The following is a 144,179-nucleotide window of genomic DNA, read 5'->3' as shown; positions in this document are numbered from 1 at the left end:
TTATTTCTGTAATATTGGGATATATGTCAGTATCATGTTGCAGAAACCAGGAATGTAAAAACCAGAAAGACTGGAATTCCCCAGAACAGCTGGAAGTCCGGCATCTGAATTGTGTTGTCTTTGTAGAAAACACAGTTTTCTGGAAGTATCATGTCAGGCTGTCTCCAGTACTACAACTAGTGAGTACTTTGCAAACTCCCCATTTATCTCAGAACCCTGAAAAAATGTGACATTGGGGCATTAGAAGAAAGTCTTGCTTTTATATGGTTCATTTCACAACCTCAGAACATCTCAAAGTACTTTACAGTTAATAAAGTGCCTTTTGAAGTGCTGTCACTGTTTTTTAATGTCAGAAATGTGACGGCCAATTTGTGCAATTTAGGATCATAAAATTTGGAAGAACCAACCTTCTGCTTCTTAAGATATTTGGGAATTTCATGGTACCTTTGAGAGAGAATTGGGTGTGTTTTTGAAATAGAACAGAAAAGGATGCAGGAAAATGGAATTAGAGTAAATAGCTTCAGTTGAACAAAATCAGTGGGATGGGCAGTAACATGCTGTAATTTTTATTTTGCAGCAATGCTTTCCTCAAGAGATGGGTGCTGCTGAATTATTTAACCAAAGTTCTTTGTAAAAATAGCCCTTGCCTCGTAACTAATTCATCGTATTGGGTGTGACTGGGTTAGGCCTGCTCAAGTTTCTTGTACTAATATTTATTTTAAGGTCTCCAAAAGCTTGAAAGATATTGTGAATACAGACTTTTGATAAAGTTACAATAATTCCTCATTTAACACCCTGGGTATGTTCTTTAAAAGTGAGACTTGAAGCAAAACAATGTTAAGTAGATCAGATTCCCCTATAAAAATTAATGCATAAACTGGAGTTAGGCTCCCCAGCGAGGCTCTCCCCTGATCCCCAGCGAGGCTGTCCCCCGATCCCTAGCAAATGTCTCCCCCAGTCCCCAGCGAGTCTTTCCCCAGTCTCTGTTACCTGGGTGTGGAAACAGCAAATTGATTTTATTTTGGACATTTGGATCGAGGCAGAAGTGGAACGAAAGCAGGACAGGAGCAGAGTGGCAAGTGAGGCAGCGGGTGAGGTCAGAACGGTGCAGGTGCAGGACTGAAGTTGGTCAGCAAGCGAGGTGGGAACATGTTCGTGAGGTCACCTTGAGGGTCAGGAATGATGTAATAATAAACATCATGACTTTAAAATAATATATCCTCTCTGTTACAATGGCGGCATTATAACGAAAAAGCGTTGAACAAATCAACGTTAAGCAAGGTATTATTGTACTTGCACAGTTCGTTTTGCACAGCCACAAGTTGCAGGAAACCTACCGATTCATTGCTAAAGACACATTTCCAGTGCTTGGCTGAGCAATATCTTGGGCTCAAAATGCCTTTTCAATGAAACAATGCAGTGCAGTTGTGTAAGTAGAGACAATCTCCCTTAAACTCCCTCTCTGATCTGAGTAGGTCCACCACAATGTGCAACTCTCACTTCCCTGTATTATGAAACAAGGCAAAGAAAAATATGCTGAATATGCATGGCTCCTTTTATAAAATGTATTTCCCATAGATAGTTAAAATGCTACTGCAGTCTCATACATGAAGCAGCCAAAAGCACCAATTGTTGCACTACCTTCATATTCTAAGCACGGAGCATAACTGTGGAGTACCTAACAGCGAGAAAGCAACTTACATTTATATAGCGCCTTTAACGAATAAAACATTCCAAGACACTTTACAGGAGCATTTTAAAACAAATTATTATATTGTGCCATGTAAGGAGATATTAGGTTGGGTGACCAAAAGCTTGATCAAAAAGGTAGATTTTAAGAAATGAATTAAAGGAGGAAAGTGAGGTAAAGAGAGAATTCCAGAGCTTAGGACCTAGGGAACTGAAGGCATGACCACCGTTGGTGGAGTGATTAAAATTGGGGATCCTCAAAAGGCCAGAATGAGATCTGCACAGGTAATCTGGGGGTTTGGAGGAGATTATAGCAATAGGGAGGGTTGAGGCCAGGAAGGGGTTTGAAAACAACAATGAGAATTTTAAAATCAAGGTGTTGCTTGACTGGGAGCCAGTGCAGGTCAGAGAGCAGAGGAACGATAGAGGAATGGGACTTGGTGCGAGTTAGGACACAAGCACCAGAATTTTGGATGACCTCAATTTCACAGAGGGTAGAATCTGGAGATTGGCTAAGTGTGCACTGCAATAGTCAAGTCTAGAGGTAACAAAGGTGTGAACGAGGGTTTCAGCAGCAGGTGAGCTGAGACAGGTGAAGTCGGACAGTGGTGGTACAGAAGTGGAAATAGGCTGCCTTAGCAATGGCCTGAATGTGCTGTTGACAGCTCGTCTTGGGTTCAAATATGACACCAAGTTTGTGAACAGACTGGTTTAGTCTCAGATTGCTGCCTGGAATATGGATGCAATCAATAACTAGGGAATGGAGTTTGTAGTGGGGGCCAAAAACATCGACTTTAGTCTTCCCAAAGTTTAATTTAAAGAAGTTTCTGCTCACCAGTGCTATATGTCAGATAAGCAGTCTGACGATTTAAAGCAGTGGAGGAGTTGAGGGAGCTGGTGGTAAGGTGGAGCTGGGTGTCATCAGCTTGCATGTGAAAATTAACCCTGAGCTTTCAGATGATGTCACCAAGGGGCAGCATGCATATAAAAAAATATGAGGGGGGATCAAGGATAGATCTTTTGGGGAACACCAGAGATAACAGTTTGGGAGCAGGAGGAGAAGCACTTGTGATACTCTTGACACCATTAGATAGATGAGCATGGAACCAGCTGAGAGTAGTTCCACCAAGCTGAATGACAGTGGAGAGGTATTGGATGAGAAAAGCGTGGTCAACTTTGTCGAAGACAGCAGACAGTTTGAGAAGGACGAGGCCATATCAAAGTAACAAATGATATTCTAAGAGCCATTTCTGCACCGTGGAAGGGGCGGAAACCTGATTAGAGGGATTCAAAGATGGAGTTCCAGGAAAGATAGGCACAGATTTGGAAGGCGACAACATGTCCAAGGACTTTGGAGAGGAAAGGTAGGTTGGAGGTGAGAAGGTTGTTTGCAAGGATAGTCAACTCAGGTTTATTTTTGAGGAGGGCATGATGATGGGAGATTTAAAGGACAGAGGGCCAACACCTGAAGAGAGGGAACCATTCACAATATTGGCTAACATGAGGACGAGAGCGGGACGTTGAATGGTCAGTTTAGTGGGAAAAGGGTTGAGAGAGCAGGAGTTGGGTCTCATGGACAGGATGAGCTGAGAGAGGGCACAAGGGGAGATAGCAGACAAAATAGAGAAAGATGCAAATTCAGGGCTAGAGCAGCGGGAGCTTTAGAGGAATTTTGTCCAGATGGGCTAGTGGAAGGGAGGAACACAGCAGAGACAGCTGATCTATGAACTTCTGGCAGTTAATGTTGGAGGTGAGGTTGGAGGAGACAGGGGCGAGAGGTTTAAGAAAGTTTGCAGTGGAGAAAAGAAGCAGTTACCTTTGCATTCCAGGATGAACAGTCTCAGCAGACAAGAGTAGAACCCTATCATATTTTTTGTGATCCAGTCAGATCTTGCAATGGATGACTATAGCAGTGTCTGCCATATCCTTTCAGGTCTGCATCCCTTAGACTTAAGGGACCGGAGATGAGGGCCGTACCATAGGGAATGGCCAGGGCGAGAGAGAGTAATAGTTTTATTGGGGACTTGGGTGTCAAAGGTCCAACTGAGAGGGCGCAGTTGAGAAAATTGGAAAAGCAGAGGTTTTTTTGCAGGTGAAAGATGTACTTTATCACAACAGTGATAGATTATTAATAGTTTTTTTTAACCCTGCAGGAAAGAATGGCAAAGGAAAACAAATCTTCAGACAGTTTTGCAAATGAAGTGCCACTTGATGTCCCTAAGGAAATCTGGATGTTGGTCGATCACCTACACCGCAATGCTTCATTCCAGGTCTCATCAGAAAAAACATGTTTATTGTAATAGGAATTATTTCCAAACTGAGTCTCACTTTCTATTTTCGTACTCCTCCTCGCTCTGCTTATTTGTAGGATTGTCGATTGTCCTTTTTGACTTATATTAAATGCTTTCATTGTTTGTAGGGAGATCTGTTCCAGCAGCCAGGACTGAAGTCAGAATTTGAGGAGATACGAGACTGTTTAGATACTGGAATACCAGATTTTCTCCGTATCCTTTTCTAAATTGTGACTAAATTCTAAATTGTGCCTCATAATGACTTCACAGATATTCTAAGCTCGGCCCAACCATCTTCAGCTGTTTCATCAATGACCTTCCTTCCATCATAAGGTCAAAAACAGAGAAAATAGGAGTAGGCTATTCGGCCCTTCGAGCCTGCTCCGCCATTCATCATGATCATGGCTGATCATCCAATTCAATAGCCTGCTCTCGCTTTCTCCCCATATCCTTTGATCCCTTTTGCCCCAAGAGCTATATCTAACTCCTTTTTGAAAACATACAATGGCCTCAACTACTTTCTGTGGTAGCTATTTCCACAGGCTCACCACTCTCTGGGTGAAGAAATTTCTCCTCATCTCAGTCCTAAATGGTCTACCCCCTATCTTCAGACTGTGACCCCTGGTTCTGGACTCCCCCATCATCGGGAACATCTTTCCTGCATCTACCCTGTCTAGTCCTGTTAGAATTTTATAGGTTTCTACGAGATCCCCCCCCTCATTCTAATGAACTCCAGCGAATATAATCCTAACCGGCTCAATGTCAGTCCTGCCATCCCAGGAATCAGTCTTGCAAACCTTCGCTGCACTCCCTCTATAGCAAGAACATCCTTCCTCAGATAAGGAGACCAAAACTGTACACAATGTTCCAGGTGGGATCTCACCAAAGCCCTGTATAATTGCAGCAAGACATCCCTGCTCCTGTACTCGCTATGAAGGCCAACATACCATTTGCCTTTACCGCCTGCTGCACCTACACACTTACCTTTAACGACTGGTGTAAGAGGACACCCAGGTCTTGTTGCACATTCCCCTCTCTCAATTTATAGCCATTCAGATAATAATCTGCCTTCCTGTATTTGCTACCAAAGTGGATAGCCTCACATTTATCCACATTATACTGCATCTGCCATGCATTGCCCACTCATTCAGCTTGTCCAAATCACACTGAAGGATCTCTGCATCCTCCTCACAGCTCACCCTCCCACCCAGCATTGTGTCATCTGCAAATCTGGAGATATTACATTTAGTTCCCTCATTTAAATCATTAATATATATTGTGAAGTGCTGGGGTGCCAGCACCAATCCCTTCGATACTCCACTAGTCACTGCCTGCCATTCGGAAAAAGACTCGTTTATTCCTACTCTTTGTTTCCTGTCTGCCAACCAGTTTTCTATCCATCTCAATACACTATCCCCAATCCCATGTGCTTTAATTTTACATGCTAATCTCTTATGTGGGGCTTTGTCGGAAGCCTTATGAAAATCCAAATGAACTACATCCATTGGCTCCCCCTCATCAATTCTACTAGTTACATCCTCAAAAAATTCCAGTAGATTTGTCAAGCATGATTTCCTTTTCATAAATCCATGCTGACTCTGTCCGATTCTGCCACTGTTTTCTAAGTGCTCAGCTATTAAATATTTAATAATGGACCCTAGAATTTTCCCCACTACCGACATCAGGCTGACTGGTCTATAATTCCCTGTTTTCTCTCTACCTCCCTTTTTAAATAGTGGGGTTACACTAGCTACCCTCAAATCTGTAGGAACTGTTCCAGAGTCTATAGAATCACGGAAGGTGACCACCAATGCATCCACTATTTCTAGGGCCACTTCCTTAAGTACTCTGGGATGTAGATTATCAGGCCCTGGGGATTTATTGGCTTTCAATCCCATCAATTTCCCCAACACCATTTCCCTATTAATACTGATTTCTTTCAGTTTGTCTCTCTCATTAAACCCTATGTTCCCCAACATTTCTGGTACGTTATTTGTGTCCTCCTTTGTGAAGACAGAACCAAAGTATGTATTTAGTTGGTCAGCCATTTCTTTGTTCCCCAATATAAATTCCCCTGTTATTGACTGTAATTCCCCTGTTTCTGACTTCTGTTTCTGTTTCTGTCAGAAGTGGGGATGTTCACACGATGATGATGATGATGATGATGATTGCACAATGTTCAGCACCATTCACGACTCCTCAAATACTGAAGCAGTCTATGTCCAAATGCAGCAAGACCTGGACAATATCCAGTCTTGGGCCGACAAGTGGCAAGTAACATTTGCGCCACACAAGTGCCAGGCAATGACCATCTCCAACAAGAGAGAATCTAACCATCACCCCTTGACGTTCAATAGCGTTACCATCACTGAATCCCCCACTATCAACATCTTAGGGGTTACCTTTGACCAGAAACTGAAATGGAATAGCCATATAAATACCGTGGCTACAAAAGCAGGTCAGAGGCTAGGAATCCTGTGACGAGTAACTCAGCTCCTGATTCCTCAAAGCCTGTCCACCATCTACGAGGCACAAGTCAGGAGTGTGATGGAATACTCCCCACTTGCGGCTCCCACAACACTCAAGAAATTTGGCACCATTCGGGACAAAGCAGCCCGCTTGATTGGCACCACATGCACAAACATTCACTCCCTCCACCACCGATACACAGTAGCAGCAGTGTGTACCCTGTACAAGATGTATTGCAGGAATTCATCAAGGCTTCTTAGGCAGCACCTTCCAAACCCATGACCACTACCATCTAGAAGTTCAAGGGCAGCAGATAGATGGGAACACCTGTAAGTTCCCCTCCAAGTCACTCACCATCCTGACTTGGAAATATGTCGCCGTTCCTTCACTGTCGTTGGGTCAAAATCCTGGAGCTCCCTCCCTAACAGCACTGCGGGTGTACCTACACCACAAGCACTGCAGTGGTTCACGAAGGCAGCTCACCACACCTTGTCAAGGGCAATTAGAGATGAGCAATAATGCTGGCCCAGCTAGCGAAGCCCACATCCCGTAAATGAATTTTAAAAAAACTATGTCATTACTTGCACTTTAAGTATTGAAGTGCCAGTTCAGATAAAAGTTGATTAAGAATTGACAACGTGGCAGAACAGTATAAAGACGGTCACTATAATATTCCTATCTTTGTGTACAGTACCTGAAATTGGCCTATAGTTTTCCATTTGCCTAGAGTTAAAAATACTGCTTTTACAGCACATACAGCTATTAGTGGGGCCAATTGGGGACCAGTAAAAGAAATCTTCTTGAGGCAGAGGTAAAGGCTGAGGTCGTAAAGGAGAACTTTGCACCTGCCTTCACTAAAGTAGAGGATGCTGCCAATGTCTCAGTTAAGGAGGAGATGGTAGAGAAATTGGATGGTTAAAAATAGATAAATAGGAGGTACTAAACCCTCACTTTCTCCATTAATGATGCACAATGGCAGGAAAGTATACCATCTACAAGAGGCACTGCAGCAACTCACCAAGGCTCCTTTGACAGCACCTTTCAAACCCTCGACCTCTATCACCTAGAAAGACAAGCATCAGATGCATGGGAACACCACCACCTGCAAGTTCCCCTCCAAGTGACACACCATCCTGAACTGGAACTATATCGCCGTTCCTTCACTGTTGCTGGGTCAATAACCTGGAACTCCCTCCCTAACAGCACTGTGCATGTACCTTCCACACATGGACTACAGTGGTTCACCATCACCTTCTCAAAGGCAACTAGGGTTGGGCAATAATTGCAGGACTGGCCAGTGATGCCCACATCCCATGAAAGAATAAAAGAATCTTAAAAGGTTGGCAGTGCTCAAAGTAGAAAAGTCATATGAGTTTGGATGGGAAGCATCCTACCTTGCTGAGGGAATTGAGGGTGGAAACAATGGAGGCTCTGGCCAAAATCTTCCAATCCCCCATGAATGAGCGCAGTGCCAAAAGATTGGGCAATTGCAAATGTTACATCCATTGCCCCAAAAAAAGAGGGAAGGGGATAAATCGGAGAATTACAGACCAATCAGCCTAACAGCAATAATAGGGGAACATTTAGAGATAAAAATTGGAGACAAAGTTGTCACTTGAAAAAACACAGGTTAATAGATGACAACCAGCACAGATTTGTTAAAAGCAAGTCATGTTTGACCAACTTGACTGAGTCTTTTGATGAAGTAACAGGGTTAGGGTTAATTATGAGGGTAGTGCAGTTGGTGTTGTAGACTTACAGTAGGCATTTGATAAATACCAAATAATAAACTTGTTTATAAAATGCCCATGAAAGTAAAGGGACAGTGGCAGCATGGATACAAAATTGTTTAAGAGATAGAAAGCACTGATAACAGCTGTTTTTCAGACTGAGTATACAAGGCTGTCCCCAGGAGTCGGTATTAGAACTAGTGCTTTATTTTTGATCTGTGCTAATGATCTGGACTTGAGTTTATAGGGCATACTTTCAAAGATTGCAGATAACACAAATCTTGGAAATGTAATAAACAGAGGAGGATAGTAACAGATTTCAGGAAGACATAGGCTGATTGCATAGCCATTGCAATTTAGCACTGAAAAGTGTGAAGCAATGTATTTTGTAAGGAAGAACAAGGATAGACAATATAAACTAAATGGTACAATTACAAAGAGGGTGAAGGAACAGAGAGACCTTGCAGGGACGGTTGGGGGTGTGTACGTTCACAATTCTCTAAATGTGAGAGGAGAAGTTGAGAAGGCTATTTTAATAAAAAAGCATGCAGGATCCTTGGCTGTATAAAGCAAAGTTATGCTAAAACTTCATAAATCACTGGTAAAGTCCCAGTTGGTATATTTTGGCCAATTCTAGGGAGATTTAATAGAAATGTTCAAAATCATGAAACGTATCGATAGGGTAATTAAGGAGAAAGTTTCCAGCGGCAGAAGGGTTGGTAAGCAGATGACTCAGATTGAAAGCTGAAGAACCAAGTACAGGATGAGGAAAATTGTTTTTTACGCAGTAATTTGTTACATTCTGGAATGCACAGCCTGAAAAGATGGTGGAGACAAATTCAATCATAACTTTCAAAAGGGAATCCGATAAATACTTGAAGGGGAAAAGTTTGGGGAAAGGGACTAATTGGGTACTTCTTTCAAAGAGCTGGCACAGGTCACCTTCCATGCTGTTTTATTCTGTGATTCTATTCTTCACTATCAGAATTGGTTGTAAATCTTGAGGCAGTGGAGAAAGTCAAAAGTAATGAAAACTAACTTTATACATTTCATGTTAACAAAATATGACCTGCATTTTGTTTCTGATCCGAGGGAAATGCTGCAACAGCGCACTCTGTGTAGCGATGAATTTTTCAATATTGGATTTTTTTTCACACCTAAGTTTACATTGCCATCAAGCACACCATGAACCATTTCTCAGGTCAGTTGTAATACTCAAGCAAAGAGCCAGCATAGGCATGATGGGCCAAATGGACTTCTGCATTTTAAACTTGTATGACTCTTTGAAAAGACAGCAACTTGCTTCCATGCTCTCCGTATCTGCCTTCAACTAGCTACTTAAGACGGGCAAGAGCAGTGTATTTGTAAACATATATAAGCATAATGCTTCTTGCCAAGATAACAACAGCAACTATACTTCAAAACTAATTATTGGTTGTGAAGTGCATTGGGATGCCTTGAAGAGATGATAAGTATAAGGTTTTTTATTTTGAATACCTTCCACTCTTCACTTTCCCATTTAGTCCATACTTTTCTGACCATCAGTGTTCCACACACTTGTGATAAATTCCTCTTCAGGATTTCTAAGCCGGACATTAGCTACTTTGTTTTAGATTAATTACAGCCTCCATTTAAGAAAACCTGTATAGCAACTTAGCACAAGTACATTAAGAGTTCACGTTGGAATAATATCTGTTGCATAAAGTACCCAATTAAAACACAGTGCAAGAACTAAGTTGTGTCACATGTGAGGGTGCACCATTCGTCATGATCTTCATCCCCATTTGGGAATACAGTAGCGGCAGAGGGATGTCGGTAGCATTCTTTGTGCATAATACCACCAGAATAGAACTTCAGGATGACCAATTGTGGGAGTGGTTTGTACAAAACAGCAACCCCAAAGCCAGCAATTTTAAAACATATTAACAAAACGTAATGGATAGACACCAGTACAAACATCCTGCGAAAATTCTGGATCAATTCAGTTTAAACTTCTCTTTGTGTAGCAGTATTAGGTTCGAAGGAAGCTTAAGTCACCATTAGTGATATTTTTAAGCCTTCCTTTTTCCTGCTCAAAATGATTTCTACTACTGTGAGACTGCCTGATGTGTTTTCTGTGTGCAAGTGACATCAAATACTTTGTCTTTTTCTTTAACTTGTGTTTGCAGCTGGCAGTAACCATTCTATAACCGAAGCACTGTTGCTCTTTCTGGATGCCCTTCCAGAGCCAGTCATTCCTTACTACCTGTACAGAAGTTGTTTAGAGGGTTCATGCAGCTATACTCTGAGTGAGCAGGTAAAGAACATGATGCAGCTTCTTGATGGCAAATGTGAATTGTATGAATTCCCAGTTTAACTATATGAATAATTATAGGCAAATCACAGTAGAAGGCTGCAATCACCTGACTCATCACTTGCTGTGCCTGCCTACCTGACATTGTCATGAATTGAAGGTGGTAGAGCAGGGATATACAGTACCCTTTATAAATGGAGGCATAGAGTACAAAAGCAAGGAAGTTATGGATCATTTAGGGCTGAGATGAGGACTCAAAGAGTTGTGAATCTTTGGAATTCTCTAATCCAAAGGGTTGCGGATGCTTCATCATTGAGTGTATTTAAGGCTGAAATAGACAGATTTTTGGTCACTCAGGGAACAGTGATATAGGAGTGGGAGGGAAAGTGGAGTTAAGGTCATTGATCAGTCATGATCATATTAAATAGTGGAGCAGCCTTGCCAGGCTGCGGTCTACTGATCCTATTCCTTATGTTCTTTATTTTGCTTTTTGTTTCCAATACAAGTTTGCAATTTGTCTTATTTCTGCCATTGGAATCTGATATTTCTTCATGATCTCAACTAAGTTATCATGATGCACTCTTTCAAAAGCCTTAGTGAAATCTATAAAACAGGCAAATATCTTCTTGTTCTGTATCACTCTTTCGATCAGGATGCTGAGTTGGCAAACTACATCTCTAGTTCCTTTTCCTTTGCCGAATGTACACAGTACATAGTATAGGTAGGGGCAGGAAGTTGTAAAGGGATTTATATTACGAGTGGAATTGAACATAAAAGTAAGGGTGTTATGCTTCAGTTATACAGGGCATTGGTGAGACCGCATCTTGAATGCTATTTGCAGTTTTGGTCTCCTTATTTAAAGAAGGATGTAAAATTTTTTATTCATTCAAGGGATGTGGGCGTTGCTGGCTAGGATCTGCTGGCCAGCATCTATTGCTCATCCCGATGCTTGTTCAGAGGGTTCATTTAAAAGTCAACCATATTGCTGTGGGTCTGGGCCAGACCAGGTAAGGCAGATTTCCTTCCCTAAAGGGCATTAGTGAACCAGATGGGTTTTTACAACAATCGGCAGTCATCACCAGACTTTTAATTCCAGATTTTTATTGAATTTAAATTTCACCATCTGCCATGGTGGTATTCAAACCTGGATCCCCAGAGCATTACGTTGGGTCTCTGGAATACTAGTCCAGTGGACAATACCACTACGCCATCACCTCCCCAGGTTTACTAGATTGAAACCTGGAATGAGCGAGTTGTCTCATGAGGATAGATTGGACAGGCTGGACTTGTTTCCATTGGAGTTTAGAAGAGTGAGGGGTGACTTGATTGGAGTATGTAGGATCCTGAATGGTCTTGACAAGGTGGACATGGAAAGGATGTTCCCTCTTGTGGGTGAGTCCAGAACCAGGGGCCACTGTTTTAAAATTAGGGGTTGCCCTTATAGGACAGAGATGAGGAGAATTTTTTTTCTGAGCATTGTGCAATTTTGTGCCTTCAGAAGGCAGTGGAAGTGGGGTCACTGAATATTTTTAAGGCAGAGGGAGATAGATTCTTGTTAGGCAAGGGATCAAAGGTTATCGAGGGTAGATGGGGATGCAGATCTCGAAACACAAACAGATCAGCCATGATCTTATTGAATGGTGGCGCAAGCTCAATGGGCAGAATGGCCCACTTATGCTCCTATTTTGTATGTTTGTATGTTTGTATGACTTTGATACATGAGTGGGCAAAACTGTGGCAAATAGAGATTAATATGAAAATGTACTTGGGACCAAGCAAAGATATTTCCAAATGGTGAGAAGTTAGGAACTGTGGGTAAGCAGAGATTTATTGGCAAAGTACAGAAATCACTGAAAGCTAGTGGAGAGGTGTAGAAAATATTTTAAAATATTTATGGAATGTTGGCCTTTATCTGAAGCGGGCTGGAATACAAGGGGGTTGAAGTTATATTATAGCTGTATAGAGCTCTGTTTAGACCCCATTTTTAGAGCCCCGTGTTGAGCTCTGGGTACCTCTGGAATGTGATATTGACCTTGAAGAGGGTGCATTATTGATTCACAAGAATGATACTGAGGTTAAAAGGGTTCAATTGAGGAAAGGTTGCATAGACTAGGCTTATATTTCCATGAATATCGAACACTAAAGGATGATCTTATTCAGGTGTTTTTGTTTGTTCATGGGATATGGGCATCGCAGGCAAGGCTAGCATTTACTACACATCCCTAATTGCCTTTGAAAAAACTGGTGAGCCACCTTGTTAAACCGCTACAGTTCTTTGTGAAGGTAACTCCACAGTACTGTTGGCGATGGGGTTGGCGGTTGACCAAAGGAGGATGAAGGAATAGTCGTGCATTCCCAAGTCAGTATGGTGTTTGACTTAGAGGGAACTTGGACATGGTCGTGTTCTCATGTACCTGCTACCCTTCTGTTAATTGTATATCAATTGTGTATGGTTATATGCCAACGAAGGGCATTAATTGGATTTCATTTGAGTAGGTACATAACTGGGCTGTTTTCCACATTGTTGAACTGTAGATGTTATTGAAGAATTCAGTAGGATATATAAAGAGAAAAGCTACTTCCTTTGGTGGAAGAACCCAGAACAAAGGGGCGTAAAGGGGGAAATGGTGACATGGTGGTAATGTCACTGGACTAGTAATCCAGAGACCCAGGCTACTGGTCTGGGGACACAGGTTCAAATCCCACCATGGCAGCTGGTGGAATTTAAATTCAATTAATGGAATTAAAAGCTAGTAATGGTGACCATGATAACTATCATTTACTATTGTAATAATGTTCACTAATGCCCTTCAGGGAAGGAAATCTGCCATCCTCACCCTGGCCTCCATGTGACTCTAGACTAACAGCAATTTTGCTTTTGAATTTTGTTTGACAAAGGTATTAAGGGTGCTGTAACCAAGGGAGATAGTTGGAGTTAAGAGACGGATCAGCCATGATCTAATTGAATGGTAGAACAGGCTCAGGGAAGCTGAATAGCCACCACTAAGAACACATTTTTCCATCTCTGCAACACTGCTTGTCGCTACCCCCACCTCATCTCCATTGACAGTGAAACCTTTCTTTGCATCCTTGACTTTGCTGTCCCCTTTGCTGGCTTTCCAACTTTCATAATCTCAAAATTTTTCAAAACTCTCCTGCCCCCATGCTGTCCACTCAATCATCACCCTAGACTCTGCCACTCTACGCTGGTTTCCAATCATCCAAGAGATCAAATTTTAAGTAATTGGCCTCATCTAAAAGTCCCTCCACTGCCTTGTCCTGTACTACCTCCACCAGCCTCTTCAGAGTTACACCTTGCCCCTTCCCCTCTTCCACTGTTTAGACTTTGGTCTCCTGGGCCTGGCTGTTGCATTCTCTTCATTCCTAGCTTGGCCACAATATCTAGAAGCTCCTTCCCAAACTCTTCCATCTCTTCAGCTTCCTCTCCAGCTTTAATTAAAATCCATCCTTAGGTCAAACTTTCCCTAAACTCCCTTTACTGTCCTTTAAATATTGGCATCCACTTTTTTTTCTCTTCTTTAGAAAGCACCTTGGAATTTGTTTCAATGTTATAGGTACTATATAAATGCAGGTTTGGGCGATGAATTCATCATCCAAGTGTAAACTTAGCAAGAAGAATAATTTTGTTATGTTTTACTAAACAATGAATGAGTTATACCCAACATAATGTGTTCTGTATTTTTGTACCTTTTTCTCCTGATAGGTTGTCTCCAAGCTACCTCATTGCCATAAGAATGTATTCAATTATTTAATGGCTTTCCTTCGAGAGCTTCTGAAAAATGCTGCTTGTAACAATCTTGATGTGCCTACACTTGGTAAGCTAATAGGTTCCTGTCAAGGACAATTGCTGCAAACTATGTGTCAGTGGGAATAAAATCAAATATTGGTGAATTATATGTTGAGAACCAAAAAAACTTGACAGCCTTGAAATTACCATATCTGGCAAGATAACTGCATCTGAATGGTGAGGACTAAGGTGCTCCCAAAATTGGGCCTCATGCCTCACTTCCTTGAAGTTGCACAGAGCTGCCCAGGAATAGAAATTTACCTTCTGCCCGCTGCTGGGCTGCAGTGAAGAAGGGTAAGTGATTAAGTAGGAAGGGTGGGGAGTATAAACTTGTATCAGGAAAGGAGTGGCTCAAGCTCTTTCACTATAGGCTCCAGATTCATGTAATCAGGGGCACCTTCCTACTGGTCAGCACTACATTATGCCTTGAGTTCTGCATGTGGCATGTGATGTGTTGAGACATCCAAAAATTGAAAATGGATCCTGGCAGGACCCTATCAGGCCTGTAAATGTTCCATCTGTGCACTCCAGCTAACAGTGTACAGAGGGCAGGGCACTTTCCACCAGAAATGCATGTGCACTCCCTCCCTAAGATATTGCAAGTTTATTTGGTCAGTTTAGACATGAAAAATGGGCACACCATGGCACACCAATTTTCTAGGGAAACATTCCTCTAATGATATGATAGATTTTACTGAGCAGCGAACGAATAATCAATTTCAAAACTTGGTATATGTTGGGTTGAGTTGCAGTTGAAGCGACCCTTTCACTTGCTAGTTTAGCTAGTTTTCCGTAGTGCATTCTGTGGTGTCAGTGTGGTTCCCAAGGATACGATTATTGGCAAGTGTATCATTTCCTGTAAATGTAAGAAAAACAGCTGCTTCACAAATTTAGCATCTCTATGTAATGAAAGTAGATTCCCTGAAATGGTACGTGATATTTGTCACAAAATTCATGGCATCTGAAGTTTTTTTCTGTCCACCGTGATACTTATTTTCCTCCAGTTCACTTTCAGATTCCTCAGAAAGATCTATAATAGGTTCCTTCTGTTGCACTTGAGGATGCTGTAACACTGACATTGAATTGGTTTTGAAGTGAATTACTTGTACTTTGATTCAGTTTAATTTTTATATCCAGTCCAAGTACACAGTGCTCCTTTAAAAAGATTTAAAAGTCACATCTGCATGCCACAAGAAGAAAACACTCAGCTTTCAAAATGACAGATAGCTTTAACACTTAAATTTGAGTCAGTCAATATTTTTTAAGAGTAAGAGTTGTTAAAAAGGAAGTTATAATTCGGAAAGATAAAAATGCTTGCATGTACCTGGTGTTTTATCAGGACTCTCAGAAACATCTCCATGGTGCTTCATTTATAGTAAATTCCTTTGAAGAAGAGTGACTAATTAAGACTGAAACAGAAACCACTGCTGGCCACTCAGAAAACTGCCAGAAAAATTTGTTACACTTCTACTACTTTTTCAGGAGCAAAAATGCTCCACGTCTCCAGAAGAACACTGCAGCTGCTGCCATCTTGGCCTTACACTTTTCGTCTTGCCATCTCTTCATGCCCCATCTTACTACCTGCAACTGTTGCTGGCTTCGTAGCCAATCGACATTCCCACAGTCCAAAACTGGTGAGCTGCCTCAGCTCGCCTCTTTGGTGTCTGCAGTTTGCAGGTCACATTTGAAAGAGGCCCTGACCTCAAAATTGAGACAACTGCCCTAAAGTTAAAATCTATGCATACGGTTTTATATCTTTTTAGCTTGAAGTTCCAGAGGCACCGATTTAGGAACAAATATAATTGGGAATCTACAAGAGGTTAGAATTAGAGGAGCGCAGATATCTCGGAGGGTTGACAGGTTGGAAGAGATTAAAGAGATAAGGAGGGGCAAGGGCCATGGAAGGATTTGAAAACAAGGATGAGAATTTAAAAATCAAAATAATTTAAAATCATTTCTCCGTGTCAGTGTGTGGCTCCCAAGGAAACACTTATTAGTGAGTATATCATTTTTCGTAAATGAAAGGAAAACAACTGCTTTCAGTTCACAAATTTAGCATGCCTATATAATGAAAGTAGATTCCCTGAAATGGTACATTATATGTAAGACATAAATTTCGTCACAAAAGTCATGGCATGTGTGATTTTTTTTTTCCTTGCTTGGCCAGAACCCAATGTTGGTCAGTGAGCACAGGGGTGATAGAGGAACAGAACTTGTTGAGAGTGAAGACATGGGCAGCAGAGTTTTGGATGAACTCAAGTTTACGGAGGGTAAAATGTGAGACACCTGCCAGGAATGCATTGGAATAGTCGAGACCAGAGGTAACGAAGGCATGGATGAGGGTTTCAGCAGCAGTCGAGCTGAGACAGGCAAAATTGAATGATATTACGGAGGTGGAAATAGGCGGTCTTAGTGATGGCACGAGAATATGAGATTGGAAACTCATCTCAGGATTAAATGCAACACCAGTGTTGTGAACAAATTGGCTCAATCTCAGATTGTTGTCAGAGAGAGAGAGATGGAGTCGGTAGCTAAGGAACAGAGTTTGGAGCGGGGGCCAAAAACAATGGCTTCAGTCTTCCCAGTATTTAATTGGAGGAAATTTCTGCTCATCCAGCACCGGATAATTCTAGCTTTCACTTTCTCAGCTCCAGCATTGAACAGTGTGCCTGACAATGTAGTGATACATTCTGTATGCTGAAGAATGAATAAAAAGGCTGGTATTTATATCGCGCCTTTCATAACCTCAGGACATCGCGTAGTGCTTTCCAGCTGATGAAGTACTTTTTAAACTATTATAACATAGGAAACATGGCAATCAATTTATCGACAGCAAGCTCTCACAAACAGCAACGTGATAATGTCCAGATAATCTGTTCTTTTAATGAGGGATAAATATTAGCTAGGACACTGGGGATAACTTCCCCCAGCTCTTTTTCAGAATACTGTGATGGGATCTTTCACATCCACCTGAGAGGGCAGACTGGATGGTATGAATAAACATCTTTAAAGAAATGATTGTAGAGAAAGATGATTTTGTATGCAAATAGTTTACAGTTTTTTTCTTAAATGTGACTAGATTCCATGCCCCACACTTCACTTGTTGTTAGGAATCAGCATCATAGTCTATAATTTAAAGTTCACAAGATGCTTTTCCTCTCTTCACAGCGAGCATCTTTGGAGTGCTATTGCTGAGATCGCCTCTTAATGCCACAAGTCAATGTGACGTCATTGAGAGTAAGAAGGCAGCACAAGAGTTCATTACACGTTTCCTTACATTGAAGGACGGTTAATCAAAGCAGCCTGACCCAGCCAACAAAGTGTTTATTTTCTAGTGTTTAATAAAATTGTACTATTTCAGTCAAGAGTATTTTTATATGAAGATAAAGATCTTTAGAATTATGCAAATGTTTTGGAATGCAGAAACAAGCTTCTACTTATTTTGTAATGTAAATTTATCTTAGAGTGTTTGAAGGTTCAGAGCTGGAGTCATTCGTGTCACCTCCAATTTATAGAAGCACCCTGCAATGTTTCCGATGTTGTATTTTGTAATGTATTATATGCAGGGAACTGACAATTTTGTATGCACATGATTTTTTTTTACTATTTGGTAGTCCAGCCCCCACCACTTACTCCGTCCCTGCGTGTATCAGGCAAATAGTGCATACCACTTTCCATTGCCATAGATGTCAGTTACAAAGGTAGAATTTAAACTCTATTAAGCACAGCAACTATTTGAGGTTATTCAAATAGTTGTTTAACATATAGTTCAAGTATAATTACTCATCACTTAAGTCCTTTTGGCAGTCCCAAGTAACAGAGTCAGCTGAAACTGGAGCTGTATTTACAGTCCCAGCTGTGGTGCTGAAGCTGGTCAAACCACTGCATATGTCAACTCTATTCTGCTCTCCCTACATGAATAAAGGGAAAAGCTTTCACCTTCAAAGCCTGTCTGTAGCCAGGTGTATTTTCCACAAATATATATTACAATATAGAAGCCCAGAAGTCCTCTTCAGATCTTTAGAATTATGCAAATGTTTTGGAATGCAGAAACAAGCTTCTACTTATTTTGTAATGTAAATTTATCTTAGAGCGTTTGAAGGTTCAGAGCTGGAGTCATTCTTGTCACCTCCAATTTTTAGAAGCAAATTTCAACTGGGAGCAGGAGAGAAATGGAGAGACTGCCTACAAAGAGCCACTTCCAGACCATTATTTAAGAGAGTCACCGCTTTAAGAAAGAGCGAAGGGGTGGATATCTGAACTCAAATCCCAGAGCTGACACTACTTAAAACAATAATGTTAAGTTTTAATTTCTGAAGTTGTCAAAATTCTGCATAAAATTGATATAGTAGGCAAATCACATTCATAAGATAATAATGGAGTGGGAGGGATGGGAGTTTTGGATTTAACTTCAGCCACAAGAAGTTTCCCCCATGCAATAAATAAGTTATGTTACCTTTTGGAGTTGACAAAGTACTGCAATGATAGATGCTATTTCAGACCAATATACCAGTGTAAGAATTAATTTGATCACTATGAATGTTCAAATACACAGACTCATCCACAATGAGAAAAACAGCTTGGCTCGCATATAAAATTTTTCCTATTTTAAACTGTGAGTAATCTGAACAAAGAGAGAAACTGGTGGAGCATGCACCGATCCCAGGTCTCAAAATAAGTTTTCATTGAACCTTTTTTGAGCTGATGTTATGAAATGTATTTGTGAGACATCCAAACACTTCTTTCCTTAGCGTGATTGGATCCTGATAAAAGATTTGCCAAGAAATATACCGATTACAGCAAGACCTCTGTGCAAATTTATATATCTTTGTACCATAGCAACTTCAGTCTGAGTAAACAAGCACTGAGTAAAGACAAAGGTATTTTAAATGCAAGTAATTCAACACCTATAATGTGTTGCTTCCAGATGAAGTGGTTACCCCGTCACTAAATCGAGATGCTTTGACAAACGTGTTAATCCATGATCAAGATTCTTTTGTATTAAGATACTTGGATAAATAATTACATGAAGTAGTAGGATTGAGTTGGAAGTGGTTCTGTTGAAATTGTACATTTGGATCAGGTACTTTTTTTAAACCTTGAATTCATTGTAATGAGTCAATGGTGACTCTATGTTTTCATACTGTAAATCATGTCCAGCAGTGCTTTAATGGAAATTACTCCAGTCCATTTATTCCCCTTGACACAGATAAGGTTCCGATTGGCTTGATGCAGTACTTTATATTCTATTGACACATTAATGGGCAAGATTTTAACTCACTAAAAACCAATTCAGTTACACAAAAGTTAAAATCAGGCCAATTATACTTGTTTTACAGTGTCAAGCAATATGATTTTTCCCTAAAAATATATATTTCCAAGGCTTTTGTCATGGATAAGGATTTTGTGGTATTGAATGGTTGTAGATGTTGGACAAAGCTCAGGAACTCCACCAAGATGATTCTTATGCATTGTTGTCCTCTTCCTTTTTTTATGTATGAGGGGAGTTAACATTCTTCCCCTGGCATCAGCTGTTTCTCCCCAGGTCCCATTTGAGAGCTATGAGGTCTTGAAGCCAGATGGGCAGTAAGGGTATCAAAGGAAGCCCATTCCCAAGTCACTGGTAGAATGTTGCTCTTGATAAGCTGCCAAGAGACATCTCAGTGGCTACAGGATAGCTCCTCATTTAGTTGTTTTTCCCATTTCCTTTTCTTCCCCTCATCCATTTTATGTAGTCACAGCAACTTCACTGAGAGGGGAAACTTAGTAGAGTTTGAGGTTTGAAGTTGCATCCCTACACTACACCTCAACTGTGCTCCTGTAACACTGCATTCCAATATAAATAGCTATCTTTTCACTCTTCTACCTTCAGGGAGTGCTAATGCTGCCTGCTGAGTATTTTCATTATGTTTAAAACATGCACATTTTAAATGATGACCAATTCAGCCAAGAGTAAAATTATCTTTTTTTTTTTTACACAGTGCAAATGATTGTTCCCTTATGAGCTTCAGGATCTTTGTATGGCATGTCCTATAATATACAGGTATCAAATTCCAGGTTCACGTTCCACAAATGCATTTGTTATTTGAACACATCCAACTCAGTACTGAAACTGTTTAAATTTCAAAAAATCATGTTTTATTTAAAAGTTATTTTAAACTGCACAGTCTTTGAACCCATGTTGTAATGGCAGGAAGTATGATGTGACAGGTTCTGGCTTGATAGCTCAGAGGTAAAATGTAAAGATTTCCAAATAGTGGACTTGAGACTAAATACAGATGAAGGCTATTGGCCCATCTTGGGTCATCCACATGGACTGAACCTAAAGTCCACCCTTGCAGTGTCCAGTTTGCTTTTTCAATAACTGCACGATTTTTGTCTCTACTGTTCCAAATGGAAATTAAGCACTTTGAATGAAGAAAACCTTCCTGATAATCCACCTACATTTCACTTGTTTAAACTTGAGAATCCTTGACCACCTCATACAGTTTAAAGTAATTTTCAAGATTTACTTTTTTCCATGCTGTTTATAGACTTACATATAGTTTCAAAATAAACTCTCACCTATTTCTTCTCAAGGATGAAAACTTCAAGTATCTCCAGTCTTTCTGCATAGCTTAAACCTCTTAGATCAGACCTCTGAGTTGGAATCAACCTTGTGTTTCTTCTTTTCGCTGGACATTGGTCTTGAATGTCTCTCTTGTCTCAGTGACCAGAACTAGACACAGTAGTCAAGGTGCGTTCTGACCAGAGCATTCTGCAATTTGATCATGACTCTCTCTGACTTGTTTCCGACTGATTTAATTTCACAGTTCAAAATTTTATTAGCATTGTTAATTAGTGCTCTGCTTTGGTTAGGCACATTAAGCATCTAGTGTACTGAGACTCCTAGGTCTCTCTAAACTTCACCATTAACTATTTCAACATCATTCATGCATATATATGTGTTGCCTACTTTTCATTTTTGTGTGATGTTTTGTATTCAATTTGATCTGCAATTGTTATGCCTACAAACATATTTTGTCCAGCTTATTCTGAGCTACTACCTCCAATTCAACTGCCCCTCCTAGTTTGGTATCATTTGCAAATTTGACCAATTTGCATTAGGTTTTGAAATTCAAGTCATTGGTGTAAATTAGAAGCAGTAAAGGCATCAACACTAATATCAGGGGCTCCTCACTCAGTGCTTTTGCTCCACAACCCAATGTAACTTCTGTAACAAATATCCATTGTTCAACACATCAGCCAATTCATTAGCCATTGTCAAGATTTACCCAGAAGACATACAGCTTTGAGCTACACTAATACCCTTTTCTGTGGCTTACACAGTCCATTTGGGATGACTTATTATCAAAAAAGATCAAGCATGTTAAACTAGATCTTCCCCATACCAAATTCTGCTCATACCTCACATGTGCCCTTGCTGAACTATAGTGGCTCTAAGACCCCAATGCCTTCAATTTAAAATTCTTAACAATCTAATTAAATCCCATGTGGGTGCAACTCTCCCTATATCTAACCTACTCCACTTCTAAAAGATCCACACCCTGAACTCTCCATTTCTCCAGCTCTCGAATTCTGTGCATCCATTTGTCTTAATACTGGGAGCGGTGCCTTTAACCATCTCAATTTCAAGATAAGAAATTTATAACCTAAATTTCCCTGCCTCTTTTTCTATGCTATATAATTGCAATTGTTGTTTAATCAATGTTGAACTAAGTGTTACTGTACAGATGATCTTCAGCTTTACATCGAATAATCGCTTCCATTATTTTACACAGTATTAAACTGAGAGTGTCTCAATTAGCTGTGTCTGATTCTTCACCTTTTTTTGACCGTAGACTTTGGCCATTTTCCAATCTACTAGAAGTACCCAGTGGCTCCCTCATACTGATTGTCAGTTCCTCTAGGATTTACTCCCTGGATTCGTTTGCCACCCTGAGATCAGAAGTTCCACTGTTGCTAAATCATCAGACTACTTATCCGATACACAGTACTGGATAAGCATAAATTTCATCCAATTGAATATTGGGAATATTGAAGCCATTGTTTTTAGCCCAAATTCCATTCCTTAATTACTGAATCCATCACTCTCCCTGGCAACAGGTTGAGATTAAGGCAGTGTGTTTGCAAGTTTGACATCACATTTAATCCTGAAATGAGCTTCTGACCTCATAGTCTCATGCCATCATGAAGATCATCTATTTCCACTTCCGTAACATTGTTCAACTTTGCTTGTGTCTCAGCTCATCTATTGCTGAAACCCTCATCCATGCCTTTGCTACCTCAAATATTCCAAAGCACTCCTGACTGATCTCCCACATTCCACCCTTGGTATACCTGTGGCCATCCAAAATCTGCTGCCATCTCTTAACTTGCAGCAAGTCCATTCCCCAATCACCCCTGTCTCGCTCTCCTACATTGGGTCCAAGTCAAGCAACATCTTGATTTTAAAATTCTCTTATTTTCAAATACTCCATGGCCTTGCCCCTCCCTATCTCTGTAGTCTCCTCCAACCTCACAACCCTCCAATATCTATGTTTCAATAATTCTGGCCCCTTGTGCATTCACAATCATAATTGCTCCACCATTGGTGGCCATGCTTTCAATTACCTTGACCCCAAAGCTCCGAGATTCCTTCCCTACACATCTCCGCCTCTCTACCGTGCTTTCCTCCTTTAAGACACTTCTTAAAACCTACCTCTTTGACCAAGCTTTTGACTATCTGACATAAAGGGTGGAATTTAATGGAGCTTGCCAGAGCAGGCATGACAGGATGGGAGTTGGTGTGGGGGTGCTGGGAGTAGGTAGTTGCAGTTCACGTGGATAAGAATAGGAATACCTGCTTCTGGAATTGGGAAAACTGTCGCAGATTTAGTTGGGGTCAAGAAGGGCCTGACGTGGGAATCCCACCACTGGTGATGGGATATCAATTGGGCTCAAAATTGAGCTACGTAAAACCAGTTATCCCTCAGCCACCACGATTTAATGGTGGCTCAGGGATTTAACATGGGTCTCGGGTGCCTCCCTCAGGCCGCCCAGCAAACCCTGACAGGTTTGCCAATAGCCTACCGGGGGTTGGTGGGGAGTCCCTCGTTGGCAGGCACTCAGTGCCCAATCGAGGGACCAAGCATTGGGAAAAATGGTGGGGAGGTGGCTGAAAACCATGCCTCTACCCTCGCATCCAATCCACCTGCCCAACACAACCCCCACCCCCCATCCACTTTGCTGGTGACCACCTCCCTCTCGCCCCACTCACCTGTCTCCGTAGATCCAGCGATAATGCTTGGTGAAGGTCTCAGGGCATTACTGGCAAAAACCCCAAGTTCTAGTGGCATACGCAACAATGGAGAGCTTCTGGCCTCTGATTGGCTGGCAGCTCTTGAGGTCGGATTTCCACCCTGCTGGAGCCCTGATCATGTGCAAGCCCTGATGCTGGCCAATTAAGGGCTTGATTACACTTAAGTTGTAGCTTTGGACCTCCTCGGGAGAAATGATGCTGGGCTCCCACCCAGTTCGCTAACCAGTGAGGGGGGGATCCTCATTGCAGGAACTAAATTCTACTCAGTATCTCCTGATGTGGTTTGTTGTCATGCTTTGTTTTATAATGCTTTTGTGAAGCACCAGATTTTCATTACGTTAAAGGTATTATTTATAAGTTGTTGTCCCTGCAATTTTTTGTGTTTAAATTCTTTCAACCTGTTTAGGATTTTCATCTCAGTTACACTAAAGCCATGCATTTTTCCTTCGAAAACTATTATATTGCTCATTGTCTTCCTTTGTCAATACACACAGGATGTAGACATTCAAAATGTTTACTGTTGTAGTTGTTCTATTTCCAGTCTGTTCGTATCATTTGTGGCTTTCTTCCTTTTTCTAGTTGCCTTACTATTGAAATAGTGAAAGAACTTCTTGCTGTTAAAATTTGCATCTGCAGCTAAGCTTTTTTCAAGTTTTTTATGACTCTCTGATCACCTTTCTAATATGTTTCTTCACTTTCTTATACTAATCTTAGAGAATTCCATCCTCTTTCTCTCTGCAGGATTTGTAGAGGTTAGCTTTCCTTTATTTCACTTATCATTTGTTTCCCTAATCTATTTAGGGTTATGGCTGTTGGTCTGTGTATGTATTTATCCTCTATGCATAACATTGTGCCTTTCAAAGGGTGCAACTTGTCCGATCCAAGTTGAACTTGCACCCCGATGAATTTGTTTTTTTCTGCTCCTTTCTTGAAATTAGCCCTTTTAAAACTATAAACCTTGTCATGCGTAGTGACCTTTTGCAAGCTTCAGTACTACTCAAGGGGCAAGGCATTTTGGTGCAGTTAAGGTTGTCCTGTTATTGGTCAAAAAGGCAATGGAAAAGACTGTCAATTCATTGACTGAAACAAGTTAATACATTCTCCTGCTGGTGGAATTTTGATCCCTGTGTGATTGTGGCCTTTTCATTTATTTCCCATTCAGTACAACACGGCCTGGCCAGGGTCAATGACACACATTTTAATTAAATGGGCATCTTCTTGCATTAATTAAGCTACCATCAACATCCAGGGTAGATCAGGAAAACCAATGTATATATACTAGTTTCCAAGCCTGCAAAACACAGCGATGGTATATTACTGTGAAGAATCTGGCATGGTGGTGTCTAAGCTGAGGTACCACAGCACATGAAAAGCTTTGAGGTGCATATAAAGAAAAAAGTAAGGATCTCTCCCTTTTAGTTGAACATGACATGGAAATAATGAGGGCAAGAAAGCCAGACCCCAAGCTCTAGGCAGCATGAGAACAAATCACCAGCTGGCCTCTTCAATCTCAGGACAGTACATTGCTTTTTAAAGTGATGTTCATCATCTGTTTAACAGTAAAACTACAGAGTTAGCAAATGTTAAACAAACAGCCCATTGAGTACTCCAACATCACTGTGGGACTTCCAGTAGTTCCGGCTGAAGAATGATAAGACTCCAGCCACTAGTTCACCAGGCTGATTGACAGGGCACAGTGTGGTATCACGGTATTTCATCTTTAAAGAAAAGGGATGGAAAGATTACCAATGTGAATTATCATATCTGCCAATATTATTGGAGAAATCTGCAGCAGAGGCTATCGCATCCCTTAACTGCTTTGAAATGAGAAGAAAGCAAGTTTTGGGGAGAGAAGCAGGTGCTTAATTATTTAAATATGCTGTCAAAGACTGTGCAGTTAACATGTTCCTGAAAGAAACTTTAGCAGCAAAGCTTTTGCAAAGGAACTATATTTTTAGCCGAGGTTGTTCACAGGGATTTTGTGTTTGGCCACCCTGTCCCTGTGTTTGCTGAAAATTTGTGATGCAGCATCTATCAAAATGAATCATTGCTTAACAAAACATGTACATATCAAATGAAAAAAGTGATAGGCAGCTGATGTTTTTTGGCCCCAGGAACAAGACTGGCCTTGTAATGTTGCTGGACCAAATGTTTCATGTTCCATTATGTAGTGTAAAGTTTTGCTTTCATAGGTATGTAATTGAATTAAAACTATTTATACAGTGATAGAGGTCTTCATTATTTTTTAATATTGTAGAGCTTGTCAGCATCAAAATCTCATTAAATATATCTTAATATCCTAATGTTAGGTGTCATATTGTACTGAAAGCCAAACTTGGTGTTTTGTAATCTTGACCTGAGATTTGAGGTAAAAGCCAATGTAATTATTAAACAATTTGTATGTTTCTTTTATTTTTGATTTAACCTTCACCACCTCCCCACGCACCCCACCCCCCCAACTTAGATCAACCATCTAAGCCTCTTGATGGCAGACACATCAGGCCACATTTAATGGAAGCAATGGGGGTTTTCAGCAGGCAAGAGCCCCATGTTGGCTCTTTTAGGGAAGGCCCTCAGGCAGAGCAGCGGCCCTTCTCTGGGATCAAGGACCTCAGGGCCAAAAGTCTTGCCCGCCTAGAGTTGTCGGCCATTTGGAGGCCAGCAGCGGTATTAAACAGCAGCACCACAGCAGTGGCTGTTGCTGGTAGACACCCACCTGAGGCCCAGGATCATCACTAAACCCAAGGACACGTGAGTAATGGCAGGATGGGAATCACAGTGTGGATGTTACGGGGGGGAGGGGTTGGTTTTACTGGGCCACACTCACCCACCCTCCCAATGCCAGGTCCCCAATCAGGCACTGAGTTTTTTTGAGCAAGGATCTCCCCACAGCAACCTTCCATAGGTTTGCTGGTCATGCTCCCCTCAGCACAAGTCCCCTGCCTGCTGCTATGTTAATGCTAGTGGTGGTGGTATGAGACCCTTAAGTTGGCATTAATTGGTGGCGATATGGGACGGCTGTTCACAAGCCTTTCTACCATGGACTTGATCAGGGTGGAGGTGGGAAGGCGGTGGGGTTCCCTCCCACCCAATTAACTGACCCCTGCCACCAAATTCGCCACTGGGGAGGGCATTAAATTCTTCCATCATCCCAAATCAATAATTTTCTGAATGTAAAAAAGGATATAGAGGCACTGATCAGGGTGCAGAGAAGATTTACTAGAATGATATCAGAAATACCTGGGAATACATATCAGGTAAGGATTGATGGTCTGGGTCTCTTTCCTTTTGGAAAAAAAAAAGGCTTTTGGGAGGGTGGTGGGGGTGCTGGTGGTGCGGGGTGACCTAATCAAGGTCTTTAAGAATGATGAAAGGTATTGATGGAGTGGATACAGAATGTTTCCTCTTGTGGGCAAGAGCATAACTGGAGACCATCACTATATGATAGGGAAGAATTTTCCCAGTGGGGGCGGGGCCCACTCACCGACGCATAAAATGACACGGTGACGTCGGGCGGGCATCCCATGCACCATTTAGATTGTTAAGGCCCTTAAGAAAGTCATTAAAGCTGTTAAGAATGCTGGCCGTCCAACCTTAAAGCTGGCAGGCAGGCCAAGAGCCTGGGCGGCCTTTGTGTTTTTCATGAAACCTCATCCACGGGCAGGATGAGATTTCATGAAGTGTTTTTTAAAATGTAATAACAATTTATACTTTTATTCTTTGACATGTCCCAGCTCATGCGATAGTGTCACATGAGGGGACATGTTTTAAAAGTGATATAAACCTTCATTTCAAACTTTAGCACTGAAACCAATTTCCCTGAGGCACCTCTGTGCCTCGGGAGATCTCTGCGCTCTTCGCACACATGGGCGAAAGAACGCAGGGAACCTTTCAGGGAATTCCTCCCCCCCACCCGCACAGGGAGCATTCAGCGCTTCCGGGTGCGCATCACGCTGGGCGGGCCTAAATTGGCCCACATAAAATGGCACCGCACACCCGATCGGGGGCACCGATTAGGTTCGTGCTCGCTCCTGCCCGCCCCTGCACAAGCCCCACGACGGGGGGAAATTTCTCCCCATAGTCACCAAGAAATGTAATAGGGTATTCAGAAGAAATTTGTTTACCTTAAAAGTGGTGAAAATGTGAAACTCGCTACCACAGGGAGTGTTTGAAGTGGATAGTATAGATGTATTTAAAGGGAAAATAGACAAGCATATGAGGAAGAGTAAATAGAGGGTTGCAATGATAGATTTAGATGAGGAAAGATGGGAGGAGGCTTGAATGGAGCATAAACACCAGCATGGACTGGTTGACCGATTGGCATGTTTTGGTGCCATATCCTATGTAATCCCACGTTGTGTAATTTCAGCTTTAGGTAAAGTCCATGACCTTTAGAATTTGACTAGGATGAAAGGCAGCTTCTCTCCATATTGGCGATAATGTTGAACAAAAAATATTTGGTTTTAGAAACTGAGCTGGCCCATCTGGGGTTTGGGAGAGAGAAGTATAATACTTTTCACTGCAGGGTTGTGGCCAGGAAGTCTTGTTTATTTAACTGAACACACAACAAAAGCTGCAATGGGAAATGTGATTGCACTGGAGGGGGCACAGAGGAGATTCACCAGGATGTTGCCTGGGATGAAACATTTAAGTTATGAAGAGAGGTTGGATAGACTTGGGTTGTTTTCATTGGAGCAGAGAAGACTGAGGGGCGACCTGATCGAGGTGTACAAGATTCTGAGGGGCATGGACATGGTGGATAGGGAGCAGCTGTTCCCCTTAGTTGAAGGGTCAATCACAAGGGGGCATAAGTTCAAGGTGAGGGGCAGGAGGATTAGGGGGGATGTGAGGAAAAACTTTTTTACCCAGAGGGTTGTGACGGTCTGGAATGCACTGCTTGGGAGGGTGGTGGAGGCGGGTTGCCTCACATCCTTTAAAAAGTACCTGGATGAGCACTTGGCACATCATAACATTCAAGGCTATGGGCCAAGTGCTGGTAAATGGGATTAAGTAGGTAGGTCAGGTGTTTCTCACATGTCGGTGCAGACTCAATGGGCCGAAGGGCCTCTTCTGCACTGTGATTCTGTGAAATAAGCTTCCAGCTGGCCCACTGTCCTAAAAAGAAATCTGTTATCTTTTTAAAAAATGACCAAGATAGCACAAACCAGATCAATTACAGTTTAACACTTTTGCAGTTACTGTTGTATAATATGATTCTATAGACATGATAGGCCAATGGCTTTCTTCTGTGCCGTATCATTCAGTGACCATTTCAGTGAGTTACCATCCACATTAATTACCTGCCCAACAGTAATTGATGCAATACATTCAATGATTGACATCCCCTCCATTTGTTGTTTTGGCTGCGGAGCTTGGGCAGAATTTGGAGATAATGACCTGCCCACCATTTGCATCTCCCTCTCAATCTTAGAGACTGAATCCAGAGAAAGGGTGGGAGCCCCTATACCAGGAGCCCACTTGTTTGCAGGAGTTGCTGGAAGGTGCTTGCTTAAAAGGATCGCCATCTGACTGTAGGGCCGGGATTTTCTAGCCCTGCCATGGTGGAACCTGCAGTGGGGGATGCGGCACAGTAGCCAAAAGTTCATTGACATTTGGGAGACTGGAGGATCCTGGCAGTGGGCGGCGGCGGAAAATCCCACCTTGGGCCTCCATTTCAGAGCTTTTGACTCTCCTAAGCAAGACCCACAAGGCAGTGCATACTATTTGATCCATGGGACCTGATTAATGGATAAGGGAATGTCCACATGCAAATGAGCCTGTACATCATATCTCTGGGGGCCGGGTTTCCTCCAAGGTCCCCTGCAGTTCAGCCTAGGGCCATAGGGTGCCTAGTTGCCATGTGTTGCTGCAAAGAGGCACTACAGGGGGATTTGGTGATGCAGAGGCTGGCAGAAGAGACTTACGCACTTTGCACCCTCTCTACAGTAAGCTAGTTAGCAGTAGTGCATCATGCAACTGCACTTGACACGTAATATCACCTTATAACAAGCCACTGACACGCATATATTCTACCAGCAAAACAGTAAAGTATAACACTAGGATACAATTTACATTCTCTGACTCCTTCAGTTAGATTTCTGTCTGATCTGGTTGTCCATTGTAATGGTAAACCAATTTCAATGGTCACACCTCAATTGCTGTTTTTTGTTTGGATGGTCAAAAGGAGAAAAAAATACTTCCTCCCAGATTTGAGAAAACAAAGCCTGGAAATTTTACAATAAGTCAGACACAGAGATTTGTGGAGATCACATCCATTGACTGGTGCACATATTGGAGCAGAACATGCTGTGTTAATATCACAAGTGCAATTGCGTATGTACCAATGCACTGGATTTTCACCAGATCAAGAAATGAAGGCTGTGCAATTTTAAATGTTCAAATGAATGTAGGTTGTCATCACTGACATTATTATCCTGTGGCAACCACAACAAAAACCTATAAAGTAGAAAAACTTGATAGGTGTACCAGCAAACAAAAACTGAAACGGAGCCAAAGAAAGTACAGCTGACCAAAAGCTTGGATAAAAAGGAAAGATTTAAAAAGTATCTTACAGGAGGAGAGATAGAGTGGTTTAGGAAAGAAATTCCAGAGCTTTGGGAATGATCAGCGGAATCCATATTTGCCAAAAGTGGGGCAAAGTGGGATTTGGTGGAGTGCAGAGTTCAAGTTAGTCTTAGCAAAAACCACTCTTCCCTGCTTGGATAAGGAGCAAGGACTGCACTGCACTGATAACTAATCTGCTGTCTGTGCCTTAAAATCTGAGCCGGGTTGACAATTTGTTATGTTCCTTCTTTGTTGGGTCGCTTTGCTCAGTAAACACGGTTGCACGCCTATCTACTGGTGAGTAAGATGGTAAACAAGATACTGCAGACGCAGAGACCAATGTAAGTTGTAGCACATGCTGTTTATTTACACAAGTAACAGAGCACTAACACATGTGTGCTTCTCCAACCAGACCCTATTCTAAACTACTGATTAACATGGTAGCCCATGCTACACAGCATTTGGGTAATATAGTCACATGGTCAATCTGCTCACATTCTCTTAAAGGTGTATTGCGCCTCAGATTACCACACAATTTCAGTTGGGTATATATCCTGAAGGTGTTATCACATGACCTGCTGTCTTCAACTGGCCTGCCCCGACTCTGCCGCCATTGGTCACCTACTATGTCCATCTTCACAATTCCCTGTCTTCCCACACCAATCAGAAAGTGAACAGCATCTTCATTACCATATTAGATCATTGTTGACTATCAGTCAAACTGTCTTTTCCCGCAAATACAATATTTTTGTAACTTGTACACAAATTATTTCAAAAAAAATTTTTTTAAACCACAAATTTTTAATGTTCTTTCTCCCCCATTTTAAACTCATTCATAGGATACGGGTATTGCTGGCAAAACGAGCATTTATTGCCCGTCATTCCTTATTGCCCTTGAGAAAGTGGCAGTCTGTGTGGTGAAGGTTCTGTACTGGTTTTGATACAACTGAGTGGCTTGCTAGGCTGTTTCAGAGGGAAGTCAAGAGTCAACCACATTGTTATGGGTCTGCGGTCCCTTGTAGGCCAGACCAGGTAGGGACAGCATGTTTTCTTCTCTAAAGAATTTTTAGAATGTTAGGTGAATTTTTATGATGATCCCAGAGCTTCAATATTATCATTACATATACCAGGTGCTGGACTTCCCTTTTATGGTTGGGACCCTTATATCAGCATCAAATGCAGGTCCCAACCCTGCACCGTGACTGGGATAGTCACCCAACAACGATTTTTGCAGCTTGGCCAATTGGTGGCCACAGGGTGCCCTCGCCATCAAATTAGCAATAGTGGGTAGGCTCCTAAGGCTTGGAGGGCTAATAGGAAATCCTCCGGCAATGACACAATGGCAGCCCCAGACCCTCCGAAGTGGGAGCTGCCAATTGCTACATAGACAGAGAGAGAGGGTGCTTCACGGTGGGGGTGCTCTCTGAAGATCAGGTAATAAAATTTAAATTAATAAAGACCACAGCTGTTTGCCTGTGGTCATGCAGAGGCAATAGTCAGTGATTGCAACTGTGGCCTGAGGGCCATGACTGGTGTGGGGACCCCTAGCAGGAGGAAGTGTGGCATCCCCTTCCAGGAGGTTGCCTCATTTAATTGGCTGTATTTCAGCCTGAATGTGGGAGGCCACCTGCTGCCTGGAAAATTCCAGTCAGGGCAGGAATGGGGTCTGTACTGGTCCCTTAACTGGCCTAATTGGCTATCTGTCCCCACGCACTCCCCAACTCCCTGTCCACACCCACTTCCCCAACCCCCCCCAACAGACCCAGCCTTTTCCAAAATGTCCTCGGTTTGGAACCATGCTGGCCGGCAGTGGAAAATTCTGGTTCTACTCCTTTCGGGCCTCAAAAAATCCAGCCCCAGCTTTTTTATTACAAATTAATTAACTGCATTTAAATTCCCCAGTTGCCCTGGTGGAATTTAAACTAATTTCCTTATTATTAGTTCAGGCTTCTGGATTACTGGTCCAGTAACAAACACCAGGCAACCTTATCATAGGGCAGAATTTTACATTCAGCGCGCAGGGGCAGGCCCAACAAGCTGGAATGTAAAAAGACATGCGATTACATCGGGTGTGCATCCTGACGTCATTGCGCTATCTCGCGATATTTCATTCAGCGGGCGCGTGCCAGAGTCAACAGCGTGCCTGCTGATAATTGAAAGGCCTATTAAGGCCATTAATTTACGCTGCCCATCAAACCTAATGGTTGGTGGACAGTAAAAAAGGCCAAACGGCCTTTACGTTCTTTAGGAAACCTCCATGAGGCTGGGTCAGATGGGGGGTGTGGACTGGGGCGGGTGGGGGTGGTGGGGTGGGAGGGTGGGAGGGGGTTGTTGACAGGGAGTTGGGGGATGCAAGGCGGCAGATAGCCAATTAGGCCAGTTAAGGGACCAGTACAGACCCCATTCCTGCCCTGACTGGAATTTTCCAGGCAGCAGGCGGTCTCCCACATTCAGGCTGAAACAAAGTCACATGAAGGGACATGTATCATTAAATCTTTCCTGTATTTATTTTTTTTTTAACAATCACTTCAATCTCCCTGGGGCAGTTCCGTGCCTCAGGGAGATTGAAGTGCACTGGACCCAACTCTCCCTCCTCCCCCAACCACACAGGTAGTGCTCAGCGCTACCGCTTACATTCCATGCTGGGCGGGCCTTAGTTGGCCCGCCCACGTGAAATCGCAGTGCAGAGCCAATAGCAGGCTCCTCAACCGCCCCCGCCCGTTCCCACCGAACTCACCCGAACAATGAAAAATCCTGGCCACAGTGGCGTTCTCATAGCAGTATACAGGGGAGTGATCTTTAATACTTGGAGATTCCAGGGCAACCCGATAGGGTTGGCAATCCTAAAACTGATGTTATCAGTGAACTGCTAATTCAGGTCACACAGCATGCCATTATTTATTAAAACCATAAACGCAATTGTTCCCCTTTAAAAAATCTGTGACAGCTTTTATTATCGGATCACCACATCAGCAAGTAATAGGGTCGAGCCACAAAAATAAATAGGGATTTTTCAATTTTACTTTTAGTTCTTCTTTAAATTGTTCAGAGGCTAAGTCTGGTGGTGAGATCCCTTAAACTGGTGTAAACTAAGTATTTGCATGTTGTCATTTATCATAACTGTCTTTCTTAAGACCCTTGCTTGTTGAGTTTTAGCAATTATCATGTTCCAGTATATCATGGACTTTGTCAATACTTTATATTTTTAAACACTGAACAAAAGGCTGCATAGGATGGCTGCCCAAGGGACACCTGACATCTTTTGTGGATTAAAAATACTCCTCTGTCTCAAGAAGCAGCAAAAGGAACCTTCCAGACTGATGTTATATCAATGCCCTTTCCTGAAACTAATTCAAAATGGTCATTTCAAGTTGAGTGGCCATTCAAACACAAAGACACTAGCTACCTCAAACTCTCAAGGTGTCAAATGACAATGCAGGATGATTGTAATAAACAGTCACATCATCCTTTGTTTGCAAAAAGAACTTTGAACTTGTGGAAGTCACATGCCAAGGAAGCCATTTTGATTGCTTTTAAATCAGTAGAATCTGCTTGCAGACAGAGAGAGAATTCCACTGAAAGCCATCAAACCAGCTGCAAGACATCCAAGCAGCCAATGTAATAACAGCAACACCTTGAAAGTAGAAGAAGGACTCCCCCAACCTGTTCCAACTTCGGGGTTACCTGAGAACCAACCTCCTGGAAATTTGACTACAAGGAACTTTGCAGCTTACTGAGAATCCTTCGCTTTACCAGACTTTGACTTTAACTTTAAAGCATCACCTCCATTTACGAAACTGCAGGCCAGCCATGAAAGAGACTGAGATAATTATAAGTTGCAACCGTATTGTTTTATCTTTATCTGTACCTAATCTTTTTGTAGGTGAGACGAGTGAATGAGATGTCACGTTTTAAAATCCAGGACAAGTGTCTGACAATAAATAACCTTTATTTTAAAACTCACAAAAAGCTTGTTGTTGGAATTATTTAACTGGCATTCTCACTCTCAGGGTAAGAAAACAGACACCTTTTACCTACCAACTTACTGATTATGAGCAATAAAATGAAACACATATGACAGGATTTTTAGCTCGGCAGGTGGGCAAGCACAATAGTTCGGTCAGTGGGCACGCAACGGAGCCGGCAGGGTGCCAGCCGACAATTAAAAGGCCTATTAAGGCTATTAAGTTATCAATTATGCTGAATTTTTCACTGCCCATTCAAAGTAATGGTTGACAGGCAGGCAAAAAAGCCAAGCACCCTTTGCATTTTTTTGGAAACCTCATCCATGGGTGGAATGAGGTTTCCAAAATCAAGTACAAATGAAATAAAAACTTTAATGAGGTGACATGTTTCATTAATTTTTTCTGCTCTTTATTATTTTTTAAAATATCTCATCATCTCCCTGATGCAGCTCCATGCCTTAGGGAGGTTATTCAGCGTTCTCTTGCGCACATGCGCGAAGTTCACACTAGGCCTGCTCGCCCTCCCCCTTCCGACCCACACAGGCAGCGTTCATTGCTGCCGCTCGCCTATCACGCTGGGCGGGCCTTAATTGGCCTAACCGCGTAAAATCGTGGAGCGCGGCCGATCGCAGGCAGCAGGCGGCTTCCCGACTGCCCCTGCCCCCACCAATCCCGCATGCCAAGGGCAAAATTCTGCCCATAAATTCTGTCCATGGCACAGTATACAAAATTAAATCTTTTTTTAACCAATTTTCTCCAACTTAACTGGGTTTTGGGCATCCAATATTTTTCCACTAGTTTTTTCCTGTTTTTTATAACACTAAAAATAAAACCTGAAAAACACTGGCTTTTAAATTAGCAATAAAAACTGACTTCCACAATTATAGTAAAACAGGAATTTCTTTTCTCGTGGAATATATCGGAACATATAGGGAAAAAAATGAAGCAAATATACTTTGCTCAAGGATGGAGTATGATGATTGCACATTTGTTGAAAAATCCAACTGCTATGTCCTTTCTTTCAGCATCTTGTTGGGATGGGATTTAGGGGAGAATTTTCCAGTTGGTGAGAAGGGGCGGGGCTCACTTGCCGACGCGTAAAATAATATGCGGTGACGTCGGGTGAGCGTCCCAACGTCACCGTGCGTCATTTAGATTTTCAGTTCAACGGGCGTCCAGCTGGCAAACTGTCAAAGGCCTATTAAGGCCTTAAGATTGGTGGGGAGGCAAAGTGCCCAGGCAGCCTTTGCATTTTTCATGGAATCTCATCCACAGGCGGGATGAGGTTTCATGATGTGTTTATAAATTAAATAAATTTTTAAATTAATGTTCCTGGACATGTCCCAGCTCATGTAACATTGTCATGTAACACATGCAAGAGTGCAGGCCCAGACTCAGGGTGCTGGCCCTGGAGAGGGTCCAGAGGAGGTTCATGAGAATGATCCCAGGAATGAAAGGCTTAACATATGAGGAACATTTGAGGACTCTGGGTCTATACTCAATGGAGATTAGAAGGATGAGGGGGGATCTGATTGAAACTTACAGAATACTGAAAGGGCTGGATAGAGTGGACGTGGGGAAGATGTTTCCATTAGTAGGAGAGACTAGGACCCAAGGGCACAGCCTCAGAGTAAAGGGAAGACCTTTTAGAACAGAGATGAGGAGAAACTTCTTTATCCAGAGAGTGGTGAATCTATGGAATTCATTGCCACAGATGGCTGTGGAGGCCAGGTCATTGAGTGTATTTAAGACCGAGATAGATAGGTTCTTGATTGGTAAAGGGATCAAAGGTTACGGGGAGGAGGTGGGAGAATGGGGTTGAGAATGGTGGAGCAGACTCGATGGGCCAAATGGCCTAATTTCTGCTCCTATGTCATGGTCTTATGGAATCCCCCTACTCCTGCACAGGGAGCGCTCAGTGGTTCTGGGCTAGGCGGGCCTTAATTGGCCAGCCCACGTAAAATGGTGGTGCGAACCCGATCGGTCCCACCCGCCCCCGCACAACCCCCCAGACAGGGGGAAAATTCAGCCTTTAGAAATGGCTTCACTTATGTCACAATTGCCCAAAGCTTTATTATTTGAAGTCCATTCTAAAAGTTAAAAAAACAAACTAAAACCAACAAAGATGAATCCCATTTTGCATCAGGACCTCTTTAAGTATACACAGTCAAAGCAACTGTTTAAATTATGAACTAATTCCCTAATTCTCACAGTCCATCTGAGAGTGACATGAGGTTATGTTCCATACAAAGATACCATTTATTGTGCTGTTTGTTTTAATTTGGTGGAATATAATATTTTCTGAATGCAATTTGCCATTATAAAGAGTCTTAAAGAGTAAGCATCGATAATCCAAAACAAAAACGAAATAATTGAATATTATACCCTTCCCTAAGGGTATAATAATGACACTGTCTTACTGGTTCTAAGCTGTATACAAGAACATGCCGCCATTGACTTAGCATGTATTTTCTCCTCACTGTCAATGAAGGTCTACTCTACCTTTCAACATTGTGTTAGGTGCTCCCAACTGTAATATGGATGAACTGTCACAATACAGGCTTCCTGGAAATTATTTTCTCTTGGTTCAGATCTAAAAAACAGTTTCTATTATCGTAGAAGTCAACTATGAATCAACACCTGTGGATATTTTTATATGTATGATTTGGTGCAGCAATTCACAATCTGTGCGTTGCGACCCCAATTAGGGTCACAGAAACAGCGAATGGGGTCATAAGCTCCCATCCCCAAAGACTGCACCCCTCACCGTCAATGAGGCCCAGACGGCAACTGGCCCAGCCCTTGCTCTGCTCATCTCTCAGTCTTTTTCTCTCCGAGCGATACCTTGTTATTTGCTTTTTTTGCACACACTGTTATCATCCCCTCTCCCCCCAACAAATACTGTAATCAGCCTCTCTCCCCACCACCAACAGTCATCAGCCCCTCTCACCCCAACACACACTGTCATTAGCCTCTCTCCCCTACAAAACACTCTCATTGGCCCCTCTCCCCCAAAGACACGGTAATCAACCCTTCTTCTCTCCTATACACTGTCATCAGCCCTTCTTCCTCCACTACACACTGTCATCAGCCCCTCTCCCCCTCCACATAGACTGTAATCAGCCCCTCTCCCCCCTAAAAACACTATAATCCGCCCCTCTCCTCCACACCATCACACACATCACCCCCCCACACACACACGCATTTGACCAGCTCAGACATTGTCTGTTCTTACAATCTTCATTTCCAACTAAATATTTTTGTAGTTCTCTTTTGAGCAACTTTATACCAGAGCCATGAAGTGCAGACTGCAGAAGCTTAAGCGTAGATGGTTGAACAAGACAATGGAAAATAAAATTAAAAACGGAAGTTACAAAGCTTGTAGGAAAAGGTGAGGAGATGAAAGAAAGCAATATTTTCTCAACTTGGAGCATCCCAAAGCCAATGAATTACTTTTGCAGACACTATTGTTATTTAGACAGCCCATTTCCAGTTAATCTGTTTTAGTGATGTTGGATGAAGAACGAACGTTGGGCAGGCCACCAAGAGAACTCCCTGGTTTTCTTCGAGTAATGCCATGGAATCTCTTACATCCACCTGAGAGGACAGATGTGGCCTCAGCCTTTGCCTGATCCAAAAGACACGACGGAAATTTGGAAACTTCTTGGAGGCACGAATGGAACTGGAAGAGCCTGGAATTTCCCTCTGCCAGGAGGTATGCCAGTTTGCCAGCAGCGTCCCAAATCCAGACCATTTTTAAGGCCGCTTGGTAGGGGTTGAAATGGCTATCCAACCACAAGAGACAGGTAGCCAACTGAGGCCTATAAGGTGCCTATTAAGACCCCTCTTCTGTGCCAAATGGTGGAGGGCTCTCACTTCACAAAGGTTTGGCTACTTATTCTCTCAGATTTTAAAAGTGTTGAGAGAATGCCTACATTTTGAAGCACCTTCACTCTCATTTATCTGCTTTGGCAGGCTTACACTGTGTAAGTCTTGAAGGACATCCTAATGGCCCTTGAGTGTTAGGATCCTTAATTAGCCCTCTAGCCACTAAGTTGCCAATTCAAGAAAAAACAGGATGTGACACCCACGCCTTGGGAAATTGGGACCTGGAAATGATCCCAATCCCCCCCAAAAATTCTGCCCACAACATCATAAACAAGTGCAGCATTCCCTACTGCACTAGGTTTGCCAACCCTTCTGGAATGCCCGAGAGTCTACTGGAATCAGCATCAATCTCCCAGTGGCCAAAGAATGCAATCAGAGAGATTTTAAAACAATATTTTAAACACATCAGGCCCAGAGTTCGTCATCAGCAGCCACCAAGAAGCAGATGAAACTACAACATCAATCATGAGACATTGCCACACGGTGACATTACATCTATACAGTAGCTTGGCCTAAATAGCCAAGTGGTTATGGTACTGGGCTTATAACCCCAAGATCAAGAGTTCAAATCTCACAATGGCAAACTATGAAACAATGTAACTTCATCTGAATAGGAACAGATGGAAACGTGTTTGTACTCAAAAGAGTTACTTGAACCCAATTACACTTTCATCCATTCACTCGAAAGAATTACATCTGCACAGTAATGCCCAATCAAATTCAAACCATAAACCAAAAAGGGAGTCCAATTGGCTGGGATTTTGGGTGGCTGTGATAGGATTGTGGAGTTTGAATTTCATTGAGGGATGGGGCACAAGCAGTAAGTGTTAATCCAAGTGCGATGGGCTCGAGCAGGGATTCAGATCAATTAATTTCATTACAAACACAGAGATGGAGAGAGAGAGAAAAAATTCTTCAGTTTTAGCAACTTTTAAGACACCTGTTTGAAACCATGGAGTCAGATCTTACATCAAGCCATTTAAGAGTGAGTAAAGTTTTTTTTTAATCCTGAAACTTTGATCATTATTCACCCTCATTGCAAATTCGTCCCATTTGCCTAACTAAAGATGGTTTGTTTTCCTCGACATCTCCCGGAATACATCCAGCCAGAGCTGGCAACCCGAGACTGCACTGAAGCATCAGCCTGGCCTGGGGCCTGAACCTACAACTTTCTGACTTGGGAGTGTGATGACAGAGCTAAGCTGACACTATGAAACCATTGAGAAGGTGCACTTCTTCTCAAAGAAACCTGCAAAAAATGTAAATGACAGAAATAGAAATTAACAGCATGGGAATATTGCATTTGAATGCTAAAGTTGGAGTCTGGTGAGTGAGGAAGTTTTAAGGGTTAATTTTAAGGGTTAATTTAATTTAAGGGTTAATTTCTATCTAATTACTATCTAAAGTCTAGTCTTTAATTTAACTTTTAATGAAAAATTGCTGTTTGGATTGGGAGATTTGGTAGGAGATTCCATAGTTAGGGGAGCAGACAGGGAGACATGATAGTTTGTTGCCTCCCTGGCGTCGGGGTCCAGGGTGTCACCCAGCAGCTGCAAGACATTCTTTTGGGGGAGGATAAACAGCCCGAGGTCATGGCCCACATTGGGACCAATGACATAGGTAGGAAAAGGGATGAGGTCCTGGAAGCAGATTTTAGGGAGTTAGGAAAGAAATTAAAAAGCAGGACCTCAACAGCAGTAATCTCAGAAATACTCCCAGTGCCACAGGCTAGTGAGCTCAAGAATAGGAAGATTGAGCAGTTCAACACATGGCTGAGAAATGGAGTAAGAGGGAGGGCTTTACATTTCTGAGGCATTAGGACCGGTTATGGGGCAGGTGGGACCTGTATAGCAGGACGGGTTACACCTTAACAGGACTGGGACTAACGTCCTCATTGGGAGGTTTGCTAGTGCTCTTGGAGAAGGTTTAAACTAGATTGGCGGTGGGTTGGGGACCTGAGGGGAAATACAGTGTGGAGATGAGAGAAACCGGCAGTGGGAAGTAGACAAGTATTAGCTCATAGACGTCTACAGCACGGAAGGAGGTCATTCGGCCCCTCATGTCTGCACCGTTCAACAAAGATCTGACTACACTAATCCCATTTTCCAGCGCTTGGCCCATAGCCCTGGAGGCTATGGCAATGCAAGTGAATATCTAAATACTTCTTTTATGTTACAAGAATTTCTGACTCAACCACCCTTTCAGGCTGTGAGTTCCAGACTCCCAACACCCTCTGGGTGAAAAAATTTCTCCTCAAATCCCCTCTTAGCCTTCTACCTCTTACCTTAAATCTATGCTCCCTGGTTATTGACCCCTCAACTAATGGAAAAAGTGCCTTCCTATCCACCCTATCTATGCCCCTCATAATCTTATACGCCTCTATCAGGTCTTCTCTCAACCTTCGTTGCTCCAAGGAATACAACCCCAGCCTATCCAATCTTTCCTCATAGCTCAGATCCTCCTGGTAGGATCCTCAGGCAGCATCCTGTAAATCTCCTCTGCACCCTCTCCAGTGCAATCACATCCTTCCTATAATGCGGTGATCAGAACTGCATGCAGTACTCCAGTTGTGGCCTAACCAACGTTTTATACAGTTCCAGCATAACATCCCTGCTCTTGTATTCTATGCCTTGGCTAATAAAGGCAAGTATCCCATATGCCTTCTTAACCACCTTATGTACCTGCCCTGCTACCTTCAGGGATCTATGGATATGCACCAAGGTCCCTCTGATCTTCAGTACTTTCCAGGGTCCTACCATTCATAGTGTAATCCCTTGCCTTGTTAGCCCTCCCCGAGTACATTACCTCACACTTTTCCGGGATGAATTCCATTTACCACTGCTTTGCTACCTGATGAGTCCATTGACATCCTCCTGCAGTTTATGACTATCCTCCTCACTATTTACCACCCAGCAATTTTCATGTCATCCGCAAACTTCTTGATCATACCCCCTACATTTAATTCCAAGTCATTTATATACACCACAAACAACAAACGACCCAGCACCGAGCCCTACGGAACCCCATTGGAAACAGACTTCCAGTCACCAAAACGTCCCTCTACCATTACCCTCTGCTTCCTGCCTCTCAGCCAATTTTGGATCCAATGTGCCACTTTGCCTTGGATCCCACGGGCCCTTATTTTCTTGACCAGTCTGCCACGGGGGACCTTATCAAAAGCCTTGCTAAAGTCCTCATCAACTCTCTGGGTTATCTCCTCAAAAATTTTGATCAAATTTGTCAAACATGACCTTTCCTTAACAAATCCATGCTGAGTATCCCTGATTTATCTGTGGCTCTCCAAGTGCAGATATATTCTGTCCCTCAGAATTCTTTCTAATAACTTCACCACCACCAAGGTTAGACTGACTGGCCTATAATTTCCTGGTCTATCCCTTCCTCCCTTTTTTAATAATGCGACAATGTTAGCAGTCCTCCAGTCCCCTGGCATTTCACCTGTGGCCTGAAAGGATTTGAAAATTACTGCCAGAACCCCTAATATCTCTTCTCTTGCCTCCCTCAACAGCCTGGGATACATTTCATTTGTGTCTGCGGATTTATCCATTTTTAAGGCCGCTAAACCCACTCGTACTTCCTCTCTCTCCATATTAATTTCATCTAATATTTCACAGTCCTCCACCCTGATGTCTATATCTGCATTGTCCTTTTCCATTGTGAAGACCAATGCAAAATATTCATTGAGGACTGCACCCACATCTTCCGGTCCACACACAGATTATCTCTATAGTCCCTAAATGGCCCTACTCTTTCCCTAGTTATTCTCTTGCTCTTTATAAATTTAAAAAAATCCCTTTGGGTTTTCCTTTATTCTACCCACCAATGCTTTCTCATGCACTCTCTTAGCTTTCCTAAATTCCTTTTTAAGTTCCCCTCTGCACTTTTTATACCCCTCTAAGGACTCTGCCATATTGAGCCCTCGGTATTTGCCATAAGCTTCTCTTTTTTTCTTAATTTCTAACTTTTATGTCCCTTGATATCCAGGATTCTCTGGATTTGGTCCCCCCACCTTTGTCTTTACGGGAACATATTTGCCCTGTCCCAATGTCCTCCTTGAACGCCTCCCACTGCTCTGACACAGTTTTATCTGCAAGTAGCTGCTCCCAGTCCAACCTTATCCTTTTCCATAACTATCCTAAATCTAACTGAGTTATGGTCATTATCTCCAAATGCTTCCCTACTGATACGCCTTGCACCTGCCTGGGCTCATTTCCGAATATTAGGTCCAAAACTGCCCGCTCTCTTGTTGAGCTTTCTATGTACTGGCTAAAAAATGTTCTCTTGGATACAACTTAAGAATTTCGCTCCCTCCCTACCTTGCACACTAAAACTATCCCAGTTAATATTTGGGTAGTTAAAATCCCCTACTTTTACTGCCCTATTATTCTTACATTTCTCTGAAATTTGATTACATATTTGATCCTCTAGCTCTTCCTGACTGTTTGGGGGCCTATACTACACACCCAACAGCGTGTTTGCCCCTTTTGTGTTTGTTACTTCTATCCATATGGCTTTATTTTTTGAGGCTTCCAAGATATCATCCCTCCTCAATGCTATAATCGATTCCTTGATTAATTTTGCAACCCCACCTCCTCTTCTATCCCCCTCTCTATCTCATCTGAATACTCTATAACCAGGAATGTTGAGCTGCCAATCCTGCCCTTCTTTTAGCCAAGTCGTGGTCATAGCTATGACATCATACTCCCACGTGCCTATCTGTGCACTCAATCATCTGTCTTATTCCTCAGGCTCCTTGCATTAAAATATATTCCATTTAGCCTTGCTAAACTCACTTCTTTCTTGTCTAGCCTATGTTTCCTCTGCCTTCCAGGCTCACTTACTAGCGTTTTAACTTCTAATTCCATCTCAGCTTCTCTTCAGATAAAAACAAAAAAACTGCGGATGCTGGAAATCCAAAACAAAAACAGAATTACCTGGAAAAACTCAGCAGGTCTGGCAGCATCGGCGGAGAAGAAAAGATTTGACGTTTCGAGTCCTCATGACCCTTCGACAGAACTGTCGAAGGGTCATGAGGACTCGAAACGTCAACTCTTTTCTTCTCCGCCGATGCTGCCAGACCTGCTGAGTTTTTCCAGGTAATTCTGTTTTTGTTTCAGCTTCTCTTCACTCTGAACTACTTTTCAGGATCCCACCCCCCCTGCCAATTTGGTTTAAATCCGCCCCAACAGCATTGGCAAACCTCCCCACAAGGATGTTAGTCCTGTTCCTGTTCAGATGTAACCTGTCTAACTTGTACAAGTCCCATCTTGCCCAGAACGATCCCAATGCCCCAGGAATCTAAAGGCCTCCCACCTGCACCACCTCTCCAGCCATGCATTCGGCTGCTCTATCTTTCAGTTCCTATGCTCACTACTGCATGGCACCGGGAGTAATCCAGAGATTACTACCTTTGAAGTCCTGCTTTTCAATTTCCTACTTAACTCCCTAAAGTCTGCTTGCAGGACCTCATTTCTCTTTCTTCCTATGTCATTGGTCCCAACATGGACAACGATCTCTGGCTGTTCACCCTCCCCCTTCAGAATGTCCTGCAGCCGTTCTGTAACATCTTTGACTCTGGCACCCAGGAGGCAACATACCATTCTAGAGTCACATCTAAGGCCACAGAAGCGCCTGTTTACTCCCCTCACTAATGAATCCCCTACCACTATTGTCTTTCCACACTTCTTCCTCCCTCCTTGAGCAGCTGGACCACCCACAATTCCATGGCCTTTTCTCTGGTTGGCCTCCACAGAGGAACCATCACTCTCATCGTTTTCCAAGGCCGATAAACGGTTTGCGAGTGAGATGCAGTCGAGGGATTCCCTCTCTACTTGCCTGGTGCCCTTCTTCTGTCTGGCAGTCACCCATTCCCTCGCTGCTTGCATTTCCTTAAGCTGCGGGGTGACTACATCCTGAAACATGCTATCCACGAACCTCTCAGCCTCATGGCTGCTTCATAGTGCCCCCAGCTGCTGCTCAAGCTCCAAAACCCATAACTCAAGTCACTCCAGTCGGAGGCACCTCCTACACACATAGTTATCCAGACCGCCAGGAGCATCCAGGATTTCCCACACAGCATAGGATGTACAAATCACGGGACTGAGTTCCCCAGACATATCTTAACTAAATAGAATATGGACCCTTGTTTTTATTTTAACCTTACTCCTACTTTAGTATAGACTAGATGCTAGATCCTCTAGATAGACTAGATCCTCTAGGGGCTGCTGACTGCCTGTCCCAGGGTCCTCCTCTTGCACTCTCCTCTAGATGCTGCTGACCGCCTGTCCCATGGTCCTCTTCTCACACTCTCCTCCAGGTGCTGCTGACTGCCTGTCCCAGGATCCTCCTCTCGCACTCTCCTAATAAGGAGGATATATCAGAGAGTAGTATCAAGGTAAGTAGAGCACTTGGAGAGTTTGATGGAATTAGAGTAGGCAATAGTAAGTCATTAGATGGGGTCAGAATAAGGGGAAAAGTAAAAAAGCCTAAATCCGGGTTAACGTGCATGTATGTGAATGCACAGAGTGTGGTTCATAAGATCGGTGAACTGCAGGCACAAATGGAATTATGATATTATTGCTATAACAGAGACCTGGCTCAAAGAAGGGCAGGACTGGGCGTTAAATATTCCTTGTTCAAACTGTAGGAGAGACAGGAAAGGAAGAAAAGAGGTGGGGGGAGTGGCAGTATTGATTAAAGATGGCATAACTGCACTGGAGAGAGAGAATGTTCCAGAGGGGTCAAGGACAAAATCCCACAGGCTAGAGGTAAGGAATGAAAAAGGCGAAATAACATTGATTGGTATGGTATATGGGCCACCAACTAGTGGAAGGGATGCAGAGAAACAAATTTGAAAAGAAATTACAGAGAGGTACAAGAATTATAGAATAATTATAATGGGGGACTTCAATTATCCAAATATAGACTGGGACAGGAATAGTGCAAAGAGACAAGAGGGGTGAGAGTTCCTGGAATGCGTTCAAGATATTTTTCTGCAGAAGTATGTTTCTGGTCCAACAAGAGGGCAGGCACTGTAGAACATGGTTCTGGGGAATGAGTTAGCCCAAGTGAATCAAATATCAGTGGGAGAGCATTTAGGGTTCAGTGACCATTGTATCATAAGGTTTAGGTTGGCCACGGAAAAGAGCAAGGGACTATCCAGAGCAGGGATAATTAATTGGGGTAAAGCCATCTTCAGTGGGGTGAGAATGCCTCTGAGTCAAGTGAGTTGAAATCAAATGTTGGTACAAAAGATGGCAGCTGAACAATGGGCCACATTCAAAGAAACACTTTTGCAGGTAATGTCAAGGTATATTCCCTTTAAAGGGAAGTATGGGTCAAATAAACCCAGAGTGCCCTGGATAACAAGGGGGATAGAGGTGAAGATGAAAAGGCATGTATGACAGATGTCAGGTAGAAAATTCAATGGAGAATCAGGCTGAATATAGAAGGACCAAAAAAATACTAATAAGAAAAGCAAGGAGAAAGCATGAAAAGACTGGCAGCCAACATAAAAGGGAATCCCAGGGTCTTCTATAAGCACATAAATAATAAATGGTTGGTAAAAGAAAGAATATGGCTGATTAGGGATAAAAAAGGGACTTGCAAGTGGAGGCAGGAGAAATAGTGGAGGTATTAAACAAGAATGTTGCATCGATCTTCACAAAGGAAGATGATGCCACCCAGGCCGAGGTGAAAGAGGAGGCAACTGGTGCACTAGAAGAATTTACAATTGAGAGAAGAGGAGGTATTAGAAAGGCTTTCTTTACTTAAAATAGATAAAGTACCAGGACTGGATGAGATGCACCAGGGGTACTGAGGGAAGTGAGAGTGGAAATTGCAGAGGCACTAGTAATAATCTTCCAGTCTTCCTTAGACACAGGGGTGGTGCCAGAGGGCTGGAGAATTGCAAATATTACACCCTTGTTCAAAAATGCATGCAAGGATAAATCCGGCAACTACAGACTAGTCAGTTTGACTTCAGTGATAGGGAAATTTCTGGAAACTGTAGTTCGGAACAAAATCAATAGTCACTTAGAGAAGTGCAGGATAATTAAGGAGAGCTAACATGGATTAATTTAGGGAAAATCATGTTTAACTAACTTGCTGAAGTTTTTTGAGGAAGTAACAGAGAAGATTGACAAGGACAATGCTGTTGATGTGGTGTATATGGATTTTCAAAAGGCATTTGATACAGTGTCGCACAACAGATTTGTGAGCAAAATTCTACCTCATGGAATAAAGGGGAAAGTAAGCGCTCGGATAAGAAATTGGCTCAGTGATGGGAAACAGAGAGTAGTGATAAATGGTTGTTTTTAAGATTGGAGAAAGGTTTGTAGTGAAGTTCCCCAGGGGTCAGTGTTGGGACCTTGCTTTTCCTGGTACGTAATGATGACCTAAGGCAGGGTTTTTAGGTTGGCTTGTGGACGCGATCGGCAGGCCTAGGGGCAGCCAGGAAACGGACTATGTTCGGCCCCTGACCACGATTTCACACTCTCTGGCCAATTAACGGCCAGCCAGCATGAAGCGTGCTGAAATGCTCAGTGCTGCCAGGGTGGAGGCGGGAGGAGGGCACGGGCAAGCGCTGAATGAAAGCTCCCTGAAGGCACAGAGCTACCTCAGGGAGCTGAAGACTTTAAAACCAATAAATAAAGTAAATAATTAAAGTAAAATCCAGAAATAAATGTCCATGCATCACAATCAGTCACCTGAACATATACATGATAAAACTTCTGTCCATACATTTTTATTTTTTTTAATTTAATAATGGAAACCTCATCTCACCCTTGGGTGAGGTTTCATGCAAAATGCAAAGGCTGCCTGGCCAATTTGCCCATCCGTAAACCATCAGGTTGGATGGACCACAAAAAATCAGAGACAATTGCAACTTTAATTCCCTTAATTGGTCTCCTAATTGTCGGCAAGCGCACTTCTGACTTTGGCAAGCGCACTTCTGACTTTTGCACGCACCCACCAACCAAAATATCGCGCGAGCATGGGATGACGTTGGGATGCTCACCTAATGTCATCCCGCACGATATTGTGGCCGATTGGGTCAGGCGCGTGTCCATATGCAGACCTAAAAATTCTGTCAATAGACTTTGGTGTTCCGGGCATGATTTCAAAATTTTCAGATGAAACAAAGATTGGAAACGTTGTCAACTGTGATGAGGATAGTCCTGAACTTCAAAAGGACATGGTCATGTTGGTGGATTGGGCAGGCAAGTGGCAGATGAAGTTCAATGCAGAGAAGTGTGAGGTGATTCATTTTGACAGGAAGAATGTGGTGAGACAGTATAAAATAAAGGGAAAAACTCTGAAGGAGGTGCAGGAACAGAGAAACCTCAGTGTATACGTACATCAATTATTGAAGATGGCAGGGCATGTTGAGAGAGCAGTTAATAAAGCATTCAGTATCTTGGGCTTTATTAGTAGGGCATTGACTACAAGAGTAAGGAGGTCATGTTGAACTTGTATAAGGCTCTAGTTAAGCCTCATCTGGAGTACTGCATCCAGGGTGTGAAGACATTGGAGAGAGTACAGAGGAGATTCACAAGAATGATTCCAGGGATAAAGAATTATAGCTATGAGGATAGATTGGAGAGGTTGGGACTGTTTTCCTTAGAGAAAAAAAGGCTGAGAGGAGACCTGGTGGAGGTATTCAGGATCCTGAAGGGTATTGTCAGGGAAAATAGTGAGAAAATGTTCCCACTCAAGAGAACATCAAGAACTAGAAAGCACAGATTCAAAATGATTGGCAAAAGGAGTAAAAGTGATGTGAGGAAAAATGTTTTTACCCAGAGGGTGGCTGGAAGGAATTTCCTCAGAGGATGGTGGAGGCAAGTTCAAGTGAGTTATTCAAAAGGGGATTGGATTGCTCTCTGAAAGGAAGGAATGTGTAAGATTATGGGGACAAGGTAAGGGAGTGGGACTAGGTAGAATGCTCCTTCAGAGAGCCGGTGCAGACTCAATGTACCGAATGGCCTTCATCTGCACTGTAAAGATTCTGTGATTCTATAGACAACAAATGCAACATTAAGACATTCTGCCAGTAATACAACAGTGAGAGAGCTATTGAAGAATTGCAAGGGTTAAAGCTAAAGATGAACAAAAACTTGTTAGCACATTAAACGATTACTCTGTGGAAGTATTCACTCAAGAAGACACTAGTAATATACCAAGCATCAAAGACGGTTCCACAATTCACTCTATGACTTGGACATCACAAGCAAAAAGCCACTAGATGGGTCCAGAGGACTTAAAATCAATAAAACCCCAAGGATTCATTGTATTTGGCTAGAGGTGCAAAATAACATTCACAATGAAATCTATTCATGTCATTGAGACTGATGTCTGTACAGAAATGTAGGTAAAGATTTGGAATGGTGGGATCCTGGTGGCTTTGAAGGGTAAGTAGCCTGGGAGATTTTAACTGCTCACTTACATGGTTCTCACTGGGCATGTAGGGTTAAACCCACCCCCAAAATAATAAGCGGCGGGGTGGGATCCTGAAAAGTAGTTCAGATGGAAGAGAAGCTGAGATGACAATGAATAGTGTTGAACTATCCAGAGATCTAAAAGTGATGGTAGACTCAATATTTACCATATACAGTCATTGCATAGCGACAATGACCAAAGTAAACAGGATGCTGGGTTACGTTATCAAGTTAATAAAGTAAAACCAAAACTGCACAACATTATGCTCAGGCAGCACTGTGAGCATTAAATTCAACTCTGGTCAAGATGGCACAAGGAAATGTCACAGCCCTGAAAGCAGTGTAAAGGAGGACAAAGAGACTGAGGAGAGACTAGAACATCCCAGGTTCTTCAACTATTAAAGGAAACAAGAACTTGCATTTCATAAATTATTAAAGTGTCAGGTACAAAAATAATCAGAAACAAATGGAATCCTGCCCTTTATATCTGGAGTATTAGAATACAAGACATGGGAAGTCATGCTATAGCTATGCAAAGCCCTAATTAGACCACACCTGGAGTAGGACTCCAAAGATTAAATTACAAAGGGAGAGCATTGTATTCCCTGGAATTTAGAAGATTTAGTATTGATTTTAGGGTCACCATTTGTCCAGTTTTATACCAATCATACCAGTTTTCAGCTGGTCTCTCCCCTGTCCGGTACCGGATGCCTTTATTTTGAAATGCTCAATGATCTCGATATTACCCTGAATCGAACCCAGTTCTCTGATGATTGCACTAAATTTGATCCTGTTGCCTGTTTGCTGCCTGCCATTTCCCAGGATGATTGCCGAGGATGCACAAGCCTCAGTTCATGCTCTCCTCTAATTGGTGGAATGCACCCAGATCAGTCTCTGGTACGGCTGATCCTTCCATCAATCAGTCTCGCGGTTCCCATCCCAGCTGCTGCTCTGCACTGCTTGGTGCCAGTGGCCAGGAATAACTCACAACATTTTGGGATCCTGCAATGCCCTCAACAACTTGTTTCATGTGATGTTCTCATTTAGATACTTCACCTTCTACATTTATAGAAACTCAACTTTTATGTGTCAAAAATTACAATACCAGGTCGTACAGAGCTGCATTATGATATTCTACACACAGTATGTTCTTAGAAACCCATTGCTTTTTTGCACCAACATTTGTTAATTCACTCATAGGTTGCAGCTTGTATTGGACCAGTTATGTTTTAGCAATGCTAAGAATTTATATAAAGAAGTTTATTGAAAGAGATCTTGTGTGTGTGTGCAGTGATGTTTTCATGTGGGACATGTATTTTGTGTGTGCATAGGAGTTGGTTGGGATGTGCTCAGTATTCTAGAGCTCCGTCAGTGGCACTCTAGGTGATTTTATCAAACTTTTTAAGATATTAAGGGGAACTAATAGGTTAGGTAGAGAAATTATTTCTGCTGACTGGGGAGTCCAGTGCTGGAATGCATAGTCTATAAATTAGAGCCAAATCTTTCAGGAGTGAAGTTACAAAACACTTTTACACACAATGGATGGTAGAAATTTGGAAGACTCTTCTGAAGGTGGCAGATGATGCTAGATCAATTGTTAATTTCAAATCTGAGATTGATAGATTTATGATAAACAAAGGTATGGAGAGGTATGAGACAAAGGTGATTTTGTAATTCTTTCCCAGGACATTGGCATCGCTGGCTAGGCCAGCATTTTAATTGCACATCCCTAATTGCCCTTGAGAAGGTGGTGGTGAGCTGTCTTCTGGAACCGCTGCAGTCCATGTGGTGTCAATACATCCACAGTGTTGTTAGGAGGGAATTCCAGTATTTTGACCCAGCGACAGTGAAGGAACAGCGATATAGTTCTAAGTCACAATGTTGTGTGGCTTGAGCGAAACTTGTAGATGTTGGTGTTCCCATGCATCTGCTGCTCTTGTTCTTCTAGGTGGTAGAGGTTGTAGGTTTGGAAGTTGCTGTTGAAAGAGCCTTGGTGAGTTACTACAGTGCATCTTCTAGATGGTACACACTGCTGCCACTGTGCAGTGGTGGTGGAGGGAGTGGATGTTGAAAGTGGTGGATGTGGTGCCAATCAAATGGACTGCTCTGCCGTGGATGGTGCCAAGGCTCTTGAGTGTTCATGGAGCTGCACTCATCCAGGCAAGTGGAGAGTAGTCCATCACACTCCTGACTTGTGCCATGTAGACAGTAGACAGACTTTGGAGAGTCAGGAGGTGAGTTACTCTCCACAGAATCCCCAGAATTCTGACCTGCTCATATAGCCACAGTATTTAAATGCTTGGTCCAGTTCAGTTTCTGGTCAATGGTAACCCCCAGGACATTGATAGTGGAAGCCATTGAACGTCAAGGGGAGATGGCTGGATTCTCTCTTGTTTGAGATGGTCATTGCCTGCCATTCATGCCGGGCAAATGTTACTTGCCACTTACCAGCCCAGGCTGAAAGTTGTCTAGTCTTGCTGCATATGGGCATTGTCATGAAGCTATTGATGTATATATTATTGGAAAATATTTTTCTTTTAAAATAGTGGTTTAGTCTGTGGATGTCCTTAATTGGATTAAAGCCAGCTAGTCTGGGTGCTTTGATGTGTACTAGTTTTAAGATGTAAGAGAGGTAGAGTGCATTTGTATTTTTTGAATAGAGCATTCAAGAAGTGGGGTGAAATCTGGCACCTATCCAGCAGCGACCGAGTAATATGTTTATATTACTAATAAAATTGGTACTATGAAAGGGGCTTTGTTAGAAGAGGTGGAGTTCAAAGAGGCTGGTGATACAGTGAGAATTTACATTCAATGAGATGTGCTGGGTATAACCAATAGCAGTTTTCGTGTTGCAGGGCAGAGGCAATGTAAGACCAAAGCTGCTGTAAGCCTACAACTGTCTCCACAGGAACCAAAGTGAAAGGAACCTCATTTTGAACTTGCAAGGTGAAAATGCTTTGCCTGGTGTTTGGTTAAGTCTATGGGATGCTGTTGCCTTAATGGAGATTAGTTTGGGAACTTGTTAAAAGTTATGATAGAAGTAATTTGTAGCCATGTGTATATACTTAACTTGTGTAAATTAATAAAATGTTTCATTTAGTTTAATTTAAAGCCTCTTGAGAACTGGTGCTCTGATTTCTGAATTTAGAATTGCATCTCAAACATATCACTTAAAAATATAGATCATGACAGTTGTTTAAAGTTTCCCTCTGGGATTTTTAAATAACTCAGCCTTACCAACTGCTGGGTTATTAACAGGCATGGACTGCTTCAATATTTGAGGAGTCGCGAATGATGCTGAACGTTGTGCAATCATCAGCGAAGATCCCCACTTCTGACCTTATGATGAACGGAAGGTTATTGATGCAACAGCTGAAGATGTTTAAGCCTAGGACACGACCCTAAGGAACTCCTGAAATAATGTCATGGGACTGAGATGATTAACCTCCAACAACCACAACCATCTTCTTTTGTGCCAGGTATGACTCCAACCAGTGGAGAGTTTTCAATCTGATTCCCAATGGCTCCAGCTTTGCTAGTGCTCCTTGATGTCACAGTCAAATGTTGCCTTGATGTCAAGGGTAGTCACTCTCATCTCACCTTTTGAATTCAACACTTTTGTCCATGTTTGGACTAAAGTTGTAATAAGTTCTGGAGCTGAGTGGCCCTGGCGGAACCCAGGCTGAGCGTCAGTGAGCAGGTTATTGGTGAGTAAGTGCCAATTGATAGCACTGTTGGCGACCCCTTCCATCACTTTGCTGATGATTGAGAGTGCACTGATAGGGTGATAATTGGCTGGGATGGATTTGTCCTGATTTTTGTGGACAGGACATACCTGAGCAATTTTCCACATTGCCGGGTAGATGTCAGTGTTGTAGCTGTACCAGAACAGCCTGGCTAAGGGCGCAGCTAGTTCTGGAGCACGTCTTCATGACTATTGCCAGACTATTGTCAGGGCCCAAAGCCTTTGCAGTATCCAGTGCCTTCAGCCATTTCTTGATATCACGTGGAGTGAATCAAATTGGCTGAAAACTGGCATCTGAGATGCTGGGGACCTTGGGAGGAGGCCGAGATGGATCAACCACTGGGCACTTCTGGCTGAACATTGTTGCAAATGCTTCAGCCTTGTCTTTTGCACTGATGTGCTAGGCTCCCCCATCATTGAGGATGGGGAGATTTGTGGAGTCTCATCCTCCTGTGAGTTGTTTAATTGTCCACCACCATTCACAACTGGATGTGGCAGGACTGTACAGCTTAGATCTGATCCATTGGGTGTTGGGTCGCTTAGCTCAACTGCATGCTGTTTTTGCTGTTTGGCATGCAAGTTGTCCTGTGCTGTAGCTTCACCAGGTCGACACCTCATTTTTAAGTATGCCTGGTGCTGCTCCTGGCATGCCCTCCTGCACTCTTCATTGAACCAAGGTTGATCCCCTGGTTTGATGGTAGGGTAGGGGATATGCCGGGCCATGAGGTTACAGATTGTAGTTGAGTACACTTCTGCTGCTGTTGATGGCCCACAGCACCTCATGGATGCCCAGTTTTGAGCTGCTGGATGTGTTTGAAATCTATCCCATTTAACATGGTAGTAGTGCCACATAACACGATGGAAGGTATCCTTAATGTGAAGATGGGACTTAGTCTCCACAATGACTGTGCGGTGGTCACTCCTACCAATACTGTTATTGACAGATGCATCTGCAACTGGTAGATTGGGGAGGACAAGGCCTAATAGGTTTTCCCTCTTGTTGGTTCACTCACCACCTGCTGCAGGCCCAGTCCAGCAGCTATGTCCTTTAGGGCTCAGTCAGTAATGGTGCTACCGAGCCACTCTTGATGATGGATGTTGAAGTTCCTCACCCAGAGTACATTCTGTGTCTGAGCCACTCTCAGTGCTTCTTCTAATTGGTGTCCAACGTGGAGGAGCACTGATTATTCAGCTTAGGTGGCAGGACAAGTGTGGCAGGTAGTATCCTTGCTCATGTTTGACCTGCTGCCATGGGAATTAAATGGTATATGGAGTTAGGTCACAAAGCAGTAATGATCTTACTGAATGGCAGAACAGGCTCAGGGGCTGAATTGCCTAATCCTGTTCCTACCATCCTAGGTTCCTAAAATACTTTTCACATCCTCAAGACATCCCAAAATGCTTAAGAGCCAAGGAATTACATTGTTAGTCCAGTCAGTATTGTAATGTAGGAAAATGTGGCAGTGAATATGGCATCAAGGCCCCACAAATGGCAATAAGATAAATAATCAGTTAATTCTGTTCTGATAATGCTCGTTGATGGAGGAACGTTGCAGAACTTCCTACTCTTCCTCTTCTGAGTGAGCAGATGGGACTTCAGTTTAACCTCTCACCTGAAAGATGACATAAATAGAGGGGAAAATGTCATTGGAAACGGAGAAAAACTGACTCAAGTAGGAACAAATCAGTTCCATAGGGCAAGAACAAGTTGAGCTGATGTCCTGTTTGTGGATCTTGGAAGGAGGTTGAAGCAGGCTGTGTGTGGCTAGGAAAGGGTGAGTTTGAAGACTGTGGCGGGAAGATAGCCAAAAGAGATGAAGTCAGTGACAGTCTGGGAAATGATGGCTCGACATGGAGGAGCCAAGGTCCAAGAGATGGTTAGGAGCAGGTGTCAAGAGATTTGGTGTTCAGTCTCCAAAAACTAGAGCTCGGTTTGCCAAACACCAACAGGGATGCCCTTGTTAGCAGCTTTAGTGACGATGTTAAGGGTTGGACCTGAGAGAAGGCTAAGAGGACATTTCCCCCTATGGGAGAAACCAGAACTAGGGGACACAGTTTAAAAATAAGGGGTTCCCCATTTACGATGGCAATGAGGAAAATTTTTTCTTTCAGGGTGTTGTGAATCTGTGGAACCCTCTTCCCAAGATAGCAGTAGGGGCAGAATCATTGAATATTTTTAAGACTGAATTAGATAGATTCTTGATCGGGTTTTGGGGCAGGTAGAAAAGTGACACTGAGGGCACAATTAGATCAAGCATGATCGTACTGAATGGCAGAGCAGACTCAAATGCCCTACTCCTGCTCCATATGTTTTTTCTTTATTCTTTCATGGCCACATCACTGACAAGGTCAGCATTTATTTCCTACCCTTAATTGCCCTTGAACTGAACTTCAAAGGACAGTTAAGAGTCAACCACATTGCTGTGGGGCAGGAGTCACATGTAGAGCAGACCAGGTAAGGATGGCAGATTTCCTTCCCTAAAGGGGGGAACTAAACGACAATTAGAGAACCAAATTACAATGAATGATAGTCATCATGGTCACCATTACTGAAGCTAGCTTTATATTCCAGATTTTTTGATTAGATTTAAATTCCAATCCAATGTGGAGAGATTTGAACCTGTCGCCCAGGCTGGGTTACTACTTCGGTGATGTTACCACTACACCACCACCTCCCTTCCATGTAGGAATGGAGTGCATCAAGTTGAGGGAGAGAAGAGAAATTGAGGCAGCCTATGGTGATAAAGGATCTAGATAGACCTTCCAAAGTGAAAGGCTGTTTGGGCAGCTATCATTTTCCACAATTCTGGAGAGCAGCAACATCAAAGGACAAAAAGCCAATAATTGAGGAATTTGGCTGAGGGAGGCTAAGCAGATTTCTATCCCAGCTTTAACTATAAGCACACCCACCTGATAATGTCATGGGAGGAAAGTACCTGAACTTTCTGGAAAGCTCCGCCCCGTGCCCTGCAGGGGCGGGGCACCAGGATCACGTGGCGTAGGGGCTGGCGTCATTCTGACCGCTGCCCCTGATGGTCGTCGCCAGGGAAACTGGCTGAAACGCTCTTTTAAAATCCGCCACAAAACTTGCCAGTGTCGGTTTATTGGGTCGTTAAAATGGCAGCGGCAGGGTTGAGAGAGGCGAGAGGATTTTTTTGTTGTTGTTTTGATTGTGTGATTTTTGATGTGGGCGGGGGGTAGGGGGCGGGGCTGGCGTGCGCGATCCCGGCGTGCCGCGGGGCTGAGAGCCATGGTGGCGGTTGAAGGGGCCGCAGTTGCGAGTGGGGTCGAGGGAGCAGGTAATGGCTGGGAAAGTGGGCAACCTGGGGGGATGGGGGAAGAAAGGGAAGGAGGAGGTGGTGGTGGAAGCATGGCTGGCCCAGGCCTTCTAATGGAGCCTTCCTTCTCACTGGCCCCATTCTCCACAGAGCCCCCGGAATGCGGGGCTGTCAGTGCAACTGAGTGTGGGGAAAAGGGGGGGGGGGGGGCGGAGGGGAGAGAGAGGGTGTGGTGGGGGGAGGAGGGGGTCTGGTGGGGGGAGGAGGTGGTCTGGTGGGGGGAGGAGGTGGGGTGGGGCGTGTGAGGAGGAGGGGTGGGGTGGAAGAACTGATCAGCTTGCCTCCCTGCCTGGCCCGAGGCTTACTGGGTGGTACTGAGCTTGACTCCGTTTCTTCCTTCCCATTAAGGCCACAGATTTACGCCTGGACAGCCCCCCCCCACCCCCCCCCAGCCTCCTGGAGTGGGAGTACTGACATTTAAAAAAAGAAACTTGCTTAATTGTTCAAATTCAGCAAGGTTTGTGCTGACCCATCTCCTGGTGACAAGACCTGCTTTAGGAATTAAGACCTAGGCTATATTACTGTTTCCAGACACTTGACTGCTGCAGTAATAATACTTGCATTTATATAATGCCTTCAATGTCACAAACAAGAGTGTTACCAAGCATAAAATTGACGCTTGAGTCAAGGAAGGACCCTAGCAAGTTAGGTGACTGTAAACTTAGTCTAAAAGTCGATTTCAAGGAGCATCTGTCTTCAAAAGAGAGAGAGGGAGAAGTTCTAGATCACAAAACCCAAGGCACAGCTGCCAATTGTGGGATAGTGGGAATGGGCAATGTTTAAGAGACACGATGTAGAGGTGTATAGAGCTCTCAGGGTTGTATTGCTCGGGAAGGTTACAGAGAAGGGATGGGCTAAGGTAGTAATGGGATTTGAACATTGCCTGGGGAAGGGGGGTAATAAATGTAAAATTGAGGTGTTAGCTCTCTAGTAACCCACATAAAGGGTATTTTTCATCAGAGTCATAGAGGTCTGCAGCAAAGAAAAAGACCCAATGAGTCTGTGCCAGTCAAACAATTACCTAACTATTCTAATCCCATTTTCCAACACTAGGCCCATAGCCTTGTATGCCATGGCATCGCAAGTGCACATCCAAATACTAAAATGTTATGAGGGTTTCTGTCTCTATCACCCTTTCAAGCAGTGAATTCCAGATTCCCATCCCCCTCTGGGTGAAAAAATTCTTCCTCACATCCCCTCTAAACCTCCTGCCCCTTACCTCAAAATAATGCTCCCTGGTTATTGATCCCTCCACCAAGGGGAAAAGCCCCTTCCTGTCTACCCTATCTATGCCCCTCAATTTTATACACCTCAATCATGTCCCCCCTAAATCTCCTCTGCTCCAGGGAAAATAACCCCAGTCTATCCAATCTCCTCATAACTAAAACTCTCCAGCCCAGGCAACATCCTGGTAAATCTCCTCTGCTCTCTCTCTACTGCAATCACATCCTTCCTATAAGGCGGATTCCAGAACTGCACACAATACTCTAGCTGTGGCCTAACCAGCGTTTTATACAGTTCCAGCATAACCTCCCTGCTCTTATATTCTATGCCTCAGCTAATAAAGGCAAGTATCCCATATGCCACCTTATCTACATGTCCCGCTATCTTAAGGGACCAGTGGACATGCACACCAAGGTCCCTCTGATCCTTGGTACTTCCCAAGGTCCTCCCATTCATTGTGTACTCCGTGCCTTGTTTGTCCTGCCCAAGTGCATCACCTCACACTTATCCAGATTAAATTCCATTTGCCACTGATCAGTCCATCTGACCAGCCCGTCTATATCCTCCTGTAATCTAAGGCTATCCTCCTCACTATTTACCACCACATCAATTTTTGTGTCATCTGCAAACTTACTGACCAACCCTTCTACATTCAAGTCTAAATCATTTATATATACCACAAATAGCAAAAGAGACCCAACAGCGATCCCTGTGGAACCCCACTGGACACAGGCATCCAGTCACAAAAACACCCTGCATCCATCACCCTCTGCTTCCTGGCACTCAGCCAATTCTGATTCCAGTTTGCCAATGTGCCTTGGATCCCATGGGCTCTTACCTTTATTATCAGTCTCCCATGTGGGACCTTATTGAAAATCTTGCTGAAGTCCAAGTAGAGTACGTCAAATGCATTGCCTTCATCTACACACCTGGCCACCTCTTCGACCTCTTAGTCTAGTAACAGCCTTGCACATTAAATCAGAGTTTAACCAGTGAAGGGAGAGAGGCTTCAGGGTACTTAAGGGAGCAGCAAAAATGAAAGCAAAATCCTGGTTGCTTTCATCCTTGCTGCCTCCTTAAGGACCCTGAAGCCCCTCTCCTTTCACTGGTTAAACTCTGATTTAATGTGTAAGGCTGTTACTAGACTAATAATTCAAATATAGAGAGTTCAGATTCCGCCAGCTTCTTTAAAGCAAATATGGACATATCAGGCTGGTATCAGTCAAAGTAACCATGAACTCAGATTGTTGTTAAAGCCAAACTGATTCCTTAATGCCCTTTAGTCAAAGAGCTCTGTCACCTTTCTTGATCTGGCCCAGTCCCACACCCCTATAGATGACTTAACAGTCTAACAAACTGTTTGATTGTACCAGACTGCTAGAGATCAAGGTAGAAAATACCCGAGAAGGTAGCCCATTACCAGCTTCTTGGGCAGCTGGAGATGGACACCTATTACTTTGTCAATGATTCCTGCATCCTCAGAATGAATAATAAAGAATCCGGGATCTCCTTGATCTGTGTGACACAGTAAGGTATTACAATTTATTTTACACTGCCAGTAGTATGAATAAACCATTTCTTAACGGCTGGCACAAATTCTATTTAAATCTGTGCTCTTCACTAAGCCATTTGTTTAGTTTAACCAAAAATTTTATATTCACTGGATGTAAATTTATAACATGTATATTTACAAAATGTTTTAAACTCACATTTATTAATAAGTGCATATAATTAGCAGCTACTTTTCTAGTTTAGATCTTGCCAAGCCAGGTCTTTTAGGTGCATTTAAATACTGATTCATTCAGAGAAAACCAGAGAAATACTAAGCTTGCATCACAGGTTTATCCATTGCCAATCTTTGTATTGTAGTTTGTTTGATGATTCAGGACTTTGCCCGCTTGGAACTGGTCAAATTTGTGTAAAGTGCTCCCAACTTAGGTAATATTTGGCAGATTGACTTATGTTGCTCATGTACCAAGTATCCAAAGCTAATAAAATTTAAAAAAGAATTGTATGCTTGGATTTGAAACTCTGCAATGGAATGTAATTTGAAATTTTGACAATCTTGGATGAGAATTGGACTCTAATCGGATATGCATTAATCTGGAATATATTGTTTAAAATGGCCTTGCATTATTGTTGAGCTTTAAAATCCAGTCTGTGATGGCGCAACACTGAGAATTCAAGTTTTCTTATGCTTTTTGTCCCAGTTTTTCCCTCCTCCCCTGAGGTGCTGACTATTGTTGGGGTATAGTCCATTGGGCACAACTGGCCGCTTGCTTTGCACCTGTGGTGGTTTCATAAATGTGGCTATGCAGTAAGTCATGGCATTACCCTTCACTTTCTAGCATGGTCAGTTGACTGGAATCAGAATGGCAACCCTAACCTCTTTCCCCCACAGCTTAGGGGTGCTGAGACTATTTGTAGTGCCCCTGCTGAGTCAGCTATCTCAATACAGACTGGAAATCAGACATAGGATCTACTGGCAGGAGAGTGGTTCATAAAGCAGGGATGAGTAACTTCACTTATGAAACTAGATTGGAGAAGTTGGGACTGTTTTCTTGGAGGAGGGATGGTTGAGAGGAGATTTGATAGAGGTGCTCAAAATCATGAGGGGTCTGGACAGAGTAGATAGGGAGAAACTGTTCTGTTGGTGGAAGGATCGAGAGCCAGAGGACGTAGATTTAAGGTAATTGGCAAAAGAAGCAATGGCAACAGGAGCAAAAGCCCTTGTACTCTGAGTGGTTAGGATTTGGAATGCATTGCCTGAGAGTGGTGGAGGCAGATTCAATCAAGGCATTCAAGAGGGATTTGGGTTATTATCTGAAAAGGTAGATTGTGCAGGGTTACAGGGATAAGGTGGGGGAGTGGTATTGGGTGAATTGCCCCTTCAGAGAGCCAGCACACACGACAGGTCAAATGCCCTTTGCTGTAACCATTCTATGATCCTGATTTGAGAGACGTGCACCATGACATTTTGTTTTCCTACAAAGACACTTTCTGTAGTTTTATCAAAGCTAGCTGTGAGCAAATTGGTCGTTGCATTTCCTACATTTGTAAGTGTCTACACTTATAATACTTCATTGATTGTAAAGTGCTTTGGAAAGCATTTGAGGTTGTGGGAAGTGTTATATAAATGCAAGTCTTTTTTCCCCAGTTATGGAAAACTGGTATTGTGCATTTTTTCTGCTTTAATAACTCTATATCTGTGTCTGTTTCATAACCATCCAGAAAATTCCACTATTCTGCCATAATCCAGAATACAACATGGATGACAATGGCCCAGAAAAAGGCAAACTTGTATCTGAGAATAACAATGTCACATACTATGAAACAGAAGATGATGAAGAGGAGGTGACTAGAGAGAAGATGGGCTTTTCTGGTAAAAATGGCCTGGTGTCCTCTTCTTCTGGGACTGTGTATGATAGGACAACTGTCCTAATAGAACAGGATCCAGTTGGCCTAGATGAAGAGGACGAGGAGGAGGATGAAGATGAAAGAGGGAACAACAATAATTTGGTGTCTTTTTTATCTGAAAGCGGAGAGGACAACTTTTATTTAATATCAGATCCTGATGGAATGTCGCAGGGGTATGTCCATCACACCATTTCTCCTGATCAGATTCAGTTCACCATCAACCCTGGATCCACCCCCATGCCCAGGAACATAGAGGGAGCCACACTCACCCTGCAGTCAGAGTGTCCTGAAACCAAGGTTCAAGAGGTAAACAATCAAATAGTTTGGCAGGCTAGCAGATGCTCTTGTTATCTTTTAATCAAAATGCACATGTGTAGAGTACTACATTCTTACCACCCCACCCTCAATCCTCTCCCAATCCACTGGTGTCACATACCTCAAAAAAGTTGACCTCAAAGTGATAACCCTTTCAGATTGCTTTATAGTTGTGCCCCACTCTTATCTTTGTGATGTTGTCTAAGCCTTGCGTTTATTTTGCTGTCCCCACGTGTACCTTTCCATTTCCTCTTACTGGGCGGCTGCTCGTTTTTCACTCCCAAGGCTTTATCATTGGCAGCTGATTCAATCACCACAATCCTGTCCCCTGGAACTCCCTGCATAATTTATTTTGTCTTTCTACTCCATCTTTGGCTGTGCCTGTAGGATCCCACCTTAACACTCTCCAATTTTTTTACTTCTGTTTAATGTCCACTCTTTCCCTGCTGATGTAAAACACTTTGAAACTTTGTTTCCTGCATGTGAGGAATGCTGCAAAAATGTGGCAGTAGTTATGTGAAAAAGAGAACTTGTGCCAACCCTTGTTACATTGAGGCTAGGAAAACTACCAAGTATTTGGCTTATAAAATGCCTTGAGTATTGCTGAAAAAAGGGACTTTTTTGGTTGAAGCTTTTCATTTTGCACTCAGGACAATTTGCAAGAAAATTTCAGAGTCCACTTGCCAACTGATCAGCACTCTCTTATACAATATAAATTGTTGTTTCCCTTGACACTGGCATTTTCTTGTGAACTGTCCTGAAGAGTGCAAGACGAAAAACTTCAATAAAAATACCTTTCTTTCAGCAATACTCAAGTTCTGCACTACCAAACAACTATATAAAATACCTTCTGGGATATTAGTTGTTTATCTGAAGTCTTTGTGTAAAGTAGATGCTTGGCTATACAGTGGTGGCCACCTTTTTTTTAAAGGTGAGATATAACGATATATGCCTAACCAAGCCAGTGTGCCACCATATTAATTGGCCTGTCCTATGGAAAACCACCAAGACCTTGTAAATTGTACATTATCCTTTTCAAACAGTATTCAGTTCTGTTTTAAATATTTAAGTCAGATTAAAAATACAAAACTTAAAAAAAAAATGCAAACTGGCATATCATCAGACTATCTTGCAAAATTTTGTCGCTAAGGGTATCTAACGTACAATACCCACTACAGGTTGCTGGTAATTTTTTCAAATTTCTGAATTTGGATGTATTGCATTACAACAACTTTACATTCACATCTGAGACTCCATCTGGGAGCTCTGAAACTTTGCGCTGTATTCAAAATTGCATTCCTTCAAGGTTTAAATATTGCAAGTTATTTTGCTACATCCTGCAAGTGTGATGATTTTTGGGTTAATTTTCTATTTGAAAGGACAGACTGCAAATCTCTTTAAATATTTAGAGACAGTAAATTAATTTGGTCAATGAGAATGCTTTTATTAGTCATTGTCAGAGTGCTTAAGAATAGTTTGCCATGATCAGAAATAGAGAAACCTGGAAAGGAGACATCTTGTGTAGTGAGTCCTGCAGAAGTAATAGTGTTGCTGCCACATTTAGCGGCAGGTAGATTTACTTTGTGCTGCACACAAATGTGCACCTATTTTACTTAACCAGCTAAACTTGCTTGATAAAGGAAATGGTTAGCTACATTTATTTAAAAAAAAGCACAACTGGTTGAAATAGTGAATGGTAGGGAGTTCATGCTGTAAGAGATGGGGGGGTGGGGAATGATGTGGTAGTAATGCCACCGGCCTAGTAATCTAGTGGCCCAGGCTAATGCTTTGGGGACATGGCAGCTGATGGAATTTAAATTTGATTAATAAATTCTGGAATTGAAAGCTATAGTTTTGAATGGTAGCAATGTAGTTGAAATGGCCGATCCAGCTGCTACAGGTCAAAAAGGAATAAAACTGGACAGACTCCTGGCATTGACTTTGTCAATGGAAGTGACAACAGCACATGCTGCCCTGTTGATCCCATTAAGTCCTCCTTGCTAACATCTGGGCCAAAATTGGGAGAGCTGTCCCACAGACTGGTCAAGCAACAGTCATATTCACTGAATCATACCTTAGAGTTAATGTCCAAGACACCACCATTACAATCCCTGGGCATATCCTATCTCACCAACAGGCACAGTGGTGTACAGTCGGGAAGGAGTTGGCTTGAGAGTCCTCAACATTGACTCCAGACTCCATGAAGTCTGATGGGCAAAGGGCCCTCATCCTGATTTCCACCGACTGCCCTCCTTCAGCTGATCAATCAATGCTCCTCTATGAAGAACACCACTTGGAGGAAACACTGCAGGTGTAAAGGGCACAGAAACAGGGAGGTGCAAGAATTGTAGAATAATTATAATCGGGGAATTAAATTATCCAAGTATAGACTAGGATAAGAATAGTACAAAGGGACTAGATGGGTGAGAGTTCCTGGAATGTGTTCTAGATAATTTTCTGCAGCGGTATGTTTCCAGCCCAACGGCAGAACAGGCACTGTTGGACTTGGTTTTGGGAAATGAGTTGGCCCAAGTGGATCAAATATCAGTGGGGAGAGCATTTAGGGAATGGTGACATTGTATGTTAAGGTTTAGGTTGGCCATGGGAAAGGACAAGGAACAACCAGAGCAAGGATAATTGGGGAAAGCCAACTGCGATGGGACTAGAATGCATTGGAATCGAGCAAGTTGGAATCAAATGTTGGCACAAAAGAGGGTGGCTGAACAATGGGCCACATTCAAAGAAGAGGTATTGTAGGCAGTGTCAAGGTATATTACCTTGAAGGGAAAGGCAGGACAAATAAATCCAGAGCACCCTGGATGACGAGAGATAGATGTGAACATGAAAAGGAAGAAGTGAGCATATGGCAGATTTCAGACGGAAAATAACAATGGAGAATCAGGCTGAATATAGAATGATCAGAGGGAAAGTGAAAAAAAGATTAATAAAAGCAAAGAGAGCATGAAAAGAAACTGACAGCTAACATAAAAGGGTTTCCCAAGGTCTTCTGTAAGCAAATAATAAAAGGGTGGTAAAAGAGTAGGGCTGATTAGGGGCTAAAAAGAAGACTTGCAGAAATAGTGGCCGTATTAAACAAGTACTTTGAAGCTGTCTTCATAAATGAAGAAAATGCTACCCAGGCCACAGTGAGAGGGGAGGTAATTGGTACACTGGAAGAATTTACAATTAAGAAGGAGGTGGTGTTAGGCTATCTTTACTTAAAATAGATAAGGTACCATGATTGAATGAGATGCATCCAAGGGTACTGAGAAAAGTGAGTCTGGAAATTGCAGAGGCACTAGTGATGATCCCCCTTAGACACAGAGGTGGAGCCAGAGGACTGGAGAATTGCGAATGTTACACCCTTGGTCAAAAAGGGGTGCAAAGATAAAGATGGGAACTACAGACCAGTCCGTCTGACTTCAGTGGCAAGGAAACTCCTGGAAGCTATATTTCCAGACAAAATCAATAGTCATTTTGACAAGTGCAGGGTAATTAAGGAAAGCCAACGTGGATTCATTGAGGGAAAATTATATTTAACTAACCTGCTGGAGTTTTTTGAGGAGGTAACAGAAGGTTGATAAGGGCAATGTTGTTGATGTGGTGTATATGGATTTTCAAAAGGCATTTGATACAGTGCCACACAACAGACTTGAGCAAAATTCTAGCTCATGGAATAAAAAGGAAAGTAGGCACTTAGGTAAGGAATTGGCTGAGACACATGAAAAAGAACAGTGATAAATGGTTGTATTTCAGATTGGTGGAAGTTTTGTAGTTGAGTTCCCCCGGGGGTCAGTATTGGGACCCTTGCTTTGTAAACTATGATGAGGATAGTCTTGAACTTCAAAGGGACATAGACGTGTTGGTGGATTGGGCAAGCAAGTTACAGATGAAGTTCAATGCAGAGAAGTATGAGGTAATTCATTTTGGCAGGAAGAATATGGTGAGGCAATATAAAATAAAGGGTGAAACTCTGAAGGAGTGCAAGAACTGAGGTACCTCAGTGTATATGTACATCAGTCACTGAAGATGGCAGGGCATGTTGACAGAGCAGTTAATGAAGCATACAATATCTTGGGCTTTATTAATAGGGCATTGAGTACAAGAGTAAGGAGGCCATGTTGAACTTGTATAAGACACTAATTAGGTCTCGTGTGGAATACTGCGCCCAGTTCTTGAGGAAGGATGTGAAGGCATTGGAGGAGTACAGAGGAGCTTCAGAAGAATGATTGCAGCTGTAGCTGAGGATAGATTGGAGAGGTTGGGACTGCTTTTATTGGAGAAAAGAAGGCTGAGAGGAGACTTTATAGAGGTATTCAAGATTCTGAGGGATATGGCCGGGTAAATAGTGAGAAACTGTTCCTACTCAAGGGGGCATCAAGAACTGGAGGGCAAAGATTTAAAATAATTGGCAAAAGGAGTAAAAGTGATGTGAGAAAAAATGTTTTCACCCAGAGGGTGGTTGGAGTCTGAAACAAACTTCCTGAGAGGGTGGCGGAGGCAGGTTCGATCGTGGTATTCAAAATGGAAATTGGACTCTTACCTGAAAAGAGAGAATATGCAAGGTTATGGGGTTAAGGCAGGGGTGTGGAAGTTGGTACAATGTTCTTTCAGAGAGCCCGTGCAGGCTCAATGGACTGACTGGCCTGCTTCTGCATTGTGAAGATTGAGATTCTTTGAATATACTCTGGGTGGGGGACTTCAATGAGTCGCTCCGTAGTACCACTACTGAGTGAACCCACTGAGCCCTGAGAGACATGTCTGCCAGACTGAGCCTGCGACAGGTGGCGAGGGAACCAAACCTACCAGACCTGGTCCTTGACAATCTACTTGTCGTAGATGCATCTGTTCATGGCACTATAGGTAGGAGTGACCACTGCACAGTCCTGAAGATGCAGTCCAAGCTTTCCACTGACCACTTGTGGCACCGAACAAAATAGGATTGATTCAGAACAGATGGAGCAGCTCAAAATTGGGCACATATGAGGCACTGTGGACTGTCAAAAGCAGCAGAATTGTATTCAGTCACAATTGCAACCTCATGGTTTGGCAGATGTCTCACACTACCATTACCATCAATCCAAGGGATCAACCCTGGTTCAATGAAGAGTGCAGAAACATGCCAGGAGCAGCACCAAGCATACCTAAAAATGAGGCGTCAACTGGTGAAACTGAACACGGGGCTACTTGCATGCTGAACAGTGGCAGCTGCATGTGATAGATGGAGCTAAGCGATCCCACAACCAACAGATCAAATCAAAGCTCTGCAGCCCAGCTGTGAATGCTGGGGGCAATTAAATAACTAACAGGAGGAGGAGGTGCCAGTATCCCCATCCTCTGTGCAGAAGGCATTGGATATTGCAAAGGCCATGTGCCCTGACAGCATCCCAGCAATAGTTGTGAAGATTTGTGCTGCAGAACTAGCTGCTCCCCTAGCCAAGCTGTTCCATCGAGCTACACTGGTATTTAACTGACAGTGTGGAAAACTGCCTCAGGTATGTCCTGTGCACCAAAAGCAGGGCAAACCCATTCCAGCCGATTAGCACCCCATCAGCCACTTCACGATAATCAGCAGAATGATGGAAAGTGTTGTCGACAGTGCTTTCATGCGACACTCAGCAAAAACCTGATTACTGCTCAGTCTAGGTTCTGCCAGGGCCATTCAGCTCCTGACCTCATTACAGTCTTGGCTGAAACATGGGCAAAAGCGCTGAATTCCAGGGGTTTTTGTTTTATTCATTCGCGGGTTGTGGGCTTTGCTGGCTGGGGCAGCATTTATTACCCATCCCTAGTTGCCCTTGAGACATGAGTGACTGCCCTTGATATCAAGGTAGCCGTTGACTGGATGTAGTATCAAGGAGCCCTGGCAAAATTTAAGTTAGTGGGAATGGGGTGGTGGAGGAACATTTCACTAGATTGGAGTCATACCCAGCACACCGGAAGATAGTTGTGGCTGTTGGAGGCCAATCATCTCTAGTCTGAGGGCATCTCTTCAGGAGTCCCGCAGGGTAGTGTCTTAGGCCCAACCATTTTCAGCTGCCTCGTTTATGACCCTTCCATGCATTATAAGATTCAAGGTCGGGATGTTTGCTGATGATTGCCCTACTCCACAGAAACTGAAACAGTCTGTCAATTTGCAGCAAGGCTTGGGCTGATAAGTGGCAAGTAACATTGACTCCACACATGTGCCAGGCAATGACCATCTCCAACAAGAGAGAATCTAACCATCTTCTTGACATTCGATGGTATTACCATCTCTGAAAACCCCACCATCAACTTCCTGGGGTTTACCATTGACCAGAAACTGACCAGTCATATAAATACTGGCTACAGGAGCAGGTCGGAGGCTGGGAACTCTGAGGTGAGAAACTCACCATCTGACGCCCCAAAGTCTGTCCACCATCTATGAGGCACAAGTCAGGAGTGTGATGGAATATTCTCCACTTGCCTGTATGAGTGCAGCTCCAGCAAAACTCAAGAAACTTGACAACATCCAGGGCAAAGCAGCCTGCTTGATTAGCACCCTATCCACCAACCTAAAAAGCCACTCCCTCCACCAGCAGCGCACCGTGACAGCAGTGTGTGCCATTAACAAGATGCACTGCAACAACTCACCAATGTTCCTTCAGCTGCATCTTCCAAAACCGCAATCTTTACTACCTAGAAGAATAAGGGCAGCAGATGCATGGGAACACCACTCCCTGCAAGTTCCCGCCCAAGCCCCACGCTATCCTGACTGCTGGATGAAAATCCTGGAACTTCCTTCTGAACAGCACTGTTGGTGTGCGTACACCACATGGTCTGCAGCAGTTTAAGTTGGTGACTCACCACCACCTTCTCGAGGACAATGAGAATGAACAACAAATGCTGGCTTTGCCAGGGCATCCTTTCCATTGAAGAAATAAAAAGGACAGGGAGGCGAAACTTTTAACCAAGACTTTTGGTCTTAAAAGTTGTCTGGTTATTTCCTATTAGGCAGGATTTGTGTGGCTGTTGCAATGACCAGATTGAACAAGCCTGTTCAGTCAAATTGTCTGTTAAAACTCTTTCTACACATATGAAGCATGGGATGAAATTCTGGTGGTGTTGGCAAAAATGGAACTGTTCCAGCTCTAGTGAATACCCTCTGGAGGAAAGGGAATACATTCAAAGGCAAAAGCATAAATTATTTATAAATACTGTGTTGTAACGGTTAACCATTCATGTCAAATAGTAGATGGAAGTTTTTCAAGAATCTAAACCTAGCCTGTTTCACTGTTGGAATCCTTATAACCAGCTTCAATAATATCATTTTCAATAATATGATTCTTGACAATACATAATTGATTGTGTATGTGACCCCTCTTTAATTTCATCTGTAGTAGTTGCTTGTTTTGTAAGCATGTTTCTGCAGGACCAACCTCTATCATTGTACACTTTAGAGGAACTTTCAACATTTCAGTTTGCTTTGGTTTTGGTCTGTGTTTATTTGGAAGATGCCTAAATTTCTCCTTTACCTCAGCATCCTACTCTGAGTGAAGCCTAATCTTGCCTCTGTTTCTGCTCCTCTGGCAGTGTTTTGCATCAAAACTCATGTGGACTTTGTGGCTGCATTTCAATCCATTCTTTGCAGCATTGAAAAAAGATTCAACGCACATAATTTCTCTAATTCTCTGCCTCACTATATGAAACAAGGTCCAATCCCACAAACGCAAGGCAGTGATCTTTTTGTAATTTGGGTGATATAAATCAAAATGGAATAACTCATCTGAGCGTCAAAATGAAATTGTAATGGAAACTAGTGAAACAATCTATATTTGTGACTTGTATGCTGGAAATGACACTGGTTTCATTTTGGACTTTTTTGGTTTATTGCATACTGCAAGTGTTGCAGCGGATGTCTGTGACCAGAGATTACTTCCCAGTTGAACTGTCTTGTGGATAGATGAACAATTACGACTAGAGCACTGCACAATGAAGAATTACTGTATCTAGTTTGTTAGCATTAAGTTCCTTTGGGGTTGTTGCATTCTCTTGGTACCAATGCTAACTATAATTGTGGAATGACAAGTGTAATTACCACTGCTGTCATGTGTTTGTAAGCTAGATGATTCCTGAAGCTGCTCCTTATTTAATGGGTAGAATGAAATTCAGTACTGTACTGAAATGAGTTTTATCAGTTAAAACATTTTGAATCAAGCGTTCTGTTCTTTGTAAAATGCATGGCACAGCGGATGTGAAGTAGGAGGTTTCAGTCAAATGTAGTGAAGAGTTTGCAGTGTACACCCCATATTAAATTTTGGTTGAGTCTATGCTCATTTCCTTGGAAGTAGTGACTATAAGTACATTAATTGGCTGCCCACCACGCCAGGGATCCTTGTTTCAATTCCTGCCCTACCACCACCTAATGGGTCCTGTTACTGTTATAGTAAAAGCAGAAACAGCAGTCAGGTTCACGCAAGGCACGTATACTGAGCTGGCTGGTGATGATTTGGTAGTGGATGGGCTGCTTATGATGGATGGCTAACTTTGTGATTTGACTGGCTGCTGGTGATATAAGGGTGTTGGTTGGCTGTCAGTGGGTGGGTTCTTATGATTGACTGCTGGTTGTGGTTAGCTGCTTTCTAATAACTGGTACTGATACGACGGCTTCCAACAGTTAGCTGCTCGTTATGGACCAGTTGCATTTGGTGGGTGGGTTTCTTGGCCTGTACTGATCAGCCACACGTGGTACAATCAGAGTCATCGGGGAGTATGTTTTAATTTTTTTTTGAATATCAAGGAGGAGTCTATGTATTATGAAGTTACGGTGTGAAATACAATACATTAAAGATAGAGAAATTAGTATTTTTTTTAGGAACCCAGACATTTTTTTGTCAAGAAATTTGACCCCTGATGTACATAGTATTTACTGAGCAGAAACGAGCCCTTTGACCCATCTGGTCTGTGCAAGTGTTCGTGCTCCACATGAGCCTCCATGGGGAAGCAATAGCATAGTGATACTGTCACTGGACAAGTAATCCAGAGACCCTGGGTAAAGCTCTGGGGCCCCAGGTTTGAATCCTGCAGATGGTGGAATTTGAATTCAATAAAAACCTGCAATTAAGCCTAATGATGACCATGAAACCATTGTTGATTGTTTTAAAAACCCATCTGTTTCACTCATGTCCTTTAGGAAGGAAATCAATCTGGCAATGGCAGATTGTGACAATGCCCTCTGAAATGGCCTAGCAAGCACTCAGTTGTATCAAACAGCTACAAAGTCACAAAAAAGGAATGAAACCAGATGGACCTAGGCCCCAGAAACGACAATGGCAATCTCAGCCCTAGTGCCAAAATTAGGAGACCTGTCTCACAGACAGAGTCAAGCAACAGCCTGACATGGTCATCCTCACGGAATCATATCTCACAGATAATGTCCCTTACACCACCAGACCCAGCAGAGGTGGCGGCACATAGTGTACAGTCGGGAGGGAGTTACCCTGGGAGTCCTTAACATCGACTCTGGACCCCATGAAGTCTCATGACGTCAGGTCAAACATGGGCAAGGAAACCTCCTGCTGATTACTATGCACTGGCCTCCCTCAGTTGATGAATCAGTGCTCCTCCATGTTGAACACCAATTGGAAGAAGCGCTGGGAGTGGCAAGGGCCTCTTTAATCTCCTGAATGTAATCTGAGTGGGGGACTTCAACATCCGTCACCAAGAGTGGCTTGATAGCGCCACTGCTGACCAAGTTGGCCAAGTCCTAAATGACGTTGCTGCGTAGACTGGGTGTGCAACAGGTGGTGAGGGAACCAACGAGGGAAAAACATATTTGACCTCATTCTCACCAACCTGCTGCCGGAGATGCATCTGTCCATGACAGTATTGATATGAGTGACCACTGCACAAATCATTGAGGATACCCTCCATCGTGTTGTGTGGCACTACCACCATGCTAAATGGGATATATTTCAAACAGATCTAGCAACTCAAGACTGGGCATCCATGAGGTGCTGTGGGCCATCAGCAACAGCAGAATTGTACTCGAAAGCAATGTAACCTCATGGCCTGGCATATCCCCCACTCTACCATTTCCATCAAGCCAAAGGATTAACTCTGGTTCAATGAAGAGTGCAAGAGGGCATGCCAGGAGCAGCACCAGGCATACCTAAAAATGTGGTGTCAACCTGGTGAAGCTACAACACAAGACTGTTTGTGTGCCAAACAGCATAAGCAGCAAGTGATAGACAGAGCTAAGCGATCCCACAATCAATGGATCAGATCTAAGCTCTGCAGTCCTGCCACATCCCGTCGTGAATGGTGGTGGACAATTAAAACAACTCACTGGAGGAGAAAGCTCCACAAATATCCCCATCCTCAATGATGGGGGAGCCCAGCACATCAGTACAAAAGATATGGCTGAATTATTTGCAACAATTGTCAGCCAGAAGTGCCAAGTGGATGATCCATCTTGGCCTCCTTTGGAGGTCCCCAGCATCACAGATGCCAGTCTTCAACCAATTCGATTTACTCCACGTGATATCAAGAAACGGCTGAAGGCACTGGATACTGCAAAGGCTATGGGCTGCAGGAGGACATGGATTGGGACCTGGATATTGAAGGATACAGGATATTTAGGAAGGACAGGAAGTGAGGAAAAGTTGGAGGGGTGGCTTTGTTAGTAGATGATGTAATAGCACAATAGAGAAGGATGACCTAAGTTTAGGAAACCAGGATAGAGTGGAAACAGGGTAGAGATGGTAAAGACAAGAAGTCACTTGGGGGCCTGTATACAACTCCCTAACAGTAACCACATGGTAGGGTGGAGCAAAAAGGAAGAAATAATTGGAGCTTGTCAGAAAGGCACTGCGATAATTATGGAGATTTTAATTTACATATGGACTGGAAAAGTTAGATGGACAAAGATAGCCTAGATGAGGAGTGCCTTGAATGTTTTTGGGATAGTTTCTTGTAACAGCATGTTCTGAAGCCAACCAGAGAGCAAGTTATACAAGACCTGGTATTGTGCAATCAGATGGGAGTAATTAATGATCTCGGTGATGGTGCCCTTAAGTAGCTTCGACCACAATGTGATTGAATTTTGCATTCAGTTTGAGGAAGAGAGCAGTGGGTCAAAGACTCTGTTTTTAAACTTAAATAAAATATAAATATAAAAGCAGTAAGAGCTTTAATAAATATTTAAAGAAGAGTTAATAAAGTGAGCGTTGGCCCTATAGAAATGAGTCTGGAGAATTGATAATGAAAAACAAGGAGATGGCAGATGAATTGAGCAGGTATTTTGCATCAGTTTTCACTATGGGATAGAAGTAACATCCCAGAAGCAGCTATAAACCAGGAAATGAAAGTGGGGAGGAAGTCAGGAAAATTACAGTCACCATAGAAGTGGTACTGAGTAAATTGTTGGAGCTGTGGGCTGACAAGAGCCCAGGTCGTGATGGATTTCATGCTATGGTCTTAAAAGAAGTGGCTGGTGAGATAGTTGATACATTGGTTTTAATTTTCCAAAATTCCCTAGATTCAGGGAAGGTCCCATTAGATTGGAAGATAGCAAATGTAGCTGCATTATTCAAAAAGAGAGAGAAACAGAAAGCGGGCAACTATAGGCTTAACATCTGTCGTAGGGAAAATGTTAGAAGCTATTATTAAAGACGTTATAGCAGGGCACTCCAATGAGCTCAAGGTCCTCAGGCAGAGTCAACATGGTTTTGTGAAAGGGAAATTGTGTTTAACCAACTTATTAGAATTCTTTGGATAAAGGAGAAGTGGTGGATGTACTGTACTTAGATTTGCAGAAGGAGTTTGATAAAGTGCCACATCAAAGGTTATTGCGGAAAATAAAAGCTCATGGTATGGGGGTAACATATTGGCATGGATAGAAGATTGGCTGGCTAATAGGAAGCAGAGAGTAGGCATAAAATAGTCTTTTTCAGGTTGACAAGATGTAATGAGTGGTGTACCACAGGGATCAATGCTAGGACCTCAACTGTTTACAACTTGTATAAATGACTTGGATGAAGGGATGGTTGCCAAATTTGCTGATGACACAAAGATATGTAGGAAAGTAAGTTGTGAAGAGGACATAAGAGGATCACAGAAAGATATTGATGGGTTAACTGAGTGGACAAAGATCTGGCATATGGAGTGTAATGTGGGAAATGTGAAATTGTCTATTTTGGCAGGAAGGATAAAAAAGAATCATATTATCTAAATGGTGAGAGATTGCAGAGCTCTGAGGCGCAGAGGGATCTGGGTGTCCTAGTGCATGAATCACAAAAGGCTAGTGTGGAGGTACAGCAAGTAATTAGGAAAGCTAATAGAATATTATCATCTATTGCGAGGGTAATTGAATACCAAAGTAGAGAGGTTATGCTTCAGCTATACAGAGCACTAGTGAGACCACGTTTGGAGTACTGTGTACAGTATTGGCAACCTTATTTAAAGAAGGATGTAAATGCATTGGAAGCAGTTCAGATAAGATTTACCAGATTAATATCTGGAATGGGTGGGTTATCTTATGAGGAAAGGTTGGACAGACTAGGCTTGTATCCGCTGGAGTTTAGAAGAATAAGAGGCAACTTGATTGAAGCATATATGATTCTGAGGGGTCTTGACAGGGTGGATGTGGAGAGGATGTTCCCTCTTGTGGAAGAATCTAGAACTGGGGGGTCACTGTTTAAAAATAAAGGATCTCCCATTTAAAATGAGATGAGGCGAATTTTTTTGGCTTGAGGGTTGAGTCTTTGGCACTCTTCCTGAAAAGGTGGTGGAAGCAAAATCTTTGAATATTCTTAAGGCAGAAGTGGATAGATTCTAGGTAAGCAAGGGGGTGATAGGTTATCAGGGATAGGTGGGATGCAGGTTTCAGGTTGCTATCAGATCAGCCATGATCTTATTAAATGGTGGAGCAGGCTCAAGGGGCTGAATGGCCAATCCTTTGTTCGTATGTTCGTAGTTCTATTCTTTCAGTTTTATTAAATGAATATATTTGCATAATTTTAGTAACATTAGCAATCTTTTTATCCTTGACTTACTGTGAGCAACACGCTTTTTTTAATGGAGTCATTATACCATGGAACACAATGCATTCAGTTGTTTTGGCCAAGTTGTGTTTTAATCGATCTGCCCTTTTAAGGCCACAAAGTCTAATTGCTATGAGTGTGTACACTCGGTTTAATTGCAGTTTACAAACTAGGTAGTGCATGTAAATTACAGCTCCAGGTCAGGGGAAAACCAGCATGAAATTTTGGCTTTCTCTTTTTGTTTATGTTTTTGGCAATCCAAAATATGTCAGTATTAAAACAAAACCATTTCAAAGCACTTTGCACGACCTCAGTGTCCCGAAGCACTTTTTTGAAGTGTAGCACTGTTGTAATGCAGGAAATGCAACTACAAATTTATGCACAGCAAGGGTCCCACAAACAACAACATGATAATGACCGCATAATCTGTTTTAGTTGTTGGTTGAGGGACAAATGTTGACCATGACAGTAGGGAGAACTTTTTTTGAAATGGTGCCATACAGTCAAGGTGGTCACCCGAGAGGGCAGACATGGCATTTAAAGTGGCATTTAAATGATGGCAAATGCCACCATTAGCACCTCCTTAGCCAGCACCACTACCATTAACACCCTTTTGTCCTTTTGTTCATGACACCTTTGTCAATCTCTCCTTTCCCTCCACCTATCGCTGGCCTTATATCCAGCTTCACCTGCTCCACCCCCCTTAAACAGTATAAATTTCATCACATTTTTACTGCTCTTAGCTCTGGAGAAGAGTCATACGGACTTGAAACGTTAACTCTGTCTTTCTCTCCACAGATGTGTTAGACCTGCTGAGTTTTTCCAGCATTTTCTGTTTTTGTTTCGGATTTCCGGCATCCACAGTATTTTGCTTTTACCCTTATTTTTATCGTGGTCTTTCCCTTTCTTTCCCTAATCCCTCTTTTATTGTATGTGCAACAAGGGGCCGATGTTGCAAAATCCCTTTCCCACCTTTTGTGCATGTGTTAAAAAAAAAAATCCTCTTATTTTACCTTAGTTCGAGTTTGCTGTGGGCTACTAATAGAGGATTGGATCACTCCAAACTGAAGGGTTGGGGAAAACACGCCACCACTTATAAAGGTGAAAATCAGAAAAGAACGCCTTTCTTTTTATAGGCAGTCTAAATTAATCCAGTTAGTCCTCATGACTCTTCAAAGGAACTGTCTGTCCTGTTGAAGTGTCATGAGGACTCGAAACGTCAACTCTTTCTTTCTCCGCCGATGCTGCCAGGCCTGCTGAATTTTTCCAGGTAATTCTGTTTTTGTTTTGGATTTCCTGCATCCGCAGTTTTTGGTTTTTATATTGGTAGGCCCAAACTTGGTTCATTCAGATTGTGAGTGATACCCCGTTCACTGTTTACGTACTAAAATCAGCTCACTTATCCTCATGGTAGAATCATTGGCCTGCATTTTCTGATGTAAAGATGCTAATGAAGGAATTTACAATTTGAACAGAAATGATTTTACGCTTTCAGAAGTAAAATAAAACTTGAGTCCACATAATGAGCTACTTTATCTTACATATAGAATTTACATAGTTTTGAATTGAATATTATGTTAAAATTTCAAATTGGTGCACAGTGTATGTGTATAAATCCATATTTGCACTGGGCCCCCATTATAAAGCAGTCCACTACAGAATTTGGTATAATGCAAGTCTGTCTTTTAAATTTATCCTTGCACTCATCATTGCCACTTATAATTTATTTATGTATTTTTTTCATTTTTAGTAGATATTTCAAAACATTTACTATATGTTTAAGGGTCTTCTTGCTCTAGACATATAAGTAAATCCTAAATGTCAGTTTGCAGGTTACTGAAACGTTTGTGTTTAGGAATTATTATGACTGCTCGTAGTTGCTTCGGTTTTAAAAAATCACTTAAAGCAAAACTTTTCAAAAATTGCCCCCTTTTTGATATTCACCAGATGTGTCCTCCCTCTTATTTTACTTTAAAAATTGAGTTAAAAGATTTGTGAGGGTGAAAAACAACACAGGTGATGGCAACCTGTTCAATAATCTCATATCTGTGGAGCTTCCTGTTTTTTGTAGGGGCAATGCACCAACTTGACAGAGAAACAAACATTACAAGTGAGAATCAAGAGTTTGGGGTTTCAGTGCTCTCCCTCAAATCCTTAAATAATTGGCTGTGTCTTCAAAATCCAGCATGAAATAAACATAACTGATAATGAGATATGGTCCCTGTGGACTGTTATAGCAGGGCCTAACATGTACTTAAAAGAGAATTGAAAGTGCTCTTTTTGCCTTAGTGATCTTATGTCCTGAAACTAGCTAAAAGGCAGGCAATGTGCAGTGCAGCCTCCTTTCTAACTTAAAATAACATTTATAATCATGACATGACAATTTATGGCTTTTACCAGCAGTCTCTCTGTACTAGTTCCACCTCGGTGAGCTTGGTGGTTAGTGTAGTATCCCACATTATTCCCCAGTTTAACCACCTGTCACCTTGTAAACACTTTGACCTTGATTTTCCATTCAGTGCTGTAAGCAATTATTTACGGGCACTTTACAATGAGGATGTTTTAGAACAAATCCAAATTTGTAATAAGTGCAAAAACTGGAAAAACTCAGCAGGTCAGGCAGCATCTGTGGAGAGAAACAGAATTAACGTTTCAGGTCAATTACCTCTCATCAGAATTTATATCTGTGCCTGTCTTAGCTTAAGACTTACAGGCTGTACCTATAAGTCAATGACCACTTTTGAAATGCAAACTCCCATCCATCCCTGATTTTTGTATAAATATCGAGCTGGATGGATTTTGCTCTGAAGTGCCTACTTCTGGTTAGCCTTGCAGTTGCCCATGGAGTTTCTGTGTTGCCCTTTGCTTGGCAAGTTCATTTATTATTTGCCTCTGGGACTCATTTGTGTTGACTCAGTGACCTGTGTAACACAAGGGGAAAGAAGAATGGACAGTGATATTTCCAGAGGTGTAAAATAAAGTGGTTTCTTTTAGATAGAGATTGGTTTTCCAAGCCCACTTAACTGCTTTAATATTTATTTCAAGTTATTGTTCATTGGCTTGGGAAAAGACTGGGAAAAGTGGTTTATATCACTCTTACCTCATTGGTGGATAAATCCTAATTGAAATTTGCACATTCTTATTGTTTGCCTCCTTGAGAAATATGTAATTTAGTGGGATCATGGATTTAAACTACTAACAATTGCCTGTGCTTCAATGCCACTCAATTAAGCAACCCAGAGCCAAAAATCTTGGGCATTCTTGCTTCATGTAACAATTTTGCCTCAATTTTTATATTGTTTTTAAGTCTTTTTTTGCCAAGTCCTCAATTAAAAATTAATTGGGATTTTTAGGAAGTGTTTATTTCCTGGCTTTTACTGTCAGCCTTGCAGTGAATAGGCACAATGAGGATGCACTTGGGTTTCAACCTGATTTATCTTCAGCCCTAAATTCCACCCAGGGTTTTGTTATTTATTCATTGGATGTGGGCATTGCTTGCTAGGCCAGCATTTATTGCCCATCCCTAATTGCCCTTGAGAAGGTGATGGTGAGTACCTTCTTGAGCCACAGTAGTGAGCGTTTCCTATTAGGGAGGGAACTCCAGGATTTGACCCAATGGCAATGAAAGAACAGTGTTATAGTTCCAACTTGGGGTGGTGTATGACTTGGAGGGGAACTCGTGGGTGGTGGTGTTCCCATGCACCAACTGCCCTTGTTCTCCTAGGTGGTAGAGGTCGCAGGTTTGGGAGATGCTGTCATAGGAGCCTCCAAATTGTTGCAGTGCACCTTTTATATGGTTTACACTGATGCTACTGTGTGCCGAAGGTGGAGGGAAAGTTTAAGGTGCTGGATGGGGTGCCAATCAAAAGTCAAGTTGGCTGCTTTGTCCGGATTATGTCAGACTGTTTAAATATTGTTGGAGCTGCACTTGTTCAGGAAAGTGGTGAGCATTCCATCACACTCCTGACTTGTGCCTTATAGGTGGTGAACAGGCTTTGGGGGGTCTGGAGGTGAGTTACTCGCCACAGATTTCCCAGTCTCTGATCTTCTAGCCACAGTATTCATGTGGCTGATCCAGTTAGGCTTCTGGTCAATGGTGGCCCCTCCCCCACCACACTTCCCCAGGATGATTGGTGGTTGGATGTTTTCTGCATGTCTGTGCAGCTCCCGCTCTTTCCCTCCCCTCTCCCATCTTCACCATAACACGGAACGGGTTGGGGGAGGGGCGGGGGGTGTTGGTGAGTGTGGTTGTGCCTTGAAGAGTTTTGGAGCTACCTAGGGAATTCTATTTACATGTTTCTGTAAGGCCACGATGGAGCATTTGCAAATGGAAACTCAGCTGGCATGGAAGACATGGAAAGGATGAATTACAGTTTCACCAATGACACTAAACTCTTATTTTGCTCTGCTTCCCTACTTCTCTGCAGGCCGTTGATCTACCATGGAAGCAACTGTGGGCATCTGTGATGGGAAGGGTGCTTGAGTGCACCAGCAACCTGGGCTACTTATTCTGATCTTTAATAATGTCCTTGACCCTAACTTTGGCATGTGATTTGCATTCTTCTGAATAAGTGGCAGGAGTTTTGCTCCACTGCAGTTCTGTTGGCTGAGCAGTGCACCTGCCAATTCTGGGCCCCTTACATTGAATTTAAAAAGTACTGCCTGTGTTGCACTTGATTGCCTTCCTGCAGTATGCCTCACCAAGTTTGCAAAATGATAAATTGCATTGGGGTAGTTTGCCATGAGAGCTGTATGTGAGCAATTGGTTCTTTTGTACAAAATTTGATGTGCTGAAAATGTTTGTTAGTCACAGTGCGCTGAGAATGTTGCATGCTACTGAAGATCATAGAAATCAATTCCTTGTATATCTTTAATTAGAGCAACATATAACCAGTGTTGCTAGTTCATAATTCATGTAAGTGTTAAATCGGAGCATTCATGAAGAATTATAAAAATAGTCCTATACATGGCTCTCCAAATGTAACCTTGGCATTGCCTGCAACTATTCAGCAGAGCTGCAGTAAAAACACCGTTGGTTCCTTGAACCATGTGCTCCTATAGGGATATTGCCAACTGGAGCTTATTTTCAATTAAATAATAGATTACTGGAAGTGAATTGCAAAGCTTTAATCTAATGAGTGTTTCAGATGGTATTTTCAGAATATAAGCAGTCCTGAGCTCTATCTTTAGTGCCATGTTAATTTTGTACTGTTGGAAATCAGCTTCCTCTGTTAGGCAAAATCCATTACTTTGTACAATCACAAAGCAGCACTACTCTGGTAAGTGGCTTGAGTGCAACAATACGAGGGATAATTAATAGTTGATTGCAGGAAGATTCTGTTTAGCGTATTATAATGTAATAACGTATTGCTTTAGTTACACTTTGCTTCTCAAGCAACCTGTGCAATTGTTGCATTATATTGCTGATTTCCTCAAGGTTCATTCCCCTTCATCTAAGAAGTACAAGGCTTAGATTTTACTCTAGATATTTTCTTATCTTCAGCACTGAACATTGTTCCTCTCGGCAGCTCCCCTTCCTGTGCACTAATGTGACTTGAGACTTGTAGTATCATCTTGTCACCTTGCCAAGGGGTCAAACAGAACCCTTTGTGGCTGCAATAGCTGATTGAATTAACTTGTGCTTCATTCTCCTAGTTTTCAGGTAGTAGAAGAAAAGAACTTGAATCTATGTCCATCCTGCCATTTTCTCGGGGCTGAGCTGCAGAAATTGCTCCACGTCCCCATGAATTACTTGAATAAACTCACTGTTGCATTGGCAGATATTGTGGTCAGTTTCCACACAGCAAAATAAGTAAACAGCAAATCTGATAAATGACCAATGCACTAGTTTTGGTGGTGTTTGTCAAGAGATGCATGATGGTTTGGACCATGATGAGCTGACCGCCCTGCTTGTTCTTTGGATTCACCGGTGAGATTTCTTGTGCCTTCCAATGCAGACAAATGGGTCCTTGCTTTAGTGACTCATCCAAAAGGTAGCCCCTCTGACAGCGCATAACTTTGTTACTGCTGCACTGGAGTGTTGCCTTAAATTATGTTCTGAAGTGGAATTTGAAGGAAAATGGAAATAAGTAGAAAATGAAACTACTAATTATGGAGATCTCTGATCCACATCAGGTTTAAATTCAGCCCAAGTTGTGCCAATTATAACAGTTCTGAACTGCAGTAAGATTGATCTTGATTAATTATTCACTAAGTGGCAAAAGTCTATACTTGGTATTAAATACAGCCGTAATAAAGATGAAATGATGTATGGGAAGTAGCTGTTCAGACTGGTGGTTGAACCAACTGTTGAGGTTGGTATACCAAATAGAGGGGAATTGCCTGAGTATTATCTCCCCTTGCTTTGAGCACAAACGTGTCAGCTTACACAAGTTTTCACAACATGACAAGTTAAAGGCTCCAGTATAATTTATGGATGATCATGATTAACTTTTTGAACAAGATGTTCCTTCCATTTTGAATCATGCAGCATAGGGTGATTGACAAATTTGGGTGGAAGATGGGGGAGAAAGACATTAATTAAATTGAACTGGATCTGGTCACTTTTTGTTGGTTTCTGAATTGGTTGCAGTTCCTGAGCTGTTGTATTGAGATACCTGGTCCTTAGAAGTAAATAATTGAAAATACTGGGCCTGAATTTACCTGGTCTTGTGCTGCTGGGCTGAGAAAATAGGGTGGAGCCACCAGGACAGTCCCCCAACCCATTTCTGTTGCCAGGGAACTTCCCTGGGGTGGCCTGGAAAGCAGATCGGCTGGGTGCTTCACACAGGTGGGTGGCCAGTTTGCATAGTTAGGCACTAATTTGGGTGATTTCTGTGGAGTCGCCAACTTTTTACTGACGTCCATGCCACGTGTGGAGGCTGCCAGCTTGATGGAGGCAGCCTCTGTTGGAGGATGAGGGTTGGGTGTCATTAGAGCTGGAGGCTTCATGCCCCAATGATGAGTCTATGGGTAGGACATGCTGCACCTGTGACCCACATGATTCAGCTAGAGGGATTTCCCCTCTTCTCTGCTCATCGTCTTCGCCCCTCTGAACTTTTGACTTACCTGAACACCTCTCAGGGTGCCTCCATGTAGAAATGCCCTTGTGGTTCCTGATCTCCCTCAGCAGTGCTCACCTTTCCTGCTGCAGTTTTTGAGGCTTCAGAGCTGCTAGCCCTCGAATTGGCCTGCCAGTATCAGGAGCCTGCCTGCCATCCTTAATTGGACGATGAGCATGCTGCTTCCAGGAAGATGGTTGAGCTGGTCCCAGCAGTTCCAGGCTCGGGGTTCCTTTTTGGTCCTGATTTCAGGCTCCCGAAACCCATAGTAAAATCCAGCCCTTGATTTCGAGCAACTTTAGAATATTTACAAAGTGTATTTTGAATTTGCACTTCACTGTGATTTCTGTTTGCAAACTAGCACAGTTTTTGTTGAATTGCTCATTGGATTATAGCATAGTAACTCACTGCCTTGTTTATAAATTTTTAAAAATTTACCCTTTCATGGGATGTGGGCAACGCCAGCATTTATTGCCCATTCCTTATTGCCCTTGAGCAGAGCGGCTTGCTAGGTCATTTCAGTGGGCAGTTAAGAGTCAACCATGTTGCTATGGGTCTGGGGTCACCTGTAGGCCAGACTAGGTAAAGATGGCAGATTTCCTTCACTAAAGGACGTTAGTGAACCAAGTGGGATTTTATGACAATTGATACTTTCATGGTCACTACTACTACTTATACTGACCCTATTTATATTCCAGGAATTCCACCAGCTGCTGTGGTGGAATTTGAACCCATGTCCCCAGAGCATTAGCTTGGGCCTCTGGATTACTGTCTATTGACATTACCACTACGTTAGTATCTCCCTATTTTACATTACTACATATTTGTGGCATCTTGTGTTGTTGACCCAGGCTTGGTTTGGTTATATGATTAAGGATAGAGCACAACAGCTTGTATTTCTATAGTGCCTTCTTGTGTAGAAAAATACCCCAAGATACCTCCAGGGTAATCAAATGTAAATGGATGCTAAACCAAAGGAGGAGATATTGGGAAAAATGATCAAAAACTTAGCCAAACTGGAGTATTTAAGGAGGACCTTGGAGGAGAGGGAGATGTAGGAATTTAGGAAGGGAATTTCAGAGTATGGAACCTAGACGGCTGAAGGCAGGGCCACTAAATGCTGTGATGAGGGTAGGGGTAGGGATGCAGTTGTTGAACCATGTGCTTGGATGAAAGGTGGGTAGAAGACAGAATAGATGAGCGGCCATGGTTACAAGAGAGAGATCTGTGGTGATTGTGGTAGTGGAGGTTAGAGATTGGGGGTGGAAGGGGAATGATTTGGGCATAAACAGGCTCAAACACAAGGATGCAAATTTTTAATTGAAGTAGCCAGTGGAAGTTCAGGAGACAATGAAGGCCAGCAAGGATAGAAGTGATGGCAAAGCGACCTTTGGTACAGGATGATACACCTTGATGGTCATGGATTTTTTTTTGTCTTTATCGTGTTTTGATATTTTGCTGCATTTGATTGTTGGTTGGAGCTGTTTAAATTGCCTGAGTGGTTATGTCTTTGAGATGACATGCATTGACTTATTGTGGCTCTACCTAGGACAGTTGAATATTTTTTTGTTCTCCGATTGCACGAGTTTATATATTGGAATCAAAATCTGTTGAACATCCATTTTTGAATTTTAATCGATTTCCTCCGCCATCAGTTAAACATGTCAATTTGGGGATAAAGTTGTTGCATCTGGACATATCAGTGTAAAGCTGATTGATGGATTGTTGCAAGTTAAACCGCTACAGAGGTTGAATGTATAAACTCCAGCTGGAAAGTGTAATATTTTAACTTTCTTTGTTTTTCTCCTCCCCTGCTAAGGTAAAACGATATCAGTGCACATTTGAAGGCTGCCCACGTACGTACAGCACAGCAGGGAACCTGCGGACACATCAGAAGACTCATCGTGGTGAATATACATTTGTTTGCAATCAGCAGGGATGTGGCAAGGCCTTTCTCACCTCTTACAGCCTAAAAATCCACGTCAGAGTCCACACTAAGGAAAAGCCATTTGAGTGTGACGTGCAGGGTTGTGAAAAAGCATTTAATACACTCTATAGGTAAGTTAAATTACTTCTCGTTCTCCTCAACTCCAGAGAGTTTAGGCCCAGTTTACGTAGTCTCTCTTAGACCAATGCTCCCAGTGTTCATTCTAGTGAATTTTTGCTATACTGCCTCCAATGCAAGTATATCCTTTCGTAGATATGGAGACCAAAACTGCACATTGTATTCCAGGTGTAGCTTCACTGCAATTGTAGCAAGATTTCCTTATTCTTGTACTCCAATCCCCTTATAATAAAGGCCAACATGCCATTTGCCTTCCTGGTTCCTGGCTGTGCTTGCCTGCTAACTTTCTCTGTCCCTTGTATGACTACACCCAAGCCTTTCTGAACATCAATATTTAAAATTTTCAAGCTTTTAAAAAGTATTTTGTTTTTCTACCCTTACTACCAAAGTGCATAACCTCAATGATATTCCATCTGCTATCTTGTTGCCCACTCACTTAACCTGTTGGGATCCCTCTGCAATCTCCTTATGTTCTTCACACAGCTTTGTATAATTAGCAAATTTGTTACTTGTAGTTTCTTTGTCCAGGTCATTAATATAGATTGTAAGTAATTGAGGCCCCAACACTAACCCTTGCGGCACTGCTCTAGTAACATCCTCCGAACTTCAAAATGCAGCACTTATCCCTACCTTTTGCTTCCTGTCTGACCAACCCTCTATCGATGCTAATATATCGTCCCCCAACTCCGTAAACCTTTATCTTCAGTTTAATCTTCTGTGTGGTACGCTGTTCAATGCTTTTTGTAAATCCAAATATACTACAGCTACTGATTTCCTTTTATCTAACCTACTAGTTACATCCTGAAAAAACTCTAATAAATTTGTCAAACCTGATTTTCCTTTTGTAAAACCATGTTGACTTCATCTGAACATACTACGATTTTTCTAAGTGCATTATTAAGACTGTCAAAATCATTAATTCCAGCATTTTCCCTATGATTGATGCCAGGCTAATTGACCTGTAGTTTTCTGTTTTCTATCACCCTCCTTTCTTGAATAGTGTTGTTGCATTTGGAAACATTCTGGAATCTAGAGAATGTTGAAAAATCATAATCAGTGCATACACTATCTCTGCAGCTGTCATTTAGAATCCAGGGATGTAGGCCACCAGATCCTAAGGATTTGTGTGCTTTTAGTCTCGAGTTTCTTTAATCCTTCCCCTCTGCTGTAATTTAAGTTCCTCACTCATACGTACGCTTGCACATCATAACTTCCTTATGACTCACCTTTGAACAAGACAGTCTTGTCATGTGAATTGATTAACATGAAATGGGTCTTCAGTTTGTATAGTGGAGAGGGAGCGGATTGGATTTTTTAAATTGAGCACTTTTTCTGAAATTTAAATCAAGGTTTCCTCAAAAGATCTTGGTCACATGTTTTGCCTATTTCTGAATTGGTTCAGGTTCACTCAACTGAAACTTCGCAACATTGTGATACCTGGTGTTTCAGGCCATGACCAGTCTTGCCTAAATGCTGTAGAGTTCAACCATCTCTACACTCTTTGAACTAGTGAACAAGGAAGTAGATTTCACAAGAGTTAAAGCTAGGTATTTTTCTTGATCTGTTAGCTTGGAAGGCCTACAGTCCATTTCCAGAATTCTACATTTCTTTGCTAATTTCAAGTTGCCTTTACCTTCATTATATCAATTGTTCCTAATGTATTCAGTAACATCGGGACTGAAAAGTAGGACTGCTAGTACCCCTGTTTCACAATGCTAATTTTAACCTGCTTGAGCAAAATATGTTGCAACACCTGCTTCTAGCTCCTGACTTAGCTGCTAGTCATCAAGAGGAGCCAAACTTAATTACTAATCAGTGTCTATTTTTGAACCTTTATTTTTGAAAATCTCTGCAGGGTTGAGCATTAACGAGTGTTGGTGTTCCCTTGGTGCACAAATTATGATTGTATTCACCTGGAGTGTTTGAAGAGCTTAGTCAACAACTTTGTTTTCCTCACAATCTTGAGGAATGTGCATTAGGGCACGAGTTAAGCTCAGATTTGTTTTTCATAATATGTTACCTAATGCACTGGACAACTAACCTTGTTTAATGGTTTTTCTGTATGAATTTAAGAATACATATTTGCAAGAACTGCATTGTCAAAATGTCCAACTGTTTCAGGACCAGTGTGTTACAAAGGTAACTCAGTCACTTATGTAAAATGGTGGCAAATTGCAAACGGCAATGCCCTACAAGAAACATGATGCATGACAATCAATAGGTTTGTATTTTGTTAGTTGGCTGGGTGTTTTGGAACTTTTAGCATTAACCTTCAGCCTGTTAGTGAAGATATCATCCAAAAGACAGCACTCACTCTGCTGCTGTGGCATAGCCGCTTGTAAGTTGTGCTCCTGTCTGAATGCGTGACTTGAACTTGTGTCCTTGTGCATGAAGTGTTAGTGATACCAGCTGAGCTAAGTTGACACTTGAAAAGAATGGTAACTTGATGGTATTTGCTTCATTTCGGATTGGATGTGACCAGTAATTTTCATTCGTGTTTTTTCTCAAGTAGCTTAGAGTTTTCGATGTACTGTCGTAGAAGTAATAGCAAAGGATACACATCTGTTTCAGTTAATTCATGCCTAAGGACGTGGCTTTTGTTCACATGCAATAACTTCACTGAGACCTGTTAGTGGTTATTGAGGTTTCCCCTAGGAAAGGCACAAAAAAAAATTATGGTGAGTTGAGGTCACAGTCTGTACATTGCCCTCTCAGGAGTTCTCAGGAGAAATTACTCTTCCCCCACCACCCCCCCAACCTCCAACCAAATTAGAAATAGCCTTAAAATAATTGCTGTAGTCTCTGGTTTATGTGTCAACCTACTGGGGCTCAGTAGAGACATTTTGGGAGGTGGAGTGGGTTGATCTGTGTACTAACGTCTTTAGTTGGTGAGAGAGGGTGCTAAACAAGAGGGGTAAAAAGAAAGGAAAAAAAGGCAAGCTCTATACGTTAACGGTAGTTAGTGTAATAACTTGACTCCGAAGGATGGATCATCCACTCAACACTTCTGGCTAAACTATGCTGCAAATGCTTCAACCTTATCTTATGTACTGATGTGCTGGGGGATACTTGTGGAACCGCCTCCTCCATTGAGTAATTTAATTGTCCACCACCATTCACGACTGGATGTGGCAGGACTGCAGAGCTTAAATCTGATCTGTTGGTTATGGGATCACTTAGCTCTGTCTATCGCTTGCATGCCAAACAGCATAAGCAGCAAGTAGTTCTGCCTTATAGCTTCACCAGGTTGGCACCTCATTTTTAGATATGCCTAGTGCTGCTCCTGGCATGCCCCCTGGACTCGTTATTGAACCAGTGTTGACCCTCGGCTTGATGGTAATGGTAGAGTGGGGGATATGCTGGCCGTGAGGTAACATATTGTGTTAGAGTGCAATTCTGCTGCTGCTGATGGCCCACAGCGCCTCATGGATGCCCAGTCTTGAGTTGCTCGATCTGTTTAAAATCTATCCTATTTAACACGGTGGTAGTGCCACACAACACAATGGAGGGTATCCTCAATGTAATGTGTAGGCGGGACTTGGTCTGCACTGTATATGTCACTTTAATGTAAAAGTAAATCCAGTTTTCACCTATTGTGCAATTGTTAAATTTTTAAATACAGGGAGAAATTAATAACTGAAAATTTTGTGGAAAAATGAAGAAAATCATATAATATACATGACTGTTAGGCGAATTACTGAAATTATTGTATGTTCAAGGGGCCTTCTACGAAGCTTCTCTGTATGAAAGATTCACATGGTAGATGTGTCCGCACACAGTGAGGAGCCACTGTAATCTACAAAATTTAAGACAGACCTGCTTTTGTTTCTCGCCATGCCTTTGTGACCTGACCCCTGAGACCAACATTTTAGGAAGTGAGAATTTATTTTAAGTGAACTCAGTTGGGGTTGTCATTGCATCTTTTGGCATGCATTCTAAAGAGGAAAAAAAGTAACATTGCAAATGCATACAAGAACTATGTTCAGTTTTAATAGTATATTAAGTTTGTTGTTTCCTATTTCAGATAAAGTAACATTGCTTCACCATGTATTTGATTGTAAATTGGTGGGTTTGTTACCCCAGGCTGAAGTAGCACATCTTGGCTGCAGTTATGCATTTTACTAGCTTAATGTTCATGTAACTGGACTGATCCCAAGACATGAATTAAATTCCCACCACAGCAGCTGGGGAATTTAAATTCAGTTAATTAAATAAAATCTGGGATAATAAAAGTTAGTATCGGTAATGGTAATCTTTAAACTGCTGGATAATGGTAAAAATCCATCTGGTTCCCTAATTGCCTTATAGGGAAGCAGATCATAATTCTTATCCGGTGTGGCCTATATGTGACTCCAAATCCACAGCAATGTGGTTGACTCTTAGCTGCCCCCTGAAATCGCCTAGCAAGCCTGTCAGTTGTATTCAAGAAGGTGACTAATCATCATTTTCTCAAGGGCAATTGGGGATAAGTGGTAGTCTTAACAAGGCCATGCCCTCATACCATGAATGGATAAAAAAAAACTCTGGTGTCAGTAGGAATAGGTCTGTGAATAGTTCTGAGGCTGAGGGAGGACAACCTGCAAAAGCAGAAACTCCAATGGATCAGGACTCAGCTTAGGATCTCCTCCACTTACCCCCCCCCCAAAATGTGCGCTATCCCCCTTCCTTTGAAGAACTGAACAGTTACTGTTTGGTTCAGACCGAGAATTGAGGCCTTGCACCTGATGAAGTGGACAGCAGGTACCTGGCTCCTAAAAATGACATGGTTGGAAAATTCCATGTCAAATGATTAGTATGTTGTCAGCTTTCTCCTAATCACATCATGGACAAATAATATATCCCATTGAAGGTAGATTTTTGTCTGCTGGGGATGCAGAACCCCAGAAACAGCAGTTTGCATTGCTACGGAACCAGTTGTGGTAACATTGAGCCCTGGATAGATGAGCAGCCTCCAGATAAAGCTCTGCAACAGCTGTCTCCCCTGGATAGATGAGCAGCCTCCAGATAAAGCTCTGCAACAGCTGTCTCCCCTCCCCCACCCCCAGTCTCAAATTACTTATTAGGTTTGCATGGGCATCTGCTTTCAGCTTGGTGGAGAAATCAACATTGGCAACTTGTATCATGCCAATCACCTTGATGTTCCAAAGAAGCAAGTGCTGGCACCAGGCTCAACCATGAATGTTCTAACCTAGCTCTCATGAGATTTTAAGCTCATGCCTGTGCACATGAGCCTGCCTCCCCTTATTCCCCTCCATTCCAATGTACTTGATGAGTTTGCATGTGTTTGAACCTGCCCTCCTTGCAACCACTTCCATTGTTCAAGATAGCGTGGAGGGAACACTTGAACCTTGCATGGCAACAGTGCAGTTATATTTGCAAATGGGGAGGCTGCAGAAGGATTTGGACAGGTTAGGAGAATGGGCAAAGAAGCGGCAGATGGAATACAATGTGGGGAAGTATGAGGTCATGCACTTTGGTAGGAAGAATATAGAGGCATAGACTATTTTCTAAATGGGGAGAAAATTCAGAAATCTGGAGTGCAAAGGGACTTGGGAGCCTAGTCCAGGATTCTCTTAAGGATAACTTGCAGGTTGAGTCGGTAGTTAGGAAGGCAAACGCAATGTTGGCATTTATTTCGAGAGGATGAGAATATAAAAGCAGGGATGTGTTGCTGAGGCTTTATAAGGGTCTGGTCAGACTACATTTAGAATATTGTGAGCAATTTTGGGCCCCGTATCTCAGGAAGGATGTGCTGGCCCTGGAGAGGGTCCAGAGGAGGTTCACAAGAATGATCCCAGGAATGAAAGGCTTAACATATGAGGAATGTTTGAGGACTCTGGGTCTATACTCGATGTGGTTTAGGAGGATGAGGGGGGATCTGATTGAAACTTACAGAATACTGAAAGGCCTGGATGGAGTGGACGTAGGGAAGATATTTCCATTAGTAGGAAAGACTAGGACCCGAGGGCACAGCCTCAGAGTAAAGGGAAGACCTTTTAGAACAGAGATGAGGAGAAACTTCTTTATCCAGAGAGTGGTGAATTATGGAATTCATTGCCACAGGACGTTGTGGAGGCCAGGTCATTGAATTTATTTAAGATGGAGATAGATGGGTTCTTGATTGGTAAGGGGATCAAAGGTTACGGGGAGAAAGTGGGAGAATGGGGTTGAGAAACTTATCAGCCATGATTGAATGGCGGAGCAGACTCGATGGGCTGAATGGCCTAATTTCTGCTCCTATGTCTTATGGTCTTATGGAGTGGCACAATATTTCTAGCAATGCCTGCTTCAGACACTACAAGGATGCACCACATGATGCCACTCAGCATGTCCTTGATGAGAACTTTAAATAGGATAGGGAGCAAGATAAACTTTGTCTTGTCTATTGAGAGAAGTAAGATCAGTGCATCCTTTGCCAATCCTTACACACAGCATAGAGCTTGTTATCTCAGTTTGTAGTATCTTCATGAAGACCTCATTAAGCAGGCCAAAGTATTTCTCTTTTATCCCACATGACTCCGCCCATCCCATGAAAAAAATGTACAGCTGAACTTGTGACTTATGTGAAGTCACAGTCCAGACTGTTCCTTTCTGGTTATATTGTGATCCTCCAGAGCATCTGATGTCTGTGTTGTGCCAACCTGAAGAACCACCTTAAGAATCACTAATATTGGTTAGCTTCCTCTGTGATTTTCTAGCTCAGTGAGATCTTATATTCTGTACTGCTCCATATCATGCCACCTTTTGCAATTATTTTTCTCGCAGAAGCGATAAACTGAGGCCCTGTATACCCCTTCAGGTGGGCAGAAAGGTCCCATGAAATTTTTGAAAAAAAGTAGGTAAGTTATCCTTAGTGTCCTGGCCAATATTTATCCCTCAGTCAAAGATAGATTATCTTGTCATTATCATATTGCTGTTTGCGGGAGCTTCCTGTGCACAAATTGGCTGCCATATTTCCTACATTACAACAGTGACTGCATTTTAAAAGTACTTCATTGACTGTAAAGCACTTTGCCCTTGAGGTCATGAAAGGTGCTTATATAAATGCAAGTCTTTTTCATTTTCAAAAGTAGGTATTTGTGTGAAATTTGATCACTATAAATTAATTGATATATTTTCCCAATAATTTGTTTCCATGGTTATATAATTCGAGTGCCAGTCATGTGGTGCCATGCACTTTGGGTCTTTGGTTCCCTTTCATTTTTGTCATGCCATCTTTTCATTAGGCAATAGACCTGTCACTGAGTGGAACAGAAAGTGAGCGTTATCACAAAGCTAAATGCCGAGTGCAGAGGAAATGCTTCAAGGACACCTTCAAAGCCTCATTGAAAAAGTGCAACATCCCCACTGACATCTGGGAATCTGTGGCCCAAGACTGCCTGAAGTGGAGGGAAAGCATCCGAGAAGGAGTTGAACACCCCGAGCCTCATCAGCTAGCATTGGCTAGCTGAAGCCAAACAGTGAAAGGAGCACGTGGCAACCTGGGTACCCCACCCACCTGTTCCCCCTACCACCATCTGCCCCACCTGTGACAGAGACTGTAGGTTGCACTTTGGACTTTGGTCACCTGAGAACTCATTTTTAGTGTGGAAGCGAGTCACCCTTGACCCCGAGGGACAGCCTAAGAAGAAAAAATGCCTAGTTTTTAAGGCCTTGGGGGTTCTGGACATAAAATAATATGACTTCGCTGTATCTACAATATTAAGCTAATGCATCATGGCTCACTGATAGTCAAATGATTTCACAAATTCAGTTCAGTCATCATTTTCAGTTTCCACTCACATTCCTGAGAGATGTTTTCCTTTGTCAGGTCTGATTTGATCAGTTACGGTTTACCAGCCTTGGATTGGGTGATAGAACTCTTTGCAGAGCTTTCTTTATGATTGTTTCAGATTATTAGTTTTGGATTGCATTCTTGTTTTGGTTGCCTGGTCAATCCATGGGGAGTTTCAAATGTGAGTATGTTGCTATTTGTTCTTTCATATCCTATTCTTTATTTTTAATTGTGCATTTTCCCTGTTTTTCTTCCATAACTTAAAAACTTTGTGCAAAGGGCTGATCAAAGATCTCAGGAAATGGCCTACAAGTATTCAGTAATCCTGTTCTCATCAGGTCAGCAACTTGGTCTGGTGCCAAGGGCAAGAGATATGTGCAGTGATTAACTGAAGTCATGGAGTTGGACAGGTCTTTTGTTTGCTTATGGAAAGCTAATAGAAGCACGTACATAACAAAGGCTACTTGGCCCAACTCACCCATGACTCTGATTACCCTTTAAGCAAGCAAATAGAATCATAGAGACTTACAGCACAGAATGAGATCATTCAACCCATCATGCCTGTGCTGACACTTTGAAAGAGCAGTATTACTTAGTCCCATGTCCCCACTTTTGTCCATAACCCTGTAAGTTCCTTGTCCTTTCCAGCCCCCTTTGTAAAATTATTTATGGAATCCGTTTCCAGCCACCTTTTCAGCTACAGCATTCACGCTCCTGACAACTGAGTGAAAACAATTCTCCTCTGCTTCCTTACTAGATCTTTTTCCAGTGATTTTTTAATCCCTGATATTTATTATTGACCCACCAACCAATGGGAATATTTTTTCTATTATTTTATATTCATCTATTTATAATCCCTATGTTTATTTTTAACCACTTTATAAGTTAGTAGAACATGATTGACCTTTAACAAATCCATGCCATCTCTCTTTGATTAATCCATGCTTTTCCAAATGAAAGTTTATTTTGTCCCCGATATTGGTGGTATTAGAGACCAATGTTAAGACTGACTGGTCTGTAGGTTTTTTGCTTTATCCCCCTTCCTTTCTTGAGTAGCGATATAACAACACTCCTCTGATGGTACTATATCCGTTAATGAGAATTGAAAGATTGTAATCAATGTCTCTGATATTTCTACCCTTGCATTTTTTTTTAGCAACCTAGGATGCATTCCATTTGGACCCAATCACATTTGCCTGCTCCCATGTCACCTCATTCTCTTTACCTTTATCCACCTATCCAATCTAATTTTTGATATTAATATATTTTCTTCTTTAACCACTGGAAGTGAAGCCTAAAGACTTTCACATCTCTAAAGAAAATATACATGCTGTTGCTTCTAATCTCTTCAGTGAAATCTTACATCTGTGGCCTTTCAACTGCTTCTGTCTAGCCTGTGATAGTTGACTTGTTCAGCTCTCAAATTGTTGATCTTTAATCTATGCAATGCTTCTCCCATTCTCTTCTGGTACCACCTGCCTGTTGATTCCTTTATTTTCAGTTTGAGTTTTTTTCATGCACTTAACAACTCTTGAATGTTGGAAAGTAGTGTTTTGATAATGAGTCACTGCATTGATCTCCACTTGAAAAACTGCATCCTTGCCTGATCAGCATTTGTGATCTTACACAGCATGATCAGAAGAATTTTCTGTGAAGGTAAACGTGCTGTGTGGATTTCAAATACGAGTCCCCATTACCCATAGCAATTTTAATATGTTGTTACAACCTGGAAATTTTTATTCCACAATCCCCATTTATTCAGTTTAAAGTACAGCAATACGGCATCATGGTGTGGGGAAGGCTTGATGGATCAGCCACTTCTTCTCTGTCAATTTTATAAGCTTGTATTATCTGCACTCTATAAATTACTGAAAAAAAAATTTCAACCCAGTCCAACTGGAAAGTCACTGTGTGCATATTTGCATTAAGCTTCTTTTGCTAGTCTAAATCTGCACTTTGTCTTAGTTGTTTGTCTGCCATTGTGGATTTTTGACCCGGTTCAGGTTTTTTTAATGTGGGTGTTTTGAACTGATTTTTAATTTGGCAAGAAGTTGAACGTTTTCTGTGATCGCATAACTTTTCCCCCAGCTGTGGGAAGTGTTATATTGCTTGGAATGCAAGAGAAAACAAATGTTTGAAGGCTTCATTTGCTAAAGCTGAATACAAAGCTCTTCCTGACTTCAGAATATGTAGTTTTGACCCACGCCCTGTACTCAACTATGGATTCCAACAAGAAAGTAAAAGAAGAAAGTAAGTTGGTTTTTCTTGATGCCACAATGAATTACAATTCGTTTGGAGGCCAGATTGAAGCATTCTAATTTAATTAAATGAGCAAGATTTTACACAGTGAGTCCCTAATCAAGGGGCAAAAGCGGGGGAGGAAATAAATACACTAACTATCACCAGAGGGAAAAGTACTAGGAAACTAATGGGGCCAAAGGCCGATAAGTCCCCTGGACCTGATGGGTTGTCTCCTACAATATTAAAGGAAGTAGCTACATAGATAGTGGATGCACTGGTAGTAATCTTCCAAGAACCCTTAGATTCTCAAAGTCCGGAGGATCGGAAAACTGCCAATGTAACACCCTTATTCAAAAAGGGAGGGAGACAGAAAACAAGTAACTATACGCCAGTTAGCTTAACATCTGTCATTGGGAAAATGTTGGGATCTATTATAAAGGATGTAATAGCAGAGCATTTAGAAATGCATAATATAGTCAAGCAGAGTCAGCATGGCTTCACGAAGGGGAAATCATGCCTGACAAATGTATTAGAATTCTTTGAGGAGGTAACAAGTAGGATAGACAAAGGAGAACCAGTAAATGTAATATATTTGGATTTCCAAAAGGCGTTCAATAAGTTACTGCACACAAGGCTACTTAATAAGATAAGAGCCCATGGTGTTGTCGGTAGTTTATTAGCACGGATAGAGGATTAGCTAACTAATAGACAGAGAGTTGGGATGAGGGGGGCATTTTCAGGTTGGCAGCCTGTATCTAGTGGAGTACCACAGGGATCAGTGCTGGGGCCACAGTTATTTACAATATATGTTAATGACTTGGATGAGGGAAGTGAATGTGCTATCACCAAGTTTGCAGATGACACAAAAATAGGTGGGAAGGCAAGCAGTGAGGATGACACAAGGAGTCTACGGAGGGATATTGACAGGTCAAGTCAGTGGGCAAAAACTTGGCAGAAGGAGTATAATGTGGGAAAATGTGGGGTTATGCACTTTGGCAGGATAAATAGAGGAGCTGAATATTATTTAAATGGAGAAAGACTGCAGAAAGCTACAGCACAGCAGGACTTGGGAGACCTCGAGCAAGAATCACAAAAAGCTAGCATACAAGTTCAGGTAATAGGGAAGGCAAATGGAATGTTGGCCTTTATTTCAGAGGAAATGGGGTATAAAAATAGAGAAGTCTTGCTAAAACTATACAAGGCACTAACTAGACCATACCTAGAATACTGTGAACAGTTTTGGTCCTCTTATCTAAGGAAAAGATATACTGGCATTGGAGGCAGTCCAGAGAAGGTTTGCTAGGTTGATCCCGGGCCTGGTGGGATTTTCTTATGAGGAGAATGTTGAGTAGGTTGAGCCTGTACTCAATGGAGTTTAGAAGAATGAGAGGCGACCTCATTGAAGCATATAAGATTCTTTGGGGGCTTGACAGGGTAGATGCTGAGGTTGTTTCCCCTTGTGGGAGAATCCTGGACCAGAGGTCATAACCTCAGACTAGGAGATCACCCATTTAAGACACAGTTGAGGAGGAATTTCTTCTCTGACGGTAGTGAATCTGTGGAATTCTTTGCCACAGAGGGCTGTAGAGGCTGGGTGATTAGATATATTGAAGGCTGAGATAGACAGACTTTTAATCAGTAAGGGAATCAAGGGTTATGGGGAAAAGGCAGGAAAGTGGAGTTGAGGATTATCGGATCATCCATGATCTCATTGAATGATGGAGCAGACTTGGGCTGAATGGCCTACTTCTGCTCCTATGTCATGTGGTCCCAGACCATGTAGAGATGGATATAGATGAATTTGATTATCTTTCTCACAATAACAATAATAAGATGGGTGTGATCTCTTTGCTGTTACTGTGATTTGTGGGGGTTAAAAATATGGTTTGAAGCTTATAGTTTTAAATCCATTAAGGTGTTCTGCATCATTCCATGAACGAAGTTATAGTAGAAATATTCTTGCTTGAAAATCTTGCAACTTAAGATATCTTCTTGATATTAAACATTTGTTGGATTTGTATGGTGAAGGAAGACTTAGCAAATTTGTGGAGTGAATTGAAAGATATGCTCAGCGTGCTAATAAACCTCCCACAATAACCAGAGTTTATCACTCATTGTACTGGTGAAATTCAGACAGGTAGCCGCTAAAATGGTGAGCACTAAAAACCCTTGGGTGATGGCAGCCAAAGCTTCCAACATGGAAGTAGACTTTGTAGCAACTTCTAGAATGTAGTATTAATTTTGTACATTCCTGCCTTTCTTCATTGTTTCTCCCTCTTCACTTAACAGCAGATTAACAGCAGAGTTTCATTAATCCAGAAATCCAGATTTCGAACAGGCAGTGAAACTGATATTCAGCTGCAGTGGACTCTATTTCATCTCTCCATCCTTGTCCTTATCTTCCTCACCAAATTTTATTTTTTTTTATTCTTTTGGCCATATTGGGCAATCCTGCCGTTTCTTCCTGCATCCCAGCTCTTAAGTAACTTGTGTCCTTAGTCATGATACGTAATCTCAAAGGTATACCATAACAGTCTTGGTTTGACCTTGCTTTGAACTGTAGGAAATTTCTGTCAAGAACTGGCAGCACATTTTGGGTGAGGTCTATATTTAGCACCATTCAGACTGGAGCTTTAATGAGATGGGAAGCATAAATACTTTGTTTGATAATGCTGTTTATGCAATGTTGCATAGTATCAGGATGCTGGCAAGAGACTGGTATTCTGCCATTCATGTACTTAAGTAAGGGTGTTTTAGGAAAAGAAAACAAAATGCTGCAAACACTCTGCAGGTTGGTCAAGATATGTGCAGAATAGGAAAACTAATGTATCGGGTGTGAACCTTCATCATAAATGAAATCAAAGGAAAGATAACCAGTATTTAAAAGGAAGAGAACAAAAGTAAGTAGCAGGATGGGGAAATGCGTGCACACGAGAAGAAAGTATTTGGGTAGTAAAAGGAAAGGATAACAAAAGACCAGAGAATGAGAAGAACAAAGTTTCTAAGGTTGGCATTCCTGGGAGAGCAATGCCAGATGATAGCTCTTTCCCCTCTAAGCCTGAAGGTTGTTCAAGTTCCAATCCAGAGACTTGACCATAAAATCTAGGTTGACACCAGTGTCAAAAGTATATCATCTGATGAGGCATTAAACGAAGGCCCCGTCTGCCTTTTCAGGTGTATGTAAAAGATCCTATGGTACTGTTTTGAGGAAGAGCAGATAAATTCTTCCTGGTGTCCTGGCCAATATTTATCCCTAAACCAGCATCAGAAAACGCTATCTGGTCATTCATGTTTCTATTTATGGGATCTTGGTGTGTGCAAATTAACTGCTATGTTTTCTACATTACAACAATGACCATACAAAGTACTTTGGGAAGCCCTGATGTTGTATAATGATATAAATGCAAGATCATTCTTTTCTTTGCATTAAACAATAGCAATAAAAAGATGGAATTCCGGAGCAAAAGCAGTTGATGCTGGAATCACTGAGTATGTCAGCCAGTGTCTGGAGAGAACAGACAAGTTAACATTTCTGGTGGTGCAAGAATGCTTTGATGTTCTGTTCCTCTCTTAATAGTGATTTCCATTTTGTCCCTTATGTTGCCTGCCTTCATTTACTTTCTGTTTATCTTGCTTTAGATGCACATACTTCCTTTCTCGTATGTGTGTATTTTTAATTCTATATCTTTGTCCTGCTCCATTTTTAAACACTTTTCATTTTTCATTTTTGCAGCAATTCTAATGAGCAGCTGCACCTGAAGTGTTAACTTGTCTGTTGTCTCCTTAGCTAACTTGCTATTGTGTGTTTTCACACTTTCTATTTGATTTCTGGTGCAGTATTCATTTTTCAAAAGCTCTGGTCATGTTAATCAGCTTATTGCATGTTTCCTGCTTTCTTACCTTTGGGACAGTCTGACCATTTTTTCCATGCCAGTCACATGATCAGAGCTTAGCAGTAAAGGAGAGTTGGTTTATAACAAGCAAAACGTCTTACGTGATCTTGAGACATATTCTCTGTGTGAGAGAAAACATTAACATTTCTATTTGGTAAAATGGTAAAGATAAATTTTTTACTTGGCTGAGTGCTAAACTTGATTATTGAAAGATAGATTTTTAAGTAAGCACACACAGATAACTTGTACATGATGCAAGTAAGTATTAGTCATTTTCCATTAAAGTGACTGCAAGAGCTGTCACTGCCTTTGTAGCCACACCTGTGGCTGGTCAGCAGTTTCTGTTGGACAACACAGAATGCGGCTGTGCAAGGAACTATATTGTGTTAGGTTGCTTAACTAAGATCCAGTCAGGTCAAAACAACAGCGTAATTGTGTGTTAGTTAACCTTCAGTATTCTTAGAAAGTTTTGTACATGTGTTTTGAAAGACTCTTGTTTTGAACCTTCACATTCTTTTTAAACTGAGGCCTGGAGGAGGCTACAGAGATGGGAAGGGGGTGAGAACATGGAGAGAGATGAAATCAAGGAATGGAATTTTAAAATTGAGGCATTGCTGAACCAGGATTCATTGTAGGTCAGCAACCACAGGGATGATGGATAAATTGAATTTGGTGAGAGTTAGGATATGGGCAACAGAATTTTGAGCTCAAGTTTATATAGGATGGAAGATGGGAGGCTGACAACGAGACCATAGAGGTCATAGAGGTTTACAGCACAGAAAAATGCCCTTTGGCCCATCAAGCCTGCCCTGATCAAACAAGTACCTAACTATTCTAATCCTATTTTTCAACACTAGGCCCATAGCCTTGTATGCCATGGCATCACAAGTGCATATGCAAATACTTCTTAAATGTTATGACGGTTTCTGCCTCGACCACCCTTTCAGGCAGTGAGTCCCAGATTCCCACCACCCTCTGGGTGAAAACATTCTTCCACGCATCCCCTCTAAACCTCCTGCCCCTTACCTTAAATCTGTGCACACTGGTTATTGATCCCTCCACCAAGGGGAAAAGTTCCTTCCTGTCTACCCTATCTATTTTGTACACCTTAATCGTGTCCCCTCTCAATCTCTGCTCCAGGGAAAATAACCCCAGTCTACCCAATCTCTCCTCATAACTAAAACTCTCCAGCCCAGGCAACATCCTGGTAAATCTCCTCTGCACTCTCTCTAGTGCAATCACATCCTTTTTATAATGAGGATTACAGAACTGCATGCTAGCTGTGGCCTAACCAGCGTTTTATACAGTTCCAGCATAACCTCCCTGCTCTTATATTCTATGCCTCGGCTAATAGAGGCAAGTATCCCATATGCCTTCTTACCGCCTTAACCACCTGTCCCACTACCTTAAGGCACCGTGAACATGCACACCAAGATGCCTCTGATCTTTGGTACTTCCCAGGGTCCTACCATTCATCGTGTATTCCCGTGCCTTGTTTGCCCTGCCCAAGTGCATCACCTCACACTTATCCTGATTAAATTCCATTTGCCACTGATCAGCCCATCTGACCAGCCTGTCTATATCCTCCTGTAACCTAAGGCTATCTTCCTCACCATTTACTACCCCACCAATTTTCGTATCATCCACAAACTTATTGATCAATCCTCCTACATTCAAGTCTAAATCGTTTATATATACCACAAACAGCAAGGTACCCAATTATTGATGGGTTTATTGATGGCAAAACCCTGCTGGAATTCAAAATCACGAGAACTCTGAGGATCATAAAAAAGCTTTGCTTGCATATCTGATGAGGCAATGTGAGTTAACCTTGGATTCACACTTGAAGGAACAGATGAAAAAACAGCATGAGTACTGGGTACATGTACTTGAATGTGTTATTGCGGATGTGTGCACATTAGCAGAACATGGACTAGCTTTTAAGGCAGGCATTGAAAAGTTTGGTTCACCACATAACGGGAACTTTCTTGGCTTGATAGAATTCGTTGCTAAGTTTGATCCATTTTTTGCCAGCCAGCAATGGAAGAATAAAGTCTAGAGGTAACAAAAGAAATGAATGAGGATTTCCGCAACAAGTGTGCTGAGGTCAGGGTGGAATTGAGCAGCGTTATGCAGGAGGAACTGGGCTGTCTTGGTGGTGGAGCATGTTTGTAGCCAGCTCTTCCTGACACCAAGGTTGTGAACAGTCTGTTTCAACCACGAATTTGCCAGAGTGAAGAATGGAGCCACTGGCTGGAGAACAGAGTTTGTGGTGGGAACCAAAGACTGGTTTTGTCTTCCCAGTATTTAGCTGAAGGAAATTTATGCGCACTCAGTACTGGATGGCAGGCAAGCAGTTTGAAAATTGACCTTTAAAAATTCAAAAGTAACCCGATTAATCATTTTGCGAACGTATTTTCTAAGGGTTATCCCTTGGTTTTACTGGCTTGTGTCCAGAGAGACCAGGTTTTTGAAAGTGAACTTTTTATGATCTGAGTGAAAAGCTGTATCTAGAACAAATTAAGGTTCTGTATATGTACCTGCCCATTGATTTTAAAATAAATGGAGCATGCTTCAGAATGCCTTTGAGAACACATAACCACATTAATTGTGCATATTATTAAGCAATTGGTGGACATGATTTCCGCATCCACAGGTTCATGATTACTCTTGTTTTAAAATACCTGTCCAGAATTATAAATGAAGCCCCTGTCTGTAAAGCCTTAGATGACTCTGGAGAAGCCTGCTGTTAGGCTAGCAGCTTTCAACAACCAGGTGGGCACTGAAGGGACTGGTGGGAGCATATTAGACATTGATACTAATTTTCTAATTTTTTTCTTTGTTTTATTGTTTAGTTACTTAGTTGTGCTCATCTTGTTTTGGAAACACTGTCTCCTGTCAATGCAAGATGGCCACCGATATTGTCTGTACTGTGCACTTGTCTACACATGCGCAAAAAACCAATGCTGGATTTTGTCTTCCAAACTTGGGTTGTGTCAGGGGCTGTTTTTAAATTATGAATTATTGCACACCTTATACTACAGATTTTTTTTATTAGTCTGTGCCAGCTCTCCAGTTGTCTGATGTAATTTTCCAACAAAGGAACAAGCAAAAGGGAAATGGGTAAAACAAGGAAAGTATAACCTATAAACGGAAGATGCCAGACAGAATGAGTAGGTCCTGTAGCATTTGTGTAGAGCCTTGGGTTAACCAGTCAGAGCTCTGAACCTTGTTCAGAACTGAAAGCTAAATCCTAGAGTCCCCACTGAAGATATAAACCCAGGTTATTTTCGTTTATTTTTGTCCTGGCTGCTGCCAACTTCATTGCTACCAGTGATGTCGTGGAGTAAACAGTACAACTGTGCATGCACCACGTTGGCAGCAAATGCAGCCTTTAAAAAGTGCACTTGATTTTTGTTAGGTGATCACTGGGTCACCACTACAGGAGGCAGAGGTCAGAGTAGGAGCAAGGTGGAGAATTAAAATGACTGGCAACTGGAAGCTTGGGGTCATGCTTGTGGGAGGAATGAAGGTGTTTCACAAAACGGTCACCCAGTTACATTTAGTCTTTTTAATGTAGAGGAGATCATATTGTGAGTTTTGAGTGTACTATACTAAATTGAAATGCAGCTAAATCATTGTTTCACTTGGAAGGAGTGGGACCTTGGATGGTGAAAAGGGAGGGGGCAAAAGAACAGGTGTTGTATCTCCTAAACTTGCGTAGAAATGTGCTCTATGAAGGGGAGGGAGTGTTGCGGCTATGAGGAGTGGACCAGGGTATCATTAAAGGGACAGTCCCTCCAGAATGCTGAAAGGAGATGGGAGGAGATGATGTTTGTTGGGGGCTTCATGCTGGAGATGGCAGAAATGGGGAGGATGATCTGCTGAATACAGAGGCTTCTAGGATGGAAGGTGAGGGCAAGGGAAACCCTATCGTGCCTCTAAGAAGGAGGGTTTGGGGTGAGAACAGAATTGTATGAAATTGAATGGACAACAGTTGAAGTTCTTGTCAGTCACAATTGGGGAATCAGTGGGGAATAAGGAAGACCTATTGGAAGTGCGAGTGTGGAAGCTTGTATTGTCAGAACAGATGTGACCAAGAAAAACTAGAAGAATGGAGTAGAGTTCTTGGAGGTGATGGTATTTTTTTAGTCATTCATGAGATGTGGGCGTTGTTGGCTAGGCCAGCATTTATTGCCCATCCCTAATTGCCCTTGAGAAGGTGGTGGTGAGCTGCTGCCTTGAACCGCTGCAGTCCCTGTGGTGTAGGTACACCCACAGTGCTGTTAGGGAGGGAGTTCCAGGATTTTGACCCAGTGACAGTGAAGGAACAGTGATACATTTCCAAGCCAGGATGATGAGTGGCTTGGAGGGGAACTTCCAGGTGGTGGTGTTCCCATATGTCTGCTGCCCTTGTCCTTCTAGATAGTAGTGGTTGTGGGGTTGGAAGGTTCTGCCTAAGAAGCCTTGGTGAGTTCCTGCAGTGCATCTTGTAGGCGGTACACACTGCTGCCCCTGTGCGTCGGTGGTGGAGGGAATGAATGTTTTTGGATGGGATACCAATCAAGCAGACTGCTTTGCCCTGAATGGTGTCAAGCTTCTTGAGTGTTGTTGGAGCTGCACTCATCCAGGCAAGTGGAGAACATTCCATTACACTCCTGACTTGTGCCTTGTAGATGGCGAACAGGCTTTGAGGAGTCAGGAGGTGAATTACTCATCGCAGGATTCCTAGCCTCTGACCTGCTCTTGTAGCCACAGTATTTATATGTCAGGTCCAGTTCAGTTTCTGATTAATGGTAACCCCCAGGATGTTGATCGTGGGGGATTCAGTGAGGCAGTGTGGTCAAGGTAGCTGTTGGAGTTAGTAGATTTATAGTGAATATTGGTTGAGAGCCTCTCCCCAGAAATGGAGACAAAGAAGTCAAGTGAAGGGAAGAGCTGGAGATGGACCAGATGAGAAGGGTGGAAATTGGAAGAAAAGTCTGTTGAAATTTTCAAGTTTGGGGCAAAAGCTGCACTGATACAGTCATCAGAAAAAGATGAAGGACAGGGGCCTGAGTATGACTGAAAAAGAAGTTCCAAATATTCCACGAAAAGGCAGACCCCATGTAGGAACACACCTGTTACTCCTATTTGGAGGATGAGTGGTGTTAAGGGATGTTGTTCAATATGAGAACTAGTTCAATCAGGCAGGCTGATGGCTGGAGACTGTTTAGGTTTCTGTTCAAGGAAGAAGCGAAGAACCCACCAAAGACCCTAATAGGGGGTGGAGGGGTAGAGGGATTGAACTTGCATGGTGAAAAGGAGAAAAATGATCAGGGTCTAAAAATTGTTGAGATGACTGGCAGCACTCTATTTCTCTCTCAAGATATTGCCAGACCTGTTGCATATTTCCAGCATTTTCTGTTTCTATTTCAGATTTTTAGCATGCACGGTATTTTGATTTTGTTAACATATCAGAGCGTGTTTGATTTGCGACACTAGATAACTACTCTTTGCTTATAAGTGAGGCATTAGAATCTCTGCTTTAAGTGAAGCTCTCCTGAAGATAAATTCTTTGACAGTATGGTGTAACCAGTGATTTAACAATTGCTAATGTATCACGCGTCAAGCTGGCAACTCTGAATTGTACACTCTAGTAGTAACTGCCTTTGTTTCAATTTCATTTCCAGGCTAAAAGCCCATCAGAGGCTTCACACAGGGAAAACATTTAACTGTGAATCAGAAGGCTGCACTAAGTACTTTACTACACTCAGTGATCTGAGGAAGCACGTCCGGACCCATACAGGAGAGAAGCCATTCAGGTAAAAGCTTTCGACACTGCCACAGTTCTTCTGTGAAGCTGATAATTTGTATGTAGCATCACTTAGAAAGCGATGTTGGACTGCAAAGTGTGAGATTAAATATTTTTGAGATTTCCATCTATAGCAGTGACTTTCTGTTATGATTTATTCCACTGCCAGCTTACCACAAATACAAGTATTAAATATATTTTCAAACCAGGAATTAAATAGTTTTAAAGGATGAGATGTTGACTTGGTTTGGGTAGAAATTTTTAAAGTAAATGTAAAGCTTGCCCCCTTTATAGTGTCTATTTTTTTTTTGAGGAACTTGTACTTAACTTTCCAGAATTTTTGAGGGGAGTTGGTAAATCTATCAACTTTTGAATAACACAACACTATATCCTAACAATGTATATAATGGCAGAAGTTAATACATACATTGTTGCATTGAGCAATGAGCTTCTGCTTTAGGAATGTACTTGAATGACTTTCAAATACAGTCATAAGGTCTACTCTATTTAGATCAAGCATGTAATTGTTTATCCCCAAAACCAATGTGAAACCCTTGTGTGAAAGGAAGCAGTTTTAAATAAAAAGGTATTTTTGAGAAGTTTTAGGTCTTAATCACTTTGGTATTAGTTTAGATTTCTGCCTTCTCTTCTTTCTACTCCCAAATGGTAAAGTAACATGTGGCCTATTTCGAGTGCTTCAATATCTGAGGCACTCTTTGGTCTGACTAGTATCTGAGTCAAAGGCACCATAGTATTTTGCTAAAATTGTCAGATGGGTTGAGACTTGCAGTTTAAAGTGATTCCTGGGTTTGAAAAAGTTTCACTTTGCATAGTTTGGGGATTCTAGAACTTGTAACATTCTGACAACTGATAGATAATGTTTAACCGACTTAGCCCGTTAAATGCAGTGTTAATTGCTTCTGAGTCACCAAGTCCTTCAGTGCTGCATTCAGCCAAATACTTGTCAGTTCCTCAATTAAAGCTATTTACTCTAATCCTATTTGCATGTCTCCTCTTTACATTTTAAATACTTTCCCTATCCCCATTTTAAATGTTCTCTGTGCCTCAAAACCCTTCAAATGAAAGAGGTTTTTCTAGACTCCTACTTCTAGCAGTGATAATGTTGCCCCTTATTGCCATCTGACAACCAGAATAAACTCCCCTATTCATCTTCTCAACATGGAAACAGAGTAGGTCAGTCAGTACCTTGAGCCTTTGTGAGATGATGGCTTATTTGTATCCCAACTCTATCCACCCGCCTTAGCTCCATATCGCTTAATATCCTGGGCTAACAGAACTCATAGATAAAAACAAAAAACTGCGGATGCTGGAAATTCAAAACAAAGACAAAATTACCTGGAAAAACTCAGCAGGTCTGGCAGCATCGGCGAAGAAGAAAAGAGTTGACGTTTTGAGTCCTCATGATCCTTCAGCAGAACTGCAGTTCTGCTGACGGGTCATGAGGACTTGAAACGTCAACTCTTTTCTTCTCCGCCGATGCTGCCAGACCTAACAGAACTCAGTTGTTTGCAAATGTAAAATGATTAATTTTGCTCTCATTAGCTGCTTTATGTGGAGAAAAGGTTCCACACTTCTACCAGCTTTCTCTGTGAGTTATATAGACTTGGTCCCTCTGGTCCCATGCAGGGCAATGGGCATCTTTTACTCCAGCCCAGGTGGTGTCCGGCTCTTGAAGGTCATCCTTAAATGTACTTCATCAGGTCGTCTTTATGTGAAGGCAGCTATTAGGATTTTTAAAGCCTCTATTAGACACCCATTTAATTCTCCCTATTTCAGCGGGGAAAGATAACACCTGTTTTGATCCTTTATTCATAACTATGACCACTTATTCATGATCTAATTTTGCCAATGCTTTGCTGTATCCTTTCCATGCCTCTAATATCCTACCTGTAATGAATTGGGATGTCCATACAGACTACATAATCCTTCAGTTTGCTACATTACATCCTTGCTTTATATTCAATGACATGTATAACTTTGAATCCTATTTGCCTTTTATTTGGGCTTTGCTATCTGTGCCAAAGGACTTCACAGGTGAGTTGATCCTGCCATTGCCAAAGGTCCATGCGCACTTCCAGGAGCGGTTGTGATATCATTAGGATGTGAACAGGGTTTCAGGCTAGCATTTGCCTTCTCTAATTTGAGGCATCAGCTGTGGCTCATTGGATAGTTCTCTCAGCTTTCATTCAGAAAATTATGGGTTCAAATCCTACTCAAAGCTTGAGCACAAAATCTTGCATGACAAAGTGCAGTACTGAGGGAGCTCGTTCCCACTGATCAGATATTAAACTGAGCCTTCCCTCTGGGTGGATGTAAAGCAAAAAGGTACTATTTTGAAGAAGAGCAGGGATGTTCTCCTTGGTGTGCAAGCCAGTGTTTATCCCTCACCCTTTTCTTCCCTGCCTTCTCTTACCCAGGGGTAGGAGAAGTTGGTCTATTTATCAGTTAATTTTGCAAAATCCAGGTGGGGTACTGGCTTTACAATTAAACGTGGGAAGCCCGCATTCCAGCTTTAATAGGTTGACATCTGGGGGTTTGAAAGCATTGTTGGAATACATTTGAGACTGTATTGCATTCACTGAATCAAAACTGAGACATTTGTAATTCTGTCATTCATTTTTGCCTTAAATCTTATTTTCTTTGAATTGTACAGTTCCCCAGATTTCTATATTATACCAGCTGAACTGGACTTAGTATGAATCCATTTCGTAAGATTCAATTACCATGATGCCCAATAACTACAGCACAGATGGGACTATTCCTGCTTTTGACATTTCAAGTTACTTTGTTCAGCACAGCTGCTATTTTATTTGCCTGCATATCAGGGCACCAGCTGTATTATCCTGTCTTTCTATGCAGGCAAATAACTAGAGGCACAAATTACTGTATTTAAAAAAAAAAGGTTCATTTACTATATCTGGATGATGCTGTTAAACATAGACTTGCATTTAAATGACACTTTTCACAATCTCCTGATGTCCTAAATTGTTTTACAGCTATTTTAACTTTCTTTGAAATGTAATCACTGTTGCAATGTGACGAACATGGCAGCCAATTTGCACACAGCAAAGTCTTACAAACAGCAATGAAATTAATACCAGATAATCTATTTTAATGTGTTGATAGAGGGATGTAGGGAGAACATCCCTGATTTGGTTTGAATAATGATGTAGTAACTTTTCTATCCACCTGAGGGAATAAATGTGCTTCGTTTCAATGTCTCGTCCAAAAGATTGATAACATGGGAGACTAAGTTGAAGGCAAGTTTTGCCTTTTAAAAAAAGCTCTGGTCATGTGACTCTCATGTATGGGAGGGGATGGGCACGGAGATCAGATTGGCCCAAAGATATGAAGTAGGAAACATGTAACAAACTAATTAACATGACCAGAGCTTTTTAAAAAACACCAAAAGTGAATACTGCAAGTGCTGGAAATTAAATACAGCGGAATGTTGGAAACACTCAGCAGATGAGTTAATTATGGAAACAGCAGACAAGTTAATGTTTCAGTGTAAATATTCATCAGAACTGACACACAAAATGAAAGGTGGACAGCATTTAAAAAGAAACAAGGCAAAGGTAAGGAAGAAAAAAATTACCCAATGGTGACATGAGGAAAATCTTTTTTACGCAGAGTGGTTAGGATTTGGAATGTGCTGCCTGAGTGTGTGGTGGAGGCAGGCTCAGAGGCATTCAAGAGGGAAGTGGATTATTGTCTGAAAAGGGAAAATGTTTAGGGTTACGAGGAGAAGGCGGGGCTGGCACTAGGTGAATTGCTCCTTCAGTGAGTCAGCACAGACCATGATGAGTTTAATGGCCGCCTTCTGTGCTGTAATTGTTCTATTCTACCCATACATACAAGATAGAAAGCATGCACATCAAAAGCAAGAGAAAAGGATTGCAAATGAAGGTGGGGGTGTAAAAGGATCAAACAGAAATCACGTCAAAGAGAGGAATAAAACTTTGAAGTATGCTTGGAGAAGAGTTAAAAATGAAATTTTAACTTGTCTGCTTGCTCAGACATTGACTAACCTGCTGAGTCCTCATTGCCTTGCTTGTTTTTGTGCCAGCCTTTCATCATTTGCAGCTGCTTCATTCTTTTCTTTAATGCCAAGAAAAACAAGAACTTACTTTTATACAGCATCTTGAGACAACCTCAGGATGTCCCAAAGCACTTTACAGACAATGGAGTACTCTTGAAGTGTATGCACTGTTGTAATGTAACAAACATGGCAGCCAATTTGTACATGACAAGGTCTCACAAACAGCATTGTGATAATGACCAGAATCTATTTTTTGTTGTTGATTGAGGGATAAATATTAGCTAGGACACAGAAGAACGTTTCTGTTATTCTTTGAAATGCCATTCTGAAATCCTTTACATTCACCCAAGAGGGCAGACGCCTTATCCAAAAGATTAAAAATAATAGGAGCGAAACACTTAAGTATCTCCTTCTGCATTGATTTAATGCTGCTAATGCCCGATGCCCTGTTCTTGCATGAATGATGATGACGGCAAATAAATCTGTCTACCTTTAGAGAAAAATGTGGGTTTTCCTGCTGCTGACTTTAATGAAGCTGGCAATGCTGTCACAGAACTAAACAAATGTAAAAGCAGCTAATGATGCATAATGTCGGCATTAATTAATAAGTAAGAATTACAATATAATCCAATTAGTAAGGCTACTGGGGGGAGGAGTAAAAGTTGCCACTCCTAATGGCTATCCAGTGAATTGTCAGAACATATTTGTGTGAATAGTCAGCTGACTCCTTGTGGGTTTTAGGTGAGGTACCAGAGAGCTGCTATTTCAGTAATACTGGCTATCGCATAGGGCTGATGCCTTCGAGGGGAAGAGTTTTTTTTTTACACAACTATTTATCTTGCACCCCTCATCCTTTTGAATACTGGTCTTTAGCTGCAAACAAGTCAAGTTCACTGGGTGACATTCAAAAGTGTCCAACAGGCACCATTGATTCCAGCATGATTTAAGTTCATTGTGACTAGGCAGGGAGCATTGTTTGCTTTATTTTTAATAAAAGCCACCCTGCCAAGTTTTGAGATACTCAAAGCTGCCCAATGGCAAAACTCAATGACTGAATCAGAAGCATTTTCTTATTAAGGCAGTATTGACATGAATAGGTGATTGCTTGATGGGTGAACTCCATTACCATTTCTTTGTTTCTTCAGGAAAAAACAGACTCCCCACATATAAAATGTCCTTCAGGCAGCCACAGGAGGAGCCTTTCAGGCAAAGTAGAGAACTGTTTGGCTACTTTAAAATACTAAATAGTATTTAAAACTGTTTCTCTACCCCTATAATACCTTTTAATATTTAGAAACATACACAGCTTCAATGAAATATTCAAGGCCACAGCACAATCAAGCCTTAACAGGAAATATAAATTGCTGTCTCCAAATTTAAATCAAGTTTGAGATTTTTTGGCACTACACCTATTTCATAGTAGGCTGTGTGTGGTGCAGAAATGATTGGGATTCCATGGTTCTTTTGTGTTGCATTTGTAGGTGTGATCATGACGGCTGTGGGAAGGCCTTTGCTGCTAGTCACCATCTCAGAACGCATGTCAGAACGCACACAGGTAATCAATCCAGTGATTCATTCTCTTCCTCACACACCCACCCCTCCCGTTTGGGGTAAAGCAGAGTTTTAGTGAGGTATGCACAAGCTACTCTGTAGCAGCAGCAATTCTTTTGCACAACAGTCGATAATGTTAACCTCATGCTAAAAAAAGCTTCACTCAGCTCCTCCTAATAGTGCGTGTGTATTTTGCTAAAATGAGAGTTTACATGCATTGAGCTTAAACAGGCAATTTTTTTTCACGGAAATGTTTTCTTCTGTAATAAGAGACTAAGAAGACCTACCAAAGTTTTCAAAACCATTGTCATTCGAAATGTTTCTTGATCAAATTCTTTCAGGAGGAGTGGTCTGAAGGTACTGCAGTTTTTAAAGCTTCTGAGCAATTATTGGGAATAAGACGGCAAAAAATGATTAATCACTAACCTAGAGCATCTTCAGCTGTGTATCGCAAAAAACAGACTTTTGGTATGGGCAATGATAAAACTAATCAAGATATGTAGCAAAATAAACAAACTTTCAAAAATATATTTCGAGCTGTGCACCTTCTAAGTATAGTTAAATGGTTATGATACCTACCTGTTTGTTTTCACTGTGAAAATTAATTGCCCCCTGAAATGTACCCTGTGACATTGGTCTTGACAATGTATAGAGGTCTTGACAATGTATAGAGGCCTTGTAACATTAGACACCCCCATTTCAGGTTGCACAGGAAAATTGGGTGATGATTTAGTTGGGTTGTGTTAAACTGTTGAACAATATATGTTCAAACATTCCCAGTTTGCTCTTGGCATAATTAAAATCTTCATTCAGAATTAGTACTTGTTAGATTTAAAAGGTTTAGCAGCTTTTAAGGTCATTCCCATTTCAAAAATAATGCTTTAGAAAACTAGGCTTGCTTTCAAGATTGGACTCATTCAAAACCATTATTAGAAAAATAAGCTGCCACTTTTTATTTTTAATGTACAAATCAATTGCCCAAAGGGGTAACCCCACTCCATTTTGGTGTGTATCCAATAATAGATGGGTGAAAACTATTGATTAAGCAGGTGGATTTTAGCAAGAATGTTTGCTGTGAATAGTTCATTTGAGAGCATGTGTGTGTAGGAACAATGCATTATTTTGTAATGTTTTGAAAAGTTTTAATTGTGTTAACTTATTGATTTCCCAATTGTAAAATTTCACATATGGTGTTTTTGGAGAGAAATGGCAGTATCCCACCATTTTGGACTGTGGAGTTGCTATTAGGAATAGCACAGTCTATTCAAAGTTATTTAAAAGCATAGGTCCTCACAGAATACAAGCAGACCACAGCAGGATGGTGCCTGTAGTTTTCCTCAGCAGTAATCTCTGCCTTGGAGAGTCACCAAGCACTTTTCTTTTGAGCAAGTCAGGAACATAAAGGGGAGAATTATTCAGGTTTGGAGAGTAGAATCAGCTGTATATAGTGCAGTGTTTTTATTCATTCTTGGAATGTGGATAAGATTGGTAAAACCAGCATTTATTGCCCATTTCAGAGGACAGTTAAGAATCAACCATGTGGCTGGAAGGCTGGAGTTGCACTGACCAGACCAGATTAGGATGGTAGATTTCCTTCCCTAAAAGCACATGATTTAATCAGATGGATTCCATGACAATCTGAACATAAATTAGGATAGCAGTAGCGTAAAGGACAGAAAAGTTTCTGAAGCATGTTCAATAGAATTTTCTGATGAGTACATTTCCAACCCAACAAGGCAGGAGGCATTACTGAGGGTGAGCTAGGTGGATCAAGTGTCAGTAGAGGAATGTTTAGGGAACAGCTAAAAGTTGATGGAGGAAATATTATAAAGGCTGGCTGTACTAAAGTTAATGAGTCACCAGGACCGAATGGGATGCATCTGAGGATGCTGAGGGTAGTAAGGAAATTGTGGAGGTACTGGCTATAATCTTCCAATCCACCTCAGATATGGGGATGGTGCCAGAGGAATATAAAATTGCAAATGTCAAACCTTTGTTCAAAAAAGGGTGTAAGGATAAAGCCAGCAACTACGGGCCTGGTAATTTAACCTTGGTGGTAAAAAAGCTTTTCTCAATGATAATCCAGAACAAAATTAACAGTCATTTGGACAAGGGTGGATTAATTAAGGCAAACCAGCCTGAATTTGTTGAAGACAAATTATGCTTAACTAGTTTTGAGTTTTTTGAGGAGGTAAGTGGGGGTTGTTGAAGGTAATACAGTTCATGTGGTGTATATTGACTTCAAAATGGCCATGAAGTGTCACATAATAGGTTTGTCAGCATTGTTGAGGCCTATAGAAAAAGGGACAATGGTGGAATGGATACAAAGTTGGCTGAGTGACGAGAAACAGTGATAAGCAGTTGTGTTTCAGACTGGAGGAAGGTGTACAGGTGTTTCCCAGGGATCAGTACTGGGATTTCTGCTTTTCTTGATCTATATTAATGATTTAGACTTGGATACATAGGGTCAATTTCAAAATTTGCTGATGACACAAAACTTGCAAGTATAGTGAACTGTAAGGAAGATGGTGGCTGACTCCAAGAAAACATAGACCAGATGGTGGAATGGGTGGGCGTGTGGCAGATGAAATATAGAATCATAAGTTTTAGAATCATAGAAATTTACATGAAAGGAGGCTTCTGAGACAAAGGGAAGTCAATATAAACTAAAGAGTACAATTCTAAAGAGGGTGAAGGAAAAGAGAGACTTGGGGGTATATGTGCAATATGTGCACAAATCACTGGCAGGGCAGATTGGGAAAGTGGTTAAAAAGGCATAGGGGTCCTGGATTTTTTAAATAGAGGATTACAGTATAAAAACGAGGAAGAGTTAGAATGAACATTTATAACATCAGTTTCAGCTGGGGAATTGTGTCCATTTCTGGGCAGTGTACTTTTGGAAGAATGTGAAGGCATTGGAGAGGGTGCAGAAAAGATTTAGGAGACTTTCTATGGATGATGGATTTCGGTTATGAGGATAGATTGGAGAGGCTAGGGTTGTTTTCCTTAAAGAAGAGAAGATTGAGAAATTCGTTGGAGGTCCTCAAAATTGAGGAGTCTAGACAGAACAGGTGGAGAGAAACTGTTCCCTTTAGTAGAGAGATCAAGAACCAGGGGGAACCAATTTAAGGTGATTGCCAAAAGAACCAAAGGCGATTGCCAAAAGAACCAAAGGCGACATGAGGCAATCTTTAACTTTTTTAATGCAGCGAGTGGTTAAGATCTAGAATGCGCTGCCTGAGACAGTGATGAAGGCAGAATCAATTGTGGCTTTCAAAAGGGAATTGGGTAAGCAGCTGAAAAAGAGAAAAAAGTTGCAGTTATGGAGAAAAGTGTGTGCCCTTGCACAGAGCTGACATGAACTTGACATGCCGAATGGCCGCCTCCTGTGCTGTAACCATTCTATAATTCATTATCTGAATCTAGTAGTTTCATGGCTCTATTACTGATACTAGGTTTTTAGTTCAGATTTCATTTAATTAACTGAATTTAAATTCACCAGCTGCTGTGATGGGCATTGAACCTATGTTTCCAGATCGTTAGTCCAGACTTCTGAATTATTAGTCCAGTAACATAACCATTATGCTACCATACTCCATTGGAAAGGTAGAAGGAGCTAAAATATAATGTATTCCCATATATCTATTAATGTACTGAGCATAGCCACCTTCGATTGAAATGAAGTGTACCTGTTTGTGCATATGCAATTGCAAATTTTGTAATAAACTGTTCTGCCTCTTGTTGGAATGTGATGCGTGAATTTACAGATGACTGGGAATTAAAACCAAAGTGCTGTTATGTTGCAGGTGAGCGACCATTCTTGTGCCCCAGCGATGGCTGTGAGAAGACTTTCAGCACACAGTATAGTCTCAAGAGTCACATGAAGGCCCATGACAAAGAGAACCCATTTATTGTGTCGAACCAGAGTTCCATGAATGAGGTTAGTAGCTGCACACGGTCGTTTCTTGGGAACTCTGCCAGCGGTTAGAGTATGCTCTCAACTGTTTGACCAGCTGTTCACCTTGCATGTGGAAATCATATAAAATAGAATTACAGGTTCGTATCTGAGCCACTTATTTGTTAGAAAGTAGCAGGAGATTGAGTCAGTGAGATAATAGAAAAGCAATATTTGAAATAAAACCAGAAATTGTTGCAAGTCTACACATTGGCCTGCCAGCATCAGAAAGAAAAAGTTTTGTGTGAAGACCCTTCTTCAGACCTATATGTTTGGAAGTAAGAAAGGCAGCATATAGCTGGTTAATAATTTTATTCTGCAAAATCTAATTATGTATAGAGCATTGATTAAAATTAAACTTGTATATTGAACATTGTGGAGACACGTTGAAATCAGTCTGTTAACCATGATGAATAGATTTGTGCATCAATGAATGACATATTTCTCATTTTGATTTAATTATAGATGTGGCAAATTATTTTAAATCCATTCCAATCATTGCTGTGCATAATGCCTTCTATTGGGCCAGTGAAAGGGAACTGGTTTCATGTACTTCAGGACTCTTCTGGATCATTTTGTCAAGGCTGCAAATTGTTGTTGTAGAAAATCTGCATCTGTTGAAAGTATTATGGGACATTAATTACAAAGTACTGTCTGTTCTATTAAAAAAGATCGATTTAGATTTATAAATTAATGGTGTAATATTTTTAATTCTCTCTATAGGAGACAAGCCAATCACTTTGTTTGAGTGATCTGAGCTTGATATCTACAGATTCAGAACTCAGAGAAAATTCACAGTCGGTAAGCCATCGCTTGTTTTTAGTAATAAAACTGCAATATATATTTTACTATATATATAATTTTACTGTCAGTTATCTCTTTGCTAAGGTTTTTCAAACTAGCATTTTTGCAGATTTCAGTGAGGTATCATTTGTCCAAATTGACCGATAATGGAATTGGCTGAATCTCCCAGCATGCCCTGAATATATAATTATTTTATCTCACTGTGGATCCATTTCTATAAATGTATTATCATTTAATGCAGTCATGTTTGGTCATCCAATTTACTGTCATAGTTAAGTTGTTCACTTCCCCAAAAAGGGGATGTTTTCCAAACTGTCATGCTGTATTTTGGTTCAAAAGCTTGTGGGTGCAAGCCCCTCTTCAGAGACTTAAGTACATCTCTTCCATATGGTAAGCACTGAACTGTCGAATCTTCTTTCAAATGACCAAGGATCCCATTTGTTCTCGGGTGATTGTGAAAGACCCTATTCCACAATTTGAAGAAATGCAAGGGACCTTTTCTGTGCCCAGGTCAGCGTTTATCCCTCAATCAATATCACTAAAGCAGATTATCTGGTCATTTATTTTGCTGCTGTTTGTGGATAATTACTGCACACAATTCCACATCCACATTTCAACAGTCACTACACTTCCCAAGTACAGTACTTCATTGGCTGCAAAGTGCTTTGTGAGATCCTGAGATCATTTAAGGTGCTAAATTAATGCAAGTTCTTATCCTTTTCCTTTCATTCCACAAGGTGATCTTTATTATTGGGATAACTATAATTAATTCTGTTGTAAGCAAATTCTTTGCTATCTAGCTATATATATATATAAATAATATAGAGTACCAGACTTGCTCCTTGTTCAATTGGTAATTGGACCCATTCTGCAAGTATCTGCTTCCTCTGACCTATTACCCGTGAATGGAATTTTACAGTGCTTTAATCGTTTAAGGTAATAAAAAAAATCTGTCTTCCCTTTATAGCAAAATCATGAAGGTGTGTGTAAAGGATATTTACAATTTGCCACAGCTAGCACCCAGATAAAACCTTGTCCCTAGATTGTTTGGGCTTTTTTATTTGTCAGGATTTTCTTTCCCACTGCTGTTAACAAGGGCAACGGGTGTTTCTGAGTCAAGGTGGGGAATATGTGCCAATTTCCCTGCTCCTGATTATAATTTTGTGATTCTACTTGGAAAATGAATGTGAACCTAAAGGGGTAAATTCCGTGAGTTCCTCACTTGAAAGAAGTGAAAGTCAGAGGATCTATGACAGAGTGTCCTTGACTTCTGCTCCTGGGATCCCTGGAGGAGGACCAGAATGATACTTAACTAAAGTGGCTGCACAGTTGAAAAGCCCATAGAATCAAAATCCAACAAGTGTTGGTGGTTTTGGGAGAGGAGGGGAGAATATTTGCAAAGAGAGAAATTGCAATTCCTAAGTAAACAGGCAGTTGGAATGTAAATTTGTGATGGGTGTAAAAGATTTTTAAAAAATTAAGATTGGTTATGATGGAACAAATTGGAGTGGCCAAGCACCATGTTATGTATTTATTAGAAATCACAAAAGTTGAGGCAATTAGTATAACTTATCTACTTGCTGCCACCACCTGCCTGTTACCAGTCATTAATTCCTGTTTTGTTTCCTCTGTTAGACTCAAGGACGGGACCTAAGCACTATTTCTGCAGAAAGTATCTTCGAATCCATGTTTAACAACACTGATAACTGCACCAGCCATGATGGTTCACAACAGACAGGTATGAATAGGTTGAATGAATCTCTGTTTGTTGTATTGCAGGTTATTTCCACTGTATTAATAGTGCATTAATAGAATCTCCCACTATCAACATCCTGGGGGCTGCCATTGACCAGAAACTGAACTGGACCAGCCATATAAATGCTGTGGCTACAAGAACAAGTCAGAGGCTAGGAATTCTGCGGTGAGTAACTCACCTCCTGACTCCTTATAGCCTGTCCATCACCTACAAGGCACAAGTTGGGAGTGTGATGGAATACCCTCCACCTGCCTGGATGAGTGCAACTCCAACAATATTCAAGAAGCTTGACACCATGCAGGACAAAACAGCCTGCTTGAGTGGCACCCCTCCCACAAACATTCACTCCCTCCAGCGGCGATGCATAGTGGCAGCAGTCTGCACCATCTACAATATGCATTGCAGAAACTCACCTAGGCTCCTTAGACAGCACCTTCCAAACCCACGACTGCTACCATTTTGAAGGACAACGGCATCAGATAGATGGGAACACCACCATCTGGAAGTTCCCCTCCAAGCCACTCACCATCCTGACTTGGAACTATATCGCAGTTTCTTCACTGTTGCTGGGTCAAAGTCCTGGCACTTCCTCCCTAACAGCACTGTGGCTGTACCTACACCAGATGGACTGTAGTGGTTCAAGAAGGCAGCTCACCACCATCTTCTCAGGCAATGGGCAAAAATGTTGGCCTAGCTACTGACACTCACATCCTGTAAATGAATAAAAAAAAACTCTCTCCAGCTGAAAATAAATGTAAATTTCTAGTAACTCCTGTGATTTTTTGTTTTTAATTTTTTTCCTCTAAGAAACATTTTGTTTTGGAGCCAAGTAACTACACAATAAGGTAGTGTTTCAAGTCCCCGTTATGGGAATTTAAAAGGCTGACTACGTGAGTGATTAGGTAGGAATTGTAATCACTTGCTTGGAAATGGAGTGTCAAGGAATTTAATGTTAAAAGTGTATAGACTATTGGTTTTTGATAATGGGTAGGTTTTCACATTACTTATCAAAACAGAGATTTTAAAAGACTTCTGTTTGAGAGAATGCTGCAAATTTCTTTTGTTTAAGTTGCCAAAGTGAGTCAGGACAGGATAAGATGACTCGAGGTGCATTCTTCCTGAATGGCCCCTTGAAATTGTACACCACTGTTGAATGGAATACAATAGTTGAAAGCCAGATAATCTTATTGAGGTTGGGGAAATATATGAGATTGCAACTTTCACAGGCTGCTCTTGTCCATCTCTAAACTACGTAAAGAGCAGTATTGACACAAGCCTGTTAGATTGCACAGGCATTCTGCAGAGAATAATGAGTGTACTGAAGGTGGGGTGGAGGGGGAATCAGGTGACAAAGAACCAGATATAGTCCTTAAGTGTTGAGGGCTACCAAAATTCCGGGCCTTTGGGTTTGATTTCTGAATGTACTGAGTTGCATAGTCTTATCTGAGTCAGGCACTGCAATTGGCTGCTGCATTCTCTGACGAGTAGGTGGGTGGTTGGGGGAAATCTGCCAGGCTTTCTGCTCATCTTCACTGCTCATTTACTTGTGCTGGTAAAAGAGCACATATGAAGGTTGATTGAGGACTCCAAGGTTGGAATAATTCACTAGAGCATACTATATAAAGCAGTTGGTTGAAGTACTGAAGGGCTGTCTTTGCCTGTGTAAAAGTGCGCTACCACAAGCTTCGTCCATGGGGAGGAAGAGGGATAACCAGAAAAATAGCAAGGAGGGAGGTGTGCCATGTAGACAAGATTAATTATGGAACAGGTCCATATGTCATATTATTAGAAATGGAAATGGGTTTCTCTATTTGTATTAATTTCTTTATATCTTTCTGTCCATGGAGGAAGAGAACCCTAAAGTTTGTTTTTAAAATGTATTCTCTCTAAGGATATGGGTGTTGCTGGCTAAGCCAGCATTTATTGCCCATAATGTATTTAAACGCACATATGTTTGGGGGGTGTGTGTGTGTGGTAAAAACCATTTTTAAAAAGACATGGAAAAATGGATTGAAGGATTTTGAACAAGAAAGAGTGCAATGTAGTTGACCACCATTTTAGTTAAATCTGTCTCTTCTTCCCTACCAAACACCTGCACAAGGTCCATCTGGCACAGAGTAGGAAGCAAAAGTAAGTGAGACTCCAAATTCCTCTTTAACTGATCCCCAAACAGTGAAAGAAAAGGCAAATGGCAATTTTCACATGGAATAATTGCTTCAGATAGCTACAACCTTAGACTTGACCCAGTTCCCCTTGTATAGTTGCTTCAATGTTCAGAACACCTTTCAGAGGTATTTGAATGTGAATATTGGTTTTTGACTTCATGCCACACCTGTCATTGTCATTACATAAAAAAATGATGGAATCAAATCTCTGTTAGGATATTTTTTTCCTTTTGAGTAATTGAGAATTAATTATCAGAAATATTCACTCAGTAAGGCAGTAACATTTCAGACATTGCTCAGAACTTGAATTTGATTTACTCAGGAAATGATACATTTAAAAATAGTTTATTTGCTCCTGCATTAAGTACAAGTTTGCTATTTCTGACTGGTTATTGAATATAAATCCATTAGAACTGTGGGTTTACAGCTGTGTTTCTTACTGTGTCTCGACTATCTGGAAATTTGTGATTTGAAGGGGTAAAAAGAAGGAATAAAATCACAGTTGTAAAATAGGCCTGAAAGTTCCCTGTTAAAACAGCAGTTGCCATTTATTTTTAGAAACATGTTTATGAAAAAATATTGTTTTCTCTCCTAAGACGGGATAATTGGAATACCTGGAACATATGGCAGTGATGTTCAGCCTGCAGCCGTTGTTAATACTGCTTTAGGAGATTCTGGATCGCTGTTGTCGTTTCCCATCCCACTTCAAACCATGCCACAGTCAAATGTTGAGAACCATTCCCAGCAAGCAACAGGCACTCTCTCCACTTCATTGGATGCTTTGGCTACCAGCCCACACCAAACAGCATTTGGGAATCCCACCAGCATTTTACAGACACCTCAAGTGCCTGTCCCAGCGCTGACACAATTCTCAACCAGTCAGCAAGAATTCATTCAACCTACCCTAACACCTCAACCACCACCTCATGGACTTCCAGCTATGTCGAATAATAGTCTGCCATCATCTGGTAACACAGAGTCAATGCCATCTATGGTACAAACTGTGCCTTTAGGTACAAACACTTCTGGCATAACAATTACTCCATCACAGAACACCACTATTCTACAGCCCAGCATTGTAATGGCAGACCAGAATCTACAATGGATCATTAATGGAGCCAGCACTGTTCAGCAAAACACTGAGAAAATGGTGAGTGTGTATTGTTTTACCAAAACTTTTGAGTTGTGTGACAATCAACAAGTATGCAGCTGAGAACCATAGAAAAGGTACAGCACAGAAGGAGCCCATTCAGCCCATCTTGTCCATGCCAGCCCGAGGGCACCCAGGTGCCCTTTCTAATCCCACCTTCCTGCACCTGGCCCATAGCCCCGCAGCTTACAGCCCTTAAGGTGCAGATCCAGGTACTTTTTAAAAGAGCTTGGGCAGCGAATTCCAGACACCCACTACCCTCTGCGTAAAAAAGTTCTTTCTCATGTTCCCCCTATACCTTCTGCCACTTATCTTGAATCTATGTCCCCTGGTTCTAGAATTCTCCACCAAGGGAAACAATTTTATCCTGTCCACTCTATATAATCCCCTCATAATTTTGTACACCTCAGTCAAGTCACCTCTCAGCCTTCTTTGTTCTAAGGAAAATAACCCCAACTTATCCAATCTCTCCTCGTAGCTACACTTTTCTAACCCTGGCAATATTCTTGTAAACCTCCTCTGCACTCTCTCCAGAGCTATTACGTTCATTCTGTAATTTGGTGACCAGAACTGCACACAATACTCCAGTTGTGGCCTCACCAGTGTTTTATACAATTCCAACATTATATCTATGCTTTTATATTCTATACCTCTGCCAGTGAAGGAGAGCATTCCATATGCCATCCCAGAACTTACTGTGCACAAGTGGTCCCTTTAACATGTAAATGTACGGCCTTACGGATGTAGAGGAACAAATTTGCAAGAAATTTGAGAGGTGCAAAAATTAGAGCAGTTATAATAGGGGACTTTAATTAACCAAATATAAACTGGGATAGGAGCAGTGTAAAGATCAGAGAGGGGCAAGAGTTTCTAGTGTGTTCAGGAAAATTTTCTACAGTATTGTTTCCTATCTGAGATAGGAGGCACTGCTAGATGTGGTTCTTGGGAATGAGGTGGGCCAAGTGTCAGCAGGAGAACGTTTAGGGGACAGTGATCATTATATCATGAGCTTTAGGCTGGCTGTGGAAAAGGACAAAGAGCAATCCAGTATAAGAATAATTAATTGGGGCAAAGCCAACTGGGATAAAAACTAATCTGGGCTGAATAAATTGGAGCCAGAGGCAGGAAAAATGGTAGGTGAACATGAGCTGCCTTCAAAGAAGAGAGGGTTTTGGGCACAGACAAGGTATATTCCCTCAAAAGTGAATGGTAGGGCAAACAAAACCAGAGCTCCTTGGTTGACCAAAGTGATACAAATTAAGATGAAGAAGAAAGTGTGCTCATGATAGATGTCAGGTAGAAAATAGAATCGAGAGCCAGGCTCAATTTACAACATTCAGAGGGGAGGCGAAAAAGCAAATAACACAAGCAAAGAGGTGTCGGAGATTAATCACACCGAGGCATAATTTCGTACCTAGAAACCCCATTTATTACTTGTGCACAAGGGAGACAGCACAATGAGAGCTACTGTACAGTCTCGTAGCAGAATACACACAGACTCGTTAAAAGCATTTTTACAGCCAATCAATAAGTTTTGCAACAAACCTATCCGTGTATTTGGATAAGTTAACCGACCAATACATGTTCCAGTAAATTTCCCTTTTCTTCACAACAGATGTTTGGTTACTCAGTTGCTTATCACAACCCTGATTGCATTTGGCCTGAGAAAAACAAAATGGAATGTCTCAAGGCTCATCCTGTAACTGTGGTCAGGCAAGATTATATTCATCTCAAGGTTGCAGTATTTTTCTCTTAAGCCGTGGTGTACAATCAACTTCCCATTAACCCTTCCAGGACCAAATGGGCTCCCTGCAGTTGCCCAAGCCACCACAGAGGGAACGTGAAAAGAGACTGGCAGCCAAAATAGAAGGGAATCTTCTGTAGGCATATAAATAGTAAAAGAGTGTTAAAAGGAGGAGTAGGGCCAGTTAGGGACCTAAAAAGGGTTTTAATGGCATTGAGGTAGAGGGTATAGGTGAGGTATTAAATGAATACTTTGCATCTCTTTTTACCAAGGAAGAAGATGCTACCCAGGCCATAGTGGAAGAGGAGGTACTTCAGACACTAGAAGGGTTTAAATTGATAAGGAGGTAGTATTGGATAGGGCTATCAATCCTTAAAGCTTTTAAAGCACCAGGACCTGATGAGATGCATCCAAGGATACTGAGGCAAGTGAGAGTGGAAATTTCATTGGCACTGACCATCATTTTCCAGTCTTCCTTAGACTCAGGGGTGGTGCCAGAGGACTGGAGAATTGCAAATGCTGCACCCTTGTTCAAAGTGTGTCAAGGTAAGCCCAGCAACTACAGGGCAGTTAGTTTAACTTTGGTGGGGAGACTGGAAACAATAATTCGGAACAAAATTAATAGTCACATGGACAAATGTGGGTTAATTAAGGAAAAGCAACATGGATTTCTTAAGGAAAAATTGTGTTTAAGTAGTTTTGAAGAGGTAACAGTTAATGAGGGCAATGCTGTTGATATGGTGTACATGGACTTCCAATAATATTTTGATAGTGTCGCACATCAAATTTGTGAGCCAAGTTATAGCTCGTGGAGTAAAAGGGGCAGTAACAACATGGATGTGAAATTGGCTGAGTGACAGGAAACAGCTAGTAGTGGTTAATGTTTTTCGGGCTGGAGGAAGGTTTGTTGTGGAGTTCCCCAGAGGTCAGTGTTGGGAACCAAGCTTTTCCTGAAATATATTAATGACTTAAATCTTGGTGTACAGGGCGCAATTTCATAATTTGCAGGTGATACGAAACTTGGAAGCATTGTGAACAATGGGGAGGATAGTGTAGAACTTCAAAAAGGTCATGGTCAAATTGGTGGAATGGGGAGTTAGGTGGCAGATGAAGTTCAATGCGGAGAAGTGAGGTTATTCGTTTTGGTAGGAAGAAAATGTAGAGACAGTATAAAATAATAAGCACAATTCTAAAGGGAGTGCAGGAGCAGAGGGACTAGGGTGTCATTGTGGTTGAAGGTGACCAGACAGGTTGAGAGCTTGGTTAATAAGCATTTGGTATACAAGGTTTTATTAATAGGGGCATTGAGTACAAGAGCAAGGAGCTTATGTTGAACTATGAGTTCGGCCTCAGCTAGAGTATTGTATCCAGTTCCGTACAACGCACTTTAGGAAGCACATGAAGGCATTGGAGAGAGTGCAAAAAAGATTCACGAGAATGATTCCAAGATGAAGAACTTCAGTTATAAAGATAGATTGGAGAAATTAGGACTGTTTTCCTTGGAGAAAGGAAAGTTGAGAGGAGATTGATAGAGTTATTCAAAATCATGAGAGGTCTGGACAGAGTAAATAGGGAGAAACTATTTCCACTTGTGAAGGGATTGAGAACAAGAGGGCACACATTTAAGATAATTGGCAAAAGAAGCAAAAACGATATGAGAGCAAAAGTTTTTCACGCAATGAGTGGTTAAGGTCTGGAATGCACTGCCTGAGTGTGTGGTGGAGGCAGATTCAATTGAAGCATTCAGAAGAGAGTTAGGCTGTTATCTAAAAAGGAAGAATGTGCAGGGTTACAGGGAGAAGCCAGGAGATTGTCACTAAGCAAGTTGCACATTCAGAGAGCCAGTGCAGACTCAATGGGTTGAATGGCCCCCTTCTGTGCTGTAACATTTGAGACTTCGAATCTTAAAGAACCACACAGCACAATAAACTAGGTTCGCACTGCAAAGGAAAATTAGATGGAGAGACAATTCCTAAAGTATTCCCATAATAGATAAGCAGGGCCTTCGCCCAGTGTCCTGGCCAACATTTATCCCTCCACTAATACCACAGAGTAGCGGCTAACTAGATGGTTTATCTCAGTGCTTTCTATGGCATGTTGCTGGGGAAATGGATGGCAAGTTTTTCTAGAAGACAACTTCAAAAGTGATTCATTGTATGCTTTGGCATATTTTGACAAGGCACAACAATATGTAGATGCAGCATTTTTGGTTTGCTTGAGAAAAGAATGAGATGTGTAATTGCCATCTGTGCCAGAACTGTACACTCCCTGTATTTGTGTCTTTTTCTTTCCCCAAACACCTAAAGAAAACATAATACCTAATGATGAAACTTCTAAATAGGCAATACGTTTAAATAGGCAATACGTCTGCAAGTGTGATGTGATGCTGCTGGGCCTGTCATCCATTAAATATAATACGGGTGTCTGATATCTATTTAGAAACCTAAAACTTTTACACTTCATAGAAAACCGTCTGGGGCATCTTAACCAGCACTTCATAATTACGATGTTGGGTGGTTATGGTTTTATTGATGCTTCACTTAAAATTTTGTTCCGGTTGAGTTGTGGAGGTGGTGTTCATAATAACTAACTATGGAATCGAAAGAAAGATTGCCCGTTAAGATTGTTTTCAGCAAACTGTACAGTTTGCACTCATGGATGCTTGCTATTTTACTTAATCTCTCACATCGAGTGAAGAACCACAGGAAACTCCTCATGCAGAGAAATTTAAATTCTTCTAAGCAGTTGAGCAGTAGCATCTTGCTTTCATTAAAACATTATATACACCTGGCCAGTTTCTTTGCAAAGGAAAGATATCTAGCTCCTCTAAGACTAGAGCCATAATATTTAGTGAAGTGTTTGATCATGACTGTTGCTTTTCTATAAACCTTGACCCTTTCATTTTCCTTGTAGAGGAGTAATTATAACAGTAATAATTATCTTGCACAGACAGGAAAAATTTCTAGGCTCATTTCATACATGGCTTTTTTTAGTCTAATGAATTGGGACTATGATTAATTTTAAAGTTGAGTCCACAGGATCTCAACATCTGTAAGAGGATCCTGGAGGAAGTAGGAAAGTCTGCAAGGTCATGAGATAAAAATCACAGAAAATACAACAGGAGGCTATTTTTCTCACTTGAGCCTGTGCTGGTACTACCTCTTAATCCTAATTTCTTGACCTGTTCCTCATCCTTTTGGGAATCTTTCAAATGTCCAAATGTCTGCCTTTATTTCTATTGCTATTATTTCTGTTGCTGAATGCTAATAAAAGCATTTTCTGCAATGGTGACATTGTTTTTCTTTTGAGTAACAAATGTACTGTCATTCAGAATTGTTGCTATTTGCAGGGGACCCCAGGGGAATTGTTAGTAACTTCAGGAGATCCCCACAAAGAAAAGTTTGAAAAACATTGCTATAGCATCAAGGATAGTCTCTTCACCCACAAGGAATTATGCTCTCTTTGTGCAAGCAGACGCATCTGATGAACCATGCTTAAGCTGATGCCGAAAAACCACGACTCCAAAATCTTAATTCTTTCCAGAATCTTATTACTCAGTCACTGCATGTTGTTATTTGGCAAGCCTGTAGACACAATTCTTATTGCCTTGTTGTCACAGGCAGTCCAGTCAAGGAACAGAAGTGCTAGAAACCCCCAGCACTTCATCTGGGCCTCCAAAGACATATTGTTTTGTTTTTAAACTCTACAAAGGGCACTGTGCAAAATACTAATGAGCCAAAGCAATGAATTATCACACATTATCTAGTTGTCTGTCCGAAGGTTACATAGTGAAGCACTACGCTCCCTTGACATTTCAGCAGTTGAGGAATTTTCTTACAAAAAAAAGTAGACACTGGAAATGGACCAGGTCTGTCACTGTGGAGTAATGGATTAATCAATATGTTAATGAGACCATGATATTAGTGATATAACTGTGACATCTGTAGTCAGATGATTGAGGGGCTCCAAGAGAGCTAGGAGTAGAACAGTCTGTCTTTTGAATATCACGTGCTTACTCTGAGGTCTTCGTAAATTGTTCTTAATAAAAGGTTTGAAGTTGAACCATACTGACTAGCTCAAGTCTGTCTAAGGGAAGCAAAGCTTCATCAAGGTTAGGTAAGCCAAGAAAGCATGGTATCAGTGAAACCTCACTAATACTAGGCAACAACATCAAAACAGTCACCACTAGGGAGAGTTTTATCTTTTCTCTCATCACCATTTTCCATTGAAAGAATGAGGTAGTTTATAATCATCACTTAAAACAGATCGTCTGGTTATTTACCTTGTCTTTTGTGGAATATTGCTGTATGCAAATTGGCTGTGCAGCAATGACGACATTTCAAAACTGCTCTGTTGGCTGTGAAGTGCCTTGGGATGTGCTGAAATTGTGAAAGGTGATATGTAAATTCAAGCTTTGTTTAATTTTTTCTTCACTTTCTCCCATGTGCTGCCCTTCTACTCAGTCTTTATTTAAACCAGTGAAGGCTACAATGATAATCTTAGTTGTCTTCAGTCAATTGAGTGTATTTGAGTGAAGGATTTAAAAGAGAATTACAGAATTTGAAGTTTTTTTTGTTAACATTTATATTCACTTGTCTTTATAAATCTGCAAATAATAATCAATGTGGAAAGTACTGTTGGAGGTATCCCAGAGCTTAACTCCTGTCACAGGTCAGAAAATGCTATTTTCAAGTGGAAAATGTATTTGATGTGACCCTGTGAATGCTGCTATCTTCAGTTCAGTTAGGGTGGCAAAATTAATTATTTAATAGAACTGATGTATTATTTGTGATTAATGATTAAGTTCTACCTTTTTCAATAACTTGTCTTTTACATTTCAGCATCAGGGGCCTAAAGTAGAAAAAGTGTTTTTTACCACAGCCATACCAGTCACTGGAAACACAGGTAACTTGATGTTTTCTATTTTCTCTAAACTACCATGGTTTTTAAAATTTTGGTACAACATTTGAGCTGATTAATTCACAATAAGATGGAATACATCAAGGTGTGTGAGCTTTTGTCTTCATGGGCCGCGTGGGTGAAATTTATGGTACAAATGGTACCCCAGGCATCAATGTTCTGATTTAGGATTTATCCATCAGAAGTAAGTATTCTTTCCAAACCTTCAGAATTATTTATTTTCATATTTGTTTTTGTGTAGATGATGTTAGCAAGGCAGGTTTTATTGCCCTGAGGACATGATGAAGGGCCACTGCCTTGGGCAGTCCTCATGATGGTGCTCTTGCAATGGTGTGGTAGCCTAGTGGTTATGGTCTCGGCTAGCGGCCCATGGCGCGTTTCAAAACCAGGTCATTGTTTCAAAATCAGCTCAGAAAAATAACTAAAGCCCTAACTGGCTCATTAATATCCTTCTGCGAAGGGAGCTGGCAACCCTACCCATTCTGGCTACATAAGAGTCCAGTTTGACACCCTGGGTAACGTAATGCCCTCAAGTCAGTGAACAAGAAATATTGGTACAAACAGAACTGAATTCCATGGACTTGCTAGGGGCTTAGCATATGGTCCTGGGATGCCTCTGGAATATTTAATGGTAATTTGTGAAGATCTTTTGGATGTGATTTAGCAGGCTGACCTGTGAAAATTCATGAGATTACTGGGGTAGTTGGTTCCAGAGTGGACTATAAACATTGTTCATATTTAACCTCGGATAAAGTAAATGTTTTGCTATGTTCCATTTATGCTGATTGCAGTGCAGTAGGAGACAGCATTTTCTGCTCTCAGAAATCTGGTGATGCATGAATCAGGCTCTTTTAGGGAAATGGAGATTCTAGTGGCAGGGTAGAGCTACCAAATTCTGTCTTCTCTGGTTCACACAATAATTGGTAAAGGTATATAGGTTACCTCACATGGGTGCTATGCATTTACTACCTATAGATAGTTGATCCCTCTCTCTGGCAGCGGTCTGAGATTAAGTCATTCTGTTTGCAAACTTGGTGTCACATTTTGATCCCGAGATGAGCTTCCTATCACCCATTCATGTCATCACTAAGACTGCCTATTTCCATCTCCGTAACATTCACCTTTCTCTCAGCTCATCTACCTTTGACCAAGCATTGGTCATCTGACCCAATATCTCCTTATGTGGCTTGGTGCCATACCTTGTTTTAAAATACTTTATGAAGTGCCTTGCTGTGTTCTTCTACGTTAAAGGTGCTATGTAAATACAATGTCTTAATGCCCAGAGAGGAGGGTGGAGCATGTTGAAATTGTCAGCAATCATCATGCTTTCTACTAGCCACGCCAGCTGTTTAAGTATTTTGTTTCTGGTTCCCTGCTCATCTTTATATCCTGATTCAAACATCATCTAATAATCAAGCAACACTGCAACAAACTCCACTTCTCAGCTCCGCCCTCCCAACAGGACAAACCAGTGAGTAACGTAATTGCAATATCTGTACCCTGGCCTTTTTTTGGGCCAGATTGTATCGTAAAGGTAAATGTGTCATGTTCCATTTCTTCTTTTCTCAGGAAACCCAGTGCAGCAAATAGGGTTGAGTGTTCCTGTCATAATCATCAAACAAGAGGAGTCCTGTCAGTGCCAGTGTGCCTGCCGTGATTCGGTCAAAGAAAAAGCCTCCAACAGCAAGGAAAATCCATCACAGGAAGCCGGTTCTTCCCAAATTCCCCCTGATCAGGAGCAGACTCGGCTGCAGTCTCAGACTTTCCCCTCCAACTCTGAGGAAAGCAATCAGACCACACAGCAACCATTGCAGACAGACCCTCAAGCAGGCTTGAACAATATGGATGTGACTGCATTTCTTTCTCTCGAGAGTCCTGGGACCCCTTCAAATCTGTCTGGTATAGAGGCGAATGACATTCAGGCGCTGCTGCAAAAGGTGGAAGAAGAAATAGACTTGAACAGCTTCTCCAAGTAAAATTGCTCAGTCGTGGCTGTTTTTCTGGATTAATTTTCAAAGAAATTTCCATCTTTTACTTATGCAGGATTTAAAAAAAGGGTCCCCTTTACACAGAAGTGCCGTTTACACTGAGCATTTTGCTGTTAAATGGATCCAGAAATGCTTTGTGTAAACTGAAAAGGAGGATGCTTCTACTCCAGGTTCAGTTCTGAGTCAAAGCTTGCAACAGACTTGGAAGGTTTGGTTGGACCTGAATTGAATCTGGAGTCTCAGCAAGCAGAAGGGAGAGGGGATGCTGGGGAACCAGAGTTTGTTCTACAAAACAAATGGTAAACGTCAGTGCTGTGATGCAGGAACAGCCTATTGGTGTTCAATGCATTAAACAGTAAGCTGCATTGAGGGTTCTCCTGAATTGGCTGCACTTCAGATGCTGATCACTTGGCAGGTCACAGGCCTGCAGGCCAGTTGGGTTTGGATCACATCATTGGTTTAAAGTCTGGGAACTGCTATTTCTTGACCTACAGAAAATGCTGATGAAAGTTCTGATGGACCATTTCTGATGAAAATAATTAATGGTAGAGCATCTATTCTCAGCCACCAGAAGCATTTTGTAGCCTTTTTGTAGTTCACTTAGAGCCCTGAGTGACCAAACACAACTGCAGCACTAATGCATTGAATGAATCTACATTAAGCTTTGGATCTAAATATTTTTACATGATCAGGTGGTAGTAAGTCTGCAATTTATTTTCAGCTCATAATTGGAGTTATCCCACTTCAGATAATATAAATGTAAGCAAAAATTCAAGTCACTTTAGCCCTTATGTTATTGTTTTCCTGGATTATGATTGGTGAAACCCTCAGAATACTGCTTTAGAATGGGCCATATTAGCTGGCCCATTTTCCAAAGTAAAGTAAGACTTGCTGCATTTGAATAAGTTGGAGTGATGCAATGTGTGACAATGCTGTCTCTAAGAACTAGATTTGGATCCTGTCCAGGGGAATGAAATGAGCTGCTAATATTGTTCAAACTATCTCCATTTAATTCCTGAAGGACATGAGATGACAGAATTAATCTTTACACAATTGAGCACTGTTTGACCTGAATTGGCAAATCTCTGATAGAGAAGCCTTTGGGATGGCTGATTTGGGAAATGGCAATATTGCGCTCATGCAGTAAGAAAAACTGCTCTGAGCTTGAGTTGAGGCACATGTTGTAGGCAGTGTCACTAGAGCTTTCAGTTGTATTTAGCACAGGTGGCACTGCAGGAGAAAACGTTTTCTGTTAACATGGCTATTCATTCTCAGAGCATGCAGTCTTCTCTTAATTTAGAAAGAAATTAGGATGACCTCTCTTTGTAGTGGCAAAATCCAATCCACTGAGAAAAGAAGATTCTGAAATTTACTGTGTTCCAAAATTAGAATAGATCCAAGTCACTCTACCAAAATTCTGCAGGATGTCCCAATGTGTCTCAAAATATTTCCAGCACTTAACAATTGAGAATTTGTCAAATGAATAATTTAATATATTGGGTGATTTAGCATTTTTTGCACATTTACTGCTGTGGTACAGTCCTCCCATTAATGCCATGTGGTTTGGAAATGCATGCATATTAAATAACCAACTGCTTCCAATTAACACTAGTCAACTGTGTAAAGTTGCTAGTTATGCAGATTCTACTTCTAAGCTGCACATGAATGTACAATAGAACCCTTTAGATTATGAAAGTGGGAGTTGAATATATAGGAATATAGTGAAAAGTATTTGAGTGTTACACATGAGTCCTAAGGCCACTTGCAAAAGTTTCTAAATCCCACAGATTTAGATTTTAACAGTTGTGTTGAGATGTGTATTTTATTTATTAATACTGGGTATATTTATCACAACCTCTTTTAGCCTTATTCTGTTTATTTTCTGCTGCAAGACATTGCCAAGTTACATTCAGAGGTTTGAAACTTATGGATGAAACTAAAGATAATGAAAGGTGAAATCAAGAATTGTGATGCTACCACTGTGGTCACAAGTTTAATAAGTAATTATACAAAATACTTTGTTTGGCACAGCTTTAAACCAAGTTTCCTCACCTGTATTTATTCAAGCATTTAATTAATGCAACTGCTTTTGACAGTGGAGATCTGTACAAAATAAGTTCATATTTCAAAATACTTTAGTCCAACTTGCCACAGTATAGTGTAAAATGAATTCTGGTTCAGTTAGTTAATGCATTCTTTCAAACTCTGATGCCAGGAATGATTCAACCCAAATTGAGACTGAAAGTCTCATCTCTCCTAGCCACAAGGGCCCTAGCTGAAGTATGTTTGAGCAGTTCTAACCCAGTTTGAAGAGGCATAAGCCACAAAACACAGCTCTTCCTAATGTTGTACAATGACATTGTCATTCAGAGAGGCCATAATTACTAAAGTTGGAAGTACAAAGATCGTGGCACAGTTGGGGTGCTTTCTGATGTCAGCTTTAAGACGCTTTCAGGTTGAAGGTTTTTTAACTCTGCACGTGCCCATGCTATGCATCACCTAGGGATTGTCTGTGCTGACAGTTAATGCAAAAGATGTTCACAGCTCATTTTAACCTAAATGAGCACCATTGGGTGTCCATAAAGTTGTGATCTGAGAAAGGGGGGACGGGGACGCAAACACTTGCTTTCTTTGAGGAGTGGGAAGGCACATGAAATAATGCAGTATCCCAAAAATTGGAGGTAAAAAGAAAGGTGTTGAAAATCAGACTTGGAAAATAAGGTTAATCATCAAACTGGAATTGGAGAATCAGTTCTGTAATATCAGAGTATTGGTAATGGAGATACTCTCATAGCAATTCTCATGCTTTCATTTCATTAATAAGCTTTGCCTGAATTTTGACATTTTGCAAACAGGACCAGTAATCGAATTAAGCATTCAGTTGCAGTGTCAGTGTTTGTTTAGTTTCACAGCACAGGTGTTATCATTGAACTACTGCTTGGAAGCTCTATTTATTTGTCTAAAGAGATTTGTCTGCTGTCACTAATTCCAAGCTCTTTGCTGTAAAAAGTTGAATTATCCAATAATTTGAATTGAGCAATATTATTAAGAGCAAAGCAGAAATTCAGAATTAAGAGCAGACTGTAATTTGGAAAAGAGATTTTAAACCAATTGCCTAAAGTTATTCCTTTCTTGGTAGGCTTATGTGCAATAGCAACAGTTTTCTTTTCAATGTTAACTGACCTGGAAAGTGCAATTAATTTCATCTTTGTATAAAGAGTTTACTCTGTCATTTTATAGTTCAAATATCAAAATATATTTAATGGAATATTTGTTGCTTATTAGTGTAATAAACATTGAAAAATCGGAAGTTTTATTTGTTAAAGCCATACTGACAGATTTAGCTAAATTTGCAACAAAAATCTGTAATTTTTAGTTTCAGATCCAATCTAGGCATTTGGGATAAAATATTCTTTTTGAATTGCAATCTGACTTCAATTTAGTTGGAGCTCTGTTCAGAATGGAATCCAATAGTAATGAAGCCCTAACTGTGCCCTGGTAGAAGTTTTTATTTATTACCTAATGATTGAAACCTGGGCTTGCCCTGTATTGACATCAAACTTGCAGGATCTCTCTGTATCCCAACAAATGTTGTTCTGTGTTGGACACTGTGGTACCTGACCATGAACCCTACGATGCTGCAACCTTTGTCGAGAGCCATCTTTATTATTTTCAGCACTGATTGAAATTTTTTTGGTTCCTGTATTATCCAGTGGCCTGTTCTGTAAAGTCAATGTATCCAAATGCAGAAGATTTTTTTTTATATAAACAGTTTTAAGCAAACACACCACTTGGAGGTATTCAAAGTAAATAGTCAGGGTGAATTACTAAGGTGTATGAAATTCCTTATAGGCCTTGGACTTGTACAGTGTACATGTGATCCACAGCCACCTGTGAATGAAGCAGATCCAACCAACTCGGTGATTCTTGCACACTTGTTATATGTAAATTGTGAGCTGTCAATCACTTGCAAATTACTTCTTAAAACATAGTAATGCACTATTTATCCTGCAGTGCGAATATAAATTTGCATCAGCATTGCAGATGACTGCTGATACAAAACTAAGCCCAGAAGATAAGATACCATGGAGTGATTGATGACTTAATTCAATCATGAAATTCAGATAAATGGTAACAGGCCACTTGAGTTTCTGGCTGTTGTGAACTCCCTCGATTACATTAAATCAGTATTGGTTATTACCTGCACATAAAATAAAAGCATAAACAAGTATTTAAACACTGCTAATGGATAATGTAGATGACACAGTTTCACGTTGTGCATTCATTCGGGTTGCCAACCCTCCAGTATTGGCCTGGAGTGTCCAGGAATTGATCAATCTCTAGGATACTGCAGTGTGCAGCCCTGGAGAAAAATCATTGGGACAGTTTAAAAAAAAAGATTGTTGCTTCTTTGTCAATTTGTTTGATATTTTCTCTTTACCAGATGTAAATATACTGAAAATGGGGATAAAAGGCTGTTTATCTAACAGTCAAGCTTCATGCAACTGGGTAATGAGTCTTTTTATTTTCCAAATGGGGTAGGAAGGGAGTGTATCATGAGGATGGATGTGTTGGCTGCCAAGTGGCAGGTGTGTGGAGACAAGTCATGTGATGAAATCTCCAGGAATACATTTAATCTCAGTTTGCAGCCCTAGCTGTCATTGTTTGGCTTTGGGCCTCCCAGAGTTGGAAAATGGTTGATTATGGTATTCTTTGAATATTGACAAGGAAATAAATAAGCAAGAGACATGTTTGCTTTTGTTTATATTTGTTCATGGGATATGGGCACCGCTGGCTAGGCCAGCATTTATTGCCCATCCCTCACTGTCCTTGACAAGGTGGTGGTGAGCTGCCTTTTTTGAACTGCTGCAGTCCATGTGGTGCAGGTACACCCACAGTGCTGTTAGGGAGGGAATGTATTGGATAGATTGGGATTATAGACTTTTAAGAGATTAGGCGCATCCCTAATTTATCTTGCCTTTCAATGATATTTCAGCATTGTGTATATCCCTGGTTATTCTTGATCCCTCCAAGTGACAAATTGATTTAGACTTTGTAGCCAATGCCAATAACCTTCTGGTGCTAAATGCGCTGTTTGTGACCACTCCACTGATCACCTTCACGAAACATGGTTTTTTCGTGGCTTCTGTCATTTACACTCAAATTATAAGTGTAAATATGAAAAATGTGAAATGTTTTAAAATTTAAATCCAAAGCCATTATTGGTGAGCCAGGCTCTCTGGAATTCTAACTTTCTGGAAGTGCTTGCATTTAGCCGTTTATATTTCTGCATGCCTTTTATAGAATCACTAAATGAAACCTTAACTTCCAACCTGATTTACAAACCTTTGCAAAAATATTGTTTACTGGTAATATTTTGGTTAATGAATGCTGTTACCTGTACATTCTTTCCCAAGTTGCATGCTACTTAACATTTTTTAATAACAGCCTTTGAAATTACATTTGGAGTGTGCATTGAATCATCTTGGTATGTTGTAGTTGTGGAAGATCTAAATGTCTTAGAGCCAAGTTGTCTTACTAGGTTTGTGATGTCTATCATTTGAGCTGATTGATAGCTTAGGTGATAACGGACTGGTCAGACTGTGTGCCAAAACAGTCTTTCCTCACTGATCTCTTAACAGAACAGAAATCTTAAGGCTCTTGCTAGGACTAAGTTTTAAGCAAATACTGACTTTGCTTTAAAGCTTATTTTGTTAACATTAGAATAATTTCTACAAGATGAATGAGAGTCATGTTAAGTGTGGAAACCTTTCTCTTCACCCAATTCCACCCTGACACCGCACACTCCCGATATCACTACACAAAAAAAGCAATCCTCCTTTAATTTTATTTCACATTCACATGGGGAATTGTCTTGCCTTTGAATAGTGTTGTAATTACCCAGTCTCATGATCATACAATTATATACTTGTAGTAGTTCAGCATTAATATTCTGCTTACATGTGAATTGTATGCAAATGACTTAATTACCCATAAGAGATTTTTTTTTTAAAGTATTGCAGTTTTTGCTGGTGGGAAGGGTTGTTCCCACTCATTAGATTCTCCCTCCAATCAAATCAAGTTAACTGATGCAGGATTCACTGTAGTCAGAACTTAGGAACTTTATATCACTTCACCCTTTGTACTGCCTAACCAAACCGCAGAACGGTGTTTAAAAACATTTTTTTTTTATCTGGTTAGTTTACGGCTTAGAATCATATAGTTGGAACCAATAATCCGACAATTTGATTATTTTAAATCTAGAAGAACGGCTGTTCACTGAGTTATTTACGACAGTACACAGAGAACATAACATAAGAAATAGGAACAGGAGTAGACCATTCAGCCCCTCGAGCTGACTCCGCCATTCAATAAGATCATGGCTAATCATTTTGTGTTTCGATTTCCACATTCCCATCTAACCCGAATAACCTATAAGAACAAGAGAATAAGAGAAACGTGTCATTTAGTCCAACCAGTCTGTGCTGGTGTTTATCCTCTGCACCCAGCTTATCTCAACCTTTCAACATATCTTCCTCTTTTTTTCTCTCAGACTCATCTAGTTTCCTTTTGAGAGTATCTCTACACTGTCTGCCTCAACCACTTCGTGTGGTACTGAATTCCACATTCTAATTTAATCTGTGTAAAGAAATTCCTCCTCCATTTTGGATTTATTAGTAGCTATCTTGTTTTTATGATAAAAGCAAAAAAACTGCGGATGCTGGAAATCCAAAACAAAAACCAAAATACCTGGAAAAACTCAGCAGGTGACACCTCTCTTCTATTTTTGCTTAGTTCTGTTGAAGGGTCGTTCGGACTCGAAACGTTAATTGTGTCCCTCTCCACAGATGCTGCCAGACCTGCTGAGTTTTTCCAGGTATTTTTGTTTTTGTTTTGTATTTATGATCCTCAGTTTTGGATCCTCTCAAGAGGAAACGTTCCCCCCACAGCTACTGTGTCCAACCTGCTTCCATCTGCTCATCCCTAAGCCTCTTTTCTGTAGAAGAAAGCACTAAATGTTGAACCTTTCACAATAGTGGACATCTCTGTCTGGTATCATCCTTGTTAACAATAATGTTAAATTAATTCGTTGGTAGAACCAACCAGTTATTCTATGTCTTCAAGCTTAGCTGGAAACTTTTTCTCAGTATTTGAAAGTACGTTTTTGAACCTTGCATTAAAATGTGGTTTTTCTCTCCTTGAATGATGCATTAAAATTAATAATGTTGCCTTGCTTCTCTCCTTTCTTACTTTCTGCCTTTATAAATCTTTCGTGCCTTTAATTCAATTTGGTTAGCTACAAATTCAGATAATTCTTTGTGGATACTTCCATAACTGCATGTTACACTGAGCCTGTGAAAAGCACCACCACCTCATTACTCCTGTCCATCTCATAAGTAACTGCTTTATTGATATCAAGGTTGTCCAGGTATTATGCACATCACGTGATGTAATGCTGAACATGGCCTATTTCTTCTGTGTAAAATGATAAATATACAAACATTCCAATTATGTGTAAATATGGGAAAAGCTTAGATGACTAGGACCTCAAAACTGAATTTTGCAATAATAATGATGGCAAAACTGTCAGTGTTCAAAACATGACTCCTGGAGCTTGCATATGTGCAGTTAAGCTTCTCCATAAGGTGATCTGTTGAAGTCCTTGCAGGCTGCAATCAAATAGAAATCACTGAACTGATGAGAACTTGCAATTTTATGCTATTAGTCTCACATTTTATAAAAAAACCCTTAGGTTTTACCTTGTTGAATGAAATGAAACTGGGTTTTTAAGTGTATTAAATTCATAATTACTTCTGATAGACCTCTCTGGCACTGAAACGCATTCTATATTTGTGGAATGTCAAATTTCTCAAACTCATACATTTAAACAGTTTTTTAAAAGTTTGGTAATTAAGCTTATTAATCCCATGCGTATGCCCCAGTTACTTATTTTGCTCTTTGTAAATAGAAATTAAAAAGTCAAGGGATAATTTCCTGGTTTGCAGTCTGAGCATATGATTGGGTGCTTACCCTGCTTGATGACAACACTTTTTCTGGACACCTGGAGATCCCCTTTACCTGGAACCTGCTTCAAACTAACATCAGGAATGGGGAAATCAACGCTACAAAGATCATGAGATCATTGTGGGCTACTTTCTTTGATGTCAGTGGCAAGCACATTGCTTCACCACTGCATGCAAAATCCAGGCATTAACACGTGCTGAGAAAGGAATTTTTGCCACAATTCAGTTTGAGACATCAGTCACCTCGAGCTTCTTTTGAATTTACCATATCCTTACAGACCTATAAATTCTATTCTGGATCCATCCATTTGCTAAACCTATACACTTTCTAAGATAGCAGGAGTGGGGAATCTTACAGGGCAGAGTGTTTCTAAATTGCTACGAAAAGCAAAACTTGTTTTTCATAATGCTCATTTCAGATTAAACCTGAATAAGAAGTTAGTGGTGTACTATTGGTCTCCTGCTGGTTGTACTATTGGGTTTTACTGCAAAATGTTGGAGAAGATGCATGTCCATTTGAAGCCTATACTTACAAATTTAAAGAGCAGACTTGGAATTGTGCTTGCAATTCCATTTTTATTGTCTGATTAGCAGCTTCCAGATAGGTGCATTTTATCTGTACAATGATGTATAGATACAATGCTGCACAGAGGACTGGGACCGTTTTCACGATAGATTTGAATTTCCCTAATTCATCCATTGATTTACTTAAAGCACATGACTTTATCATGGATTAACTCCACCTTCAGCTGATCCCAATGCTTGATCTTTTCCTGTGACTTTCTTTTCTTTATCTTAAGGCTTTATGATTCCACAGGTCAGTGGTCTTCAGTAATTCGCCCTAAGTCAGAATGTGTGCATTAGTCTGCACAGTGTGACAAATCTCTACACTGACGTCTGCCAGTGTTGCTGTGAACGGCATATCTGGGCTTTGTTCAAGAGTAATTTCTGCCAACTTTCCTCTTCCCCATCATTCCAGTGACACTCTGTCTAACTTTCATCGAATCCTTTCAGTAAGCAATGCAGCTAAGATTGACTTCTCTCTAGCAGATCAAACTAGTATCCTAAATAAGACAACAGGATTACAGGGTTGTTAAATGATATGTAGAATAAGTTTCACAAGGGTGAACTTGAAGTGTTTGAACTTGACTTTTTTAGTTTCTGTATGTTATCTAATCTGAGTTTGTGATTTACAATAATCCATTATTCTCGTGTTTTATTCTTGCATAATTCAAATTCATTGAGAGATGCATCTTGGGTTTTAAATAGGCTTGGTTGTTGGTCAGTTTTTTTATCTGTGAATCAGGTGCGTAGAAGTACAAATAATAGAACACATGTAAATCTGTTTGAGTAAAGTTTCTCTGATTTGTGAGAGAGAGAGACAGCCCTTTGTTTTCCATTTAACATGGGCCATTGGTTTCAAATGAATCTACTTCAAATACCTCAACTTAAAGTAAGGTGTGCTTGGAGTACATTCCCTTTCAAAATGACTAGAATATGCAAGATTTAAGTGGTCAGAAATTTATTTGCATAGGAATATTCAGGGTTCATATAAATGCACTAGACTGCATTCAGGTCACCAGAGTGTATAGTAATTCTTTTATTTAAAAAAAAAGCAATGGAAAGGGATGAAGAGCCTGTAAATAAACAATAAAACTGGTAAACTAAATTTTATTTAAAGCATGTACAGTACGTGGACACAATCTTTCTCTATTGTTTGCCACTTATTGCAATCTCATTAATAGATCAGAGTTATAGGTTGGTCTAATTTTACTTTTTAGAATCTTGCACCTTGGCCAATTTATTCAACATTAACTTTTAACAGGAAAAAAAAGGAATACTATGATGTGAAGTTGTTTAAATAATTTAGTGGTGAACTCTTGGGCGAATTGAAATCAAATATTGTCACAATCAAACTGCAATGGTTTATATACTAGTTAAAGACTTTTAAACATAACTAGTTGTGGTTTCAGAATCTTTGTACACATTACATCAAAAATGTAAAAGAATGAGTTTGACCTGTTATTTCCCAATCCAGAAATAAGTGCACTATTATCTCTGTTCAACAAGTTTGTTTATTTTTGACAATCAACTGTTGTTTCCCTGTTTTATTAGAATAGCAAGAAGATAAAGACAAACTGCTATTTAATTATAATTCATTGCTATGCTGCATATGGCAATGATTTGCAGCAATAAGATCTTTTGGAAGCAGTATCCAATTTTAAATGTGTGCCTCATTTTAAATTTGACATTTTTTAATATCCATGTAAAATCCCTATATAACCTTTAACTCAAAGCTCAGATCACATGGGTTTTCAGTGCTTCAGGTGCTGTAACTTTTGGAAGTAAGTGGGAGAGAGGAGATTCACCCCCCATTTTGTGTAAATGCGTGCTACCTTGCTGCGTTTAACCTTTAATTCCTCTAGCTGAAGGAAGTTGATTTGGTTAAAAGGAAGACAGCAGGCCAGTATAAGTTTAACTCTCGGCATTTGGTAATGAACCATGGCCGTTGTCATTGTACTGATCTCCCACGTGTTTTTATTAAAAAATACAAGTGCAGAGTTTTGCTTCTCAAATGAAAAGGAAACACTGCATCGATCCCCAGCTGAACTATAGTCTAGCTCGAAGCAATGTTGTTTTAACTCAAAAGTAAGATTTGTGTAGGCAATTGCATGCTAAAAGATATGTGTGCTGCCATTTTTCTGTTAACACAGTGGAATTAACAGACTTCAGCATTACTCGAGTTGGGTCCTAATCAGAATGTGAGAGTGTGGGAAAGACCATTTCAGTCACTTGGATTAGAGGAATGTGGCTTCAAAAAAAATGCTTAGTGTCCATTTTGGATTTATTGGGCACAGTACAAACTCCAGGGTGTTTTTAAAAGAATATTTTAACAAAATGGGTGCCAAGACTTCCATCTTGAAATGGGCAAAAATGTGTTGGCTGGGAACAGTGATCTGAGCTGCATGCCACCTTAGCAGGCAGTATGTAATTCACAGCCAGGTAGCATAACAGCATCATGGCCTGCTGTGAATTCCATGTTATATTTCACAATACAATCGCAGTCCAATTTGTGTACATCACCCAATGAAAAGACAATGAGAAAATGACAGGATAAATTTAATGAGAATTGCAGCCTGTGTATGGCCACGGTAAGTAAATGTCTGATGTCATGTACCTCTCCCTCTTGCCATTGCAGCTATCCCCATTTGCTCAGTCTCTATAAAATTGAGTTTCAATATAATACCTGAAGAAGAATGCACTATGTGTGAAAAGTGTTAAAAATCTGCAACTTTTAAATTAATTCTTTCACCTGCAAGCAGCCCCTCTGATTTTTGGCCAGTGTTACTACGTCACCTCCATATCTTAATGTTTTGGGATTATGGCTTGGTTTTATATTTTCGTGCACCTTAATGGAACATTTAATTCTTGTTGCAACCTGCACTGATATTGTGATTATTGTTGAATCTGTACTAGTTGCTATATGCAGAGACTTTCTTGACCTCTAATGCAATTAGGGCCACTGTATTGCATAATGATCTATATCACTGATTTTTTTTTGCTTTTTAAAACTAGAATCTCCTCAGTTGCAGCTGATATAAATTCACTAACCAAATATAAAATACGAGTTCACTTTTGCACTCACCTTGATTTATCAAACGAAGTGGGTAATGAAATAGGCACCTTGTGTGGTGGCAGAGTTGAGTTCATAGTAACGCTGCACAAGAGCATTAAACGTTATGGTAGAGCAGGATTGGACAAGAGAATTGTGAAGATTGCCTAAAATCTGTTTCAGAACTGAATGAATGGCTTCCTTTTCCGCATTCCCCAGAGAACTCTGTGCCAAAATCCTGCTAAAGCTATGTGATTAGTATGGAATTGATGCTGGAAAATCTCCCATCTGTTTGCTGATCACAGCAACCTTCTTTCCTCTTCCCTCCAAAAGGAAGGTCTTTGGCCCATTATATTTTGAAAACTCGTAAATACATTGTAAATTATCAAGGACTCTTGATGCCCAGTGAGACAGATGTTGTTATTCTGTGTTGTTCAATTGGGTAAGAAAAAATGAATGAAAGTTTCATTTTGAAGTATCTGCCATTTCAATTTTGTTGAATCTATACATTAGGAAAACTGTTAGGGTACCTTACAAGTCTTTCTTTTGTTTATCCCTTAAATTGAAGCACTTTAGGTTAATTAATTTGCAATTGTGTTCTATTGCACTCGTTACTGAGAAGACTATTTTGGTTTTTGTTGCAAAAACTTTATGTAAATATACTTTGCTTTAATTTGTACATGTTACTTCTGAAAATTTATGGGTGTATGAAGAGTAGTGACTATATCCATGTTATATCACAATACCAGCATTGGTGAGTACTGTATAAGGATGCGGAGGAGCTCTGTGTTGTGATTACACCTCTGGAATGTGCTGTTTCCTTTCATACAGCTGGCTCCTGTTAACTGTAATCATTTCATACACTTTGTTAGTGGCACTTTGCTTTTTATTAGGCTCTATGCAAACTTGGGAGTCAAACCACTTTGTTCTATTGTATAATCGTTTAACTGGATATGTGATGCAGAAACAACTTTTTTGAATTTGGTTTAGAAAAATATATTACTATAAATTATGCACAGTGAACTAGTTTTAAGTCCACTTTAAATCTATTGCACATGCCAACTGGTGACGCCAATCAAAATTATCTCCCAACTTGCACAGGCAAACTAACGCAGTAAATTGAGCTGAAACTATTACGTAATGGTCTTCAGGTAGACTGAAGCAGATGGATTTATTACTAAACAGATTTATAATTTAGAAAGCAACTCTTCCAAGCCCCAGGCAGAGTGTATATTTGTGGATATGCTCATGGGTTGCTGACTTAGATGTATATTTTTGTTAACTCATACGAACGCTCCATATTTACTTATGTTTGTTTTTGCTTCCCTGACTTAATGTGGAATGACATGGTTGTGATCAATGTAGCCTAGGGATACTTTTGTGCTTCGTCAGCTGGACTCCTGGCATCTTAAAGTGGACTTATAAACTCTTGCATTGCATTTTTAGAGTGAGTAGCAGCACCAGTGACCATTTTGAAAATTGAACCATTACAAAGAAGTATAAAAAACCATTTTTGTGATTTTTAATTTTCGATAGTTTATCCTTTTGTTTTGTCCCTGTTCTCCAGGTCCGGGACAACTCACTTTCTGACCTTTCCCTTCCTGGTCTCTGCTTGAAACAGCAGTGCAGCTACCTCGGCGACATGGGGAAATGGTTTCCCTCGCTGCTGTACTGTCGCTTTTCTAATGTATTAATTTTCATACTTATAGATTTGTAAAAAGAAAATCCATTTGGACAAATGGGATGAGCTGCCTTGGAGCAGTGGCTGAGCCCAACGATACCATAGGAGCTAAAATTAGTTGAACTATATACTATATACTTTATAAGGCTTCTCCAGGCCTGTGACCATACCTCCTGATGTTAATTTGGTGCCCACATGTATTTGGACTTTAATCCTATTCTCCTGATGGGTTGTTTAAATATCTTTAAAATCAACAATAAATGTTTACTAGGGATGGGCAATAATTGCTGGCCTTGCTAGCGACATACACATCCCAAAGAATTAATTTAAATAAAAACAGGATTGTGTGTTTAATCATAATCCTTTGCAATTGGTTGATTTTTAAAAGGTATAGATGATCTATAAGGGGATATTAAAGTGAGCCCTTTGCCACATACCTTGCAACATTCATACTGCACTCTAGATGTGACTTTTGTCCAGTTGTTTGTTGATACAGCACAATTGGCTAACAACACATTTTTGGATTGTTGCATCTTGACTATATGCAACCTCAGAGCTAACCATATCACCATTGTAGACTATAGTGTGGGAAGAGCAAAAGAGTCTCTAGAACTGACTTTTCTGTAATTTCAATAGGCCTTACATGGTGAAGCCAAGGGTTTGGGTTAGGGATATTGGAGATCAAACACTGCAGTGTTTACTGTATTACTGGATCTATTTAAATGTGTAAATATATGGGAATGTCTTCATTCCTGAATGCTGATGCGAAAGAAAAAAACATTAACAGTTGCTTCCAAAGGAAGAGAATGTCTCCAAAATCCAAAGAGTGAGGAATAACAATGAATTTGTATTTTTGAAGAATGTAAATGTGGAAAAAAATGCTGTTTGCTGAATTGCTTGTTTTTGTATAAAAGTAATATTGTACTTTGGTTTGGAATATCTGCTAATGTGGAAAATTAACCTTTTTTGAAACTGAGCAATATGATGCATAAGAGCCTGATTAATAAATACTGACTTATTATGAGCAGGGTGTGTTATTCTAGAATACATTCTTCATTCTCATTCCTGACCACTCCAAAACAACCTTCAGCTCTTTATTATTACTTAACTGAGTGAACAGTGTTTGTAGTGGTTGGATTACTGGTTGAGTGGTTAAATGTCAGTTTTCCATAACATCAACTACCACCAGGATCAAATGCAAGGTGTCCTCATTGCAGTTTAGCTGTATTCTACCTACCAGCGAATGAAAAATAATGCACAAGTTGAATGTCCTTCAGATAAAAGAATATGTTTTGCACCCCACCCAACAGCCCTAAAACTCTTCCAACTCACATCGCAGGCAATAAATCCACCTTGACCCTCGATGTGTAGCACATGGCAGAGGTGTGCCAGATGGGTGAACAGATGTATGATGAGTCAAACCAATGTGAAGATATGGAAGAACAATCTTTAAATTTTTTCTTTTGCTTCTCTGGTGTGACATTAGCAGGCCCAAAGGGTTACAGATGCAGAGCGAGCCTTTACTATAGTGACAGCATTTCTCAGGCAGAAGAACAGTTCCCTTGAGTGTAGTTCTGAGCTCAGGCTTTGGGTCATTTACCCAGGGGGCAAGTGTTCCTGTTGCAACCTATCTGATTCTTACTTGGCCTGTAAATATTTATACTACCACAGTCTACTCTCCAAAAGAGTGACCAATAAACTTCTTTTGAAGTGTAGTCACAGCCATAACGCAGGAAAATGTGATAGCCAGTTTACACACAGCAGGATCCCACAAATGACTGAGGGTAGCAAGAGCACAGATTGTCCACTTGGTGGACCTCAATGTCCTTCATTAAGGATGGTTCGGTTGTGCCATTTCTGCCCAAGTCCCGAAGGACATGACTGAAATCTGGGCTTTAGGCTAGCAATTGAGAATACCATGTGAGAGCAAAAGTTACTGGACTTCATCCTTACCAATCCACTTGTTGCTGATGAATGTCTCTGGCAGTATTGGTAGGAGTGACCAGCACACAGCCTTGCACATTCCATTATGAATGGTGGTAGACCATTAAACAAGGGGAGGAAGCTCAGAACAACCCCATCCTGAACGCATAAATATGCAAAAGACACGGCTGAAGCATTGCAACCATCTTCATCCAGAAGAGCTGAGTGGGTGATCCAGCTTGGCTTCTCTATCATCACACTGGCTACTCATCGGCTAGTTCAATTCACTTCATGTGGTATCAATGTAGCTGAATACTGAATAAGATCATGGCTGATTTGACTGTGGTTTAACTTCATTTTCCTGCCTGCTGCCCATCCAATAGCCCTTGACTCCCTTGTAGATTGAACACCTACCTAACTCGGGCTTGAATATATTCAAGAACCCAGCCTCCACTGATTTGTGGGATGAGGAGTTTATCTTATGAGGAAAGGTTAAGCAGGTTGGGCCTATGTTCATTGGAGTTTGAAAGAATGAGAGGTGATCTTTTTGAAACATATAATATCTGAGGGGGCTTCACAGGATAAATGCTGAGAGGATGTCTCCCTGCATAGGGAACTCTAGAACCAGGGGGACAGTTTAAAAATAAGGGACCTGAGGAGGAATTTCTTCGGGTTGTTAATCTTTGGAATTCTCTTTCATGAAAAGCAGTCAAGGCTGAGTTAGACAGATTTTCGATCTACAAGGGAGTCCAAGGTTATGAGATGCAGGCAGGGAAGTGGCATAAAGACCACAATCAGATCAGCCATGACCTTATTGAATGGTGCAGCAGACTCGATAGGTTGGATGTCCTATTCCTGCTTTTATTTCCTTTGATCACTGCTCTTGGGCAGTGATTTCCAAAGATTAATGCCCCTCTGAGAGAAGAAATTCCTCCTCATCTCCATCTGAAATGGGCAACCCCTTATTTTGAAGCCATACCACCCCTGTGCTTCACAGGAGCATTATAAAAACATGAAAAAACACCAAGCCATATAAGGAGATAACCAAAAGCTTCGTGAGAGGTAAGTTTTAAGGAGCTTATTAAAGGAGGAAAGCGAGGGAGAGGGAGGAAATTCCAGAGCTTGGGACCTAGACAACTAAAAGCATAGCAACCAATGGTGGAGCAATTACAATTAGGAATGCTAAAGAGACCAGAAGTAGAGGAACGTAGATATCTTGGAGTTTTGTAAGACTGGAGAAGATTACAGAGATAGGGAGGAGTGGGACTACGGAGTGATTTGAAAATAAGGATGAGAATTTTAAAATCAGTTGTTGCTTGGCAGGGAGCTAATGTAGATCAGTGAGCACGGATGATGGGTAATCGGGACTTGCTGTGAGGTAAGACACATAGCAGAATTTTGGATGTCCTCAAATTTACAGTCAGTAGAATGAAGGAGAGCAGCAAGGAATGAATTGGAATAGTCAAGTCCCAAGGTAACAAAGGCAACAAAAGGACTGAGGCAGGGATGAAGTCGGGTGATGCTATGTGGTGGAAATGTGCTGTCTTGCAGTGGAGCAAATATGTGGCTGGAACTCCTCTCAGTGTTAAGTGTGACACTGAGGCTGCGAACAGCCTAGTTTAGTCTCATTGCTTCCAGGGCAAGGGATGAAGTTGGTCATTAAGGAACGGAGACCGGAAACAATAGCTTCAGTTTTCCCAGTATTTAATTGGAGGAAGTTTTTGCCTGTCCGGTATGGGATTTTAGATAAGCAGTCTGATAATTTGGCATCGGTGGAGGACAGGTGGTGGTGAGGTGGAGCTGCGTGTTGTTCAGTGTACATTTGAAAACTAATGCCATGCTTTCAGATGATGTTGCTGCGGGCCAGCACATAGATAAGAAATGGGAGGAGAACACCAGAGGGGGATGTGAAGTCATTGCAAATGGTTCTCTGACTACGATTAGATAGATGAGAATGGAACCAGGTGAGAGCAGTCCTACCCATCTGGACAACAATGGAGAGATGTTGGAGGAAGATGGTGCGGTCAATTAAGTCGAAGGCTGCAGACAGATTGAGAAGGATGAGGATGGGTAGTTTATCTTTGCCACAGTCATATAGGATGTCATTTATGGCTTTGATAAGATACATTCTGGCATTGTGCAAGAGGCAGAAACCTAATTGGAAGGATTCAAGCGTGGCATTTCAGGAAAGGTGGGCATGAATTTGGAGGTGTCCATAAATTCCAAGACTTTGGATAGGAAAGGGAGGTTGGAGATGAGCAGTCGTTTAAGGACAGTGAGGTCAAGTGTTAGTTTTTTGAGAAGTGTGGTGACAGCAGATTTAAAGGAGAAAGGGACAACACCTGAAGAGCAAGAACAGTTTAAAACATATCAGAAAATGCTCCAACTAGATTTCATAAGCGAGTTGTTCATGCCATTGAAGGATTTTCTAAACCTGATTGTTGCAGTACATAATTTATTAGCAACAATGAAGAGATAAACATCTCCTGCTGTTTGACAAGCTGTTCCAAAAGGGCTAG

At 41.3% G+C, this 144,179-nt stretch overlaps 2 protein-coding genes across 7 annotated transcripts in view; both read left to right on the top strand.

The window, feature by feature from the left end:
- The window catches only part of inpp5b (inositol polyphosphate-5-phosphatase B), a 282,881-nt gene extending 257,074 nt beyond the window's left edge, over nt 1–25,807 (top strand). For all 5 annotated transcript variants that reach the window (XM_041212440.1, XM_041212441.1, XM_041212443.1 and 2 more), the window contains 5 exons: nt 3,843–3,959; nt 4,109–4,193; nt 10,348–10,475; nt 14,197–14,308; nt 17,449–25,807. In XM_041212440.1, coding sequence (XP_041068374.1) covers nt 3,843–3,959; nt 4,109–4,193; nt 10,348–10,475; nt 14,197–14,308; nt 17,449–17,573 — 567 coding nt within the window. In that variant the 3' untranslated portion in view covers nt 17,574–25,807. The remainder of the gene's footprint in view (nt 1–3,842; nt 3,960–4,108; nt 4,194–10,347; nt 10,476–14,196; nt 14,309–17,448) is intronic.
- Nucleotides 25,808–55,423: 29,616 nt separating this feature from the next.
- On the top strand, nt 55,424–133,071 carry mtf1 (metal-regulatory transcription factor 1). 2 transcript variants are annotated; one of them, XM_041213534.1, is made up of 11 exons: nt 55,424–55,496; nt 59,991–60,482; nt 82,376–82,614; nt 102,202–102,333; nt 107,868–107,941; nt 111,744–111,877; nt 112,616–112,693; nt 114,332–114,434; nt 117,214–117,767; nt 124,353–124,416; nt 126,001–133,071. In XM_041213534.1, the coding sequence occupies exons 2-11, from the start codon at nt 60,027–60,029 to the stop codon at nt 126,405–126,407; spliced, it is 2,241 nt and encodes a 746-aa protein (XP_041069468.1). In that variant the 5' UTR covers nt 55,424–55,496; nt 59,991–60,026; the 3' UTR covers nt 126,408–133,071. The 2 variants fall into 2 exon arrangements, with proteins under 2 accessions (XP_041069468.1, XP_041069469.1); XM_041213535.1 differs by lacking the exon at nt 55,424–55,496 and adding an exon at nt 58,199–58,291.
- The last annotated feature ends 11,108 nt before the right edge of the window (nt 133,072–144,179 follow it).

Source organism: Carcharodon carcharias, chromosome 19, assembly GCF_017639515.1.
Source record: "Carcharodon carcharias isolate sCarCar2 chromosome 19, sCarCar2.pri, whole genome shotgun sequence".
In the NCBI taxonomy this organism is placed as follows: domain Eukaryota; kingdom Metazoa; phylum Chordata; class Chondrichthyes; order Lamniformes; family Lamnidae; genus Carcharodon; species Carcharodon carcharias.
This window is presented reverse-complemented; position numbering and strand designations above follow the sequence as displayed.

What these genes read in the sequence shown, in the direction of transcription:
- mtf1 (XM_041213534.1), top strand. Translation starts at nt 60,027, where the DNA reads ATGGATGACAATGGCCCAGAAAAAGGCAAACTTGTATCTGAGAATAAC. An exon ending in CTGAAACCAAGGTTCAAGAG is followed by an intron (nt 60,483 to 82,375) that starts GTAAACAATCAA and finishes TCCCCTGCTAAG; the next exon opens with GTAAAACGATATCAGTGCAC. An exon ending in ACCAGTCACTGGAAACACAG is followed by an intron (nt 124,417 to 126,000) that starts GTAACTTGATGT and finishes TTCTTTTCTCAG; the next exon opens with GAAACCCAGTGCAGCAAATA.